Source organism: Heterodontus francisci, chromosome 34 (genome assembly GCF_036365525.1).
Source record: "Heterodontus francisci isolate sHetFra1 chromosome 34, sHetFra1.hap1, whole genome shotgun sequence".
Lineage (NCBI taxonomy): Eukaryota > Metazoa > Chordata > Chondrichthyes > Heterodontiformes > Heterodontidae > Heterodontus > Heterodontus francisci.
Window position 1 is genome coordinate 22,678,069 of NC_090404.1, and position 144,179 is coordinate 22,822,247.

A 144,179-nucleotide genomic window follows, 5' to 3' on the forward strand; every position below is an offset into this window, starting at 1 on the left:
TTCGCTGGATCCTGATCTAAATTCAGGTTCTTCCTGACCTGAATTTTCCCTGGATTCAAGACCACCCTTTTGTCTTAGTTCCAGCTCTTTTAACTTAAATTCCCTCTCTTTCTCCCTTTCTTCTTTCTGGAATTCAAGCTTAAGTCTTTCAAATGCTATTGCTGTTTCTTTCTCTTGTTTAGGTTTTCTTATTACTATTGCTTTTTCTTTTTCCCTTTCCTCTTTTTCCAATTCAAGTTTTTTTAATTCCCTTTCAACCTCAAGTTTCTTCGTTTCTAATTGAATCCTAGCCAATACCACTGCATCACTCTCGGATATGCTACCTTCTTGTTCCTCGTAGACCCCTTCATCATAATCATCATTTTCTTCAACTAATTACAGATGTTCGGCTATTATGTCAATTCTGCCTGCTTTTTTGGCACCTAATTTCAATTTCAACCCCAATTCCGCTGCCAATTCTTTTGATTTGTTCTTAGTTAAAGTTATCAAGTCACTCAGGGAAACATTCTCATTTCTCCAAAACTCTGCTGCAACCTCTAATGCCATTACAATGGTATAGACTGTACCTTATTGTACAAGAGACCTGGTTCTTTTAATTTCTTTATAATTGGATTTAGATCCCAACAAACCAAGAAGGTTTCAAAGTGAGCTTTTTTTTTGATCAACAATTGGACTGAAATGCATGCTATTCGCTAATATCTATCTTTGTGTGTGTGTGTGTATTTGTGTGTGCATGAGTGAGTGGGTCAGCTTGTGAATATTTGCCAGTACTGTTTAATAAATAGTTAATTTTAACCTACGAGAAAACCTGTCGTTTGAGTATTTTGGTGGTCAAATAAACAGACAGGGACTAAAACATGACGTACTACACACTGTCTGCAGTCAGTTGAGAGGTGAATAGTGGAAGTCACCTCCACCATCTCCCACTTGTCATTAACACTGACACTCTAGTGCAGTACTGAGGGTGTACTGCAAAGGCGTAGGTGCCATCTTTCAGATAAAAGATTAAACCGAGGCCCCCGTCTCCCCCCTCTAGTGGATGTAAAAGATTCTGTGGCACTATTTCAAAGAGGAGCCCGAGGAGTTATCCTCTGTGTTCTGGCCTATATTTATCCCCCCCTTCAACATCAGTAAAACAGGTGATCTGGTCATTATGACATTGCTGTTTGTGGGATCTTGCTGTGTGCAAATTGGCTGCTGTGTTTCCTACATTACAACAATGACAAGACTTCCAATGTACTTCATTGGCTGTAAAATGCTTTGGAACATGTTTTGTGTATCTGAACATCTTGTAGGTTTTGAGATATTAACATCGTGTGTTCAAAATATATTGACATCAAATGTCTGATATAATGTGTATTATGGGATGGAGTTGGAAATTCAAAGCGGTGCTTCACTGCAGACAGGTCGCCATGGCAACAGTGATATGACACTTCATCCCACAGAATCGGCTTATTGGAAAGTCTAATCAGATCAGGGGAAAGGACAGGGTTTGTCTGTTATTAACCACAATATAAACTGAAACCAAAGTGAGTAATAGAATATATTAGATTATTATGTGTGATGTTTATACCTATAATTGTGAAACTATAAGAAATAACAGCATTAACAGTAGGCAGGGTAGTCTAGGAATAATGAGAAAATGACTGAAGAAAAGTAATTGCTGGGACCAGTGATGGTGTCCTTGCAAATCACAGAATAGAGAAATTCCAGCTGTCTTTTCCTGCCAAAACCCAGCAAAGAAGACAAAGAGTCAGGTGCCAGAGCTGGATCACTACAGGATATAAAAGTGAGGGGATACTGATGTAAGGGGGCAGTCAGGACTGGAGACACTGGAGATCAAGCTCAGGGTGCCCGAGGTTCCATCCAGTGGACTGACCTCATGTAAGTGACTGTGGACACGTGGGAGTTGCATGTTAACTCTGATTGACGGATCAATATAAGATATGGTACAGGACAGGGAAACAGCTTAGCTTATATTTTCTAACGTGGAATTAAAGTTGCTGAAACTGTACTCTCAATCCTGCTAATTAATAAGACAAGGTACTCACTAGAACCTTACACCTCTTTACTGTTCTGCTTCTCGACTATATATGGAGTATTATTCTTGCATAATTTATAAAATGCTGAGCACCCACCCAATGGGCTGGATTTTACCTTAGGCAGACGGGAATTTGTCACCGACATAAAAGTCAGTGGCGAGCCTGCTTCTGCCTAGCTCAGGGATCTGTCCCGCGTTTTATGGTCCCTGGGCTTTAATTGTCCGAAGGCGGAACTTCCACCAGCTTGAGGGAGGAAATCCTGTCTCAGTGAGCTGCCAGCCAATCAGCGGAAAGGCAGCTCTTAGTCCCAGCAGCGCCACTGGGAGCGGTGGCCACTGCTGGGACTGCAGCCCAGCCAACAACATGGAGCCAGGAGGGAAGGTTAGTTGGGCATGCCTCACCAGGGAGATCAGTCGTGCCCTGGTGAGGCTAGGGTGGTCGTTTGGGGGGAGGGGGTGTCTTGGATCCCGGGGGTGGGTTGGGAGGCGGAAGCAACCCTCAATCAGGCACCCTTGCCCGACTGCCATGGCAACCCCCCTTGCGCGCGGAAAGGCCGGCAGCTATCGCTGGGCGGCCTTTCATGTCCCCAGTACACCTGCTTTCCATGGGTAAAACACCAGTGGAGGCGGGCGTGGGCCTTTAAGTGGCCACTTAAAGGCCTTGATTGGCCTCGGGTGGGCGGGTCATTTCCCCTCCCGCCCGACCATCATAAAGTTGACCAGATGTGAGAGCGGGGTGAGTAGGCCTCCAGAGTATCCTGCTCAATTTTACGCCGGCTCCACGCCACCATCCGACCCGCTGAGGCTGCGTAAAATGCAGCGTACTGTCTTATTTTTTTTAATGAATTAATACTCTCCTGAGGCCATTGTTTTGTGACAGAGCCCAGTCCCACAGATGCTGGAGCTTAAAGGGTTAAATTATGAGGCTAGATTGCATAAACATGGCTTGTTTTCCCCTGTCTGCAATAACTGTGCCATTGTTAGGACTGAACCATCTTCCATCTGACAGTTAGTGTATGTTTCTGCTGATGTTGTTAACCCCTGTAACTGGACTAGAATTTGATATTCTGGATATATGCCAAATAAATCAGCTTTGTTTCAAACACAGTAGCGAAATCACCAGGCCTGGATAAAATATGTCCCAACTGCTAAGAGAAGCAACAGAGGAAGTAGCAGAGGCTCTGACCATTATTTTCCATTCTTCTCTGGCTACAGGCATGTTGCTTGAGGTTGGAAGAACTGCTAAAGTTGTATCATGGGATGTGGGTGTGACTAGCAGGATAGCATTTGTTTCCCATCCCTAATTGTCCTTGCCCTGAGTGGCTTGCCTGGCCATTTCAAAGGGAAATTAAGAGTAAACCACATTTCTATGGGTCTGGCATTACATGTTGGCCAGACCAGGCAAGGACAGCAGATTTCCTTCTCCATAAAAGGACATTTGTGAACCAAATGGGTTTTCATGACAATTGATAGTTTCACAGCATCATTACTGAAATGTCAAACAAAATTACTGATGAGTAATCAGTAGTGATGAGACTAGCTTTCAATTCCAAATTCTTATTAATTTAATTGAACTTACTAATTCATTGTATTTAAATTCTACGTGGTGCTATGGTAGGACTTGAACATGTGTCCCTAGGACATTAGCCTGGACCTGTAGACAACTAATCAAGTCACATTACCATCACCACCATCTCCCCTGAGGTGGGAAAGACAAAAATCTACAAGGATGTGTTTACCACAAAACTGATTTATTTGACATTTACCAAAAATATTAAATGCCAGCCCAGTTTATAGGGATTATTCACATCAGCAGAAACAAACCATAACTATCATAATAGAAACATAGAAAAGTTATGGCACAGAAGAAGGCCATTCAGCAGCGCTGGGCGTTAACAGTTATCCAGCCCAATCCAACTTTCCAGCTCTTGGGCTGAAGCTTCGTAGATTACGGAACCTCAATTGAAAATCCAAGATGAGAGTTCCAGTTCGACCACCCTTTGAGGCAGTGACCAGTATCCATTTCTCCTCCATTTGAAGACGCTCCCTGACCAGTCTCCATTTCTCCTCCATTTGGAGACGCTGCCTCTCCTGGGTTTGTTGAGATTCGGGCCGGGTGGAAGCCGCGGCTGGTTGTTTGTTGTGATCTCGCTGTTTAGATTGTCTCCTGGCTCCGCACTCGGTGTGTCTGCAGCCTGCGAGCCCCGGGCTTTATTAACCCGCCCCCCTCACTTGATTGAACCGCGCTCTCTGCCTTAGACCTTGCCGGCCGCGCATGCTCAGATCACACTGCCTGTCCACCCAACGAATGGACGGCAAGTCCGAACCAAGAGGAGGCGGGGCTGGAGGACCGTGCGGGTGAGGGGACCTCCCAGTGACGAAACGAGTGAGGGGCGGGGCCCGCGGCATGTTGTGGGCGGGTGGCCCACGGACACACAGTTCCGCACCCTCTTGCTATTGGTCCGGAGCTGCCATCAATCAACCGTACATTGTGAGCTGTCAGGTCAGAGGTCGCTGGCGTGAGCGGTAAGGACCGTGCGCGCAGGCGGATTGTGGTGCAGAGTTTAGAGCATAGGCAGTGCGAATGGTGATGGTGAACGGACGCTTTTCAGTCGGTAAGCGGCTGAGGGAAGCGATGGAGCCGGCGGGTGGGCAGGGAGGCTTCAGAAGCACGCGGTGTCGGCCTCAACACCCCCAGTAAGAAGCTCCCGGTCCAGTGTTTGCACCGAGCGGGGCGGCAGCTGCGGGGCTTCTCCCGGTGACAGGCCCGGGGTTAACGGCCGCCAGATTTCCAGCTCTTTTGGAGGAATTAAAGATTAATAAAGTGTAACATCAAAGGACAAAACTTTAAAGGAAACTGAGCTCAGTTATAAAGGGGCCTGGGGGAGGGAGGGAGGAACCATTTGGGACACAGCACAGGGCAGGAGGTCCCCCCTCCCCCACTCCCTGGTTCCACAAAGACTCCCCTTGGACTGGGCCACACCTGGGCAGGGCTGGCTCAAGGTGCAGGAAGCTGATAGGCTGAGCTGTGGACTGGGAGGAGTGGGGAGGTTTGACTGACAGGCCCGGGGAGGGGGATATCAGGGCAGGTACACACACTGCTCCCCCTTTTCCTCTTGGGCTGTTTTACTGGAGTCGTGTTGCTGAGTGTTTCTAAACTCTGTCTCCCTAGCCCGGTAATGTCGGTGGATTGTAGGTTGCTGTGAGTGTTGGACTGTATTGCCTCTCCTCATTCTTCCTCCTACTCCCACTCCGTGTTACAAGCTGCAGGCTCTGGTGGCTTGATGCGTCTGAACCTTTAACTCTGATTCTCTCTCCGGAGATGCTGCCTGACCTGCTTGAGTATTTCCAGCATTTTCTCCTATTTCAGATTTGCAGCATCCACAGCATTTTATTTTAATACACGCGTTGCTCACAGAACTGATTCGAGGAATAGAGACTGGCCAATGAAGAATCAGTTTGGATTGGGGTACATGTTGGATGTGGCAGTCAGTCCCTGACCTGTGTAGGTCTTTTTGTTGCATCAGTTTGAGCTGGAGATGGAGGCACAGCGTCTGGGTTTAATCCTGAGTACTTTTTAGCCCAGTCGGGTCCAGCAATTTCCAATGTGAGATTGTCAAGGGAGATGGATTCCAGGGGAGATAAGGTTGCTAAACAGACACCCATCACTCAATGTAAGTGTATTGTTTTAGTAACAGTATTTTTGGATTTGCATTTAATCCATTTTACATAAACTGATTTTGTTTCTTCATTCTGGGGATATGGGTGTCACTAGCCAGACCAGCATATATTACCGATCCCCAGTTGCCCATTGAGAAGGTGATGCTGGGCCTTCTTCTTGAACCGCTGCAGTCCGTGTGGTGAAGGTGCTCCCACAATGGTGTTAGGGAAGGAGTTACAGGATTTTCACCCAGTGATGATGAAGCAACGGTGATATATGTCCAACTTAACAACAACTTGTATTTATGTAGCACCTTTAATGTTATGATATATTGCAAGGTGTTTCATAGGAATGGTACTGAGCCATATAAGGAAATTTTAGGGCAGGTGACCAAAAGCTTGATCGAAAAGGTGGGTTTTCAGAAGTGTCTGCAGCATGAAAGGTGAGGTCGAGGGGTGGAGAGGATTAGGGAGGGATTTCCAAAAATTATTGCCTTGACAGCTGAAGGCACGGCCACCGGTGGTGGAGCAATGAAAATCAGGGATACTCGAGATGCCAGATTAGATGATCCCTGATCTCTCGGAGGGTTGTAGGGCTGGAGGAGATTTTAGAGATAGTGAGGGGTGAGGGAATGGAGGGATATGAAAACAAGGATGAGGATTTTGAAATTGAGATGATGCTTAACTTGGGGCCTGTGTAGCCCAGCGAGCACAATGGTGATGGGTGAACAGGACTTGGTTCGAGTAAGGACACAGGCAGCAGAGTTTTGGATGATCTCAAGTTTACGGAGGGTAGAATGTGGGAGGCCGACCAGGAGTGTGTTAGAATAGTCAAGTTGAGAGGTAACAAATACATGGATGTAAGTTTCAGAGGCAGATGAGCTGAGGCAGTGGCAAAGTCGGGGGATGTTACTGAGGTGGAAATAGGCGGTCTGAGTGATGGTGCCGATATGCTGTCGGAAGCTCATCTCGGGGTCAAATATGACACCAAGGTTATGAACCGTCTGGTTTAGCTTCAGGCAGTTGTCAGGGAGAGGGATAGAGTTAGTGGCTAGGGAGAGGAGTTTGTAACAGGAACTGAAGACAATGGCTTCAGACTTCCCAATTTTTAATTGGAGGAAATTTCTGTTCATCCAGTACTGGATGTCAGACAACTCATGATGGTGTGTGACTTGGAGGGGAACTTGGAAATGATGGTGTTCACATACACCTGCTACACTGGTCCTTCTAGGTGATGGAAGTTGGAGGTTTAGGAGGTTCTGTCAACGTTCTGGTCAAGATGTAGATATGTAAAATACTTCTCCTCTCCCTGCCTCTAGCTCTTGCTCTCACTTGCGCTTGCTCTCTCTCTCTCTCCATCCTCGCATTGCAGTATTACCAGATTCCATTTCACAACCTTCCTTTGTGTTTTTGTGAGTTCTCTCACTTTTTTCTGTTTTCAATCAATTTCACAGGGTTTTAGCAGGGGAGGAATTGCAGCCAGTTGCAGCAAAGTAAACGTCAGGATCTGAAGGAGTCACCCAATGTATCGTAACCCGAATATCACTCAATTTTGAACGTGAAAGGAAAAATCTCAATCACAGTGCAGAAAAACTGTGCATGTGTTCTGTGTGTGAACGAGATTTCAGCTGATCATCTGGCCTGTCGAAACACAAGCGCAGTCACACAGAGTAGAATCACATGAAAATATGGGGACTGGAAACGGAATGAATTATCCAATTGAACTGCTCCTTATATGGGAAGGGATTCACTACTTCATCTGATCTGCTGAAACACCAACGAGTTCACACGGGGAGAGCCATTCCCCTGCTCAGATTGTGGAAAGGGATTCATTCAGTCATCCCACTTGCTGACACATCAGCGAGTTCACACTGGGGAGAGACCTTTTAAATGTCCATTCTGTGGGGATTGCTATAAAAGTTCTGCTGAACTGATGTCTCATCAACGTGTTCATGCTGTCAAGAGACTATTCAGATGCTCTCACTGTGGGACTGAGTTCAGGCGATCATCTGAACTCACTGTACACGAGCATGCACACACTGAGGAGAGGTCTTTCACCTGCTCAGAGTGTGGGAAGGGATTTACTACTTCATCCAACCTGCTGAAACACCAGCGAGTTCACACTGGGGAGAGGCCGTTTATCTGCTCAGAGTGTGGGAAGGGATTCACTCAATCATCCCACCTGCTGACACACCAACGAGTTCACACTGGGGAGAGGCCATTCACCTGCTTAGAGTGTGGTAAGGGATTCAGTACTTCAACCGACCTGCGAACACACCAGCACATTCACACTGGGGAGAGGCCATTCACCTGCTCAGAGTGTGGGAAGGGATTCACTCGGTCATTTCTCCTGCTGACACACCAGCGAGTTCACACGGGGGAGAGGCCGTTCACCTGCTCAGAGTGTGGGAAGGCATTCACTCAGTCATCCACCCTACTGAAACATCTGCGCATTCACACTGGGGAGAGGCCATTCACGTGCTCCGAGTGTGGAAAAGGATTCACTCGGTCATTCCTCTTGCTGTCACACCAGCGAGTTCACACTAGGGAGAGGCCGTTCACCTGCTCAGAGTGTGGGAAGGGATTCACTACTTCATCTGACCTGCTGAGACACCAGCGAGTTCACACCGGGGAGAGGCCATTCACCTTCTCAAAGTGAGGTTGGGTATTGAGTCAGTCATCCAACCTGCTGAAGCACCAGTGAGCTCACAAGTACTTCAGGGATGAGAAATTTCCACCAAATAACAGATTTCCAACATTGGGGTTTCGGAACTCCACCATTGGCTGCTCCATTTCCGATCTTAACCAAAAAGCCAGCTTTTAAAAAAAGGATTTGTACTGTTAGTTCCGATTTTTTTGTAGCCGGACAACCACAAAGCTGCACTGTGGTTTTTCTACTTGTTTATAAGTCGTCTTTATTTTTTATAGTCTTCCACCTCAGTGGAAATGAACTTCAACCAGGAAAGCAATTGGGTAAACCTGCATGCTCCTTCACAACTTCAGTGTATCAGTCTTCTGTAAATGGCCAAAAAGGTGTGTCTATACAGAGACCAATTCCCAACGTTTGGTCCTTGAGAGGATGAGAAGGGGAATTTAGTTATGGGATATGATGAAATGGCTGAGGCATTGAACAGGTATTTTGTATTGGTCTTCACAGTGGAGGGCATTAATAACATGCCAGTAATTGACAAAGAGACGAACGTAGGTGAGGACCTGGAAACAATCATTATTACGGAAGAGGTAGTGTTGGGCAAGCTAATGGAACTAAGGATTGATAAGTCTCCTGGCCCTGATGGAATGCATCCCAGGGTACTGAAAGAGATGGCGGGAGAAATAGCAGGTGCACTGACGGTAATTTTCCAAAATTCGCTGGACTCGGGTAGTCCCAGCTGATTGGAAAACAGCAGATGTGACGCCACTGTTTAAAAAGGGAGGTAGACAAAAGATGGGGAATTATAGACCGGTTAGCTTAACCTCTGTAGTGGGGAAGATGCTTGAGTCTATTATCAAGGAAGAAATGGCAGGGCACCTCGATAGAAATTGTCCCGTTGGGCAGACGCAGCATGGGTTCATGAAGGGCAGGTCATGCTTGACAAATCTTTTGGAATTCTATGATGACATTATGAGCAAGGTGGACAATGGGGACCCAGTGGATGTGGTGTACCTAGATTTCCAAAAGGCCTTTGACAAGGTGCTGCATAAGAGGCTGCTGCATAAGATAAGGATGCATGGCGTTAGGGGTAAAGTATTAGCATGGATAGAGGAATGGTTGACTAACAGGAAGCAGAGAGTGGGGATAAATGAGTGCTATTCTGGTTGGCAATCAGTCACTAGTGGTGTGCCTCAGGGATCGGTGTTGGGACCACAATTATTTACAATTTATATAGATGATTTGGAGTTGGGGACCACGTGTAGGGTGTCGAAGTTTGTAGATGACACTAAGATGAGTGGCAGAGCAAAGTGTGCTGATGACTGTGAAACTTTGCAGAGGAACAGAGATACATTGAGTGAGTGGGCAAAGGTCTGGCAGATGGAATACAATGTTAATAAATGTAGGTAGGAGTAACAGTAAAAAGGATTATTACTTGAATGGTAAAAAGTTGCAGCATGCTGCTATGCAGAGGGACCTAGGTGTCCTTGTGCATGAATTGCAGAAGGTTGGTCTGCAGGTACAGCAAGTAATTAGGAAGGCAAATGGAATTTTGTCCTTCATTGCTAAAGGGATTGAGTTTAAAAGCAGAGAGGTTATGTTGCAGCTGTATAAGGTACTGGTGAGGCCGCACCTGGAGTACTGTGTGCAGTTTTGGTCTCCTTACTTGAGAAAGGATATACTGGCACTGGAGAGGGTGCAGAGGAGGTTCACTAGGTTGATTCCGGAGTTGAGGGGGGTTAGCTTATGAGGAGAGACTGAGTAGATTGGGATTATATTCATTGGAGTTCAGAAGAATGAGGGGGGATCTTATAGAAACATATAAAATCATGAAGGGAATAGATAAGATACAAGTAGAGAGGATGTTTCCACTGGCAGGTGAAGCTAGGACAAGAGGGCATAGCCTCAAGATTAGAGGGAGCAGATTTAGGACTGAATTAAGAAGGAACTTCTTCACCCAGAGGGTTGTTAACTTATGGAATTCCTTGCCCAGTGAAGTAGTTGACGCTTCTTCAGTAAACGTCTTTAAAGCTAAGGTAGATATCTTTTTGAACAATAAAGGAATTAAGGGATACGGTGGGAGCGCGGGTAAGTGGATCTGAGTCCACGAAAAGATCAACCATGATCTTATTGAATGGCGGAGCAGGCTCGAGGGGCCGGACGGCCTACTCCTGCTGCTAGTTCTTATGATCTTAGCAGAGACCACCCGAGAACTGACACAGCTCATTTGACATGGTTTAAAATTAATGGTGCAGGATCAGTAGCCGGCAAGTCGCTGGTCTGCAGCAAAAACATTGGTCTGTCAATAGGAATTTGAAACTTGATTCCATTTACACAGCAGTGTGTGTCTGAAGTAATTTCTGAAAACGCTGCGCAAACTGGTTACTGCAGGTGAATATCCTGCAGTGAGCATGAACTGTATAAACGTAATATATCCTGTACTTTGCAGCAACTGAAATGATCTGGAATTTCCACTTATCGGTTTGTTCAGGTGTATGGCTGAATTCCATTCATTGTTCATCTCCACTTTCACTGTCTACTGCCCCAGTCACACTGTAAACCTTGAGTCAGTGCAAAGCCGTCTTTTGCAACATCGTGATGCAAGACAAGGAGTATAACTCTGGCCATCTTTCTTCAATGTGTGATAATAAAACCAAAAAGTGCTGGAAATACTCAGCAGGTCTGGCAGCATCTGTGGAGAGAGAAGCAAAGTTAGTGTTTCAGGTCAACATCTGCAGTATTTTGCTCTTATTTCTTCAATGTGTGGTTTGAAATTGCTTATGATTATCTGGAAAAGGCTGTCCTGGACCACAAGTGCTGTGCATTGGCTGCAGAGGAACTAGCATGTGAGCTCTCTGCAGTTACGCTGAATGGTCACTGGGCTTCTGAGGCTGATAGCACAATACTGTGTACATGTATGAATATGTAAATACAGAGTGCTGCCTTTCTCCAAGCCAACACAATAGTTCTGATTTTCAGCTCACCTTGCTGTTAAATGCAGCTGCCACTGCACCAATTGATGCAGTAGAACAGGAGCCAGAAGTGTTCATCACTGTTGGGATATACAGCTGTCCATTGGACCTGCTGCATTGTCACAGGGCCATTCCCAAACTTTTGAGCCTGATTTGGGGATGATGCAACAGAAGTTCAAACGTGTTACTGTAGAGGTCGTCATCGGCTGTCCCTCCTTTCGAAGATGACGTCTACTCAATGTCTCGAGTTTCTGCCATGGGCCGTCAGGTGACTGAACAGGCTGATTCTCAACCTACAGATCTTTGGGCACATGGGGCAGGATGTCCCACGAGGTAGTCGGACCCAGAGTGCAGGATTTTCTTCCTGGAGGTACAACACTAGTCCCATTACTTTTCTACTGTTGCTAGCAAGATCTGGAGCAATTTTTATGTGGCTTGATATTTGGACCCTTTGAAGAGGAAAACCACATTTTTATTTAGCTTTCATTTAAGATTATAATGAGGTTAATTTAGTTGAGAATTTTTATAACGTGGCTCATTATCTTAAATTATAACATCTACTGTGAGTCATGATATTTAAAAACAAACATTCTATCTGTAGAGGCATCACATTTGCTAAAGTTAAGGTTAGTTTCCTCTTTTTTCGCTTGGAGGTGAATAATTGTCTAAAAGAAAATTGGGTCGGGAGTATCACATTCTCCTAACAGAATGTATGTGATATTCCTGTCCATTTAAGTTAATGGACAGCAAATTGGACAGGCTGCATAACTGGTATACAATCCTCCCTACCTGGTTTTGCTTTCTGCTTTGTTCAGGTGATTATGTCACAGTATAAAATAAGAAAATGACTCCACTTATGTTAAAGTTTCTGCATTGTCAATGTCTCTTTAATATTTACTCTTTACAACTTGATATCACTATTGATTTTGTCACATTGCTTACTATCTGTGCCATCTGGTATGCTTATGTATATATTGCTTTCCATTGAAGTTGACACATCTTCGCAGAACATCTTTTACATGAGCAAGCTATAAATAGGCAGAAGCAGAGCATGTGAAATTCAGTAAAACCAATTATCAGCTGTCAGGTAAGTCTCATGAAATTGTATTGAGTATAGTGCAATTTTATTCATCAAATATGCAAAATTGTGTGAAATCGCTGTTACTCAATTAGTTTGCTTCAATAACAGTGCTATAAATACATGATTCCTTGTCCAAAAAAAATCAGACATTTTTGTCTTTGGCCACTAATTTTTAGACCTTTTGGTCTTTGGCCACTCTCACCCGTGCATTTGTTACTTGTTTTGTGAAATATTCTCCCTATTAGTGCTGAACTACTGGATAACTCCGATTACATTTCTATGTGTTTATACATGTCTATAAAGTGTCTGTGTGCCCAGATTTAACTAAGTTGTGATTTGTAACCAATAAAGGATGTTTCAGGCATGGCGTGTAGTCTGGTATCTTGGTGATTTGTCAAGAAAGATTTAATTCACTCACTCAGCAGCTTGAGAGGAACCAGACTGAGGTTTAATGAACATAAGAAACAGGAGCTAGGGGAGTCCATTTGGCCCTTCGAGCCTGTTCTACCATTCACCAAGATCATGGCTGATCTTCTCCCTCAACTCCACCTTCCCGCACTATCCCCATATCCCTTAATTCCCTCAGTACCCAAAAATCTATCAATCTCTGTCTTAAATACACTCAATGACTGAGCATCCACAGCTCCCTGGGGTAGACAATTCCAAAGATTCACAACCCTTTCAGTGACGAAATTTCTCCTCATTTCAGTCCTAAATGACCGACCCCTTATCCTGAGACTGTGACCCGGTGTTCTAGATTCCCCAGACAGGGGAAATATTTTCTCAGCATCTACCCTGCCAAGTCCCTTCAAAATTTATTATGTTTCAGTCAGATCACCTCTCATTCTTCTAAACTCCAGGGAATATGGGCCTAGTCTACTCAATCTCTCTTCATAGAAGATGGATCATAGTGGGGGTGCTGTAGCATAGTGGTTATGTTACTGAACTAGTAATCCAGAGGCCTGGACTAATGATGCAGTGACACAAATTCAAATCCCACCACGGCAGTTTAGGGATTTAAACTCAATTAATTAAATAAGTCTGGGATATAAAAAACATATCAGTGATGGTGACCATGAAACTACCGGATTTGCCGAAAAACTCACCTGGTTCACTAGTTTCCTTTAGGGAAGGAAATCTGTGGGTCTTACCCAATCTAGCCTACCTGTGATCCCAGACCCACAGAAATCCGGTTGACTTAACTGCCCTACGAAACGGCCTAGCAAGCCACACGGTTACAATCGAGGAGATGGGTTACCGCCACCTTCTCAAGGGTAATTAGGAATGGGCAAAAATGCTGACCTTTCCAGTCACGCCCACATTCTGTGAATAAATAGAGCAATCGCCTCATCCCAGGAACCAGACTAGTGAACATTTATTGCATTCCCTCAAGGGAAAGTTTGTCCCTCCTTAGGTAAGGAGACCAAAACTGCACACAGTACTCCAGGTGGGGGCCTCACTAATGTCCTGTATAATTGTTGTAAGACTTCTTTACTCTTATAGCCCAATCCCTTTGCCTTTCTAATTGCTTGCTGTACCTGCATGTTAATTTTCTGTGATTCATGTACAAAGACACCAGGTCTCTCTGAAAGCAAACATTTCATTAAAAACCTGATTTATTTTCTTTATTTTTCCTATCAAAATGGATGACTTCCTACTTGGCACATTGTATTCCATCTGCCAAGTTCTTTCCCACTCACACAACTTGTCTATTGTGTATGCAATAGAACCTCTGCAGTCTGTTGTGTCCTCACTGCTTACTTTCCCACCTAACTGTGTATCATCAACAAACCTGGATACATTATGCTCAGTCCCCTGAGCACAGGTAGGAAATGGGGAAGCTAACTTTCACTTCTCATCTCCCAACTGACTAACTAGTGTTTCAGCCCCTGAGTGTTTTAAGGGTCAAATGAACAGACCGACAACAGGTTTTCTCATAGGTTTAAAGAAAGATAATTATTTTTTCCATAATAACTGAATTGTTCGCCACCTTCATTCACACGCATAAACACACAAAGGTAGATAGATAGAAAGGAAAAGGTAAGATGCACTTAAATTCCTAAGTGATGTAAGAGTTTTGTCCTTTGCAAAAACCTGTTGAATCATCTCAGGAGGAAAGTCTTTTCAAAGGTGCAGGCCTGGATGTTAGTAGTCTTGAACTTACTGAAGTGTTGCAGACTAATGGTTTGCATCTGCTGGTGGGGAATTCAAAGTCATCTTGCAATTTATTTTTGCCTCAGTTGTGGAAAGATGGTTTGAAACTGTTTTTGCAGGTCGGGCACCTTTGCTTAGCTGGTCGGCCTCACAGCTTCTCTGACTGGTAGTATCAGTCTCTCTCTATCTTTGTCTCTTTAAGAAAAATGTCTTAGCTTGGTTTTGGTCATGTTACCAAAGAATACTCTCCCCTGCCGGGTTCATACAATGTCTTTGAATGTGCACCATTGTTAAAAATGGGGTTTGAAGGTGGCTCATCATGATCCCATGGTGTTAGGTCACACCTATTATTTTGGCTTTTGAATCCGCTGTCTCCCTCTCTGCCAGGGTCTTTGATAACTTAATTGTTGAAGATAGGAGCCGTTTTGCTTTGAATTGCCTGTTTCCCATTTTAATGTCTTCCCAGGGCTGGACCAGATGTGATGATGGGTTTTGGTCTCCAACAACCCGGATGCATTTTGTATTGCAGGAGGGGAGTCACCTGACCCCTTCCCAATCTTATCTGCAGCAATGTGTCCATGTTTTGGAGTTTAACTCACCAGTTCATTTTTTGTATAGTTCATAACTGCTCCAGTTCACTTCATTTTTCATCCATGCTCCTTCTGTGAGCATAACAGCTAAGTCTGGTTGGGTTCAGTTCTATACTTACTGGTCCCCCTCTCTTTCCTTCTCTGAAGGTGCTGACTCTGACTGGGTTCAGTTCTACACTCACTGGTTCCCATCTCTCTCCTCCCTTGAATGTGCTGACTCTGTCAGTGTGTCCGTGCTCTCTCTCCCCCTGGCCCTCCCTGTCCATTGTAACATCTCCCAGTTCTGGTGATGGGCTCTCACTGACTTCTCTCCATTTATCCTTCTTATGCAGATGCTCCCTGATCGTCACCATTTCATATAATCATACAGCAGAAAAGGAGGCCATTTGGTCCATCATGTCTGTGCTGGCTTTCTGAAAGTACTAACCAATTAGTTCTATTCCGCTACACTTTCCCAAGAGCCTTGGAAAATTTCCCCTCTGAAGTTTTTATCCCATTTCCTTTTGAAAGTTATTATTGAGTCTGCTTCCACCACCCTTTCAGGCAGTGCATTCCAGATCAGAACAACTCACTGCCTAAAAACATTTCTCCTCACCTCCTCCCACCTGCATTATTGGCCAATTATTTTAAATCTCTGTCCTCTGGTTACTGACCCTCCTGCCAGTGGAAACAGTGTCTCCCTCCCTGCTCAATGCAATTCCCTCATCATTTTGAACACATACATTAAATCTCCCCTTAACCTTCTCTGCTCTCAGGAGAACAATCCCAGATTCTCCAACCTCTCCAGGAAACTGAAACTCCTCATCCCTGGTATCATTCTAGCAAATCTCCTCTGCACCCTCTCCAAGGCCTTGATTCTTTTCCAAAGTCTGGTGCCCAGAACTGGATACAATACTCCAGCTGAGATCTAACTAGTGATTTATAAAGATTTCGCAGAATCTTCTTGCCTCTGTACTCTAGGCTTCTGTTAACAAGCTAAGGATCTGCTCTGCTTTTTAAGCAGCATTTTCAATTTCTCCTGCCACCTTCAAAGATTTGTGTGCAGGCACGCTTAGGTCTCTCTGATGCTTAAACTGTTTAAAATTATTCTATTTCATTTATATTGCCTCCCCTCATTCTTCATTCCAAAATGCATTACGTTACAGTATTCTGCATTAAATTTCATCTACCCACTGCTCTAGTCTGTCAATACTCTCCAGAGATCTGGTACCATCCTTCTCACTGTTTACTGCTCACCGGTCATTTGCAGACATTTCCTGACCAGTCCCCATTTGTTTTACATTTACACACAGTAACATCTTAACTCTTTTCTGCTGATCATATACAGCAGGGCTGGTGTGGATAGAAGGACTTGATCTGCAATGTACGGTCTGCCTGAGGGTGATGAAGAACATTCTTGTGTCATAGTTCAGTGAGATCTGATCATTTACTGAGTGAGTGAGTCTGTATAAATGTAACTCAGATAGACACAGCTTGTGTCATAGTTCAGTGAGATCTGATCATTTACTGAGTGAGTGAGTCTGTATAAATGTAACTCAGATAGACACAGCTTGTGTCATAGTTCAGTGAGATCTGATCATTTACCGAGTGAGTGAGTCTGTATCAATGTAACTCAGATAGACACAGCTTGTGTCATAGTTCAGTGAGATCGGATCACTTACTGAGTGAGTGAGTCTGTATCAATGTAACTCAGATGGACACAGCTTGTTGGGGAGAAGGAAACTCTGAACTAACCTCTGGACTTTCTCTTCTGCACAATTGGGAAAAGGTGACTCTTTCTGTACATTCAAAACCACTGATAAAGTCAGGAAAGATGATTGGTTGTTGTGAACCAAATTGTTTTGTAAAATTAACATCGAGTGGGATTGACCCACAGCCTGAGTCACCACTTTACGAACAGGAAGGGAGAGAATCTGGAGAGGAGAAAAGAATTAGTAGGAGCCTGGGTGCTGAATCTGGAACAATGAGCAGAGAGGGGGAAGAGTGTGTGGTACGGCGATTTATAGATTTAGGGGAATAAGAAAAGAAGAGATATTCCATAGAAACTATTATTGTCTGTACTAAATTTCTATCCTGTACTGACAGTAATGACTTTTGTAAACTCGTTTTACAGGATCTTCCAAGGAGAGGATTTGCAGACAGGAATCTCAAACCAAATTGCTCATCAAGATCTTACAGAATCACTTCATTCATGTATAATCGGCCTCTGATTATGGAAGGAGAAGCATTACATTATTTGGCCTGTGGGAAAAAGTTTAAATCATCACTGAGGCTGGAAAAGCACCGAGGCGCACACACTCAAGTGAATGTGTTCCAATGCATTGATTGTAAAAAGAGATTTAACTAGATACATAGCCTCAAAAAAAATTACACCATTCACAACGGTGAGAAACTACACTTTTCTGTGTGTGGATGAGACTTCAATCGATTGTCGAAGCTGAAAAGATTCAAGGACGCCTGCACCACAGAAAAAAAAAAACATGGAAATGTGGGGACTTTATCCATCAGAACTGGAATCTCATCTGCTCAGTCATACTTGGGGAGTGGCTGTTCATCTGCTCTGTGTGTAGGAAGGGATTCACTTAGTCATCCATCCTGTGTAAACACCTGCAAGCTCAAGTCAGTACAGGGTAAGATTCTGCTGTTGTTAATCACATTGAACAACTTGCCTTCGTATAGCGTTTTTAATGTAGTAAAACATCCCGAGGAGAGTTATCAAAGAAAATTGGATATGGAGTCACAGAAGGAGAAATTGGGGCAGATGACCAAAAGCTTGGTCAAAGAGGCAAATCTGAAGGAGCATTTGAAGGAGAAGAAGAGCAGCGTAGAGTTTTAGGGACGGAATTCCAGAACTTAGGAGCTAGGTAGCTGAAAGGACGACCATGAATAATGGAGCATCAAAATATGGGATGTGCAAGAAGCCAGAACTGGAAGAGGGTAAATATCTTGGAGGGTTGTATGGGTGGAGGAAATTACAGAGATAGGGAGGGGTGAGGCCATGCAGGGATTGAACAGTAAGCATTTTAAAATCGAGGAATTACTTGACCTGAAGCCAATTTTGTCCAGCGAGCACAAGGGTGATCGGTGGACAGGATTTGATGTGTGTTAGCACATGAGAAGCAGAGTTTTGGATGACCTCAAATTTACAGAGGGTAGAATGGGGGAGGCCGGCCAGGAGTACGTTGGAACAATCCAGTCTAGAGGTAACAAAGGCATGGATGAGGGTTTCAGCAGCAGATAAACAGGCAGGGGCAGAGTCGGGCAATTTACAGAGGTGGAAATAGGCAGAGATGATGTCAGAAGCTCATCCTGGGATCAAATAGGACACCAAGGTTGCAAAACCTCTGGTTGAGTGTCAGTTGCCAGGGAGAGGGATGGAGTCGGAGGCTAGGGAACGGATTGTGGTGTGGAGACTGAAGACAATGGCTTCAATCTTCCCAATATTTAATTGGAGGAACTTTCTGCTCATCCACCACTGGATATCAGAAGAGCAGTGTGATAATTTATTCAAAAGAGGTGGTGGTGAGGTAAAGCTGGGCACGATCAGCGTACATGTGAAAACCGATGCTGTATTGAGGGACAGCATGTAGATGAGGAGGTGCCAAGGATAGATCCTTGGAGGAGAACAGAGGGAACTGTGCAGGAGTGGAGGAGAAGCCATTGCAGGTGATATCCTGTCTACGATTAGATAGATAAGAATGGAACTAGGAGGGTGCAGTCCCACCCAGCTGGACAACAGGGGAGAGGTGTTGGAGGAGGATGATGTGGTCGACCACGTGAGAGACTGCAGACAGGTCAAGAAGGATGAGGAGGGATAGTTTACTTTTGTCATAGTTATACAGATGTCATTTGTGATTTTGATAAGAGCTGTCTCTATACTGTGGCAGGGATCGAAACCTGATTGGAGGGATTCAAGCATGGAGTTCCAGGAAACATTGTCATGGATTTGGGAGGCAACAAAACATTCAAGGATTTTGGAGAGAAAAGGGAGTTTGGAGATGGGACTTTAGTTTGCAAGGATGGGGAGATCAAGGGTTGTTTTTTCTTTAAGAGGGGACGATGATGGTGGATTTAAAGCAGCGCGCAACAGTACGTGAAGAGAGAGAACTGTTAACAGTATCAGCTAACATGGGGCCGTTGGTTGGTCAGCAGTTTAGAAGGAATAGGATAAAGGGAGCAGGAGGTGGGTCTCATGGACAAGATGAGCTCGGAGAGGGCATGAGGGGAGATAGGAGAGAAACTAGAAAATGATGTGGGTTCAGGTCTCGGACAGGGGTTTTTTTAGACGCCGTTTGGCCTGATGGGCTAGTGGAAGGAAGGGAAGCGGCAGAGGTAGTTGATCAGATGGTCTCAATGTTAGTGACAAAGAAGTCTATGAGCTCCTTGCACTTATTGGAGGTGAGGGTGGAGGTGACAGGGGATAGTGAGAGCACTTCAAAAGGAATGAACTTGTGTTAAAGATATTATAAAGACTCAACACACTGTTGGTTTAAAGCAAAAATTATTTATTTGACTCTTATGCAAAACATTCCACCCTATAACTATGCTACAGTTTATTAACATCAGCAGAAATAGACCCTAATGCACATAGTTCAGTCCTGGATGTGATTAACAGGAGCATCCAACCACTGCAGTTACTTGTGAACTCGCTTGTGTCTCAGTAGGTGGGATGACTGCGTAAATCCCTTCCCACAGATGATGAAGGCGAACGGCCGCTCCCCAGTGTGAATGCGCTGGCGTGCAGTGAGGTTGTCTTATCTTATCATCTGAACCCAGTCCCGCACTCAGAGCACCTGAATAGTCTCTCGTCAGTATTAACACATTGATGCATCACCATTTCAGTGTAACGTTTAGACCAACACCCACAGTCCAGACATTTAAAAGGTCTGTCCCCAGTGTGAACTCGCTGGTGTGTCAGCAGGTGGGCTGAAGTAGTGAATCACTTCCCACACTCTGAACAGCTGAACGGCCTCTCTCTGGTATGAGTGTGTATCGATAAGTTTTATGCTCAGACGGGTAATTGAATCCCTTTCTCACAGTTCCCACACTGCCACGGCTTCTTCCCAGCATGACTGCGCTTGTCTGTTGACAGGCCAGATAATTGGCTGAAACCTCGTCCACACACACAGCACGTGTACAGTTTCTCCCCACTGTGATCAGTGCTTTTTCCTTTCATGTTCAAAATTTGGTGATGTTCGGGTTACAATAGATTGTACACAATAGATCCCGATCTAATGTTTGCTTTGCATTTCAAGGTTGCAATTCCTTCCCTTCTAAAGGCCTGTGAAGTTAATTTAAAACAGAAAAAAGCAGAGTGTGAGAGAACCCACAAAAAACACAAAGGCAGGTTGAGAAATGGAGCTCAATGAGTCTGGTAATTTATGGGGCCGACACTAGGAAAATGTGACCATGAAAGCTGCTGGATTGACGTACAACCCCAACTGGTTCACTAATGTCCTTCAGGGAAGGGAACCTGCCACCCAGTCTGGACCTACACAAGACTCTGCCCTCTATGGGAAGAAAGAGAGAGAGGGAGAAGGAGGGGCAGGGAGAGGAGAGGGATTTTATATATGTACAACTTTATGTGTGACTGAGCAGTTTAAGGTGCTGGATTAAGGTTCCAGACTCTGTGGAGGTGTGGGTTTAAGTCCCACAGCTGCCAAAATTTGAATCCAGCATTGTTTTGGGCACCATGAGCCTGGTATGTCAGCTTCTTGTCAGATGAAGAAGTCAACCTCTTCCACACGGCGTGTTCAGTTTCACCATCTTGGCTACTGTGCTAATATATGAAGCCACACCTAGTATTCAGAAACTCTGTCAGCCTGCAAGGATAGTTTTCTACTGATGCTTGTCTTTTTATAAAGCTTCAATGTCAAGAGATAGGGCTTTTCTAGGAGAGCAGTTTGAAAAGCTTCAATGGGTGTCAGTGGTATAAGCAGCTCTGCAATTCTTTCAAATAACTCAACTTTAGAAAAGTCTCAGTCCCTGCCCATTGTGCCCACAGCGACTGGCAAATTGGTCAATTGTCTCTTTTCACTGCTGTCTATATGACATAAATTCCAACCGACATCTCCTGAAATTGAGTTTCACATGGATTTGTTCTTCTAGTGTGGTCTATAACTTCATAGGACTTGCTGATCATCTTCCAATAAGCTTGAGGTATTCAGCCTATGAAGACCTTCATTTCCGATAGCTATCTTAATTTTGACTGCTAGTTTATTTGGTTCTGATGCAGCCAAATCAAGGAACCATAGCTCTACACTTTGTTTGAAAACTTTGAATTCGGAAAGAGGATCCTTCCTCGAATTTAATCGAGATCTTGCTGACATTCCTGAGATTTTCCATGATTTCCTAGATAGGAAGAAGCTTTCCTGCTTTCCTCCACAGGATGGGTTCAATGTGCTGCAGATCTGGCTGCCTGCAGTATTTTTACCTGCCAGCACAGCACCTGTTTTTGAACTCTATGGCACTGCGGGTCTGTGGCCATGTTGTTCGTCTACGCCTGGTTTTTCAGGCACTGTCCACAAAGTGGTGTTTTGGTACAAATGGCACCATGACGCCTCAAATAGCTGCGATGGCTTTTTCAGCCTTTTATTTTAAGCCTGCCTTTGAATCGATCCCTTTTTAAAGCCTGCCTTTGAGCATTTTTAAAGCCTGCGTTTGAAGTAACTTGCACTGGCCCAATCCAAATCAACTCATAGCACCGCTTCGCTATTGAACCAGTGGCCCCTTAGTACAGTTACTCACGTTCCCAATGGAGTACTGTCTGCTGATAGTGCATCACCTCACGGAGCTCTGTTGACCGCTTCTGTGCTCCTCGCAGAATGTTGCTGTAGTCCCAAGCTGAATCTGATGCTCTCCTAATGTGCCTTAAAAACTCAAAATCTTAGACAAATCATTCACTGCGGCCATATTGTGTTTCCTCTATCCTTCGAACGCAAACTCACCAATCAGATAGGACTGGTAAACTATATTGTGAGCTATTTATTTGAAGATTACAGTAGTATATAAATATTGCTGGAGAGGTCTTACCAGTGCATCTTTCTTGGTCAGCTAACACATTCCAACGATTGTGACACATGACAGACGACATCTCCTCTCTGATGATGAGGTAATTAAGGACTTGTCAGCAGATCATGCTTAATTAATCCAATGGAATTTTTTGATGAACTAACAGAGAAGGTTGATGAAGGAATGTGTTGCATGGTGTTATATGGACGTTAAGAAAACATTTGATAAGGTACCACTGAAAAGGCTGGTTAGAAAAATTGAGGCTCATGGACTAGTGGTGGGGTGGGGGGGGGGGGGGGTGGTGGGTGGGTGGTGGTGCAGTGGTGGTGGAAGTCAGCGTACCATAGATAAAAAAGGCTTCAGGACAGAAAACCGCTGGTCATAGTAAATGGTTGTTTTTCAGACTGGAGTTTGGTAGACAGTGGTGTTCCCAAGAATCAGTACTGGGACCACTGCTTTTTTTTAATTTATGTGTATGACGTGGATCTTGGAATACAAAGGCGGAGTTCAAAATTTGCTGACAACACCAAACTTGAAGGTCCAGCAAACAGTGACGATGATATGAGCTGCCTGGAACAGGACATAGGTAGGCTAGCAGAATGGGCCAAAATGTCATAGATGGAATTTGATGCTGACAGTGTGAGGTGATGCATTCTGGCAAAAGGAATTGAGAGAGGCAATATAGCCTTAGTGGACCAGTTCTTTTTAGTTTAGAGATACAGCACTGAAACAGGCCCTTCGGCCCACCGAGTCTGTGCCGACCATCAACCACCCATTTATACTAATCCTACACTAATCCCATATTCCTATCACATCCCCACCTGTCCCTATATATTTCTTTACCACCTACCTATACTAGGGGCAATTTATAATGGCCAATTAACCTAAGAACCTGCAAGTCTTTGGCATGTGGGAGGAAACCGGAGCACCCGGAGGAAACCCACGCAGACACAGGGAGAACTTGCAAACTCCACACAGGCAGTACCCAGAATCGAACCCGGGTCCCTGGAGCTGTGAGGCTGCGGTGCTAACCACTGCGCCACTGTGCCGCCCTTTACAACTGGGTTCAGAGTCATTACAGCCTTGGCTCAAACATGGACAAAAGATCAGAACTCAAGAGGTGAGGTGAGAGTGATTGCCATTGACATCAAGGCAGCATTTGACCGAGTATGGCATCAAGGAGCCCTAGCAAAACTGAAGTCAATAGGAATCAGGAGAAAATTCTCTGCTGGTTGGAATCGTACCTTGCACAAAGGAAGATGGTTGTGGTTGATGAAGGTCAATCATCTCAGCTCCAGGACATCACTGCAGGAGTTCCTCAGGGCAGTGTGCTAGGCCCAACCATCTTCAGCTGCTTCATCAATGACCTTCCGTCAATCATTAGGTCAGAAGTGGTGATGATTGCACAATGTTCAGCACCATTCACGACTCCTCAGATACTGAAGCAGTCCTTGTAGAAATGCAGCAAGACCTGGACAATATCCAGGCTTGGGCTGATAAGTGGCAAGTAACATTCGTGCCACACAAGTGCCACACACCAGCTCCATCAAAAGAGAATCTAACCATCTCCTCTTGGCATTCAATGGCATTACCATCGCTGAATCCCTCACTATCAACATCCTCGGGGCTACCATTGACCAGAAACTGAACTGGAGTAGCCATATAAATACTGTGGCTGCAAGAGCAGGTCAGAGGCTAGGAATCCTGCAGTGAGTAACACATCTCGTGACACCTCAAAGCCTGTCCACCATCTACAAGGCACAATCAGGAGTGTGATGGAATACTCTCCACTTGCCTGGATGAGTGCAGCTCCAACAAAACTCCAGGACAAAGCAGCCCGCTTGATTGGCACCCCATCCGCAAACAGTCACGTGCTCCACCACCGACGCACAGTGGCAGCAGTGTGTACCATCTACAAGATTCACTGCAGCAATGCACCAAGGCTCCTTAGGCAGCACCTTCCAAACCCGAGACCTCTATGACATAGAAAGACAAGGGCAGAAAATGCATGGGAACATCACCACCTGCAAGTTCCCCTCCAAGTCACACAGCATGCTGACTTGGAACAATATCACCATTGCTTCACTGTCGCTGGGTCAAAATCCTGGAACACTCTTCCTAACAGCACTATGGGTGTACCTACCTCACATGGACTACAGCGGTTCAAGAAGGCAGCTCAGCACCACCTTCTCAAGGGCCATTACGGATGGGCAATAAATCCTGGCTTAGCCAGCGACGCCCACATCCCATGAATGAATAAAAAAAAAGAACAGCTGGGGCTTGAGTACTGATCCTTGTGGTACATCAGTCACAGCCTGCCAATGTGAGAATGACCCATGTAATCCTACTCTCTGTTTTCTGCTTGTTAACCAATCCTTAATCCATGCCTGTATATTACCTCCTATCCCATGTGCTTTAAATTTGCTAACCAACCTCCCACAGAAAGTGAGTCCGGAGAATTGATAATAGATAATAAGGAGATGCCAGATGAATTGAACAGATATTTTGCATTGGTCTTCATTATAGAGGATACAAGTAACATCCCAGTATTAGCTGTGTCAGGAAATGGAAGGAATGGAGGAACTCAAGAAAATTACAATCACAAGTGAAGTGGTACTGAACAAATTGTTGGAGTTGTGGGCTGACAATTATCCAGGTCCTGATGGGCTTCACCCAAGGGCCTTAAAAGAAGTGGCTAGTGAGATAGTTGATGCATTAGTTTTAATTTTCCAAAATTCCCTAGATTCAGGGAAGTTTCTGCTAGACTGGAACATAGCGAAAGGAACTATTTTATTCAAAAAGGGAGGGAGACAGAAAGCAGAAAAATGCAGACCAGTTAGCTTAACATCTGTCTTAGAGAGAATGTTAGAAGCTATTATTAAAGACGATATAGCAGGGCACTTAGAAAAAATCAAGGTAATCAGGCCGAGTCAACATGGTTTTGTGAAAGGGAAATCATTTCTAACCAATTTATTGGAGTTCTTTGAGGGAGTTGTATGTGCTGTGGATAAAGGAGAACCAGTGGATGTATTGTACTTAGATTTCCAGAAGACATTTGATAAGGTGCCACATCAAAGGTTATTGCAGAAAATAAAATCTCATGGTGTAGGGGGATAACATATTTGCATGGATAGAAGATTGGCTTCTTCTTCTTCTCCTTTGGTCTTCTTGTCTCAAGAGACAATGGATAAGTGCCTGGAGGTGGTCAGTGGTTCGTGCAGCAGCGCCTGGAGTGGCTATGAAGGCAAATTCTAGAGTGACAGACTCTTCCATAGGCACTGTAGATAAAATTGGTTGTCGGGGCTGTTACACAGTTGGCTCTCTCTTTGTACTTGTCTTTTTTCCTGCCAACTGCTAAGTCTCTACGACTTGCCACTCTTTAGCCCCGCCTTTATGGCTGTATGCAAGCTCTGGCGATCACTGGCAACTGACTCCTATGACTTGTGGTCACTGTCACAGGACTTCATGTTGCGTTTGCAAACGTCTTTAAAGCAGACATGGATGGCTGGTGGGTCTGATACCAGTGACGAGCTCACTGCACAATGCGTCCTTGGGGATCCTGCCATCTTCCATGCGGCTCACATGGCCAAGTCATCTCAAGCGCCGCTGGCTCAGTAGGGTGTATATCATGGGGATGTTGGCCACCTCGAGGACTTCTGCTTTGGAGATACGGTCCTGCCCCCTGATGCCAAGGATTCTTCGGAGGCAGCGAAGATGTAATGAATTGAGACATCGCTCTTGGCTGACATATGTTGTTCAGGTCTCGCTGCCATACAGCAAGGTACTGAGGACACAGGATTGAAACACTCGGACTTTTGTCTTCCATGTCAGTGTGCCATTCTCCCACACCCTCTTGGCCAGTCTGGACATTGCAGCAGACGCCTTTCCCATGTGCTTATTGATTTCTGCATCGAGAGACAGATTACTGGTGATAGTTGAGCCTAGGTAGGTGAATTCTTGAACCAGTTCCAGAGCGTCGTCGCCGATATTGATGGATGGAGCATTTCTGACGTTCTGTCCCATGATGTTCATTTTCTTGAGGCTGATGGTTAGGCCAAATTCATTGCAGGCAGCCGCAATCCTGTCAATGAGTCTCTGCAGACACTCTTCTGTGTGGGATGTTAAATCAGCATCGTCAGCAAAGAGGAGTTCCCTGATGAGGACTTTCCATACTTTGGTCTTCGCTCTAAGACAGACAAGGTTGAACAACCTGCCACCTGATGCTGTGTGGAGGAAAATTCCTTCTTCTGAAGCCTTGAACGCATGTGAGAGCAGCAGGGAAAAGAAGATCCTGAACAGTGTAGGTGCAAGAACACAGCCCCGTTTCACACCACTAAGGATAGGAAAGGGGTCTGATGAGGCTGAATTGTGCCTTTCATATTGTCATGGAATGAGCTGATGATACTCAGTAGCTTTGGTGGACATGCGATCTTTGCTAGTAGTCTGAAGAGACCACGTCTGCTGACGAGGTCAAAGGCTTTGGTGAGATCTATGAAAGCAATGTCGAGGGGCATCTATTGTTCACGGCATTTCTCCTGTAGCTGGCAAAGGGAGAACAGCATGCCAATGATGGATCTCTCTGCTCGAAAGCCATACTGTGCCTCAGGATAGACATGCTCAGCCAGATTCTGGAGTCTGTTTAAAACGACTCAAGCGAAGACTTTCCCCACTTTGTTGAGCAGGGAGATTCCACGGTAGTTGTTGCAGTCACCATGGCACCCTTGTTCTTATAGAAGGTCATGATATTGGCATCGCGCATGTCCTGTGGTACTGCTGCCTCATCCCAGCACAGGCAAAGCAGTTCATGGAGTGCTGAGAGTTGAGCAGGCTTGATACTCTTGATTATTGCCGGGGTAATGCCATCCTTTCCAGGGGCTTTCCCACTGGGTTGAGAATCAATGGCATCACTGATTTCCGATTTTGTTGGCTGTTCGTCCAGCTGATCCATGACTGGCAGAGACTGGACTGCATTGAGGGCGGTCTCAGTGACAAAATGTTTCCTGGAGTACAGTTCTAGGAAGTGCTGCACCCAGCGGTCCATTTGCTTGTGTTGGTCAGTGATTGTCTCCCCTGATTTAGACTTGCGGGGGGTGGCGGGGGGGTGGGGGGTGGGGGGGGTGCGATCTTCTTGATGGTTGGCCCAAATGCTCTCTTAATGCCTCTGAATGCATTCCTCTGATGTTTCCAGTGTCAGAGGCCAGCTGAACATGACTGCATAGGTGCTGCCAGTAGTCATTAGCACAATGCTTGGCTGTTCTTTGTGCAGCACTTCTGGCTACTTTAAGTGCTACGGATGTTAACTCGCTGGGGACTTTCTTGTAGTTCAACAGTGCAGTGCACTTAGCGGCTATGACAGGTTCCAGCTCTTCAAAGTGAGATTGAAACCAGTGTTCATTCTGCTTCTCACGTTTGCCAAAGGTGGTCATTGCTGAGTCATAGATGGCATCTCTGTTGTGGGCCCACATGGTCTCTGCATCTCCTGTAGGACTGTTTTGAAGGACTTTTTCTAGTGAATTTAGAAACTTATGTAACAGCTGTGGATAAGGAATTCTGATTGTGTTGATGCACGAGTGGCCCTTCTGCTTGGAGTGATGTAGTTCTTTGGTTTGAGTCTAACCTTGCTGCACACCAGGGAGTGGTCAGTGTCACAGTCTGCACTGTGAAGGCTGCATGCGATTTGGACATTATTTATAGAGGCTCACCTTGTAACGATGAGGTCCAACTGGTGTCAGCGGCGTGATCTTGGGTGCCTCCAAGAAACATGGTGACAGGGTTTAGTATGAAAGAATGAGTTGGTATTGCAGAGGTTGTGATAGGTACAGAACTCCAGCAGTCTCTGTCCATTCTCATTCATCCTTCCAATGCCATAGCGCCCAAGGCAGGAGGGCCATGAGTCATGGTCGGCCCCAACCCTGGAGTTAAAGACCCCAACAGGAACAAATGTTTGGTATTAGGAATGATACTAATGATATTATAGAGTTCCTCGTAGAACTGGTCTTTAACTTCAGGTGGGGAGGACAGTGTTGGAGCATAGATGCTGAGTAGGTGTACTGGGCCAAAGCCGATGAGCAGTCGGATGGACAATATGCGTGCTGAGCCATTTGAAGGTGGTTCTAACATGCTGAGCAAAGAGTTTCTGATGGCGAAGCCCACTCCATGCTGTCTTGGTTCTTCGGGATCCCTACCCTGCCAGTAGAAGGTGTAGCAGGATCCATTGTCGGAGGTAAAAGGGGCACCACAAATGGATAGTTAAGTATCTGAAACCATATTTGGGGACTTAGATAATCCAAATGAGATGTTTAACAGATCGTTTATCATTGCAGCATATCAATCTGATCAAGAGATATGCCAAACGGCATTGACGGCTCTGACAAAGCTGAGGTGAAAGAAGGCTATTATATGACAAACGGGGTTTTAAGGAGGAAATGGAGACCGCCTCATAGACCTGCAGGCGAAGAGTGGACAGTTGTTTAACAGATTGTGGCACCACCTAACCATCGCCAGGGATTGTTAAGGTTAGCACATGACATTCCTTTAGCAGAACATAGGGGAATTCGGAACACCAAATCACGCATAAGCCAACATTATTACTGGCCAGATCTTACAAAGGATATAAGACAATTTTGTGGAATATGCCATACATGTCAAATGATGGGAAAACCCATAACCTACCACAAAAGCGGCACCGCCAGTTCCCATATCAATGATTGAGGAACCGTTTAGCAGGGTATTGGTAGACCGTGTAAGACTCTTGCCAAAAACAAAAGCGGGACATCAATACATACTTACTGCCATGGATATGGCTACTTGATTTCCAAAGGCCATTCCTTTGAGGAAAATTACTGCTAGAACAGTAGTAGAAAAGTTAACCCAATTCTTTGAGATATGGGTTGCACTTGATGTTCAATCAGATCAAGATTCTAATTTCTTGTCTAAGATATTTCAAGAAGGCATGGGCGATTTGGTGATTAGACAGTTGCAATCTTCAGCATAACACCCACAGTAACAGAGAGCTTTAGAGAGATATCACCAAACTCTCAAAACGATGATTAGAACATACTGTCACAAATATACACATGACTGGGATAAAGGACTAGACTTTCTTTTATTTTCCACCAGAGACACATTGAATGAATCTACATGCTTTGGTCCTTTCGAATTGGTTTCCGGTCATGAAGTAAGAGGTCCTCTAAAACTTATAAAAGACAGATCCTTGGAACAAAAGAATTAATCTTCGATACTGAACTACGTATCTGTGTTCTGGGAAAGGCTCACAAAAGTTTGCAGTGTGGCTCAGAAAAATCTTGAAGCATCCCAAGCCAATATGAAAAAATGGGCAGACAAGAATGCAAAAGCCCTCGATTTTCAACCAGAGAATGAATATTAGTGTTGTTACCGTAACAGGGAGAACCATTAGAAGCATGCTTTAGTGGCCTAAGGAGAGTGATCAAAAGAGTGAGTAAGGTAGATTACCTGAGTGACACCCCTGATCACTGGAAGAAGAACCGTTGTGTCACATCAATATGCTAAAGTAATATTATCGTAGGGAAGAGGTTATGCCAGTACAGGTATGTCAGGTCATCGGGACTGTTCAGAAGGAAAAGGATACTGAGGACGAGGCAGAAGCAGGCCTCGACATTTCTCAGTTTGAAGCTCCAACTATAAGATTAGTGAATACAGAATGGCTAGGAAATTTGGACACCATGTTCTTGTACATAGAGGCAAAAGAACGTGGTGACATACCCAGGCTTTTCATAACAGTTAAAAGAGTTTGTAGGGATAAGCCGAGATGTACAACCTTAGCCACACAAGATCTGGATATAGGGGGAACCATTTCTTTAACACAACATCCTTGCTGATTAGGTCCAGCCAAACAGGTCCACATGGAAGCAGAGGTCCAATGCATGATGACGAGCAGCTTAGCTGAACCTTGTCAGGACAGCTGAAATTTGCAGGTGGTCTTGATGCCTAAACCTGGTGGGTCGGCTCAGATTTGTATGGAGTTCAGAAAGCGCACCACAGTAACGAAGGCAGACTCTGACCCAAATTCTCATTTAGTAGACTGTATGGACAGTGTGGGTAACATCAAGTGTCTTAAAGAGACAAATGTGTTGGAGGGATACTGTCAAATTCCTTTGACACCTCAACATAAGGTGAAATCAGCTTCTGTAACACTGGCCGGGGCTTTTCAGTATCAAGTGATGTTACACAGGTTAAGGGGTACTCGAGAAACTTCTCAGAGAATAATGAACCCAGTAGTGGCCAGTTTTCCTACCTGTGCATTTCACCTGGCTGAGGTGATGGCCTATCGGGACACTTGGAAGGAAAACATAAAACATGGGAGACTAGTTTGGAAGGTTGAATTGGGCAAATTGGGACAACCTTTGTAAAATTTAAAGCCTAAAAAGTTTTGATGGTATTTATTTCTGAAGTCTTATCATGATTGAGAATTGTATCTTTATTGGGGGAATTTTTTTTAAAGTATTTTTCCAATTTATATATTTTTTTGCATTGTAATGAACCGCATTTCGGGAATGGCATTTAATTTCGCCGGGGCGGAGGTGTCATGGTCTTGTTTATTTTTTCTCTTCTGAAATACTGTGTGTGCCTTTAAGACTGTAAATAGATCAGTGCACCTTTAAGACAGAAAGTTCCAGAGACTCAGTTTGCCAGTTACATTCTGGATGCCAAGCAACAGCAGGAGAAGAAAGAGGTCACGTTGCAGTTTTGACTTTTTGCACCAGCTGGCAGAGACTGATTTTAAGCAGAGAGAGAGAGAGTTGTGAGGCGATTTGAACTGAATAAGCTGTCTTATTCCTCTAACAAAATTCTGCAAAGCTTCAAGCCAAATTAATTCCCTAAGAAAAATAGGAAAATCTTTTCTTAACAAATTATTGGCATTTTGCTGTGTTCATCACTGAAGGGTCAGTTTAACGGTACAACAGCTGTACTGCTGAATTTCTATCTTTTAAGGACCTTTTCTTCCATCCGACCCCCATGAAGACTTAAAGTGACCTTTGACTGTTTCTACATTGGAAGACTCCATTTGTCAGGAAAGTAGCTTGCAAAGACTTTAATTTTATTTTATTCTCAACGGCCAGCTAATTTGAAATCAAACCACTGTTAATTTTGAGTATATGTATACGAATACAGCAGTTAGATTTTTAAATAAGAAGTTATAAGGTCTTCATACATAGGTTTATCTTAATAGGGTTTAAAATGTTAGTTTTCTTTTTAAATAAATGGTTAATTTGTTGTTGTCTAAAAATACCTGGTTTGGTCCACTTCATTCAGGGGATACAAGAGTGTCCAATTTGGCTGCTTTTCTGATTTGAAAAGCTTAAATAAATATGCTGAAACCTATGGGCAACATGACTGAATTAACAGTACGTTACCCCCACCGTGGTTGTAACAAGGTTTGCAGAAAAGCAGTGTCCTGATGGAGCAGGAAACCATATCAAGTATCTGGCCCTAGTTCCATTCCCAGGCTTCTATTTGATTGGCAGTTGGAAGCTGCATCTTCAATGGTCTTGGGTGATGCCACTGTACGCTTGCTTCCTACATGAGAAAACCTTACACCACCACTACCACATTCTTCATTATTTCATCGATGGACTTAATCAAGTTTGACTGACATAATTTCCCCTTTTCAAAACCTTGTTGGCTGTCACTTATTAATCTATATTCTGCCAAATTACAATTAATTGTGTTCCAGGTTTTGTTCACTAGAAATTTTCCTGACAATGATGTTTGGCTGACTGGCCTGTTTTACCGGGTTTATATCTCTCTCCATTTCTGAACAGCAGTAAACACTTGCAATCCTTCAGTCTTCTGGAACAATGGTGGGTAAGATTTTAGAAACAATAATCATGGGGAAAAAATCATCAGGGACTTGGAGAGTTTTGAGTTAAATTGAGGCAGATTATATTTGACTAAGCTAATTGAATTACTTGATGAAGTCACAGAGAAGGTTGATGAAGAGATTGTGGTGGATGTTAATTATATAGATTTTAAGAAAATGTTTGATAAAGTATCACATAAACGGCTGGTTCCCAAAATTAAGGCTAATGGAATTGGTGGGTCAGTGTCCAATTCGGTAAAAAAAAATGGCTTAAGGACAGAAAACAGCGACTCATAATACATGATTGCTTTTCGACTGGAGGATGGTAGTTCTCTAAGGCCGCTGCCTTTCTGATGTAAGCAAATAACTTAAATCTTGGACTGCAATGTAGAATCTCCAAATTTGCCAGAGATACCAAACTTGGACAAGTGGCCAACAGTGAGGATGATATGAAACGACTGTGACAGGACATGGATAGACCAACAGAATGGGCAGAAAGGTGACAAATGTAATTTAATACTGACAAGTGTGAGGTGATGCATTTGACAGAAGGAATGGAGAGAGGCAATATATGCTTAATGTCACAGTTCTAAAGAGTGTGCAGGAAGAGAGGGACTTGAGGGTGCATGTAGATCGATCTTTAATGGTGTGAGGACATATTGAGAGAGCACTTACAGAAGCATTTGGGATCGTGGGCTTCATAAATAGTGACATTGAGTGCAAAAGCAGCCAGGGTATACTGAACTTTTATAAAGCTCTGGTTAGGCCTCAACTGGATTATTGCATCCAGTTCTGATCACACATTTCAGGAAGAATGTGGGGGTCCTTGAGAGGGTGCAGAGTAGATTTATGAGAGTGTTTACAGTTATGGGGGATTTTAGTTACATGGTTAGGTTGTAAAAGCTAGTGGTGTTCGCCCTGCAGCAAAGGAGATTGAAGGGAGAGTTGATTGAGTAACAACTGATTATGATAGGCTTGGATAAGTTAGACAAGAAAAAAAAACCTATTCCCATTAACTGATGGTACAAGGACTAGGGGGCACAGATTACATACGAACATACAAACATACGAATTAGGAGCAGGCATAGACCTCTCAGACCCTCGAGCCTGCTCGGCCATTTAACAAGATCATGGCTGGTCTGATTCTAACAACAACTCCACATTCCCGCCCACCTCCAATAACCTTTCACCCCTTGCTTATCAAGAATTTTTCTACCTCTGCCTTAAAAAATATTCAAAGGCTCCGCCTCCACTGCCTTTTGAGAAAGAGTTTGAAAGACTCACGAGTCCCTGGAAGAAAAAAAATTCTCCTCATCTCTGTCTTAAATGGGCGACCCATTATTTTTAAACAGTGACTCCTAATTCTAGATTCTCCCACAAAAGGAAACATCCTTTTCACATCCACCTTGTCAAGATCCCTCAGAATCCTATATGTTCCAATCAAGTTGTCTCTTATGTTTCTAAGCTCCAGCACATACATGCCGAGCCACCCTTAAATAAAGAGACCAATACTGCACACAGTTTTTTTTTGCCAAAATGGACAATTTCACATTTTACTCACTCACTTTATCTATACCCCTTTGTCACCTCCTATATCCCATTCAAACTTACTTTCATAGAGTGATGCAGCACCAAAACAGGCCCTTCAGCCCAACGAGTCTGTGCCAACCATCAACCACCCATTTATACTAATACTACATTAATCCCATTTTCCCTCTCACATCCTCACCTTCCCTCAATTCTCCTACCACCTACCTACACTAGGGCAATTTTTTTACAATGGCCAATTTACCTATCAACCCACAAGTCTTTGAGAATGTGGGAGGAAACCGGAGCACCCAGAGGAAACCCACACAATCACAGGGAGAACTTGCAAACAGGCAGTACCCAGAACAGAATGCGGGTTGCTGGAACTGTGAGGCTGCGGTGTTAGCCACTGCATCACCAGATCTTTCTGCCACCAGCCAATTTAGCCACCATACCTTCGGTCCCTTCATCCAAGTCATTTATAAAAAATGTAAAACGTTGAGACCCCAGCACTGATCCCTGCAGCACACCACTCCTGACATTTTGCCAACCAGAAAATGACCCATTTATGACTACTCTGTGTTTCCTGTTAACTAGCCAATCTTCTATCCATGCCAAAATGTTATCCCCTACACCATGAGCTTCAATTTTCAGCAGCATTCTTTGATGTGGCATCTGATCAAATGCCTTCTGGAAATCTATGCACAGTACATCCATCAGTTCCCCTTTACCCACACCACATCTTACTTCTTCAATAAATTGGGTAAACACAGTTTCCCTTTCACAATACCATGTTGACTCTGCCTGATTACCTTGAATTTTTCTAAGTGCCCTGCTATAATGTCTTTAATAATAGCCTCTAACATTTCCCCGATGACCGATGTTAAGCTAACTGGCCTGTAGTTTCCTGCTTTCTGTCTATCTCCTTTTTTTGAATAAAGAAGTTACATTCGCTAATTTCCAATCGAACGGAATCTCGGGAATTTTGGGAAATTAAAACCAACACATCAACTATCTCACTAGCCACTTCATTTAAGACCCACGGATGAGGTTGATCAGGACCCTAGGACTTATCAGCCTGCAGCTCCAAACATTTGTTCAGTACCACTTTCTTGATGATTGTAATTTTCTTGAGTTCCTTTTTCCCTTCCATTTCCCGATTTTCAGCTATCTCTGGGATGTTACTTGTATCTTCTATGGTGAATCCAGATGCAAAATACTTGTTCAATTCATCTGCCATCTCCTTATTTTCTTTTATTAATTCTGCAGACTCACTTTCAATAGGATCAGCGCTCACTTTGTTGACTCTTTCCTTTTTTAAAGGACAATAGAAAATCTTAATATCTGTTTTTATATTTCTTGCCAGCATTCTCTCTTGCTCTAATGTTTCCCTCCTTATTAATTTTTAGTCGTTCTCGGCTGCTTTTTATATTCTATCCAATCTTCTGACCTGCCATCTCTGCGCAATGATATGCTTTTTTTCTCTAAGTTTGATATTATATTTATCTTTTTTAGTTAACCACGGATGGTGGGTCCTCCCCTTGGAATTTTTCTTTCTTGTTGGAATGTATCTATTTTGTCTATTCTGAAATATCCCCTTAAATGTCTGCCACTGCATCTCTATTGACCTATCCCTTAACCTATTGTTCCATTTCACTTTATCTAGCTCTGCTTTCATGCCCTCATAATTGCCCTTATTTAATTTTAAAATATTGGTCTTAGACCCACTCTGGACTCCCTCAAACTGAATGTAAAATTCAATCCTATTATGATCGCTGCTGCCTAGGGTCACCTTCAAAATAAAATCATTAATTAGTCCTATCTTGTTGCACAGTACCAGATCTAGTATAGCCTGCTGTCTTGTTGACTCCAGAACATACTGTTCTAAGAAACTATCCCAAAAATATACCTGATATAAACTACCTTTGCCCATCTGATTTTTCCAATCTTAATGTAGATTAAAATCCCTCATAATTATCGCCGTACTTTTCTGACAAGCACCCATTAGTTCTTCCTTTATACTCCGTCCTACTGTGTGGTTACTGTTAGGGGGCCTGCACACCACTCTCACAAGTGACTTCTTACCTTTATCATTTCTCGTTTTGACTCAAATCGATTCTACATCCTGGTTTCCTGAACTTAGGTCATCCCTCCCTTCCCTCTCTATTGTACTAGTACCATCATTAGTTAGCAGAGCCATCTCCCAACCCTTTCCTAGTTTCCTGTCCTTCCTAAATGTCATTTACTTTTCAATATTCAGGCCGCAATCTGTGTCATCCTGCAGCCATGTCTCTGTATTGGCTATCAGATCATAGTTATTTATTTCTATTGACGCTATCAGTTCATCTGTTTTGTTTTAAATGCTACATACATTCAGATACAGAGCCTTTAGTATTGTCCTTTTATTATTTTTGACACCTCTAGCCTTGTCTGCTGATTTACGCTAATATTTGTACTCACAGTCACTTCATGTCACGGTCTGTTTATCTTTTACCATAATAAGACCTTTCTCTCTTGCCTTGTCGCTATTCTATGATTGACCACTTCTTCCAAATTTCGATCCCTTGCCTCCACTATTTATTGTAAAATTCTCTCTACTTCCCTAGTTATGCAGCTTGCTAGAACATTGGTCCCAGCATGGTCCAGTGTAGACCGTCCCAAAGGTACAGTTCCCACTTTCCCTGGTACTGGTGCCAATTCCCCACGAATGGGAACCCAATTCTACCACACCAGTCTTTGAGCCATGCGTTAATTTCTCTAATCTTATTTACCCTACTCCAATTTGAACGTGGCTTAGGTAATAATCCAGCGATTATTACCTTTGAGGTTCTGCTTCTTAATTTGGTGCCAAGCTCCTCATACTGACTATGCAAAACCCCTTTCCTAGTCCTGCATATGTCGTTGGTACCTCTCCAGATGTCTCAAACTCTGGTACCGGACAAGCAACACTGCCTTCGGGACTCTTTCTCTTTGCTGCAGAGAACAGTGTGAATCCCCCTGACTATATTGTCCCCTACTACCACTACTTTCCTTTTTCCTCCCCCCGTTTGAATGGCCTCCTGTACCATGGTGCCATGGTCAGTCTGCTCATCCACCCGAAAGCCCTCACTGTTGTCTATACAAGCTGCCAGAACCTCAAACTTGTTGCTCAAATGCAAGGGCTGAGGCTCCTCCACCCCCATCTTATCCATCGACTTACCTGCCTCACTCACAGTCACACGCTCCTGTCCTGATCACTGACCAAAACAGAAGACCCTATCCAAAGGGATGTGACTGTCTTCTGGAACAAAGTCTCCAGGTAACTTATCCCCTACCTGCTGCAGCACAGTGTCTGCAGCTGAGCCTCTACTTCAATGATTCTGAGCTGAAGCTCCTCAAGTCACAGACACTTACTACAGACATGGTTGCTATGGTTTACCGTGGCATACAGGAGCTTTCACCTGCTGATGCCATGATACACCACCTGTCCATCCATCTTTATCCTGATTGAATATTTTGGATAAGGGATGGAGGCGGCATATGAGGAAGCATTATTTTGCATAGTGAGTGGTAATGAGCTGGAATTTGCTGCCCATGGGAGTGGTGGAAGCAGAAACAATCAATGATTTCAAAAGGAAATTGGATGGGCACAGAATCACAGAATCGTTACAGCACAGAAGGAGGCCATTCAGCGCATCGTGTCCACATCGGCTCTCTGAAAGAGTAACTACCTCAGTTCCATTCCCGTGCCTTGCCCCCATAACCCTGCACAGTAATCCTTTTCATATAACTGTCTCATTCCCTTTTGAAAGCTTCAGTTGAACCTGGATGCTGCCTGTTCCACTGAAGCATCACTGCCTCTTACAATAAATAAACATGCAGTGTTTTGGGGATCGAGCAAGCGAGTGGGGCCGACTGGATTGCTCCACGGAGAACCAGCATGATGTTGATGGACTGAATGGCCTCCTTATATGCCATAAATTACTTTATGACCGCTTGCTTATTCAAAGAAGATTGAAAAAATGTTGCCAGAGCCTTTGCTATTTCCAGCCTAACCCACCACCCTTACCACCCACCACCCTTACCACCCAAGAATTTAAGATACATCCCATTCAGACCTGACTTTTTTACTTAAAGCACTCTCAAACTATCTATGTATTTTTTATCCTTTCCAATTGCTCTACCCTCCTCAGTTACAATGGTTTTGGCAGGAATTCCCCGCTATTGTGGACACAAAATGTAATTTGTCACATAGTGTTTGAATTTCATGCAAGCATTTCATGAATGTATAACATAGGATTGACAATGGTTGACAATTTATGGTGAATTATATAATTATTCCCATTATTAATGAATTTGAGTTTCGAACAACACGTAGTTCCCTCCCTAGTGACGGCACTGAAATATACTGTGCAGGCTTGCGTCCTACAATGACGCTGAAAGCTGCACTGCCAGGAATTCACCAAGATCATTAAAGAGGGCAATTTTATGTGAGCGGTGGGGGTGGCGTCGTCGGGGGAAACCAACTCTCAGATCCCCATGTCCCCTCTACTACGAACGTCCCGCTGAATTTAGTGCCGATTAGGCACTTAACTGAACAGTGGTGGGTCTTCCATAGGAACCCGCCACAGGAAGTGCACCCCTTGGCCAATCAAAGGCCGACAACATGTCATGCCACGTCTGTACCTGCAGCGACCAGGCACTGAGGAGCGGTGCTGGAACCAGGCTCACGGTAGGTTAGGGCAGCAGGGGTGTGGGGGGGGGGAGGTTCATGTGATGTGGGGGTTGTGGGTGAGGGCGATAATCAGCAAAGGGGTGGCCAACAGTGGGCTACCCCCTTCCCAATACCGGGTCACTCATTTAGGCAGTAAGTGCCTTTGAACGCAGGGTTTCCCGCCACAGGGTAATTGCGGATGTGGTGAAGAGGCCTTTAATAGGGGGTTAATTACCTAGTTAAGGGCCTCAATTTGCGGTGGAGCATGAAGGCCATTCACAGGCCTTCTCACACCAGATTCAATTTTGGTGGATGTGGGATGGTGGCTGTTAAATGCTAAACGTTGGTATTGCAAATAAACCCTGCTACTGTCCCCGCCCCCTTCTTGCCACAATCCCACCCGACTTAATGCTCTCCCCACATCCAAACCTGCCAGAGCGTGGGAGGGGAGGGGGAGCATAAATTCCACCCAAAGTATTACACTCACGGAAAAAAATGACAAAAAATTAAGATGGATTCAGCTCTTGGTATTCATTAGTAGTAGCAGTGTTTATTACTCATAGTAGTATTTATTACTCATGGCAGGGTTTATTTTTAGTACAAAACGTTTATCATTTAATAGCTAGAGGCATAGCAGGGCTGTTCAACCTCTGAAGTGCACATCCTGTGGGATCTCCAGGATGCCTCTCGTGCCCTGGAAAGCTGTATGTGCAGGAAGTGTCGTCAGTTGCAGCAGCTCTGGGCTTCGGGACTTCGAGACTTGAGCAGCAGCTGATGTCACTGCGGAACATCCATGAGTTTGAGAGCTCCAGGTATAGCACATTTATAGATCTCGTCATCACACAGCTTAAGAGTATGCAGGGAGAGAGGGAATGGGTGACCACCAGACAGTCGAAGAAACAGGCAAGTAGTGCAGGAGACTGCCCCCTTCCCCCCCCCCCCACCCCCCCCCCCCCCACTACCCTCGAGTAAATTTCACTCTCCAAAAAGTATCCACTTCTGAATACTGTTGAAAGTGATGGTTCACCTGGGGAGTGCAGCCAGAGCCAAGGCCATGGCATCACGGGTGGCTTAGCTGTACAGGGTGGGGCGGGGGTGGGGGATGCAGTTGCACAAGGAAGACTGGAAGAGCAATGGTGATAGGAGGTTCAATAGTCAGTGGAACAGGCAGGTGTTTCTGTGGCCACAGACATGAATCCAGGATGGTGTGTTGCCTCCCTGATGCCAGAGTCAAGGATGTCACTGAACGGCTGCAGAGCACCCTTACTGAAGAAGGTGAACAATCAGCAGTCATGTTCCACATTGGTACCAACGACATAGGGAGCAAGAGGGATGTGGTCCTGCAGAAAAAGTTTAGTGAGCTAAGTAAGAAATTAGCAAGCAGGTCCTAAAAAGTAGTAATCTCCAAATTACTCCCAGTATGACACGCAAGTAAGTATAGAAATAGAAGGATAGTACAAAAGGACGTGTGGCTGGAAAGATGTTGCAGAAGGGAGGGTTTTAGATTCTTGGGACTTTGGGACAGGCTCTGGGGGAGATGGGACCTATACAGGCCAGACAGGTTGCACCAAAACAGAACCAGGACTGGTTTTCATGCAGGGAGATTTTCTAGTGCTTTTGGGGAGGGTTTAATCTAATTCAGCAGAAGTGCTGGAACCAGGAGGAAATAGGACAAAGGAATACCAAGGTGATGTATAGCACTGGAGTAGGGAATTGTTAGTCATTAGAAGATTTAATAAGTACGGTGAGAGTAAGGGAGAAGTAAATAAAGTCTAATTTAGGGATAATGTGCTTGAATGTGAATGCACGAAGTGTGGTTAATAGGATTAGTGAGTTACAAGTGCAGATTGCCATGTGGAAATATGATGTTGTGACTATAACAGAGACCTTGCTCAAAGAAGGGCAGGACTTGGTGTTAAATATTCCTGGATACAAGGTGTTCAGGAAAGATAGGACATGGAAAAAGGCAGAGGTGTGGCAGTCAACCATAGAATACCATTTTAGATCCCATATGTCATTAATCTCAGACATGCCATATTGTCAGTATAGGGAGGAACAGGTGACATTGGATCTATGGGGCTAGAAACACGTGTACTGGATTTGTGGGCATGGTGTCACAATTTACAGTCTGCCCATCCTGGTTTTTATAGAGGTGGGAAGCACGCAAATTTGAAGCACCTACATCATCTGCATTATTGCAGAGTGTGGGAAGTGGTTCCAGCACTGCTAAATTATTCTTGGCGCTGTCGGCTGCCTATGCACTCAGCAGCGGACTAGGTAGTATGGTGAAGATACCACGTGATGCAGCCAGCCTGATCTTCTTTAAGACCGGCTGTCCCTCCCAAAGGAATATTATCGGTGGATTTCAAATGATGGAAGAGACAGCACCAAGGCACAGAGAAGGTTGCAGGGTGACAGAAACGATGATGGAGGCATTAGTGGTGGGGCTGGGCAAGAGGAGGGTTGTCATGGTGCCAACTTGGGACAGTGGACCTCAAGGAACACCCTGAGAAAGTAGTGGGAGCAGGTGGCAGGGAGGTCATTGCCCAGTGCCTGGGTCCGAGGACCCTGACAGCAGTGCCACAAGATGTCCAATGATCTCACGTGGGTGGAGAAGGTCAGTGAAGGCGTCTTCACATGATAGCTCCTACTCATACACCACCGACCTCTGACAATGCTCAATGCACCATATGCAACAAACTGAGAACAGACTACGACACTGAATTGTGTGCTCCTTATACATTCTTAAATTCACACAGTGGGTAAGGATCCCATCACACTCACATGCCGTGCAGTGATGGAAATAGAAAAATCAATTGGAAAGTTATAGAAAAAAAAGAATAATTTAAAAAGCCTGGTACACTTGCCTTCAACAAAATGGAAGATATAGTTGCATGACATATACCTTCTTTTGCACAAAAATACACATTCATGTCTGCTAGAACTAAAACTCATTAATCCCATCTGCATCTTAATTAGACAACTCATCACATGTCGATGTGAGCTATCCTCAAAGACGAGCTAAAACAAAGACACTCACCAGCTACAATCACCAGAATAAAGTGTGAACATCCCTCAGCTGAACAAAAGGCGCTGAAATAAGAAGCTATTGTATAGCCCCTCTGGAACCGAAAGCTAAAGCCACATGGGCAAAACTAACTACCTTTACAGGTAAACCTTTTGGAGAACAAAGAAGTCATCAAGTCATCAAATCATCATCAGTCAGAGATCTCCAGCCACAGAAAGAACATCGAAAGCCATCTTCAATACCAGCATAAGGCTCAGTGAGAGCGGGAGAGAGATCAATTCCAGCTAAGACAGTTGAAACCCGCTGAGACGAGTGGACAATCAACCTCAGCAGATAAATAATACAGTACCTTTTAAACATCTCCTCCAGCTGTGAAAATTGAACTAAGAAATACCGTCAAACTGAAGTGTTGACTTCCAGAAGACTTCAGCAACCCAGCAAATGCAAGACAACCAGTAAAAAGACCTGCAACTTTACAAGTTAACTTCCAAGACTATTCTATATGTTTTTCCTGAAAACAGAAGAATTTTACACCTTCAACCCTTCCCTCTTACCCTTCACCTTCTATATGCATGTGAGAGTGAATGCATGCGTTGGTGGTGTTGTGATCATTTCGGGTGATTATTGTTCAATAACTATTTAATCTTCTGTTGCAAACCTGCTAGAAAACCTGTCACTGTCGGTTTTGATGGCAAACAAAGCACAGGGGCAGAAACACTATTTTAACGAAAACACTATCTATGGTCAGTTAGGAGGCGAAAAGTAGACATCAGCCATCATATTTCTCACCTGCCCATAAGAATCCCAAAGCAACTGACCATGTATTTGGGAGGGGAGGCCGTGTGCTAAATGGACAAGAAGAGAAAAGGATGGGATATAGTATACAATTCATGGTGTATTTTACTATTTTCATGATTTAACTAATTTAACAATTACACTCAGTGGATATTTCACTCCATACTTTAACTCCTCTCTGAATTTACTCTGGGTCCCTGCATAAATGAATGGGTTGATGCAAGAACTCAAAAACTGAAGCATATATCCAACTTCCTCCAGAATAAATGTTGATTCAGTTAAATTGGAACCTGAAAAATAAGTAACGTCCGCAATTCGGACATAGAGGATCGTTATAAAAAATAGCAAATATAACAGGATGAAACTGCCTGAAATGGCAAAGAGTAAAACAATGGACTTTTTCCGTTTCTCCATTTCTGGGTCACTCTGAATCTCTGAGCTGTGGCCACGGAGTCTTCTGCGGCCTCGACTGGCCACTAGAATGTGTCTGACGGTCAGAGCATTGAGCAGTAAAATGAGAATGAAAGGCAGACAAGGGGTTAAAATGCAATGAATCCAGTCAAATGCTGCCCAGACAAGTGACGTATAAAATGTCGATGTTATACCGCAGAAGAACGGCACGTTGTTAATTATGTACAAAGGTTCATATATAAAATACAAGAAGGAATTTTTTAAACAGCTCAGCATGGATACAGTTCCGATAACCCGCACTGCAGTTTCCTTGGTGCAATATTTTAGTTTCAGCTTCTGGCAACAAATGGCCACAAATCGATCAAAAGTGAAAGCGACTGTTAACCAGGCAGAACTATCTATGATCGCATAGATAAGGGAAACACAGAAACTACATACTGGTGTGAGGGACAGGAAACTGAATGGAAAATAAATACCAGCAATCCGGTTTAATATCACAGCAGTGATCATGAGCAGGAGATCTGTCACTGCCATAGACACCAGGTAGTAAGTGATACATCTGGAGAGACCACATCTTCCTCGGGACAGGATCACAATCACTGCCAAGTTAGCTGCAACAGAGACAGAGAGATTAAGAGAAAAAGGGAGGGTGCATACGTCCCCCAACAAAGTCATCCATTTTGCAGGATTCTGTGCGAAATTGCAACTTTGAGACATGATCCCGAGTTAAAAACTATTGCTTAAGCTACAGGCACTCGCTTCTGTGTTTAACGCAAACATTCGGGTTCAGAATACAACAGACTAATGACACTGCAAAGTAAAGCATTACAATGAAACCTAACAGAGAACAAGAATGCATCGAAAGCAGATTGAAAGCAAAACAGGAACAACAAATATACATGAAAAATAACACATCAGCAAATTACAGAAAATATTGAAGAGGTAAATGACAAAATAACCATCAATAAGTGTGAGGACGCAGTGATAACTCCGAATTATACTTTGGCAGCAATCTGGCATAATCGGTATCAATTTGAACCAGCAGAACTGACAGATAATAAGGTTTCATTCATAGAAAGGTACCTTCTACTATGTATCACTCCCTCAGTACTGTATTGTGCTATCGGGATAAGTGATCAGCTTAGTTCCATAGTGGACACTGAAATTAAAACTTTGCTCCTCAGATGCGAGAGATGTCATGAAATACGTGACCTCACGCAATATGGAGAAAATAGTAAAGCGATTTCGAGACATTACCAGGTGCAAAGAGCAGCGGTCACTGTGGAATTGTAAGAAGCAGCTATTGCAGAAAAGGAGACCTCGGCTGAACCAGTGAGTGTTAGAAGCTGAAAGAAGAAAGACTGCATTGTATGAATTTGGGGCAAATGCAGATCGATCATAAAATGGTCACTGATACATTGCTTGTATTTCTGTAAACAGTGCAATGCCGAATAATGTCCCTTCACCAAATTAAATCATGAAATTCAGTAGGGAATTATTCAATGGTGCATTTCTATCAATCAATCAATCACTCACTTGTGGGAATTACTCTGTCACGGTTAATGTGAATAGCACAATAGATCTACATGTTCACCATGATAACTATGTGATAATTCAACCAAAGTAACACTGTTAATAACACGATAGAACTACATTTACACCGTGATAACTTTGTGAAAGTCTACCCACAGTAGCATTGTCAATATCTCAATGGAACTACATTTAAATCGTGAGCTAGTGATGGTGATTGGAATAAATTATATAAAAAAAGGGATAAAATTGTACTTGTCAACAGAAGATAGTATTAAAGGGGAGAAATTATATCGTTAATGTGAAGTTAATATGCTGCTAAAAAGGGAGGAATAACATTGTTAAAGGAAAAAAAATACAGTATTAAAGATGAAAAATTATGTCAGTAAAGGGAAGAAATTATATCAGTAAAATTGAGAATTTAGTGGGAAAAAAGCACTGTAAAAGGAGAGAAATTATATCAGTTAAAAGAGGGAAATTGTCTCACTAATGGGAAGAAATGATCCTGTTAAATGGGAGAAATTAAACTGTTAGAGGGATTTAATTACCATATTAATTGGGAGAAATTAGCCCATTAAAGAGGAGAAGTTATGCCATTAAATGAGAGAAAGTAGATCAGCCACGATGAAGAAGCACTACTGGTAAATTTGAGCAGTGACACAGTAATTCTCGTAATTACTACCTAACTGCAATACTTTACCTGGAACCCCAATAGCTGCAAGGATGGGATAGTAAATGGCAAACACCAGACCTTTTGGTATTCCGTGCATTTCTATCAGAATCTTTGAACGTGTTCTGCACTACACTGAAAGATTGTCACATTTATACTCGATTGCAGGCGCCAGGGAGATAATTAGATGGTTTGTTCTTTTACATTAATTGCACTAATTGAAAGAAACACATTAGTGAAGCTGATGTCAAGTTCATGTTTTGATGGAATGGAACGTTTCTCGAGGCATCTGACATGACCTAAATGGTCGTGAGTCTTTGTAACTCTCTTCCTCAAAAGGCAGTGGAAGCAGAGTCTTTAAATATTGTTAAGGCAGCGGTAGATGGATTATTGATAAGCAAGGGGGTGGAAGGTTATCGGGGATAGCCAGGAATGTGGAGTCGAGGTTGCAATCAGATCAGCCATGATCTTATTGAATGGTGGAGCAGGCATGAGGGGCTGAGAGGCCTACTCCTGCTCTTAGTTCATATGTTTTAACAAAGTGAAATATCCAGAGAGTGAAGAATGATCCAAGTTACATTTATTCATAAAAGAAAATGAATAGCTAAATAGGCAGCTGAATGGTGAAAGGGAGTGTTATACACCAGGAATTATCAGGGTTAATCCCCTCAATTCTGAATTAAGTGGCCTCAGTGCAAGTTATAACTGAGCAAAGAGATTCTAGTCCTAAAGCATATCGCAGCCAAGTTTTCAGTTCAGATCATTGCTAAATCCATGTGATAATGGGTCACATGCAATGTGGTTCCAAATGTCTTTGACATTGCATACTCACTTTAACGTGACTGTCTGTGTATTCAGTGTGGACTGGCCTGGTTCTGTATGGTTACATCGGTGTGCATAGGTCCAGTTCTTCATGATTTCTTTCAATGCAGACTTGTACAGGTCAATGCCGTTATATTCAATGTGGGAAGGTTCAATTCCGCTTGCATAGGTCCAGTTTAGCACAGTTACGTTTAGTGTGAGCATTTCCAGCTCAGCACCATTGCATTATGTGGCCAGGTCCTGGTCAGCATGTTTAAATTCAGTTTAAACTGGTCCAGCTCATCTTAGTTACCTTCTGTGTGTACAGGTTCATTCTAGCAAGATTGCACGCAGTCAAAGACAGGTTCCCTTCAGCATGGTTAAATTCAGTATGAACAGGTCCAATTCAGCACTGTTATATTCAGCACAGACAGGTCCAGGTCCAGGTCAGAATGGTTATATTCAGTGCGTAAAGGTCCAGTTCAACACCGTTAATTTCACTGTGGTCTAATCTGATTCAGAAAACCTAAATTCAGTGTGAACATGTCCAGGTCAGCGTTGTTATAGTTCTGGTGGACCAGGGCAGGAAAAGTTCACTAAATTTACATTGAGTGTTGACAAATCTAATTCAGTTCAGCATGGCTCCATTCAGTGTAGACTGGTCTAGTTCAGCATGATTACATTCCAGTGTGACAAGTCCAACACAAAGCGAGCACCTTCAGCGTAAACAAGTTCAATTCAGCACAGTTACATTCATTCTGCACAGGCACAGTTCCACTGGCTTATATTCTGAGTTAACATGAGTTAATCTGCGTGGTTACTTTCAGTGTGCACAGTTCCAAGTCAACATGGTTAATGCCAGAATGGGCTGGTCTACGTTAGCGATATTATATTTAGTCTGACATAAAAATGTAAAATGCTATACATATTCAGCAGGTCTGGCAGCATCTGTTACCATACAGCCGAGCCACTGCAGAGAAATACTTAGCCTAAAAAGTGGGATTAATCTGCATGAACTGATTTTCACTTTGAACACACTTAGCACAGGAGTGAAGAAAAGTCTTACAGCAATGATAGAAAGGTGAAAACAATAGGTGCAAGATGGCACTAACAGCACACTTCCAATCCTGCATGTAATGTGACTTAGTCATATGGATTATTTGACACACACACAGACACACACATAGACAAGTTAACGGGAAAATAAAAAGGTTTTGTTTTGTTTAGAGCACTATTACAAAAAAAAAGACAGAAAACCACTTAGGCTGAATAAGTGCTGATTCTTGAAGAAAAAAAAAGTAAGATATTGAAAGATGTCCTTGTTTTGGTTTGGCATCCCAAATGCATATAGATGGCTGTAACTGGAATCTTCATATTACAGTTCTTTCCAGGCGATGTTGAAGATCAGTTTGGCTATGCTTTCCAAGAAATACAGTGACAGAGGCTTCAACTAGGCAGCAGGGGTTACAGTTCCCACACATTTGACACACTGGATATGCATGGTTTCTTTCCAAGGGAGAGAAAGAGATAAGCTGTGTTTTCTTGTCAGGCAAAAAACAACTTTCCTTTTAACAATTCAAAGTGAAACCAAAAAAGTTCCAGAAGTCAAGTTTCCTGACCTCTATAAATCTTGACCTGTCACTTCCCTGTAAACATTTTCTCTAGGTCAAATAAACAATCTCCCTGCTGGGTATTTTACCTGAAAACAGGTACCTCCCAGTAAGAGCTTGTTTACAAGCTAAGTCCAGGAAGCCTTCAGGTGACCTCTTAAAAAAAACACAAAGTTCAGCATCTGTTCAAGCTTCCAGGTGAATCAATGTCCATAATTCAAAAATAAGTCCTTAAAAACATATTTTACAAAAAATAGAAGCACTCTTGTAACAATTTAAAAAAAACGAAAACAGTGGTGGGAGTATTTTATAGGCACCCGAATAAGAATTGTAGTGTTGGGCTGAGGACAAATTCGGAAATTTTAGGCTTATGTAACAAGGATAATAAGGTACTTAAGGAAGACCTTTAATCTTCATCTAATCTGGGCAAACCAAATTTGAAATAATAATGTAAAGGATGAGTCCATGGAATGCATTCAGGATCGTTTTCTAGATCAGTATGTCAAGGAATCAACTAGGGAACAGTTTATTTTTGATTTAGTATTGTGCAGTGAGACAGGGCTAATTAATAAACTTGTAGTAAAGGGCCTCTAGGAAAGAATGACCATAATATAGTAGAATTTTGCATTGTGTTTGGGAGTAATTTAATTAAGTTCAAAACTAAATTGAAAAAACAAAAACAAACTACGTATGCCAGAGGGACGAATTGACTAAGGTAGATTTTGATATTAGATTAAAATATATGATGATAAATAAGCAATGACAAACATTTAAATAAATAAATTATATTCAAGAAAGGAATGGGACTCTATTCAACAAAGGAGGGAGACAGAAAGCAGGAAACTATAGGCCAGTTAGCCTGACATCTGTCATTGGGAAAATGGTCGATTCCATTATTAAAGAAGTAGGAGGAGAACATTTGGAAAAATCATAATGCAATCAGATATCGTCAATGTGATTTTATGGAAGGGAAATTGTGTTTGACAAATTCATTCTAGTTCTTTGTGGATGTAACAGATAGGGTGATAAAGTGAAACCAGTAGATGTAGTGTATTTGGATTTCCAAAAGGCATTTGATAAGTCCACAGAAGAGGTTACTCAACACGATAAGAACTCGTGGTGTCGGGAATAATATATTAACATGGGTAGAGGATTGGTTAAATAACAGGAAACAGAATTTTGGGATAAATGGGGCACTTGCAGGTTGACAAGCTATAACCAGTGGACTGCAACAGGGATCAGTGCTGGGGCCTCAACTATTTATGATCTATATCAATGACTTGGATGAAGGGACCAAATATAATGTAGCCAAATTTGCGGGTGATGCATAGATAGGTAAGAAAGCAGGCTGTGAGGAGGGCGTAAAGTGTCTCCAAAGAGATGCAGATAGGTTAATTGAGTGGGTAAACATTTGGAAGATGGAGTATAATGTGGGAAAATGTGAGTTTGTCTTCATTAGTGGGAAGAATAGAAAATTAGAATATTATTTGAATGGAGAGAGACTGGGATGTTGTGCTATAGAGGGATCTGGATGTCCTCGTATATAAATCACAAAACGTTAGCATGCAGGTACAGCAAATAATTAGGAAGGCAAATGGAATGTTGGCATTTATTGCAACGGTGATGGAGCATAAAAATAAAATTGTCGTGCTACAACTGTACAGGACATTGGTCACACCGCATCTAGAGTACAGTGTACATTTTTGGTCTCCTTATTTAAGGAAGGATATGCTTGCATTGAAAGAAGTGCCGATAAGTTTTGCTAGGCTGATTCCTTCAATGAAGATTTTGTCTTATTAGGAAAGGTTGAACAGGTTGAGCCTATACTCATTGAAATTTAGAAGAATGAGAGGTGATCTTATTGAAAAGTATAAGGTTCTGAAGGGGATTGACAGGGTAGATGCTGAGAAGATGTTTCCCCTCGTGGGGGAATCTAGAGCTAGGGGAAACCATTTAAAAATAAGGGGTCTCACATTTAAGATGGAGATGCGGAGGAATTTATTCTCTCAGAGGGCCATTAATTTTTTGGAATTCTCTTTCCCAGACAACAGTGGATGCTGGGTCATTGAATATATTCAAGGCTGAGTTTGACAGATTTTTGATCCACAAGGGAGTCAAGGTGATGGGGGCAGGCAGGAAAGTGGAGTTACGGCCATAATCAGATCATCCATGATCTCATTGAATGGTGGAACAGACTGGAGGGGCCGAATAGCCTACTCCTGCTCCGAATTCCTATGTCCTGATGTTGCTGCGGTATTTATTCTCCCAGTTTACGTTCCCTTTATATTTAGCATTAGAACAAACGTATCAGGCAGATTTTGGAAAACATTTAAAGATGTTGCAAGGATTTCACAGCAAGAGAACACTAGAGTTTGCAACACGCTTGGCTAAAAGTCAACCAACATATTGTGGAACATGAGCTCTTACACCTGCTTAATTTATGACATAAAATCTGAAATGTTAGCCATATAACCTGTGAGCATGAGGCATGCTGACTAAGTCTAGTAAATGTTATTCAATTGATGAATTTAAAATCGACTTCATTGAAATGAACACGATGCTCAAATTTATGGTTAGGCTCTTTTTAAACATTTGTCGGTGCTGGCGCTCAGTGCTGGAGTCATAGGGTCTATGGACGATAATACTGCAGAGTTACCAGAGCAATAGACCCTTTCATAACAGAAATGTGCACAGGAGTAAATCAGCAAGAGAACATTGTCAGCTTTATTCCAGATTCAATGAACAACTACCACTTCATAGAGAAAAGTAAAGTAACGATACTCTTCCCATTGTCACAGGGCGATATGTGGTACAGACATTGGGTTTGCCTCTCATGAAAATTCCCTTCTTTAGCAAAGAAATTGATCACCCACAAAACACTTGTCAAGTGGCCGAGAAATGAATTGACTGTAAATCATAAGGATTACGCAATTGGTACAGTAAAGACAACTTTCAGTAAAATTGGGATGTGTTTCTGGCACAGGAAGGTCACCTGTCAGTAAATTGGGCCGTTTGTGTCTTTAGTATGGGAAGATCACCTGTCAGTAAATTGGAATGTTTATCTCACTGGTACAGGAAGGTCACATTTCAGCAAACTGGGATGTTTGTGTCTCTGGTACTGGAAAGTCACCTGTCAGGAAAATGGGATATTGGGATGTTTGTGCGTTTAGTACAGGAAGGTCCCCTGGAGGTAAATTGGGATGTTTATGGCTCTGGTACAGTAAGGTCACCTGTCCGTAAATTGGGATGTTTGTGTCTCTAGTACAGTAAGGTCACCTGTCTGTAAATTGGGATGTTTGTGTCTCTGGTACAGTAAGGTCACCTGTCTGTAAATTGGGATGTTCGTGTTTTTGATACAGGAAACTCACCAGTCTGTAAATTAGGATGTTTGTGACTCTAGTACAGGAAGGTCACCTCTGAGTAAATTAAGATTTTGTGACTCTGCAACACAAAGATCACCAGTCAGTAAATTGAGAGGTTTGCGGTTTTCGTGCAGGAAAGTCACCGGTCAGTAAATTGAATGTTTGTGTTTTTAGTGCAGGAAGATCACCTGTCAGTAAATTGGGATGTTTGTGTCTCTGGTACAGGAATGTCACCTGTCAGTAAATTGGGATGTTTGTGTCTCTGGTACAGGAATGTCACCTGTTAGTAAATTGGAATGTTTGTGGCTCTGGTACAGGAATGTCACCTGTTAGTAAATTGGGATGTTTGTGTCTCTGGTACAGGAAGTTCACCTGTCAGTAAATTGGGATGTTTGTGTCTCTGGTACAGGAATGTCACCTGTCAGTAAATTGGAATGTTTGTGGCTCTGGTACAGGAATGTCACCTGTCAGTAAATTGGAATGTTTGTGGCTCTGGTACAGGAATGTCACCTGTCAGTAAATTGGGATGTTTGTGTCTCTGGTACAGGAATGTCACCTGTCAGTAAATTGGAATGTTTGTGGCTCTGGTACAGGAATGTCACCTGTCAGTAAATTGGAATGTTTGTGGCTCTGGTACAGGAATGTCACCTGTCAGTAAATTGGGATGTTTGTGTCTCTGGTACAGGAATGTCACCTGTCAGTAAATTGGAATGTTTGTGGCTCTGGTACAGGAATGTCACCTGTTAGTAAATTGGAATGTTTGTGGCTCTGGTACAGGAATGTCACCTGTCAGTAAATTGGAATGTTTGTGGCTCTGGTACAGGAAGGTCACCTGTCAGTAAATTGGGATGTTTGTGTCTCTGGTACAGGAATGTTACCTGTCAGTAAATTGGGATGTTTGTGTCTCTGGTACAGGAAGATCACCTGTCAGTAAATTGGGATGTTTGTGTCTCTGGTACAGGAAGGTCACCTGTCAGTAAATTGGGATGTTTGTGTCTCTGGTACAGGAAGGTCACCTGTCAGTAAATTGGGATGTTTGTGTCTCTGGTACAGGAAGGTCACCTGTCAGTAAATTGGGATGTTTGTGTCTCTGGTACAGGAAGTTCACCTGTCAGTAAATTGGGATGTTTATGTCTCTGGTACAGGAAGGTCACCTGTCAGTAAATTGGGATGTTTGTGTCTCTGGTACAGGAAGGTCACCTGTCTGTAAATTGGGATGTTCGTGTTTTTGATACAGGAAGGTCACCAGTCTGTAAATTAGGATGTTTGTGACTCTAGTACAGGAAGGTCACCTCTGAGTAAATTGGGATGTTTGTGTCTCTGGTACAGGAATGTTACCTGTCAGTAAATTGGGATGTTTGTGTTTCTGGTACAGGAAGGTCACCTGTCAGTAAATTGGGATGTTTGTGGCACTGGTACAGGAAGGTCACCAGTCAGTAAATTGGGATGTTTGTGTCTCTGGTACAGGAAGGTCACCTGTCAGTAAATTGGGATGTTTGTGTCTGTAGTACAGGAATGTCACCTGTCAGTAAATTGGGATGTTTCTGTATCTGGTACAGGAAGGTCACCTGTCAGTAAATTTGGATATTTGTGACTCTGGAACACGAAGATCAGCTGTAACTAAATTGGGTTGTCTGTGTTTTTAGTACAGGAAGGTCACCTTGTCAGTAAATTGGGATGTTTGTGACTCATTGGTACAGCAAGGTCATTTGCCGGTTAGTTGGGATATATATGCCTCTGGTACAGAATGGGCACTTGTCAGTAAAGTGGGATGTTTGTCTCACTAATGTAGAAAGTTCATGACCACCATGGCACATCACAACACCTCGGATACCACTGTATGATTCTTATCTTTACACTATTATAACCCATGATTGCCTTGGTGGCCATAAAAGATAGAAATGTTTCCCTTTGCTATTTATCACTGTTCTGACAACAGTATGTTTGTTTCCTGAAGTATTGACTGTTGGATCAATGATTATATTATAAGGAAGAATTATGATTGGAACTTATTCTTTTCTCTGTATAAGTAATTTTACAATTCGATTCAATACATATTTGCCCGCGCTCTTTAACTCCTCTCTGAATTTGCTCGGAATCGCTGCATAAATAAATGTGTTGGTGCAAGAGCTTAGAAGCTGCAGCATATTTCCCATTTCCCGGAGAATAAATTTGGGATCACGGAAGCTTTTGATGTTGTAATTGTTTGTGATGAGTACATGTAAGAACTGTACAACATGCGTCATCCACAGCAGGATGAAACTGCCCGAGATGGTGACGAGTCAAACAATGAACTTTCTCCGTTTCTCCATCTCTGGGTCACTCTGATTTGCTCCATTGCTATGGGTCTGGAGTCTCCTGTGTGCCGTACTGGCCGCTAGAATGTACCTGACAGTCAGTGAATTGAGCAAAATAATCTGAAAGAACGGGGCATCAGGGGTCAAAATACAGTCGAGCCAGTCATATGCTGTCCATACGGTGAAATATAATGGATATCCTTAAGTTTGCAATACCACGGGACATTGGCAATTATGGAGATGAACTCGTTTACAAAGTACCAAAGGATATTGATTAAACAGCCCAACATGCAGACCGTCCCTGTAACAAAAGCCACCGTTTTCTCAATGTAATATTTTATTTTCAGCTTCTGGCAGCAAATGGCCATAAATCGATCAAAGCTGAAGATCACCGTTAACCAGACAGAACTGACTCTAGCACAATACTGAGACTACACGCCGGGGATAGGACAGGAAAGCACCTGGAAAAAAAATTACCTGATGATCTGGTTTAATATCACAGCGGTGATAATGACTAATAGATATGACACCAGGTAGTAGTACATCCCAAGAGGCCGCATTTTCCTCGGGACAAGTTCACAATAGCCACTAAATTAGCTGTAAGGAAGACAGAGAGAGAGATAAGAATTTACAGACTGGAGCACAGGCAAAAGTATCACCTTAATAGGAATTATATTAAGTTTACAACCTTAATGCGAGAAAAGATGGGGACTGATATAATCATTGTAAGGTGGAGGTGAGAGTGCACAGAGGCTTCAGATGAATTAAACATATTTGAAATCATTGGAAAACAAAATCCATACAAAACTGTGAAATTTTCAAATAACAAAAATGTTCTGTTGCATAATGATGAATAAAATAAATCAGTATTCTGTGCATTGCATTTTAGAAATGATGTGAAGGCTTCACAAAGGGTGCAGTAGAAATTCACGAGAATAGTTCCAGGGATGGGGGACTTCAGTTACATGGATATATTGGAGAAGCTGGGGCTGTTCTCCCTAGAGAAGAATAGTTTAGGCAGAGCTTTGATAGAGGTTTGCAAAAGCAGTGCAGACAGAGTTGATGGAGAAAAAACTGTTCCCTTGGACGAAAGAGTCGAGAACCAAAGAACACCAATTTGAAGCGACAAAAGGATTAAAGAGGACCCAAAAAATAATCTTTTAAGGCAGCGACTGGTTAGGATCTGGAATTCACTGTCTGATGGGTTTTTGGAGGTAGATTCAAGCATGGCTTGCAGAAAGGAATTGAATAATTATCTCAACGGAAAATTTGGAGGTCTATGATGAAACGGCATGTGGACTGTGACGAGGTGAATTGCTCTTGTACACAGTTGGCAAGGCCGCAGTGGGCAGAATAGCCTCCTTCTGTGCTGTAACCATTCTATGATTCTAGTAACTAATATAAACAGATTTAAGATAATTAATTAGGAAACATGAAGAATGCTAACTAATGCAATAAAAGTCAAACCAGTTTAAAATGAATAGTACAACCAATGAAACAAAGATTCTGGAGCCTTGTGTTCGTGTGTCCCTCCCAGATGAGTATCTCACTATATTAGAACTGCTTCACATTGACAAATCCAGCAAACTGTCTATACGAATCAGCCCCCACAAATAACAGCGAGATCTTTAACCAGTGAGTCCAGGAATGGCCACATTGGTTGAAAATAGAATATTGTCCAGAGCACCAGGAGATCCGCTGTCTCTGTGTCCTTTCAGTGTCCCCGCGCATGTGCTGTAATGTTCAGTCTTTGGCATAAAGCACGGCCGGCAGTCTCCAGTCAATGACAAAGTCAATATTCCAACCGCACAAACCACAACCATTCAAAGGCCAAACAGGACAGCGACTTTATTTAGAAGGGAAAATATATTAATTTTATGACATCAATTTACAATATCGTGGTTGGCTGTAGGTGTAGGTGTGAACCTGCTGAAATTACTAGCATGGAAGAAAGAAACGATTGTTTTATTTCAAATGATATATTAAGATTCACTAATGTCTTCTGTATACAAAAGCACACTATTGAATGTAGCAGAAAGTGGTAACTTGGAGGAAATATTGTGTCAACATTGAACATTTTCTTCTCGGTGTTAGGTCCATGGGAGGCACCAGAATTTCTAGGGTCCTGGATGATCAGAAAATAAAAAAGGGACATCTCAATAATAGGAGTCCCCTGCAAATCCTGCTGTTATATTTTCAGTTGCCACCTGCTCGGCAGGAAGAATTTTTGTATGCCACCTCCTCTCTGTCCAATTTACCTGCTAAATAATTACCACAATAAATGAAATGCTCACTTTGCCACTTTTTACGTGATAATGTTTCTCTGAGAAAATACACACGGTTAACATTTTTTAGCCGTTAAGGTTATGTTGAAGCCATCTAGTGAGGTGGAGCTTCTTGCTGCTGCTGTAAACCGGGGCTGACAGCTGTGGTCCACGGTATGTCAGCACGATACGGGTGCACTTCCGGTTCCAACGGCAGTTTCCAATCTCCAACTGACTGGAGACAGAAATGGAATACAGAGCAATTCGAGAACGGAGTTGACAATGCCATGATGCATTGGAGATGATGCAAAATCTGCACAACACTGGTCTCAACACCTTTCAAGCGCTGAGTTCATTTTTTGTGACCTAATTATAAAAGCAATTTTAAATCAGAGAAAAAAATGTAGAGTAGATTATTTAAGATAGAAACAGACAAGCAGATATATTTTTGATGCGAAATATCAAACGTTAAGGTTTTTTTTACGAACACAGTTAAATAATTCTAGTGTTCGATATTAAAATAAACATTTAGAGGGTATGTAGTAAAAATTATCAGCAGAGTAAAATCTTGGTAGACAGCTTTAAAATCGGAGCTACTGTGAGAATTTAAACCCAGGAAACCATTTGTGTGTATTGCAGGGTTTGATGACGCGGGGACAAGGATGAATGTTAGGGGTGTTTAACGGAAGTGTGAATGTTCAGTAGCATTGTTTAATAAAATGAAGTTATCGTGGACATGTAGCCAACATTGAGCAGTAGGGATGAAAGAAGAAAAATGATAATGTTATAAAAAGGGGAATAATTTATATTGCTAAAGGAGATATGGACTATTTGATTGAGAATCACAATAAGAAAGCTCAGGAGACATTTGTGATGTATAAGTAAGTAGAGCATCGTTCTCTCTTAAACAAAATGTCACTGTCCATCACTGAACTTATTGCAGCTTCGGTAACGAGGGTGTATAGCATGAGACTTAGATTAGAGATACAGCACTGAAACAGGCCCTTCGGCCCACCGAGTCTGTGCCGAACATCAACCACCCATTTATACTAATCCTACACTAATCCCATATTCCTACCAAACATCCCCACCTGTCCCTATATTTCCCTACCACCTACCTATACTAGTGACAATTTATAATGGCCAATTTACCTATCAACCTGCAAGTCTTTTGGCTTGTGGGAGGAAACCGGAGCACCCGGAGAAAACCCACGCAGACACAGGGAGAACTTGCAAACTCCACACAGGCAGTACCCAGAATCGAACCCGGGTCCCTGGAGCTGTGAGGCTGCGGTGCTAACCACTGCGCCACTGTGCCGCCCTAATTAGTATCGGATGCATGAAGGTGTGGTACAATATTACATCAGATGATGTCTTCTAAGAATGTTGAATAAATTGTCACTTTGGACAACGTTAACGGTGATTTTTTAAAATTAAAGAACAGGATATATTGTAGGACAGAGGGAAGTAAGACTGGAGTAAATGCTTCCAGATTACAGTTTGCAGTGGCCCAGGTGGCATGGGTGAAAAGGAGCTCCTCTGTGGTTACCGTTCAGAGATTGTTTTTGATTCACTACAGAATAATGATCCGCTCACAAGTATCATGTTTTTCAACCAAAACGAAGGGAAGTAACCTGCTGCACACCATGCATAGAAACATAGAAAATAGGAGCAGGAGTACACCCTTTGGCTCTTCGAGTCCGCTCCACCATTCATTATGATCATGGCTGATCATCCAACTCAGTAACCTGTTCTCGCTTTCTCCCTATATCCTTTGATCCCTTTCGCCCCTAGAGCTATACCTAACTCCTTCTTGAAAACATGCAATGTTTTGGCCTCAGCTGCTTTCTGTGGTAGCAAATTCAACAGGATCACCACTCTCTGGGTGAAGTAATTTCTCCTCATCTCAGTCCTGAAAGGTTTACCCCGTATCCTTAGTCTATGACCCCTGGTTCTGGACTCCCCCACTATCGGGAACATGCTTCTAATGGGCCTTTCTAATCTCTGAAGGTTTTGGGTGACAATTACTCATACTTAGCAGTAGACTGCTCAAATACGACTGGGAGAAATGAACATCGGAACAGGAGGAGGTCATTCAGGTTCACAATCCTGTTCCGTCATTCAGTTAGATCATGGTTGACTTGTATCTTAACTTCATTTACCCATCTTAATTCCCTATCCATTATTACCAATGCCAGACATAAAACAACAACCTCGTTTGGAAATTTCAATTGGCCCACAGCCTAAGCAACATTTTGGGGGGGAGAGTTCAAGACTTAGAATCAAAAAATCATGCAGCACCGAAGGAGGCTGGTCAGCCCATCCTGCCTGTGTAGACTCTTATAAGAAGCTATCCAATTATTCATATCCCCGGTTTTCCCCATAGACGTGAGCATATTTCTGTTTAATGAATATATCCAACTTCGTCTTGAAAGTTACCATTAAATCTTCTTCCACCAGCATTTCGGGCAATGCGCCAACAACAACAACAATTTGTATTTATGTAGCACATTCAGCATAGTATAACCTCCCAAAGCAGTTCACAGGAATGTTAAAACGTGACACCAAGTCACATAAAGAAATATTAGTCTTTAAATAGCGCCTTTAATGACCACCAGACGTGTCAAAGTACTTTAGAGCCAATCAAGTGCTTCTGAAGTGTAGTCGCTGTTGGAATGTACGAAATGCTCCAGCCATATGTACACAAGCTCTACAAACAGGCATGTTATAATGACCAAATAAGCTCTTTTTGTTATGTTGGTTGAGGCATAAGCATTGACCAGGACACTGAGGACAACTTCTCTACTCTTATCCAAGATTATGTCATAAGATCTTTTACAGCCACCTGAGAAGTCAGATAGGGCCTCAGATTAACATCTCAACCACAAGACGGCACCTCCGGCGGTGCAGCGCTCCATCTGCAATGCATTGGAGTGTCAGCGTTGATTTTTCAACTTAAGTGCTGGAGTAGGAATTGAACTCAGAAATTGCTAACTCAGCGGCTAGAGTTCTACCAGCTAATACATGGCTGACACGTGAAGTGCTATGATGGTACGTGACCAAAAGCTTGATCAAAGCGGTAGGTTTTAAAATGGTCGAGAGGCAGTGAGGTTTAAGAGACAAGTTCCAGAGCTTCGGGCCTGAAGACAGGGCCAGAGATGGTGGAGAGATTGAAATTGGGGGCGCTTAAGAGGATAGAATTAGATGAGTGCTGATATCATGGAGGGTTGTGGGTTAATGTTACAGTTACACGAGCTAGGGAGCAGTGAGGCCATGGAGAGATGTGAAAAAACATTTTAAAAAAATCACAAATAGGAGCAGGAGTAGACCATGCAACCCTCGAGCAGGAATAGACCATACGCCCCTCGAGCAGGAGTAGACCATACGACCCCTCGAGCCAACTCCACCATGCAACACGATCATGCCTGACTATTTACCTCAACTCCACTTTCCTGCCCGTTCCCCATATCCACTGATTTCCTGAGAGATCAAAAATCCATTGATCTCAGTTTTGAATATGCTCAATGATGGAAGATTCACAACCCTCTCGGGTTGAAAATTCCAAAGATTCACAACGGTCAGAGTGAAGAAATTTCCCCTCATCTCAATCCTAAATCATCGGCCCATTATTGTGAATTGATGTCCCCGTTTTCTAGTTTTCCCAGCCAGGGGAAACAACCTCTCGGTATATACACTGCCAAGCCCTTTTAGAATGTTGTATATGTCTAAAGGTCACATTTCATTCTTCTGAACTCCGGAGAATGTAAGCCCAATTCACAGTCTGTCATCATAAGACGACTCTCTCATCCCAGGGACCAAATGACTGATTTTTTGCTGTACTGCATCTAAAGCAAATATATCCAGCCTTAGATATGGAGGCCAAAACTCCACAAAGTAATCCAGATGTGGGCTCACCAAAGATCTATGCAATTGTCGCAAACTTACGTTTTCCTGCACTCGTGTCCCCTGGCAATAAAGATCAACATGCCAGGTGCCTTCCTAATTACTTTATATACCTGCTTGCTAACTTTCTGTGTTCCTTATACCCAAGTTTCTCTGAACATCTACAGATAAAAGCCTCTCATCGCTGAAAAAAAACTGTTTTTATATTCTTACAAGCAAAGTGAAGGAACCTCGCACTTCCCCACCTTGTACTCCATCTGCCACCTTGCTGTTCATACACTTATTTGTCTATATCTATTTGGAGCCTCTTTGTGCCCTCCTCACATCTTATAGCTTTTTATCATCAGCAAATTTAGATGCATTACTCTAGGTGTCTTCATTTAAGCCATTAATATAGATTGTAAATATCTGAGGCCCGAGCACTGATCTTGGTGGCACTTTAATCTTACAGCCTGCCAACTTGAAGATGTCAACTTTATTCATACTCTCGGTTCCGTATTCGTTCACCAATCCTCCATCTATGCTAATATATTGCCCCCAACTCCATGAACCCTTATCATGCATATTAACCTTTTATGTGGAGCATTATCGAATGTATTTTAGAAATTCAAGTATGCTACATCTACTGGTTCCCCTATATCTGTCCTATTGGTTAAGTCCTCAAAAACTAAAATAAATTTCTAAAATACGATTTCTCTTTCATAAAACCATATCTATTCTGACTGATCCTACAATGATTCTCTAAGGGCATTGTTGAGTCTTCCTTAATAAATGATTCCAGCACTTTGTCGATGACTGAATTCTGGTTAGCTGGTCTGCATTCCCCTGTTTTCTCTAACTTTCATTTCTTGGAAGAACAGTTATTTTTTTTTTAACTTCCAGTCTGCTGGGACCATTCTGGAATCTAGGGAATTTTGGAAAATCGCAGCAAGTGCATGCACTATCTCTGCAGTTATCTCTTTTTGACCCTTGTATATAGGGCATCAGTTCCTAGCGATTTGTCAATGTGTAGTCCTTTAATCTTCTCCACTGCTCTTTCTTCGCTGATATTAATTACCTTAAGTTAATTACTCGTAATAGCCCTTTGGTTTCCCTCGATTTATGGCACATAATTTGTGTCTTCGACTGTGAAGACAGTGCACATTTTTTTTTTATCAACGTCTCTGCCATTCCTTATTCCCCATGATAATTTCTCGTGTCTCTGCCTCTGAGGGACGAAAGTTTAGTTTAGCTACTCTCCTTCATTTTAAGTAATTGTGAAGGCTCTTACAATCTGTTTTCTTATTCCTGGCTGGTTTACTCTCACTTTCTATGTTTTCCTTTATATCAACTTTTTGGCCGCCCTTTGCTGGTTTATGAAACACTTCCAGTCCCCAGACTTGTTACAATTTTCTGCAACATTATAATCCTCTTCTATGAATCTGATACTACTCTTAACATACATGGTAAGTCACAAATGGAGTTTTCCTGCTGAATTTTTGCCTGTTAATGGAATATATTTTTGGAGAACATTTTGAATTACTTCTTTTAAATACTTCCCACTGTTTATTTACAGCCATACCTTTTGGTCTATTTATCCAATCTGTCTTAGGCAGTTCTGCCCTCATATCTGTGCAATTGGCTTTGGCTAAGTTTAAGATACTTGTTGGGGACTGGAGTACGTTGATTTCAAAATTAATATGGAATTCGATTGTATTATGATCATGTTTTCCCAAAGGATCTTTTACAATGAGATTACTAATTAAACCTGTCCATGCACAATACTATATCTAAGATAGCTTTATACCCAGTTGGTTCCACCATAGAGTAGTCCAGGAAATTGCCCTGAAATCATTCTGAAAACTCATCTTCTAAGAATGAGAATTTTAAATCGAGGTGTTGCTTAACCGGGAGACAATGTAGGTTAATAAGCACAGGGGTGATTTGCGAATTGGCCTTGATGTGAATTAGGATACTGGCAGCAGAGTTTTGGATGACCTCAAATTTGCAGAAGCTAGAACATGGGAGACTGACCAGGAGTGTGTTGGAATAGTCAAGTCGAGAGATAATAAAGACACGGATGAGCGTTTCAACAGCAGACGAGCTGAGGTATGGGCTGAATCATGCGAGGGTACGGAGGGTAAAATATGCTTATACAACTGGAAATACATTCCAGATCGTAACGTTTTGCTAAGTAAAATAAAGTCTCCTCATCTCCCCTCTGGCTTATTTGCTAATTAACTTAATTTTTATTATTTGAGAAACTGTATTTTAATATGAAATCTGAGAGAATCAGAGAGACAAAGAGGAAGGTGTAATGTTGTGCTGCAGACAACTGAATTCAGTTTAGCATTAAGAAGCCGATGAGAAGGCCCAATCTTGTAGTGCAGGATACCCGAAATGTCGAAAAAAGTAAGGCGGGGAAGGAGCTCAATAAGGAAGTGGCATTAAGCGGAACACAGACTAGGTCTTTAATGTCCTGTAATTTGCATGCAGAAGGGAAGCTATGATGATCAGGAGTTCTGACGTATGTGGCTGTGGGAGGCAAGTTACTTCCAAAGTGAAAAAGAAATGGGAATCCATATGTGTCATTCAGACATCTAAATAAGAGAACGTCACACATAGATTATCATCAGTCAGAATAGTCAAGGGAAATAAGATAACAGGATAAGCAGAAACCAGATCTTTTTTTTTCCATCCCTCCTTCCTTCCTCTCCAATTATTTAATGCGAACTGTGAAGCAAATTATCACATCCGACTGTTGTGGCCTTACAGTATTTTGATACCTGCTGTGTTATTGTGCTGACAGTCCGTGTGACTATGACTCTGTGTATTCCTGCACACACAGGTAAGCCGCAGTATACCTGACTTGTGCACTTGTGATTACCAGCTGCATTTGCCTTTGGATTTTGGTGATGCATCTGCCTGCCCTCTATTCACTATCAGATACTAAGATGAGTCACACTGGCATTTGACCTGCTCGGTCTACGAACCAATACATGTAATTATTTGCTATTTCTTTTCATGGTTACACTCCATCGTTACATTTGTTTCTTAATTGCTGCTAACGACAGAATAGACGGTTTTATAGCAGCTTCACATGCCAGATCTGTGGGACAAATAAACAAAGTCAATGATATTCCAAATCTCGGATTGGAAATACCTTATGAAGTTGCAAAAAGCTGTCAGGAAAACCTATGCTATGTGAAACTGAAAAGCAGCCAAAGACTGTGCGATGTAAATTTTCTATTCATAACTCAGAATAAATTAACACAATAGTGAAATCAAATCTGTAACTATTAGTATTTCAGTACTTTGGGTATACCGTCAGCATATGGAAGGTATAATCTCAGTATTGTGATGATATGAGGTCAGTTTATGCACTGTCGAAAGGTCAAAGGACTGAAGCATTAACTCTCTTTTCTCTCCACAGATGCTGCCTGTCCTGCTGAGCATGTCCAACATTTTCTGTTTGTGTTGCAGTTTATGGGCTGCATAGGATCTGTGTTGTGATGATACCAGGTCATTGTATGGGTTGTATCAGATCAGTATAATTTTTGGATCCGAACAGTATTTGACTGCAATATCAGTAGAATTTTACTTGTCTAAGAACAGTTCATGCATGGTATTGGATCTGTATTGTGGATGTGACTTAGCTTATGAGTAGTAAACGATCAGTATTGTGGTTGCATACAATTAATGTACTGGTGGTATAGGATCAGCATTCTGATGTGATTATCAGTATTAGGTTTGATATTAGGGTAGTAATGTATTTTCATCCATTAGACCAATTTATTCTGGTATGGGATCACCCCTGCAGTGGGGGAAGAGGTGATGTAGTGGTGATATCACTAGACTAGCAATGCAGAGGCCCAGACTGTTGCTCTGCGGTCATAGGTTGAAATCCCACCACAGTAGGTGGTGAGATTTAAATTCAATTAACAAATCTAGAATTAAAACGCTAGTTTGATGATGAAACCATTGTCAATTGTTACATCCTGGTTCACTAATGCCCTTTCTTTTCCTTTCGTGATGGAAATCTGCTATCCATACCTGGTCTGCATACATGTGACTCCAGACCCACAGCAATGTGGTTGACTCTGAAATGGCTCAACCAGCAATTCAGTTCAAAGGCAATTAGGCAAAGACAATAAATGCTGGTCTAGCCAGCGACTCCCAGATCCCATGAAAGAATAAGAACAAAATGTTGCAAAAGGTGTTTTTTTTCTGAGTTGTTATACGATTTGGTATTGTGATGATTTAAGGTTAGTTTATGTGTGATAGTCGATGAATATTCTGATGGTAGGTCAGTTTATGGGTGACATGGGATCAGTATTTTGATTTACTAGGCCAGTTTCTGGTGATGTGTGGTTAGTTGTGATTGTATAAAATCAGTTTGTGGGTAAGATGGGATTATTATTTTGATTTATTAAGCTAGTTTCTGGTGGTATGTGGTCAATATTGCAATTGTATAAGATCTGTTTATGGGTCAGATAAGATCAGTATTGTTGTTGTTTACAACGAGTATTTGAGTGGTATCAGCTGGGAATTATGTTACTCTAACATCAGTCTATGAGTGGAAAGGATGTAAATTATGGCTACAAGGTCAAGTTAAAATAGGATATTTATTTAGAGATACAGCACTGTTTTGTGATGCAGCAGGCCCTTCGGCACAGGGGGAACTTGCAAACTCCACACAGGTAGCATCCAGAATCGAACCCAGGTACCTGGAGCTGTGAGGTTGCAGTGTTAACCACTGTGCCGCCCGTTTCATCCAGGCTGTGGAGGTCACGGGTTTGGAAGCGCTGTCAAAGTTGTTGCTGTGCATCTGTAGATCGTGAACTCTGCAGCCACATTGCACCATTGGTTGTTTAAGATGGGGGATGCTCAATCAATCTGGACGCTTTGTATTGGATGGTGTCAAGCTTCTTGATTGTGCTTGGAGGTGCACCCATCCAGACGAGTGGGAGCATTCAATCACCCTCCTGGTTCACGTCTTTGAGATGGCGGGCAGACTTGGGGGAGTCAGAATGTGAGTCAGAAAGTTAATAAATCAAAATCACTCATCGCGGAATTACCAGCAGCTGACCAGCTATTGTAACCACAGTATTTATGTGCCTGGTCCACTTATGATTCTGATCAATAGTGAGCTCCGGGATGTTGCTGATTTTTCTTTTTTATTCTTTCATGGGATGTGGGCGTCGCTGGCCAGGCCAGCATTTATTGCCCTTCCCTGATTGCCCTTGAGAAGGTGGTGTTGAGCTTCTTTCTTGAAGCGCTGCAGTCCATGTGGGGTAGGTACACCCACAGTGCTGTTAGGAAGGGAATTCCAGGATTTTGACCCAGTGACAGTGAAGGAACGCTAATATAGTTCCAAGTCAGGAAGGTGTGTGCCTTGGAGGGGAACTTGCAGTTGGTCGTGCTCCAATGCATCTGCTGCCCTTGACCTTCTACCTGGTAGAGGCCACGGGTTTGGAAGGTGCTGGCTAAGGCAGCTTGGTGAGTTGCTGCAGTGCATCTTGTAGATGGTACACACTGCTGCCACTGTGCGTTGGTAGTGGAGGGAGTGAATGTTTGTGAATAGGGTGACAATCAATCGGGCTGTTTGCCCTGGATGGTGTCGAGCTTCTTGAGTGTTGTTGGAGCTGCACCCATCCAGGAAAAAGGAGAATATTCCTTCACACGCCTGAATTGTGCCTTGTAGATGGTGGATAGGCTTTGTGGAGTCAGGAGGTGAGCAACTCGCTGCAGGATTCCTAGCTTCTGACCTGCTCTTGTAGACACGGTATTTATATGGCTACTCCAGTTCAGTTTCTGGTCAATGGTAGCACCCCAGTATGTTGATAGGGAGTGTGTGTGTGTGTGCGTGGGGTGGGGGGGGGGGGGGGGGGGGGGGTTCAGTGATTTCAACGCCATTGAATATCCTGAAGAACTCGTACAGTGTTTACTTGGAGCTGAGCTGATTGATCTCCAACGACCACAACCATCCTCCATTGCTAGGTACGGCTCCAACCAGCAGAGAGTTTTCTCTCTGTTTCCCAGTGACTCCAGAATTTCAAGGGGAGATAGTTAGATTCTGTCTTTTGGAGATGGTCATTGCTTGGCATGCGTGTGGCATAAATGTTACTTGCCACTTATCAGCCCAAGCCTGGATATTGTCCATGTCTTGCTGCATTTCTACACGGGCTGCTTCAGTATCTGAGGAGTCCTGAATGATGCTGAACATTGTACAATCATCAGCAAACATCTCCAGTTGGGACCTTATGATTGAAGGATGGTCATTGACCGAGCAGTTGAAGATGGTTGGGCCTAGGACACTACCCTCAGGAACTTGTACAGTGTTGTCCTGGAGCTAAGATGATTGTCCTCCAACGACCATAACCATCTTCCTTTGTGCTAGGTATGACTCCAACCAGCGAAGAGTTTCCCCCCGATTCCCATTGCCTTCAGTTTTGCTAGGGCACCTTGATGCCATACTTGGTCAAATACTGCCTTGATGCCAAGGACAGTCACTATCACCTCGCCTCTTTTCTCCATGTTTGAAGCAAGGCTGAAATGAGGTCTGGAGCTGAGTAGTCCTGGCGGAACCCAAACTGAGCTTAACTGAGGCAGGTTATTGCTTAGCAAATGCCACTTGTTAGCACTGTCGATGGCACCTTCCATCACTTTACTAATGATCGAGAGTAGACTGACGGGGAGGTAATTGACCGGGTTGGATTTGCCCTGCTTTTTATTTGTGTACAGGCATACCTGGGCAATCGTCCACATTGCCAGGAAGATGCCAGTGTTGTAGCGGTATTGGAACAGCTTGGCTAGGGTACGGTAAGTTCTAGAGCACAGGTCTTCAGTGTTATTGTTGGAATGCTGTCAGGGCCATAGCCTTTGCAGTATCCAGTGCTTTCAGTCATTTCTTGATATCACGTGGAGTGAATCGAATTGGCCGAAGATTAGCATCTGTGATGCTGGGAACTTCAGGACGATGCCAAGATGGATCATCCACTCGAACTTTTGGTTTAAGATTGTTGCAAATGCTTATGCCATGTCTTTTGCACTGATGTGCTGGGCTCCACCATCATTGAAGATGGGAATATTTGAGGAGCCATCTCCTGCATGCTTCATTGAAGCAGGGTTGGTCCCGCTGGCTTAATGGCAATGGTAGAGTGCGGGATATGCCAGGCCATGAGGTTACAGATTGTGTTTGAGTACAATTCTGCTGCTGATGACTCACAGCACCTCATAGATGCCCAGTTTTGCATTGTTCGATCTGTTCCAAATCCATCCAGGTTTGCACGGTGGTCGTGCCACACAGCACAATGGTGGTTATCCTCAATGTGAAGATCGGACTTCATCGCCACAAGGACTGTACGGTGGTCACTCTTACCAATGCTGTCATGGACAGATGCATCTGGCGCAGGCAGATTGGCGAAGATGAGATCAGGTATATTTTTCCCTCAACACCTGCCGCAGTCCTGGTCTAGCAGCTCTGTCTGTAGTGATGCTGCCGAATCACTCTTGGCCAGAACCCCGCCCCAGTGTACATTCTGTGCCACTGCCCCTGTCAGTGCTGTTCAACACGGAGGAGTACTGATTCATCAGCTGGGGGCGATATGCAGTAATCAACAGGATATTTCCTGGCCCATATTTGGCCTGATGCAATGAGACTTCATGGGGTCTGAAGTTGATATTGAGGAGACCCAACGCAATTCCCTACTACCTGTAAACACTGTATCACCACTTCTGGTGGGTTTAACCTGCCAGTGGGGACATATCCAGGGATGGTGATGACAGTGTTTGGGAAATTGTCTGTAAGATACGATTTAGTGTGTATGACTGCTGCTTGACTAGTCTGTCCCAACTTTGGTACAAGCCCCACGATGTTATTAAGGAGGAATTTGTCGGCTTGACAGGGCTGTTTTTGCCATTGTCATTTCTAGTGCCTCCATCCATTTTCATTCCTTATCGAATTTGTAGCCGTTATATATAACTTGCTAAACCATTTAAGACATCATTTAAGAGTCAATTGCATTGCTGTGGACCTGGAGTCAGATATGGGCCCATCAAGGTAAAGACAGCAGATTTTCTTCCCTGAAAGGCATTAGTGAACTAATTGGGTTCTAACAACAATTGACAGCGGTTTGATGGTCATCATTAGAGTAGCTTTGTAACTCCAAATTTATTATTTGAACTCAAATTCCATTTTCTGCCGCAATGGGATTCTAACCCATGTCCTCAGAGCAATATGCTGTTTTTTTGGGTAATGAGTGCACTGACAATACCAGAACGCCACCACCTTTTCTTGATATGGAGGAGCTAATCGATGATGATAATGTCATTAAATATCATGAGACGGTGGTAAAACTTTCTCTGTTGGAGACTGCCAATACCTGGCAAGCAGCACGAATGCTGCTTGACACTTATCAGCACAAATATAGATGCTATCCAGTTTGTTACAGACAGGTAGGGGATAATAGAGTTTTCTTTACCCTTTCCACCTCTCAACCTACAGAAGACAGTGTATGTTAAAAGTGTTTTTCAACCCCTGAACGTTTTCATAGTCAACAAATGAGAGGTTTTCTCATTTCTCTAAATTTAAAACAAAGATAAATGTTTATTGTACAACAGCCGAACCTTCACCCACACTCATACACACACACACGCTCACACACACGCTCACACACAAGAGAAGATAGTGATCGAAAAATAACGTGTTTCGGTCTGAGAGTTTTTTTTTAAGGTTTCACTGTCAAACTTGTTTTTCCCCAGGGTAAAGACTTGAAATTATGCAAGCCTGTTTTTCTTTCCTTTTTCTGGTTCACTGAAGGAAAAAAGGAACGCAGAAGGCTCGGGAGAGCAGATGTGTCACTGCAGATTTGTCTTGTTATATCTCAGTCACAATTCAATGGCGAAAGTTTTGTTCGATTTCTGAGGTAGGGGGTACAAGGCCAACACTAGTCTCTGCTTCCATGCAATTTGAAGATGGTGATCTTAGGCAGGGTCCTTCGTTTTTACTGGAATAGATGGGATTCTAACTTTTGAACTAATAACTGAATGAAAACCAACACTGATTCACTCCAATAATTCTGTAATGCGCTGCTATTCAGTCATGCACCGCCTGATTGGTCAGTTTGAATTCAGGCAGCTTTGGTGTTTGTATTTTTTTTTATCAGTTCCTTATATAGTTCATAATTTCTCCTTACATGAGCGTGACAAGGTCTTACTGTATGTGGACATGGAATCCTTCACCATCTGAGGAATTAGAACTTAACCAGAGTAACATAGATAATTTATGGCACAGGAGGAGGCCGTTCGACCCAACGTGTCTGTGCCAGCCGAAAAAGAGATATCCAGTCTCACCCCACATTCCAGCTTTTGGTCTGTAACCCTGTAGTTTCAGCATTTCGAGTGCATATCCAAATATTTTTTTAAAATGCAACAAGGGCTTCTGCCTCGATCAGTTTTTCAGGCACCGTGGAACTAAACACTGTGCAATCATTAGCAATATCTGTACTTTTAACCGAACGATGGAAGGAAGGTCAGTGATGAAGCAGCTGAAGACATTTGGGCCTTGGACATTGCCCTGAGGAACTCCTGTAGCGAAGTTCTGGGGCTGAAATGATTGACCGCCAACCATCAAAGCCATCTTCCTTTAAGCTAGATAGGATTTCAGCCATTGGAGAATTTCCCCCCAATTCCCATTAACTTCACTTTTACTGGGGCTCCTTGATGCCACACTCGGTCAAATGCTGCCTTGATGTCAAAGACATTTGCTCTCACCTCACGACTGGAATTCAGCTCCCTTTATCCATGTTGTACAGAGGCTGAAATGAGATCTTATCACTTCAAATAGATTGCACTATATCTTAAACTCTTGTCTTAACATTTCAATTGAACTGTATTTGATCTGAGAATCGTATATTAGCACTTGAATACATTTTAATGCTTGGATTTAAGTGATGATAGAATGTATTTGTAGTGATGTGATATGGGTTGATGATACCATAGAGCGCTTTTGAGTGTCATGATGCTGGTCTAAGATACAATGTGATGATTTTGACCTGATAAGGCACGGATGTAAGATACATGAGAATAAAGCCAAGGATGCTACGGTTTTTAAACAGCCTTCCCAACTTGTCCTGCCACCTTGAATGATTTGTGTAGATGAACTGCAGGTGTCTCAATTCCTGCACCGTTTTAAAATTGTGCAATTTAGTTTATATTGCCTCTCATTATTCCACCAACAAAATGTATCATTTCACATTTCTCTGTACTAAATTTAATCTGCCACGTGTCCGTCCATTTCACCAGTCTATGTTCACTTGAAATATATTACTATACTCCTCATTGGTGACTAACTTTCCAAGTTTCATATCAAAATTTCAAATTATGCCCTGTCCATGTCATTAGCATGCACCAAAGAGAGAAGTGGTCCGAATGCCAAACACAGAGAAGACCACTGTGAACTTTGTTCTCTTCTGAAAAAACAATCATTCACACCCACTTTATGCTATCTGTCCCTTGACCAATTTTATATCTATGCTTCTACTCTCCCTTTAATCCCAAGGGCATTAACTTTGCAGTAAGTCTACTTTATGATGCTTTATCAACGCCTTTTGAAAGTCAATATACACAACGTCAGGCACAACTCCCTCACCAAACCGCTCTACTTGTATCTTGAAACCATTTGTCATCACGTAAATACATACATTCTATTGTATCTTAAAACCGCGTTTTATCACTTCAGATAGATCGTATTGTATTCTATAGCGGTGAGTTTTCGGTTCAACTACGTTCTTTCACATTAACACAAGCGTGAAAAGGACTGCCTTAATTTGTTTGTTCAGCTGACTGTAACTAACACCTATGACGATCCAAACTAATTGCCTCTCCAGCAGTGAACATCAGATATAAATGGATGTGTTAGACTGCGTATTTCGGGGGGCAGAGTGTACCAGTGTATTATTCTCACAGAAATTGCATGCACCAGGGAATGGTGCATTTATTATTCTATTCTTGCAACATTTGGTGTTCCAAGTAAAGTTGTACAGTAAACGAATAATGGGATAAATCTATGTTTAACTGTGTCGTCGCTGAATCGCTGTTTATCCCATATTGGCCATGTTTCCCTCTTAGCCGCCTTCTGAGTTTTCAGTTCAATCAGAGCAGTAGCCCAACTCTCCATTGTGTGTTCACTATGATTTCTTATTGAAATACAAAATTCATTGAGTCTCCAACACAGAGAAGCCTTTTATAATATCATTATCTTCTGGATTATTGTAAGGAGAGATTGTTCCATAACATGCTCTTCAATTTTCAAATCACATTAAAATGTATCTATGTCTACTCACAGCTCTGGAATCAGTTTTCGTAACTCGTTCACTGCTTACAGTTCCATGGATCTCACACTTGCTTTGATGATTGGGTTGACTTTTTCCCAGTGCCCGCTGTCCAACAATGTAAAAGGTTGAGGTGGCTGTGGATGGCAGCATGGCAAAATAAAATGTTTAAAATTATATAATAATGCATTTTGGACACTATAATGAAAGCTGTGACTTGATGTTAAACTAGATTCCGAAGACTTGAATGCGCATACAAGTATTTTCTGTTTTGCTCCACAGATGCTGCCAGTGACGTGCTGAATATTTGCGGCATTTTCTGTTTACATTACATGTATTTGTTGTTGTTCGTTGTGCATTGAGTGATTTTGTCGAACCATTATCAGCTATGAACGGTTATGAAGTCTCTGCTGTCCCCCATTACCGTTAACTGGTGCAGTCAATTCTCCTAATAAATACATGTCATTGTCCAGGCCGTGTGAGATCCTCCAGAGTTTATTACATCCATATTCAGCCACTTTATCTGGTGAATTGTATTGTGAAATCAGAGTTTTCATTCAGAAGGTCGTGGATTCGAGCCACACTGCAGGCCCTGAGTCCATAACCTAGTTCCGTGCTCTCCCAGTGAATTACTAAGGGAGAGTAGCACTGTCTGATCTGCTGTCCCATCGATGACATGTCAACTTCTTCGTGTAAAGAATCCCGTGACACTATTGGAGGAAGTGTAGGGCTCACTCCCTGTGTGATAAACAGCATTTCCCCTCAAACAACGTCAGAAATACGAGCAGAGGAATCTGTCAAAGTTCTCACTGCTGTTTGGCTGGCTGCTACATCTCCCTCCATTACAGGAGTCACCAGTCTCCTGCCAAACTGATGCTGTAACTGTGTGGCTGATCACTAATTCCATCCTTCTCTTTCTCTTCACCCCACCTCCTACAGCTAACTTGGTGATGATTGTGATTCTGTTCCGCGGAAGGTGCGGTCTCTCAGGATGAATCACGCGGTACCTGGTGCCCATGGCAGTAACATATCTGCTGGTTATTATCACTGCTGTGATATTAAGTCGACTTCTTGCAATCTATTTCCCAGTTAGTTTCCTTTCCACCACTCCGGGCTGTAGTCTCGTTATTGTCCTAAGCTGCGCTTCCAGAGACAGTTCTGTTTGGCTAACAATCGCTTTCACCTTCGATCGCTTCATAGCCATTTGTTGCCAGGAGTTGAAATTGAGATACTGCATCGAGAAAACAGTGGCTGTTTTTAGCGGAATGAGCTGCGTGCTGTGCTGTTTAAAAAACATCCCTTTCTACTTCATATATGAGCCTATGGATATAATTAATAATGTACACTGGTACTGCAGCATAAAAGAAATTACGTATGTTTCAGTTCCATGGAGAATCTTTGACTGGTTGGACCTTATTCTAACTCCATGCCTCCCATTGATCCTGATTTTACTGCTCAGTGCTCTGACAGTCAGACACATCTGAACGGCCAGTACAGCTCGCAAGAGACTCTGAGCCCACAGCAATGGAAAGAAACAGAGCGACCCAGAGATGGAGAGCAGGAGAAAGTCCATTATTTTACTCTTCACCATCTCGGGTAGTTTCCTCCTGCTGTGGTTGACGTATGTTATAAATTTCCTATTTGTACAAATTACAGACAATAACTATTCTATAGGTTCCAATTCCAATGACCCAAAGTTTATTCTGCAGGAAAGCGGATACATGCTTCAACTCTTCAGTTCCTGCACCAACACATGTATTTATGCAGGGACCCAAACTAAATTCAGAGAGGAGCTGAAGAATGCAGTTAAATACTCCTTAAGTCTAATTATTAAATGGCATAAACAGTGAAAATTGCTGAATAATTTATTGCAGTAATCCTGGCTCAGTTTTCAATTGCAATAAAGAGGGACTGAAAGGTTACTCAGTATTGCAACGGTGTCTGAACTGGTCATTTACATTCTAGTCTCGGCTATAATATTCATAACGTGAAATGCAGCTGAAATATGGGTACAGTAGCCTATTGGATATGGCACTGATATGGCAACCAAAAGTTCCGATAACACGGTAAGGAGTTGTGATATTGAATTCAGTTAAATTCTGGTTATTTGTTAGTTGGCAGCAGAAGATGCTCTGAAGAGCCGTTGGAGTTTGATATAAAACAAACTCCTTCAGCAACGTCATTCAGGGAATGGAACTTTCCACCCTACCCGGCCTGGGTTCACATATGACTCCAGTCCCATGCGAAGAGGCCCCTCTAACACTCTACCTCTCTCTCTTATTCCCTCTTTATTCTTTCTCTACCTTTTCCTCCTCTGCTTATTTCTAGTCGACTGCAACTTTACAGAGAGTTCTCATCTTTATATGAATCACAGGCCGCCCATTCGCTGCAAATTGATTATATTTCCAGACCATCAATTACTGTCACAAGAGTCTGCGAGGCGAAGCAGTTCCACTCCCAGGTCAGCTGCTGGGTGGTAACAGGATCAGTTTAGGTATGGAATTAAGTCAGTTTATGGATATTAGGGTTCTGTAATGCTATAAACTCTGTCTATGGTTGCTGTAGGATCAGTATTGGGATACTGTAAGGTCAGTTTATGGGCTGTTGGGTCAATAATGTGGACATAAGTTCTGTATATGGGTTATAGGGTCGGTTTGTGAGTATAATGTCGGTATATGTGTCATAGGGCAAGTAATATGGATATCAGGGCATATATCTGTATCAGGTCAGTATTGTGGGTATAAGAACAATATCTGTGTTATAGGGCCAGTATTGCGGGAAAAGGTCAGTCTATGTGTTTTAAGGTCGACATTGCAGGTGCAAGGTCTGTTTATGTATTATAGGGTTAGTATTTTCTGTGTAAGGTCGCTGCATGGATTACAGGTTCAGTATTGTGGGTATAAGGCAGTATATCTGTTATAGGATAGGTATTGTGAGTATGGTCAGGATATGTGTTATGGGGTGAGGATTGTCTGGGCTGTATAAGGCCACTCCACGGATAAGAGGTTCAATATTGTGGGTGTAAGGTCAGGATAAAGGGGTGTAGAGTCGATGTTGTGGGTATAAGGTCAGGATTTGTGTTATAGGGCCAGTATTGCGAGAGAGAAAAAGGCCAGTATATGCCTTTTAGGGTTTGTACTGCGGGTGTAATGTCAGTTTATGTACTATAGCGTCATTATTGTAGGTATAAGATAAGTAAATGCGTTATAAGGTCAGTATAGCGGGTTTAAGGTCAGTTCATAGGTTAAAGGGTTGTGTGGGACTGCAGATTAATGAAAGACAGTGAAATAGATGGAATATAGGAATAGAGGAAAAATAAATAGACCATTCAGCTCATTGACTCTGTTCCTCTATTCAGCACGATCCTAGCTGATCTATATCCTAAATCTATGCAGCTGTCTTGACTCCATTTCCTTATGTACTTTTGTGTCGCAAAACTTTATGGATCTCAGATTAAAATTTATTCATCGAGCTAACATCTACTGATTTCTGTGGGTGACTGTTTCACACCTCTACCACCCTTTGTCCGAATGCTGTTTCCTACCTTCTCTTCTGTATGATCCGACACTAATTTTACAATAATGTCCTCTTATCCAAGACTCCTGCATCAACAGGAAACATTTCCACCATCTACCTGATCAATTCATTTTAAATTCCTCAGCACCTCAATCAAATCACCCTTTCAATGTTCATGGTCAGTCGATTAACAGCTATTAGATGTACTCTGTCCTCTTACTTTAACCCTTGGAACTCTGTGAAATCCCTCCAAACCAATGCATTCTTCCTAAGGTGTAGTGCCCAGCACTGTACACAGTACTCCAGATGTGGTCTAACAAGGGCTTTGTATGGCTGTAGCGATACGTCTTCCACTTTATATTCTAGCTGTCTGGTTATAAACTATTAACCTTGCTGAATATTTTGTACCTGACTGCTATATTTTAGTGATCAGTGTACACAGAACTCTAAATTTATTTGAACCTTCGCTGTTTTTAGCTTTTTACCATTTGAGTAATATTCAGTTCCACAACAGATGACCTCACACTTCACTGAGTTGTCTCAGTTTCACCCAATCACTTAATTTATCAACTTCTGTTTATAATTTTATGCTACTGTCTACGCTATTTACAATGCCACCAATCTTTGCACTATTAACATACATAGATAGATGTCTTCTACTGTGGTATCAAAGTTATTAGTACATATAGTGAAAAGTGAGGCCTCTGCATATATTCCTGTGGCCACCACTAGTCACTAACTTCCAATTTGAGTATATAATGGTACAATTACTGTCGGGACTGCAAACTTTGAAAGAAGAGCTAGGAACTTCCCAGACCAACTAAAGAATTACAGAAGATTTAACGTTTCATTACTTTTACTATAAGAGCTAAACACAAAAAATCAACATTAACTAAACTGTACTTAGTAGTTAGTTAATGCCTTAAATTACAGAGAAAGATAGTTCCCATTAACTTATTAACATACTCGAAAACCCCACACCACATTTATATGTTACACAGTGTTCTCAGCGGAAAGTTTCCTTCAAATTAAAAGTCCCAAACTCCTACCAGGTGCAATGGGTTGGATCTCCCAGCATCCTTGGCAAAGCCAACGCGCTCTTCGCTTACTTATTCTGAGCACATTAGACTGGACTTCCGTTAATAAGGCAATCTCTGGTGACCACATTGGTCTTTTCTCCGACACAAACCTCGAGCATTCGACATGAGTTCAAATCTTAGTATCCTTTTGCTGTATCGGTGATCTGAAGAGCAGTTGTTTTCCCAGAAAACGACCCACAGGTCTCTCTCTCTCTCATTCCTCACCAACCACCCCACCCTCACCCCTCTGTATTTAGACTGCGCAGCAGATTGCAGATCTTCTTTTTAGCTCCAGATCTATGAAAGTCTGTTGAATTTATCCATAGAGTTCTACTTTTTTTTTCTCTTGGCATTTCCTCACGGATGAAGATGTGGTAAGGTTGTACTCATCGATGCAGGCATGCTGGTGGCTAATCAGACCTATCCATGACTGGCGGGTGCAAGTGAAGGTGTAGTCGCTGTTGAGGGCAATTGGCTCTATCCTTCTCCTCCTTTTCTCTTTCATGCTCGTTCTTTGCTCAGTCTCAAAGGGTCTGTAGCCCTCCTGATGTAGCAACTTCAGGCATCACGATCTATAGCCTCTGCTTCCCACTGGCAATGGTCGATGTGGCTCACAGAGAGGGACGTCTTCAGGGAGTCTTTGAAACGTTTGCATGGAGCCACTGTGTTCTTTTTAACCGTGGTCAGCTCTCCATACAACAGGATCTTGAGAAGGCGACTGTCGTCCATCCGGGCAATGTGATCCATCCAATGCAGTTGGCTTTGCAGGAGGATGACCTCGATGCTGGTGATGTTGGCTGCTTCCAGGTCTTAAGTCTTTGTGATGCAGTCCTGCCAGCGGATCTTGAGGATGCTGTGGAGGCAGCGCTGATGGAAGAGCTCATGATAGGATCCGTGACTCGGCGTCATACAGAAGGGTGGTGAGGACTGTGCTTTGCACACTTCGAGTTTCGTCTGTGCTCTGAGGCTGTGTTTGCTCCACATTCGTTTGTAGAGTCTACCGAATGTACTGAGAGCCTATTGCCCACTTTCTTGTCCATGGCGGCATCAAACGAGAAGACTCTCCCCAAATTAGTACATTGTTTGACGGCATTCAGCTTGGTTCCCTCGATGACAGTGCTTGGTGGTCTATATTCTTCTTGGGGTGCAGGATGACGCAGGACTTCAGTTTTCTTTAAACTGAGTTTTAGTCCGAAGTTGTGCCACCTCGGAAAAATGTGTTGTTATACGAGAGAACAGTCATCAGTGAAAATAACTTCATGGATGAGTTTTTCTAGAGTCTTTATGTGAGCATGAAGATGCCGGAGGTTGAAAAGGCCTCCATCAGTCCGGAAGCATAGGTAAAGTCCCCCTATAGGGTCGTCCGTTGCCTGCTGCAGCATCATGTTGAAAAAGATGGTGAATAAGGTCGGGGCCAGCACACCTCCCTGCTTCACTCTATTCAAGATTTGGATGGGACTCGAGAGGTCGCTGTTTTGTTTTTCATATAACTGCTTCACGATTGCCAGGAACCTGGGTGGGCAGCCAAGTTTTTCAAGGATTTTCCGAAGTCCATCTCTGTTCACAGTGTCGAATGCCTTGGCGAGGTCTACAAAACTGATGCACAGGCCTTTGTTTTGCTCGCGACGCTTTTTTTTTGTAATTGAATGAAAATACCATGCCTGTGGTGCCTCTGTTTGCTCTCTAACCATACTGCCTCTCTGGGAAGCTTAGTTCTGAAATGGTAGGCACAAGCCTGTTCAGAAGTATTCCAGCCAGAATCGTCCCAGCAATAGAAAGGAGAGTGATCCCACAGTAGTTGGAGCAGTCTGAATTTTCTCCTTTGTTTTTGTACAAGATGATGATAAAGGCATCACGAAGATAATGTGGAACCCTGCCCTGCTCCCAGCAGACCGTGTAAAATTCATGGAGCTTTCTTACACCGTTACATCAAACACTCACAGGGCAGGTAAAGCACGGTTTAGCTAAGAGTCTATAGTCATTTGTCTTTGAGAATTCTCAGAGACCATAAGTTTGACCATGGCAAAACCACCAGCTCCTTCCTTTGTTCCCAGGTGTTAACAATTACAACTCAGATCTGCATTTTAGAGCCTCTGGGATCCCTGTTTACAATATGTGAATCTGAGAGAGCAAAACACACTCTCCTCTACGCGTTCCAACTTACATTCTGCTTTCAAAAGTGTCTTCGATCTTAGTTACTTGTTCTCATGGCAATCAAGACCTCCGGCTTGGCTCTGGGCAGCGTTTGCGTGAGGTCACATGTTTTTCCGAATGTCCATTTTACTCTGCATTAAAGATCATAGTTTTTAAAACATACTGGAAAGTCCAGCGCTTTTACTATTTATATACCTCAATGAAACTTTTAGAAATGCTTGTATATTAGTTTTCAGTCCCTTCTCATACTCGCTTTCCTTCTGTTTCTTCTTTTTTTCACTTATTCACTGAACTTTCCATAGTCAGCCTAGTTCTCACTTATTATAAACCTGATATTTTTCATGTGCATCTTTTGTTCTGCTTCACATGACTCTTTATTTCTATCATCATCCAACAAACTCTGGCTTTATTTGTGCTACTTTTGCACCTTCTGGAAGTGTAGATCTACTGAACCAAACTATCTCCTTGTTCAATTACAGATTTACCTGCCACTATTTGATTCTTATTTACCTCAGTCAGATCCATTCTCATCCCATTGAATTTGCAACAGTTTATAAGAATAAGAGATGGTCACATCAAACAGTCACTGGGCGAGCAAAGCAAGGGTAGATAAATAGTAAAGTTCTCTCTACAGTGTTCTATCAAACACTTCCAGCCTGCAATAAGCACAGGGAGGTTGGTACTAGGCACTGCAGTGATTTTATAAAGAATCGTCATTCAGCCCAGTTGGTCCACGCCTTGTTCCTTTAAACGTGATGAGCTGGGACATCCTGTCTCAAAACACATCCCACTCTGTTCACACTGAGAATCCCCTTGTGAATATCTGGGATATCCTGTCCCATAACACATCCCACCCTCTACATATGGAGAATCCCATGGTGGAGAACTGGGATATCCTGTCTCAAAATACATCCCACCCTCTACAGAATGAGAATCCCAGTGTGAAATGCTGGGAAATCCCATCTCAAAACACATTGCACTCTGTTCATACTAAGAATCCCAGGGTGGAGAGCTGGGACATCTTGTCTCAAAACACCACATTCTGTTTGTACTGAGAATCCCAGGGTGGAGAGCTGGGACATTTTGTCTCAAAACACATCTCACCTGTTCATACTGAGTATCTCAGTGTGGAGAGCTAGGACATCCTGTCTCAAAACACTTCACACTCTGTTCGTACTGAGAATCCCAGGGTGGAGAGCTGGGACATTTTGTCTCAAAACACTTCTCACCTGTTCATACTGAGTATCTCAGTGTGGAGAGCTAGGACATCCTGTCTCAAAACACTTCACACTCTGTTCGTACTGAGAATCCCAGGGTGGAGAGCTGGGAGATCCTGTGTCAAAACACATCCCACCCTGTTCATACTGAGGAACCCACTGTGGAGGGCTGAGAGATCCTGTCTCAAAACGCATCCCACCTGCTCATACTGAGAATCCCAGAGTGGAGGGCTGGGACATCCTGTCTCAAAACACCACGCATCTGTTCATAATGAGAATTCCAGGGTGGAGAGCTGGGACATTCTGTCTCAAAACACATCCCACCTGTTCATACTGAAAATCCCAGGATTGAGACAAGGATCAGCCTATCTCAATATGTGCTCCAGAGCTTTCCATACCCCTAGCAAAGCTGTTCCAGTACAGTTACAACACTGGCATCTACCCGGAAATGTGGAAAATTGCCCAGGTATTTCCTGCACACAAAAAGCAGGGCAAGTCCATCCCGGCCAATTACATCCCCACCAGTCTACTTTTAATCATCAGTAAAATGATCGAAGGTTTTGTCGACAGTGGCATAAAGTGGCACTTGCTCAGCAATAACCTGCTCAATGATGCTCAGTTTGGGTTCCGCCAGGGCCATTCAGCTCCTTACCTCTTTACAGCGATGGTCCAAACGTGGACAAAAGAGTTGAATTCAAGAGGTGATGTTCGAATGACTGCACTTGACATCAAGGCAGCATTTGACCGATTATGGAATCAAGGAGCCCGAGCAAAACTGGAGTCAACAGGGGAACTCTCCACTGTTTGGAGATGTACCTAGCGCAAAGGAAGATGTTTGTGGTTGTTGGAGGTCAATCATCTGAGCTCCAGGACATCACTGTACGAGTTCCTCAGGTTAGTGTCCTAGGCCAAACCATCATCAGCTGCTTCATCAATGACCTTCCTTCAATCATAAGGTCAGAAGTAGGGATGTTCGCTGATGATTGCACAATGCCCAGCACCATTCGTGACCCCTGAGGTACTGAAGCAGGCCGTGTAGAAATGTAGCAAGAACTGGACAATATCCAGGCTTGGACTGAAAAGTGGCAAGTAATATTTGCACCACACAAGTGCCAAGCAATGATCATCTCTGGCAAGAGAGAATGTAACCATCTCCCCTTGACATTCAATGGCTTTACGATCGCTGAATCCCCCACTATCAACATCCTAGGGGCTACCGTTGACCAGAAACTGAACTGGAGTAGCCATATAAATACCATGACTACAAGAGCAGGTCAGAGGCTCGGAAGCTTCCAGCGAGTAACAAACCTCCTGACTCCCCAGCGTCTGTCCACCATCTACAAGGCACAAGTCAGGAGTGTGATGGAATATTCTGCACTTGCCTGGATGGGTGCAGCTGCAACAACACTCAAGAAGCTCGACACCATCTAGGACAAAGAAGCCCACTTCATTGGCACTCCATCTACAAACATTCACTCCCTCCACCACCGACGCACAGTGGTGACAGTGTGTACCATCTACAAGATGCACAACAGCAACTCATCAAGACTCTTTCGACAGCACCTTTCAAACCCGCGACCTCTACTACCTGGAAGGACAATGGCAGTAGATGCATGGGAACACCACCGCCTGCAAGTTCCCCTCGAAGCCACACACCATCCTGATTTGACACTATATCACTGTTCCCTCACTGTCGCTGGTTCAAAATCCTGGAACTCCCTTCCTGACAGCACTGTGGGTGTACCTACCACATGGACTGCAGCGGTTCAAGAAGGCAGATCACTAACACTTTCTCAAGGGCAATTAGGGATGGGTAATAAATGCTGTCCGAACCAGGGACGCCCACATCACATGAACGAATAAAAAATGTATGTAAATGCACAGTGTGTCATGAGTAATGTTGGTGAGTGACAAGCAACAACAGTCATGTGGGAATATGATGCAATTGCAATGAAGAAAATGTGGCTTCAAATAAGGACTGGGAGCTTAATATTGAAGGATACAATGTGTTTGGAAAAGATAGGGAAGGGAAACAGGGAGGTGGGGTGGCAGTACTGACTAGACAACAGATTGTAGTGTTGGACAGGATGTTCCTGAAGTGGTCAGGACAGAATTCATTTGATTAGAGTCGATCACGCTAATGGGCTTATTTATAGGCCTCTAAATAGTGTGTGTGTGTGTGTCAGAGAGAGAGAGAGAGAAGCAAATCTGCAGGGAAGTTACTGAGATGTGCTGGAACTATAAAGTAGTGATATTGAGGAACTTTAGTTACCCAAACATTGATTGGGATAATGTTAGGACGGTGTTAGGGTAAGGATGGTGAGGAATTTCTGACATGTATTCAACAGAACTTCTTTGACCAGTATGTTCTCAGTTTAACTAGGAAGGAGACATTGATGGATTGGTTGCTGGGGAATTAGGTGGGCCAAGTGTCTGTGGGGAACACTTGGGTAACAGTGATCATTGTGTCATAAGGTTTAGAATAGTAATGGAGAAAAGCAAGGAACAATCTGAAGTAGAATTTCTAAATTGGAAGAGGGATAACTTCAATAAGATGAAAGGAGATCAAGCCAGGGCGAAATGTAACCAAAGACAGACAGGAAAAACTGTAATTGAACAATTTGTGATCTTTAAGGAGCAGATGCTTCAGGTACAGGCGAGGTGCATTCCAACAAGGGTAAAGGTAAAGGAAACTAAATCAGTTCTCCTTGGATGACGAGGGACACTACGATGAAACAAAAAAAAAGATGGTGTAAGATGCATGTCATGTGAATTCTTCAAGGGAGAACCAGGCCAAATGCAATAAGTTGAGAGGTGAAGTGAAGAAAAAAATAAAACTGACAGAGAAAAAATGAGGATAGGCAGTTCTCATAAAAGGCGACACTAAAGTCTTCTGCCGGCAAGTAATTAGCAAGTGTGTTGTTAGAGGCTGGGTGTGTCCTTTAGGGACAAAGCATATGATATATGCTTAGAATCACAGGGCAAGGCTAGATAGGCAGGAATTACTGGAAAGGATGATTATGTATGAAACTGACTGGCCTGTAGTTATTAGAAACAATAATCCTTTTGAATTCATTGATTGCCTTCGCTCCCACCCCCCCCCCCCCCTCGGGAGCAGCAAGTTCCAGGTCATTACCATTTGCTGTGTATTGAAGTTCTTCCTCATATTCCACTTGCATCTATTGCCGAAACGATGTCCCCTCGTTCGTGTATCATTTGTTTTTGGGAACAGTCTTTCCTTATCTAGCTTATCTAACCCTGTCATAACCTTGTACACCTCTATCAAATCTCCCCTCAATCTCTTTTGCTCCAGAGAGCACACTCCCAATTTTTCCAACCTAACCTTGTAACTAAAATCCCCCATCCCTGAAACCATTCTGGTAGATCTCCTCTGCACGCTCTCTTTATTCCTAAAGTGTGGTGACCAGAACTGGAGTCAATACTGTAGTTGAAGCCTAACCAGAACTTTATAAAGGTTCATCCTAACTTCCCTGCTTCTGTGCTCAATGCCTAGATCATGTTAATTTTAAATTTCATATTGTTGGATCTTTGTTCACGATATGTATTAAGGGATATGAGATATATAGAGTTCAGTCACAAAGAAACCACGCTCTCATTGCATGGTGGAACAGACACGAGAGGCAAACTGGCTAACTCTTATAATTATAGAAACTTACAGCACAGAAGGAGGCCACTCAACTCTTTGTGCTTGTGCTTAGTTGCGCACACCCATTTTTTCTTTGTACCCCTCATTTTGTTTATTTGTTCCTGGTATTTGGCCGTCGCTAGCAAGGTCAGCATTTTTTGCCCATCCCTATTTGGTCCTCGACAGCCGAGCGGCTTGCTCAGTCATTGCAGTGGGCAATTAAGAGTTAACCACATTGCTGTGGGTCTGAAGTATTATATAAGCCAGATCAGGTAAGGATGGTAGATTTCCTTTTCTAAAGGACATTATGGAAACAGGTGGACTTTTGCATCAATAAGTGACAGTTTCAAGCCACCATTGCTGAGACCAGCTTTCAATTCCAGATATTTTATTAAACAACTGTATTTATTATTTAATGGAGTTTAAGTTCTACCAGCTGCTGTGGTGTGATTTGAATCCATAGCCCTAGAACATTTTCTGAGCTGCTGGCTTACCACTTCAGTGATATAGCACTATGCAACCCTCTGAAAGACCTAGGAACTCACTTTTAAAATTACTGATAGTATCAGGTTCCACCAGCTTTTCAGGTAAAGCATTCCAGATCCTGACAGCTCTCTGATGGCACAGAAAATACTGAGCTTGATGTTAAGTTCAAGAGGTTGTGAAGTGCTGAATTGAAATGTGAGTTGTTCTTCCCCTAGCTCCCATTGAGCTTCATTGCAAAAGTGCAGGAGGCCGAGGACAGAGAGGTCAGAGTGGGAGTCGGACAGAGAATTAAAATAGAAAACGTCGAGAAAGTCAGGGCCAAGCTTGCAGACTGAGAAGAGGGGTTTCACAAAGAGACCACCCAATCCACGTTTAGTCTTCCCAATGTAGAGGAGACTGCATCATGAGTGGTTAATACTAAATTGCAAGAAGAACAAATAACAATTTATATTTATATAGTGTCTTTAAAGTAATTAACATCCCAAGGCGCTTTACAGGAGAATTCTATAACATAATATGACACTGAACCAAATAAGAAGCTATTAGGATAGATGACCAAAAGCATGGTCAAAGAGGTAGGTTTTAAGGAGTGTCTTGAAGGAAGGAAGCGAGACAGGGAGGTGGAGAGGTTTAGGGAGCGAATTCCAGAGCTTGAGGCCGAGGCAATGAAGCCAAGGTAACCAATGGTGGAGAAATTAAAATTGGGGATGCTTAAGGGGACAATATCATATGAGCCCAGCTATCTCTGAGGGTTGTGGAGCTGGAGGAAATTATAGATAACGAGGGGGAGACCACAGCCAGAGTGACATCCCGACCCCCCAAAATGATCCCCACACAGCCTGGACCTCCACATTGCCTTTATTAGCTGAGGCATAGAATAGAGAAAGGGGAGGATAGGCTGGAAGAGTATAAAATACTGGTTAGGCTGCTGCTGGAGTACTGCACATGTAGTTTTGTTCACTGCACTATCGCAAAGGTGTGATTGCACTAGAGAGGGTATGGAGGAGATTTGCCAGGATGTTGCCTGGCCTGGAGAATTTTAGTTATCAGGAAAGATTGGATAGATGAGGTTTGTTTTATTTGGAACAGAGGAGGCTGAGTGGAGGCCGAATTGAAGTCTATAAAATTATGAGCGGTCTAAAGAGAGTGAATAGGAAGGACCTATTTCCCTTGGTTGAGGGATCCATAAATGGGGGCATAAATTTAGGATAAGAGATAGGAGGCTTAAAGGGGATTCGAGGGGAAATGTTTTCACCTAGAAGGTGGTGGGGATCTGGAACTCGCTGCCTTAAAGGGTGGTAGAAGCAGAAACGCTCATAACATTTAAAAAAAAGTACTTGGGGATATGCACTTAATGTGCCCTAAACTACAAGGCTACGGACCAGGAGCTGGAAAGTGGTATTAGGCTGGATGGCTCCTTGTCGGCCGACACGGACACGATTGGTTCAATGCTTTCCTTCTGTGCTGTAAATTTCTGAGATTCTAAGTTGAGGAGCATCTGCTTCACATAACTATACTGTAACCTCTCACACTGAATATATACATGGCCCATAGACTCCTGTAGGTTGCAAACATCGCCTGTAGCCTTGGAGTGCGTGAATCTGCTTAAAACCCTGTTGTCCAGGATGCTGCATCTCCTGGGCACTCGGAACCAGTTGGGAACAGATACCCCCTGATGCCCTGCCCATTCCCTGTGCCCAAACCAAGATGGTCACGCAGGCGCCCTGACTCACCACCTCCCTCTCCAAGTGAGTTTAACGGTAATACTCTATTAGTAAATAAGGTAAAATCAGGGGAAAATGGCAGGACGTTAACATTAAAACCGTGCAATATGAATACCCAGTGGATCTGTAGATAGATCGGGTTAATGGCACAAATAGAAATGGTTTGATCTAATAGTATTATGGAGACGTGGTTGCATAGTGACCAAGATTGGGAACTAAATATTCCAGGGTACTTGACATTTTGCAAAGACAAACAAAATGAAAATCAAGTAGGGTAACCCTGATAATAAAGGTTAACATAAGGACAATAATAATGAAGGATTTTCGTTCGTAAGGGTCGGAAATAAAATCAGGCACAAAGGTTGATATTCAACGGCCAAGCCTGAACTGCACCAGCCATATAAACACGATGGCTACTAGAGCAGGTCAGAGGCTGGAATTTCTGTGGCAAGAAACTCACCTCCTGACTCCCCAAAGTCTGCACACACCAAATGCAACCTCACTTAACTGGGTCTGTGCACACTAAATGTAAGCATGCTGTCCACACTGAATGTAGCCGTATGAAACTCGCCGTTTCGACAATAAATGTAACCCTGATGAACTGGACCCCTCCACACTTAAAGTAACGTTGTAGTATTGGACCTGTACACACTGGCAGTAACCGTGCTCAACTATCCATCTGCGCACGAGATATTAACCACGCTGAGCTGGGCAAAATCACATTGGCAGTAACCCATGCTGAATTATATCAGCCCACATTTCAATGGAACTGGCTGAAACTAACCTGCCCTCACTGAAAGTAACAATGCAGAACTGGATCTGTCCATTCTGAATGTGAGTGTGCTGAACTGGAACTTGCAACACTGAATATTACCGTGCAGATCTGGACCAGCCTACACTAAGTATCACCGTGCTAATTGTACCTGTCTCTACCCAACATACTGTACTGAACTTGAGCAGGCAACGCTGATTGCAACGGTGCTGAATTGGACTTTTCAACAATGAGAATTAGCATGCACAACTGGAACTATGTACACGGAATTTAACAAGGCTGAACCTGTTACCACTGACAGTAACTGGTAAACTAAGCCCGTGCGCCCTGAACGCAACTTTCCTGAACTAAACCTGTGCATACAGATTGTGACCCTGCTGAACTTGGCCTGTTCAACTGCATATAACCGCGTCCAACTCGACCAGTCGCACTAAATGTAAATGTGCTCAACTGGACATGTCTCCACTGAATATAACCATACTGAATTTGACCATCAATACGGAAGACAACCGTGCTGAACTGGACGTTTTTACACCATTCATAAACGTGCACAACGCCACACTGATACTACCGTGCTGACCTAGACCTGTCCATACTGAATACAGTCAGCTGCCTTGATGTGGATGCACCATCTTAGAGAGATTTGGAGTCAGGTGCATATGCCCCGGGATTACACGGACTGGAGCTAAATAGTGATCAGGATGGAGCACTTGGCTGCATTTTCCTTCAGGACCAGAATATGTTCTTATTTGTAATGGGTTGAAGGATTGTGGCGAACGGGCAGGAAAGTGGAGTTGAGGCCGAGATAAGATCAGCCATGATTGTATTGAATGGTGGAGCAGGCTCGAGGGGCTGAATTGCCTACTCCTGCTCCTAGTTCTTCTGTTCTTATGTTTTAATATCTCTGGGGTCAGTTATACCTTGTGCTGTTTGCACTTAACTCAGAATTAAAGGGTGTAAGCCCTAGGATTGACTTTCACAATTGCAACCACGTATTAAACCTTTCATTATCGTATCTGTAACTAGGATCACATTGTAATCTCTGACATTTCACCCTAAAGCCGTGTCAGGTGCCTTGGAAAAACATTGCATTCCACCAAAACAAAAGCAGGAACCCGGCAGCAGATGCACTAATCTTTTTGTTTCAATGATTGTAATTAATGTAAAACATCAACCCCTCTAATTATCTCCCTAAAGATTGACATCAGGTATAAATATGACAATCTTTGAGTACAGTTCAGAACGTTTACAAAGCTGCTGATAGAAATGCATGCATCACTAAAAGGTCTATTGTTTGCCATTTACTATCCAGTCCTTGCAGCTATCGGGGTTCCAGGTAAAATATTGTACTTAGTTATTTGTTACGGGAATCATTGATTAGCTGTGTCACTGCTCTCATTTACCAGCATCACTTCTCCGCATTCTGGATATCCCTGCTTCCTTCTTACAAGTTGATTTCTCCACTTTAACAATAACATTTCTTCCTTGAAATTGGTATATTTTCTCCCCTTTTACAATATCATTTTTTTCCATTTTAACGGTATAAATTCTCCATTTTAACTTTTTTTTCCATTCAGTGATATAATTTCTCGACATGATTTCTCCCCTTTAGAAGTGTAATTTCTCCCCACGACTGATATAATTTCTTTACATTAACAGTGAAATTTCTCTTGCTTACCAGTATCACTTTCCACTTCCACAGCATAATTTCTCCTCTTTAACGCTCCTATTTCCTCATTAACCAGTGTAATTTGCCCTGCTTACCAATATAATTTACTGCAACTAATTGTGTATTTTCTTCGCTTTACTTGTGCCATTTCACGATGTAAATACAGTTTCATTGTGTCATTGATACTGTTACTGTGGGTGGATTTTGCACAGATACCACTAATGTTGGTGAATTATCACACTATTATCACGATGTAAATGTAGTTCTATTGTATTATTGACACTGTTACCGTGGGAGAATGATCACACTAGTATCACAGTGTAAATGTAGTTCTATTCTGTTTTGGCACTGTTACTTTGGGTGAATTATGACACTGTTATCATGTTGCAAATGTAGTTCTTGTGTTTTGGTGAAAACAGAGACATCTTGTCGAAGCTTTTCATCTTGTACTGATCAGGACAATACGCAAGAATAACTAATGGAGGGGAAAACAACAACTTATACTGCATGAGACGCGAGGGCTGATTGGTTGGCAAGTGAAATTTGATTGGTAGAGGCGTTGCCATGGAGAATGCACCAGTTTACGGTGACTGCCAAGCTATGCTTGAAATTTAAACCGAGCAGCTTGACTCTGATTGGTCAAGGCATTGCCCTAAGAATGAACCAGCGATGGCTGTCCTTTATTTTGTTTTGCTGAAAGAGGCACACTGTGTGTACATGCTCCTTCTGTCTGTAAAGAACAGGGCCCTGTGTATCAATGTATGTAGCTTCCAGTATGAACAAAAGTGCCACACTGAGAGCCCGACTGACAATCTTAAATTGGTTGTCAATGCAATTCTTAGCACTGAAGATTATTTAGCAAATGTTGTCCAATCACAGAATCACATCTAATGTTGGACACTGTGTTTTGAGTTTTGCAAGAATGGGCTGGTTGGGTACAGTCTGTTTCTTGCCCGTTGCAAACAGTGGAAGGAACATGATGTTTGATAGCCTGAAAACGTGGTAGAGGAAGAAAACCTCATCTTTTGCACATCTAGCCTTTATATCTAGCATCACACTGGCATTGAAATTCATACATCAGATTACTCATTTGTGTGATAGGCAGAACGGCTTTTTGGCTTGACGGCAGCATCCTGTTAGTGACGAACACCACACATGTTGCTACTGCATGGTAGCAGCGTGAAACAGCTAGCTTCACCAGTTCTGTTGAAGGGTCACTGACCCAAAACGTTAGCTCTGTCTCTCACTCCACAGATGCTGCCAGTTCTGTTGAGTATTTCCAGCATTTCTTGTTTTTATTATAGCTAGTTTCACCTGTTGCACAAATTTTCAAAAATTCAAATGTTGATATCCCGGTGTACGTGGAGTTATATTGTGTTAATAGTAGTGACAGTTGCTGTCTGATTTTCACAAATGATTCACTGATTAAAATTATTCAACAATTAAATAATTCTGACTGTTTTTTAATTAATTTGTTGAAAGGCATTATTAGGCACAGAGTTGTTAACAGGAATATAAGCAATGTAACAAGTGACCGTTTTTTCAATGAATCTGCACTTACCCTAAACTGACAGAGCGCTGATTCAGTCTACAATTCTCACTACTTGACCCCAGCCTCCTCTTCCACAGTGGCTACTGCTAACTGCTCTACAGTGACGACTATGGAGTGTGAATGTTCCTTCTGTTCTGAGACTCTGGAAATGTCCCGGACTGTTCCCGTCTTCAATCTTTTCTCCATATTTTGAATTGCTCGAGGCATCCCTCGCAGTTGAGTTTAAAAGGTTTAATTTCAATACCCACTATAGGACAAAGCTGATCGTGTATGTTGACAGCGCAATGCAGTACTAGTGAATTGCTGCATTGTTGGGGGGAGCTTTCCTCAATGAGGACTAACAGAGAAGCAGCCTGGGTTATCGTTGCACCTTCAACAACAATCCCTCGGGAAAGTCAGAAAACAATAATTGTCGATTGAAGTTTCAGTATAGCGTGTGAAAGCTGCGAATTTCACACACAATTCTGTAAAATGGATGATTTTGTTGGGAATCGGACCAGTAATTTTCCTGCTTTCGGTCGCTCACATGCATGCACTCTCCCTCTTTTTCTTAGTCTCTCTCTTTCTCTATTACAGCTAACTTGGCAGTGATTGTGATCCTGTCCCGAGGAAGATGCGGTCTCTCCAGATGTATCACTTACTACCTGGTGTCTATGGCAGTGTCGGATCTCCTGGTCATGATCACAGCTGTGATTTTAAACCGGATTGCTGGTATTTATTTCCCAGTCAGTTTCCTGTCCATTACACCGGTATGTAGTCTCCATTCTGCCCTAAACTATGCGATCATAGACTGTTCTGTCTGGCTAACGGTCGCTTTCACTTTTGATCGATTTATGGCCATTTGTTGCCAGAAGCTGAAAATAAAATATTGCACTGAGAGAACGGCGGCACGTCTCATCGGAATCGTATCTACAGTGAGCTGTTTAAAAAATATCTTCATGTATTTTTTATATGAACCTTTGTATATAATTAACAATATACCCTGGTTCTGCAGTGCAAAATTATTATTCTTTGCATCTCCTGCATGGGCTGTATATGATTGGATTCATCGCATTTCAACCCCTTGTCTCCCATTCATTCTGATTTTACTGCTGAATGCTCTGACCGTCAAACACATTCTAGCGGCTAGTAAAGTCCGCAGGAGACTCAGGGTCCACAGCAATGGAGAGAAACAGAGTGACCCAGAGATGGAGACGCGGAGAAAGTCCATTGTTTTACTCTTCGCCATCTCGGGCAGTTTCATCTTGTTATATTTACCACTTCTTATAAATTTCCTTTATATCCGAATTGCGAAGTTTAGTTATTTCTCCGGTTCCAATTTTAGCAAATCAAAGGTTATTCTGGAGGAAAGCGGATATATGCTTCAGTTTCTGAGTTCCTGCGTCAATCCCTTTATTTATGCAGGGACCCAGAGAAAATTCAGAGAGGAGTTCAAGAATGGAGTGAAATATCCATTGAATCGAATCATTAAATTGTTTAAATGATGACAATTGTACATGAATTGCATGTTATATTCCATCCATTGCTGTTTCTGTACATGTCACACAAAAGTTGTCACTGGGTTTGAGATCCTTATCCATTGTGTGAATTTAAGAATGTATTAGCAACGCCGCATCGCCACACAATTTTGTGCTGTAACATGTTCTCCTTTAGTTTCCTGTTCTCTTCCCTGTGCTGACTCAAGCTTAGTACATTCCCATCCGCCCCGAGGGCCCAGGGTTATCGTTACACTCATGTGGGATACAGAGAATCGGACCTCTGATCTGTTATTAGATATCAGATTTAATTATTCAATGAAGGGACATCAATATCACCGCTGGGAATGATTTGGGTCTTAAGGGTGGGATAGGCACTGAATTAGAAACGCGTAATGCCCTATGCATTGTTCTCCAATCCATAGGCACATCCTCACAGCCACACTCTTGTGCCCATAAACATAGGAACAGAGGAAATACTGGTGGAAAAAGGCAAATCGCCATCTAGTGAGCCTGCTAGGCTATTCATTGGTCAATTAGATCAACACCTCTGTTTTATCAAACAAAATAAAATTATTTTTAAAAAGTGCTCCTTTTTCAAAAGGGATGCAAACAATAAACATCCAAATCTTTAAAAAGCAAATTCAATAAACATATTACCTTCACTACAGACTATGCACTCCAGTCACTTTGCCTTCTACCATCCAGGTAGTCCCCTGATACAATGTTAATAGAGGTTTTGACTAATGACAGCAATCGCTATAAACTACAACAGAGTGAGACATAAGGCGAGGAAAACCCGAGTAGTGGAGACCTTTAGGTACCATATTTACAAAGTCACCTGCTCCTCTCAAACAATGCTACACTTGTCAATTACCATGTCTCAAATTTCTCACATACTGTATCCCAAAATGACACCCAATGAATGAAATCTGTCTAATTTGCAATGTAAGAACGAATAGTAACTGTAGGGAGTCTCTTCAAAGACCGTGCACTTAGTGAAATATTGTTTCAGCGGATTGGCTTTGAATTTTCCACCTTCAAGTGCAGGCTGTGACTTATGGTTCTACTACTCTGGAAAATGTGTTCAGCTCTACATTGTCTTGTCCCGTTTTATAATTACAGAACCATGAACTGTTTATGGCACCGAAAGAGGCCGCTTGTCCATTGTGTCTGCGCTGGGCAAAAAACAAAAACAAAAAAACAAGGATCCACCCAGCCGAATTCCACTTTCCAGAATTTGGTCCGTAGCCCTGCAGGTCGCTGCAAGTGCACATCCAGGCACCTTGTAAAGGAGATGAGGTTTTCTACATGTATCACACTTTCAGGCAGTGCGTTTCACACTTCTGGGTGATTTTTCCCCTCATCCCCTCTCTAATCCTTCCACCAATCACTTTAAATCAATACCCCCTTGTCATTAAACATTCTGCTATGGTCAATATGCCCTTTCCAACCACTCTATCCTGGTCCCTCACAATTGTGTATATCATAATCAGATCTCCCTTCAGCCTCCTCTGTTCCAAGGAATCTGGGAAACAGAAAGTATACCACCTTTCCTTTTCCAATATGAACGTGTTCAATATACATAATTGTTCCTCACAATCCAATCTAATCCATCCCCTTAATTATTCTGGTTACTCTCCTCAGTGTCTGTTCAATCCTCGCAGCATCCTGTGGTGTCCAGAACAGTACAGAGCAATCTAAGTGAGGTTGCACCGATGATTTATAAAATGGTAGGATTACCTCACTAACTCGGTTCCATATTGCCATTTTTAAACATCCCAACGTCTGATTCAGTTTGCTGATTGGTGTGATAACTTCCGTTTATTTTCGATCAAAAACAACAGATCTCTTTCATTTTCCATTCATATTAATTTATTTTCATTTAAGTATATACCTTTTTGACAGCTTCTCTCCATGTGATGTACTTAACATTTCTCTGCGTTGAATGTCATTTGTCGCCTGTCTGCCCAATTTCCAAATAGTTCAATCCTCACATAGATTATCCTCTTCAGCTTTGAAGTGCACCAACTGTATCAGTTTTGTTTCACCTGAAAGTGTATCCGTTGTCTTGTGACTCCTCATTCCTGATCATTTAAAAGCAATTAAATTAAAGCAGTGGAAAACAAATCTCTGAGGGAAAATCCCGATATTGGTCGCCTTTGGGTTGTACCGATTGAACAATTACAAAACTCTTTTAAAATATTTTGACTGATTCCTGTTCTTCTTTGAGTCCCATCATTTACACTGGAATGTTGATGAAGAAATACACAAATCCAACTGCACCACATCCACCGCCTTAACCCTATCAAACTCCTCTGTCACACGCTCAAGGAAAATAAGTGAACTATGTTGGCAATGGTCTCCCATTCATGAAAACACATTGATTATATTTTAAGATTATATTTCCATCCAGATGCTCCGTGATCTTATGTTTAATAGGGGTTTCCACAATTAATTGTTAATCACAATTAACATCTAACCAACTAGTCCACAGTTTCTAGAGTCACTTTTCGAAACTTTTAAGAAATTTAGAAGTAGCATCTTCTCTTCTCCATACCTCACCCCCCCCCCCCACCCACTACCCCCACACACACACCTCTCTAGTATTCAATCATTTCTTCTAGATTTATGCCCAATGTCCACTATTTATCCGTTATGTCTCTAAATATCAGGAATGCATCTCATCTGTCCTCTGAGATGAATTCATCTTCAGTTTGCTCAACTGATCGTCAGCCATGCTGATGGGAATATGATTAGTGTCACAGCTAATCCCTGAAAGACCCTATAGTTACCTGGTCCCTTCTGCATAACAATTTTTCATTGCTCTTTCCTTACCTTTTTACCCTCCAGACTTTCCTTTTTGTATTATACACTATTTTGTATCAACATTATTTTTGTGCTACTTAGTAATGTCATCAGCAAACTTGGATATACGGCTTCCTATTCCATCATCTCTTGGAGTACCTTTTGATATTGCATCCATCTTAATTCTGTGAAATTTTCCGCAATGAAATTTAATGATTTATCTATTTCTTTGTACTTCTGGGAGCATAGCTTTCAGGGTCACGGTAGAACAGAAGGTTCCCCAGCATATCAAGGTGCAGTCAATGTGAAGCGGTATATCTGTTGGTAGAAACACAAAGTCTTTAATAATATCAGGCAATTATATAATTGATGGTAAATTGTTCTCAACTTCACATTGATTTGGATGTAAATTCATTATATGCTTCCATTAAATTTAAACAATACATGATTAAATTGAATTTGTCTTCACAAAAGAGGAGAAACCTGCCAGTGGTACGGTGAAGAAAGATGGGCAGCACAATTGGACAAGATAAAAGTAGACAAATGGCTTGGCCGTGCTCGGCGTAGAAAGGTCACAGGGTCTTGATGGAATGGATTCTTGGCTGCTGAAGGAATTTGCGGAAACTCTGGTCACAATTTGTCAACTTTCCATGGATACAACAGATGTGCTAGAACACTCGAAGGCTGAAAATGTTTCTGTGCTGTTCAAAAAGCGGAGAGGCATACACCTGTAATACAGGATAGTCAACCTAACATCAGTGGAAGACAATGTTCTAGTAAATAATATCCGGGATAAAGTTCACTACCCTTACAAGAACATAGGATAATAAATGACAGCATCTCTGTGTGTGATCATGCCCCCTACATTTACGTCCAAATCGTTAATGTATACCACAAAGACCAGGGGCCCAGTACTGAGCCCTATGGAACACCACTGGAAACAGCCCGCCAGTCGTAAAAACACCTGTCAACAGTTACCCTTTGTTTCCTGCCACTGAGCCAATTTTGTATCCACCTTGCTACATTTCTCTGGATCCCATGGGGTTTTATTTTTTTAACCAGTCTGCCATGTGAGACCTTGTGAAAAGCCTTGCTAAAATCCATGTAGACCACATCAACGGCACTACCCTCATCTTTCTTCCTTGTCACTTCTTCAAAAAATTCGATTAAGTTGGTCAAACATGATTTCCCCTTAACAAATCCAAGCTGTCCATCCTTGATTAACCTAAACCTTTCTAAGTGACAGTTTATCCATCTCTCAGAATAGGTTCCAATAATTTGCCCACTACTGAGGTTACACTGACTGGCCTGTAAGTATTCGGTCTAACCTTTGCTCCCTTTTTAAACAGGGGTACAACGTTAGCAGTTCTCCAATTCTCCAGCACCACACTTGCATCCAGTGAGGACTTGAAAATGATGTTCAAAGTATTCATGAAGAACCATACCAACATCTTATGCCCCTACATACAGGTTACCTTTTTGGTCTTTCATTGGCCCTAATCTCTCCTTAGTTATCCTATTACTCTTAATGTATTGATAAAACATCTTTCGGTTCACCTTAATTTTGCTTGCCAATATTTTTTCATGCCATCTCTTTGCTTTCCTAATTTCCTTTTTGATTTCACCTCTCCCCTTTCTATATTCCTCTCAGTTTTCTGTAGTATTGAGTTCTCTGTGTTGGGCATACGCTTTCCTTTTCTGCCTTATCTGACCCTGTAAGCTCCTTGACATCCATGGGGCTGTAGATTTGGCCGTCCCACCCTTTTTCTTTGTGGGATTATGTTTACTCTGAACCGCTGGAATCTCACTTTTGAATGCATCCCTCAGCTCTGACACTGATTTACCTTGAAGTAGCTGTTTCCAGTCCACTTTCGCTAAATCACTCCTCAGTTTAGTAAAATTGGTCTTTCCCCAGTTGAGAACTCTAACCATAAAATAAAAACAAGAAATGCTGGAATCACTCAGCAGCTCTGGCAGCATCTGTGGAAAGAGAAGCAGAGTTAACGTTTCGGGTCAGTGACCCTTCATCGGAACTCAGATTTCATTTTATTTCAGATTTCCAGCATCCACAGTATTTTGCTTTTATTTGAGAACTCTAACCCCTGTTCTATCTCTGTCCTTTTCCATAATTATGTAAAAACTGACTGAATTATGATCGCTACAACCAAACTGCTCTCCCACTGCCACTCTTTCCACCTGCCCAGCTTCATTTCCGAAAACTAAGTCTAAAATTGCACCCATTCTTGTTGGACTTGCTACATACTGGGCAAAAAGGTCTCCTGAGTGCACCTGAAGAACTGTGCTCGCTCAATTCCTTTCAAACTAAAACTATCCCAGTTAATATTGGAGTAATTAAAATCGCCTACTATTACTGCCCTATTGTTCTTGCACTTCTCAGAGATTTGCCTACATATCTGCTCTTCTATCTCCCTCTGACTGTTTTGCGGTCTATAGTATACTCTCAGCAGTGTGATTGCGCCTTTTTTGCTCCTTAGCTCAATCCATATGGCCTTATTTGATGAGCATTCCATAATATAATTCCTCCTCATAGCTGTAATAGTTTCTGTGACTAATATTGCCGCTCCACCTCCATTCTTATCCCACTCCCTATCACGTCTGGAAACCCTGTAACCAGTTGAGCTGGCATTCGTGCCCCTCCTTAAGCCATGTTTCTGTAATAGCTATGATATCACACAGTCACGTGTCTACATTTGCCCTCAGCTCATCTCCTTTGTTTGCTATACTTATTGCATTGAAGTAAATACCCTTGAGCACTGCCTAACTCTTTTTATTTAACTTTCTAACCTTTGTCTCTTCTATCTTCCAGGTTCATCCATTAATTTTCTGCGTTCCATTTTCATTTCTGATGGTCTACATCCCCCTGCCAAACTAGTTTAAACCCTCCCCAACAGCACTAGCAAAACATCCTGCAAGGAACTCAGTCCCGGCTCTGTTCAGTTGCATCCCATCCTGCCTCTATAGGTTCCATATCTCTTAGAGTTAGTCCCAAAGTCGCCAGAATCTAAAGACCTCCCTGCTGCTCCATCTTTTCAGCCACGCATTCATTTGTCTTATTCTTCTTTTCCTATACTCACTTGCACGTGGCACTGCCAGCAATCCAGAGGTCGCTACTTTTGAAGTCCTGCTTTTTGTTTTTTTACATAGTTCCCTAAATTCTGACTGCAGGGCCACATCCCTAGTTCTACCTATTTCGTTGGTTCCGATGTGGACCACGACTACTGGCTGTTCACCTTCTCACTTCGGGATGCTCTGCAGCCGCTCAGTGACATCCTTGACCCTGGCACAAGGGAGGGAACACACCATCCTGGATTCACGTCTGCAGCCACAGAAACACCTGTCCATTCCCCTTACTATTGAATCACCTATCACTATGGCTCTTCCAGTCTTCCCTGTACCCCACTGTACAGACGAGTTCCTGGCTGCACTCCCCATGTGTACCATCACTTTCCTCAGAACTGAATACCTATTGGAAAGTGAGATGCATTCAAAAATCTCCTGCACTACCTGCCTGATTCTTTTTGACTGCCTGACGGTCACTCATTCCCTCTCCACCTGCGTACTTTTAAGTTGTGGGGTGACCACATCTATAAACGTCCACGAGTCCAGAACATGTTGTTCAGTGAGATATCCCACATGATAACTTGGCCAAAGTCATGTGGTTGCAGGCTATAATCTCAATCAACTTTGACCTACCAAAGGGCAACCACAGGGTGAGCCCAGCACGCGCTAAAGTGAAAGAGCTATTTATGGCCCAGAGAATGAAATGGCTCATTATCATTTTTTTTTTTGCTGTGATATAGTTGAATATTGCAATGGATTGAAAATAGTAGCAACTTGATCATTAGCCTGAATACATAAAGATATAAACTCGTCTTTCAGGAGGTCGTGCATGAAGAATGATTGAGGCACTCAGCTTCCATATGAAACTTTTTATTTGCTGCTCACACTATATTCGCTAATATATTCGGTAGGCAGACTGCGATGCAACAAATATCCACAGACGCCAGTATACAGATTAGCAGGTACAGGCACCATTGCCAACCATCACAGTGGGATAAGCTGATAAAAACAGAGCGAACAACAGATGTATGTGTTGACCTGAACCTGTGAAATCAGACAGAACAATCTCAGCAGAGCGAGAGTCTGTGAAATTGTTGACACTCATACTGTGGGGAGGAAACCCTCGAGTTCATCGCTGAGAGAAGAGAATCGAGAAAGGTGAAGCAGGACCAGGAATTGTGCAAAGACTCATTCCATCCTCAGCACACTCCCCTTCACAACAGTGAACTTGTTTGGGCAGCTGGTGGAGGTAATATTATGTCAGTTTGCTTCAATGGTAACAGTCCAGCCTTGGAATTGGACAGGTGTAACTTCAAATCCCACTACAGGACAAAATGCATCAAATATCGGCTGATAGTTAATTGAAGCGGTATGGGAGATGGTTCCTTTCAGGGCAGTGGGTAAACTGTCTGTTCAGATCGGTAAAATGGGCTCTGTAGCGCTATTTGAAGAATAATTCTCTGAGTGTCATGGTCAATATTCCTTCCTCAAAGCATATATACTTCTCTCATTGAGGGAAGCTGTTGTGCACACTTCTGCTGCCATGATTACCCATTAAAACAACAATGACTGCAAATCAGACTGTTAGCTTTTTATTTGGAATGGCCTGAGGATGTATCAGACGCTATATAAATGCGTGTGTTTTTCTTCTTAAACTGAAATATGGAGGTGGGATCAGTGATTCCATTCTGTATCCCTCCAGCAGTGCTCTTTTCTCAAAGAACATCTCAGTTTGGCTAAGGAGTCCCAACCACAGGCTGCAAGTGTTCGCTTCTGGTGGTGGAATGAACAATTTCACAACTGCTTAAAATAGCATTATTTACAGTGCAATTCCAAGCAGCAGTAAACTGAATGCAGTTTTCAATCCTGACAATCTCGTTGCAGAATATTCCAGGGAACGCACTGACACGGGATGGCTCTTCAAGTTGGACAAATTCATGCACCATATATCGTATTAATATTTAATGACAAATGAGAATTATTTAACATTTCCTAATATTAATTTGAACATATTTTGAAAATGTTTCCATCTGTTTTGACGTGTGAGGCGAACAGGATGACCACTGCAGCATGATGGAAACACTGTGACTGAGTGGAGAATGCCGGTGCTATAAATACAATTCTTGTCCAAAATGGCAGACATAGATCTACTAATAGAATCATAGAATGACACAGCGCATAAGGAAGCTATTCGGCCCATCATGTCTATAGCGCTCTTTGAAAGAGCTGCTGAATTAGTCCCACTTCCCTGCTCTCTCCACATAACACTGATTTTTTTCCCTTTGGAGCAACTATCCAATTTGCTTTTGAGAATTGTGATTTAAGAAAAAAACAACATTGAAGGAGGTGGAGGATATTCTGCAGTGTCAATACAGCGTGTGCAAAAATTGACAAAGTTTCCCTCACCCAATGGCACCAAAGGTTGAACTCAGGATCCTCATATACTTAGAATTTGTTTTCAACAAAAGTATTTATTTCTGGAATTGATTTCAAAGCAACATTTTTGAGAAGTTTATTCTGATCAAACAAGTCCTTATTTTGCTGAGTCCATATATGGAATCTAATTAACCTCGCTAATAAATCTGTTACAGAGGCAGGAAATAAATTATTTAAGGAAATAAATTTGCAGGGGTAGAGCACGGGAATAGGACAGATTTGATTGCTTTACGAAGAGCAGGCATAGAATTGATGGGCCTAATGTCCTCCATCTGTGCTGTAAATGACACCAAGGTGTTAAAACAATAAGACAAGGCAATAAAGTTTATTTCCCTGTAAGACCGTTGTATAGATGTGAAAGCAACAGCAGTGGTACTGAGAAACATACAAGACAGAAGGAGGCCATTCGGCCCAGCATGCTTCTTTCAAACAGCAATTGCGCTTCATTGATCAGAAGTGGCATTTATGCCAGTTTGAATGGCAGGCAGAATAATGTTTTATTTATTTTATTTTATTTATTAAGAGATATAGCACTGAAACAGGCCCTTCAGCTCACCGAGTCTGTGCCGCACATCAACCACCCATTTATACTAATCCTACATTAATCCCATTTCCCCTACTACAACCCCACAATTCTCCAACCGCCTACCTTACACTAGGGGCAATTTACAGTGGCCAATTTACCTATCAACCTGCAAGTTTTTGGCTGTGGGAGGAAACGGGAGCACCCGGTGGAAACGCACGTGGTCACAGGGAGAACTGGCAAACTCCACACATCCAGTACCCAGAATCAAACCCGGGTTGCTGGAGTTGTGAGGCTGCGGTGCTAGCCACTGCGCCACTGTGTTCCATTGACACCCCCATTTTGCCTTGCACCGTCATTTCTTTTCTCAGTTTGTCCCTCATTCATTGCAACCTATCATATCCCTTCACTTCTGTTCTTTCAGTTCCGTAACTGCGACTCTGTACTTGTTTTCAACCTGTTACATGTCTGCCTTTTCCAGTTATGATGAACTATCATTGAACTGGAAGTTTAATCCTGCTTCTCATTCCACGGATGCTTTCATACATCTGAGCATTTTTTTGTTCTAATTCAGCAAGGATTTCATGTTAGATGTAACAGGTGTGCAGCAACAAGACATTTTTGCTCCCTCACCAGGATTCTATCCCAGGCCACAGCAATGAATATGCCAACTCCTAACTACTAGAGCACCAGGGAAGATGCCGCACAACATTACAAGTTAGCTGACCCATGCTGATATAACCATTTCTTCACTTCAGGTCACCTTCGCCATAAATACATTTCTTGTCCAAAATGGCATGTTTATTGATAATCCAAAGGATTCATTCAGCCAGTAACAGCACCGAGTTCCATAGGGATGCACATGATTGAACAGTGAGGTGAAATACTACTACAAACTCAGGAATACAAGTTTCAATTTCAATTTGTTAGAGGCTATTAATAAAGACGTTATAGCAGGGCATTTAGAAAAATTCAAGGTAATCAGGCAGAGTCATCATAGTTTTGTGAAAGGGAAATCATGTTTAACCAATTTATTGGAGTTCTTTGAGGGAGTTATATGTGCTGTGGATAAAGGGGAACCGGTGCATATATTGTACTTAGATTTCCAGAAGGCATTTGATAAGGTGCCACAGCAAAGGTTATTGCAGAAAATAAAAGCTTATGGTGTAGAGGGTAACATATTGGCATGGATAGAAGATGGCTAGCTAACAGGAAACAGAGAGTAGGCATAAATTGATCATTTTCTGGTTGGCAAGATGTGACGAGTGGTGTGCCACAGGGATCAGTGCTGTGGCCTCAACTTTTTACAATTTATATAAATGACTTAGATGAAGGGACCAAAGGTATGGTTGCTAAATTTGCCGATGAAACAAAGATAAGTAGGAAAGTAACTTGTGAAGAGGACATAAGGGGGCTACAAAGGGATATAGATAGGTTAAGTGAGTGGCAAAGACCTGGAAAATTGAGGATAATGTGGGAAAGTGGGAAATTTTCCACTTTGGCAGGAAGAATGAAAAAGAAGCATATTATCTAACTGGTGAGAGATTGCAGAGCTCTGAGATGCAAAGGGATCTGGGTGGCCTAATACATGAATCGCCAAAGGTTAGTATGCAGGTACGGCAAGTATTTAGGAAAGCCAATCGAATGTTATCATTTATTGCGAGGGGAATTGAATACAGAAGTAGGATGGTTATGCTTCAGCTTTACATGGCATTGGTGAGATCACATCTGGAGTACTGTGCACAGTACTGGTCTCCTTATTTAAGAAAGGATGTAAATGCTTTGGCGGCAGTCCAGAGAAGGTTTACTGGACTAATATCTGGAATTGGCAGGTTGTCTGACGAGGAAAGATTGGGCATGCTAGGCTTGTATCCGCTGGAATTTATAAGAGTAAGGGGGACTTGATTGAACCATATAAGTTCCTGAGGGGTCTTGACAGGGTGGATGTGGAAAGGATGTTTCCCCTTGTGGGAGAATCTCGAACTAGGGGTCGCTGCTTAACAATAAGGCGTCGCCTATTTAAGACAGAGGTGATGAGATTTTTTTTCTCTCAGAGGGTCGTGAGTCTTCGGAATTCTCTTCCTCAAAAGGCAGTGGAAGCAGAGTCTTTGAATATTTTTAAGGCAGCAGTAGATAGATTTTTGATAAGCAAGGGGATGGAAGGTTATCGGGATTAAGTGGAAATGTGGAGTAATCAGTTCAGCCATGAATTTATTGAATGACGGAGCAGGCTCCAAAGGCCGGGTGGCCTACTCCTGCTCCTAATTCGTATGTTAGCATGTTTGCATGTTCGTAAAAATGCACAATCTTAATCATGTGGCTCCTGTGAAATGTGCAAGGCAACCCATGGTAGTCACACACCAATCGAAACAGCTGGCACACATCAAATTCTGTCAGTTTCTTGTGACATTTCATTCTGCTTCTGTCTCTGCTTTTCCTGCAGCTCCCTCTGCTCCTCCAGCTCCCAGGCAAATTAGATGCTTGATGCAAACACTGTGTATTGTTGAAGTGCAGCTTTCCTTGGAAAGCAGGGCGTGGGAGTGAAAGACGAAGGAGATTGAGAAGTGATTCATTTTGCAGGTAACAGGATAAATAGGCTCGAACATCTCATCTTCCATCCTTCTTCCAGCCACTGAATACAGGAATGCACAAGAGTTGTTCCCACTTCCCCGTTATGTACTATCACACTCTCTTTCCAATCTTGCACATATTGCTCAGCTTTGAAATTGTGTATATTTTGACACCAGCTTTCAATGTGACAAAAGAAGAGCTAAGATACACAAACGTTGTGAAGCTTGTTGGTGTCATACCTAACAGAAAGGAAGATGGTTGTGGTTCTTGGAGGTCAATCATCTCTGTCCCAGAACATCATTGCAGACTTCCTCAGGATCGTGTCCTAGGCCCAAACATATTCAGATGCTTCATCAATGACATTCCGTCCATCATAAGGTCAGAAATTGTGATGTTTGATGATGTTTGCACAGGGTTCAGTACCATTCATAACTCCCTAGATACTAAAGCAGTTCATGTCCATATGCAACAAGACCTGACAACATTTAGACTCGGACTGATAAGTGGCAAGTTACATTCTCGCCACACAAGTGCCAGGCAATAACCATCTCAAACAAAAGAGACTCCAACCATCTCCTCTTGGTGTTCAATCCCGGTACCATCTGTGACTCCCCGACTATCAACCTCATGGGGGTATTCATTAATCAGAACCTGAACTGGACCAGCCATATAAATACTGTGGCTTCAACAGGAGGTCAGAGGCTGGGAATTCTGCAGCGTGTAGCTGACCTCCTGACTCCCCGCTGCCTGTCCACGATCTACAAGGCACAAGTCAGGAGTGTGATGGAATACTCTCCACTGCCTGGATCAGTGCAGCTCCAAAAGGACCTTCAACACCAACCAGAACAAAGCAGCCCGCGTGATCAGCATCTGATCCACCACCTTAAACACTCAATGCCTCCACCAATGGCACATAGTTGCAGCAGCGTGTATGATCCGCAAGATGCTCTGCAGCAACTTGACACGGCTCCTTTAACAGCACCTTCTAAACCCATGACCTCTACCTAAATTCCCAAGGGCAGTAGACGCATGGGAACACCACCACCTACAAGTTCTCTATAAAACCACTCACCATTTTGACTGGAATTATATTGCCATTTCTTTACTGTCGCTGCAACTGTCCACCTAACAGCAGTGTGGATGTACCCGCACCACATAGACTGCAGTGGTTGGAAAAGGCGGCTCACCAACACGCTCTGAAGGGACAATTAGGGATGGGTACCGAATGCTGGTCTTGTCAGTGACTCTCACATCCCACGAATGATGGAAACAAGGAATACTGTTTGACTCTTCTCATTTGCTGCTGAAGCCCTGATCCGTGCTTTTGTTCGTTCTAGACTTGTCTATTCTAATGCTCTCCTGGCCGGCCTCTCATCTTCTACCCTGCTCATCCAAATATCTTTGCTTGCTTCTAATCTCACACCAATGCATTTCACCCATTAGCAATATGCTCACCACCCTACATTGTCTCCCGGTCCAGCATTACCTCCATTTTAAAATTCTTATCCTTGTTTTCAAATCGCTCCATGGCCTCACCCTGCCCAATCTCTGTAGCTTTTTCACAGATATACAAACCGTTGCAATATCTGCACTCTTCCAATCTTGGGGCTTCTGTGTGTCCTTGATTTTAATCATTCCTCTCCTGGTGGCCGTGACATCAGCCTTAGCCCTAAATTCTGGAATTCACTTCCTGAACTTCTCTGGTCCTAGATTTGGAAAAAAAAACTCCAAGTTAACAAAAAAGTACGCCATGAGTTTTAAATTGTGATTCTACATAAAGAATAGAGCAATGAAGTGATAAAAAGAGAAATTGTGCAAAAATTGAGAGCCACGTGTGGATCGCTGCCTGTCAGATTATCTTCTCATCTGACTACCATTCTCTCTATCTATCTATCTTGCTACAACTGTGCAGGGCATTGATGAGACCACACCTAGAGTACTGTGTACAGTTCTGTGCTCCTTATTTAAGGAGGGATATAGTTACATTAGAGGAACTTCATAGAAGATACACGAGGCTGATTCCTGGGATTAAGGGGTTGTCTTATGAGGAGAGGTTGAACAGATTGGGCCTATAGTTATTGGAGTTTATAAGAATGAGAGGCGATATTATTGAAACAAATAAGATTCTGAGGGGACGTAACAGGGTAAATGCTGAGAGGATGTTTCCCCTCTTGGGAATCTAGAACTAGGCAGCACAATTTCTAAATAAGGGGTCTCCCCATTTAAGATGAAAATAAGGAGGATTTTTTTCTCTCTCCGATGGTCGTTAATCTTTGGAATTTTCTACCCAGAGAGTATTAGAGGCTGAGTCATTGAATATATTCAAGGCTCAGTTCGACAGATTTTTGATCTACAGGGCAATCAATGCATGCAAGAAAGTGGAGTTGAGGCCACAATCAGATCAGTCATGATCTATTGAATGGCGGAGCAGGCTCGAAGGGCTGAATGGCCTACACCTGTTACTATTTCTTATGTTCTTATGTCCAGATGTGTGCAGTTTGCTGCCGGGTCACAGGATATTGATCAAGACTCGAAACACTGAGTTATTTCCCTTCTATGCCAAGATCATTAAGGACATTGTAGATTCCAACTGCCAACAAGTAGAGGCCAGGAAATGGTGATGAGACCTGCTGGTGGTTTTGGTTTGCTGCTACACCATGGTGGTGCTTTACGATAAACCCTCTCTTCTGCTAAAAGATCAGTCACAGGTAAAGTAATTAGGTTCTGGCCCTGGATTCAGTTATAATGCTTCACGTTTAACACAGAATTCCATCAGACAGCTTCTGTTGCTCTCAGTCTGAAATATAAGCTTCTTTTTTTCTTCCTTGCAGTGAATTTAGTGATGATTGTGATCCTGTCTCGAGGAAGGTGCGGTCTCTCCAAATGTGTCACCCACTACCTGGTGACCATGGCAGTAACGGATTTACTGGTCATTATCACTGATCCGATATTCAGACAGATCCGTATTCACGATCAAGCCCAGTTGCAATTCATGTAGAAGATTAAAATGTGTAATATTCGCGCCATCCTGCTTTATGCAGCCACAGACTGCTCTGTCTGGTTCACAGTCTTTTTCACCTTTGATCGATTTGCATCCATTTGTGGCCGGAAGCTGGAAGTAAAATATTGCATTAAGAGAACTGCAGCGGTGGTTCTAGGAACAGTGAGTGTGCTGTCCTGTGTAAAGAACACTTTCTGGTACTTTATGTATGGAAGTCAATATATATTTTCCAATAATCTCTGGTTTAGTTCAGTAACATTGGATGTCACTTATTCACCAGTATGGACAATAATTGAATAGTTTCATTGCATTTTGACTCCATTTGTCCCATTCGTTATAATTCTGCTGCTCAATGCTTTAACTATCAGACACATTTTAGTGTCGAGCAGAGCTCGCAGGAGACTCTGTGCCCACAGCAGTGGGGGAGAATCCCAGTGACCCAGAGATGGAGAAGAGAAGGAAATCCATCATTTTACTGTTTGTTATATCAGGGAATTTTATCCTGTTATGGGCTGTGTTTCTGTTAGATTCTGTGTGTAAACGATTGTATTTGTTAGATGTTATTCCTGTTTCTCTACCTGAATTTGTACAGGAACTGGGATTCATGCTTCAGCTTCTGAGTTGCTGCACCAACACGTGTATTTATACAGTGACCCAGGCTAAATTCAGAGAGGGGTTGAAGAATGTGATAAAATATCCCTTTACTGTAATGGTTAAATTCATTAAATAATGGTTAGACTTTCTACCATCACAACGTGTGGATTTGCTGTCCCAACCAATCCCTCATCTCTATGATACACACACCATGAGGTTGGTTTTCATCTTTCACCACCCGAATTTAGTGACTAGCAGAAACAGTTGATGTGGGAAGTCTGGAGAAACCAGTCTTGCTAGATTCCTGCTGGCGTTCAAATCTTTAAATATATTCAAGAAGGAGATAGATATATTTCTTAATGCCAAGGGGATCAAGGGATATGGGGAAAAAGCAGGAACAGGGTACTGAATTAGACGATCAGCCATGATCTTTTTTGAATGGCGGAGCAGGCCCGAGGGGCCGAATGGCCTACTGCTGCTCCTATTTTCTGTGTTTCGCTGTTCAGCTCCGTGTAGACCTCCGGTGTGGCCTATCCCAGTTGCTAATCTCCAGTCTGCCAGGCTCAGTTTCATGTGTTTAACCAAAGAGGGCGAGGTGGGGAAGGTCGCTGTGTCCCCAGTACATCCAGGGAAAGATCGCGGAAAAAGCTCAATACAACATTCAGACTGGGAGGAAGGCTTTGAAAGTCTCCACAGTCATTGGCTTCAGCCTTTAAAAGGTTCCATGCATTTAACCAAGCGGATATAAAGCAGTTTTTGGACCCGGTGAGGGGGAACTGGCTTGCATCCATTTAAAGTTCTCCATATGCAGGTTATGTTGCAGTGAAATGTAACAAACCAAGTGCCCTTTGAACCCAGCCAGAGTTAGCACCTTCAGTGGAGGGACAGGGAACCAGGGAGTGTCGAACTAAATCCAACCAGAAGCAGCACCTTCAAGGGACAGAGAGGGGAACCAGTGAGTTTAGATCTGAACCCAGTCAGAGATAACACCTTCAGGTGAAGAGAGAGAGAGGGGAACCAATGAGTGCAGATCGGAACCCAGTCAGAGATAACACCTTCAGGTGAAGAGATAGATGGGAACCAATGAATATAGATATGAGTCCAGTCAGCGACAACACCTTCAGGTAAAGAGAGAGAGAGGGGAACCAATGAGTGTAAATCTGAGCCCAGTCAGAGCCAACACCTTCAGGTGAAGCAAGAGAGGGGAACCAAAGAGTGTCGAACTGAGCGGAGCCAGAGGCAGCAACATCACTGGAGGAGCGACAGGGTAACTACTGTGTGTAGAATTGAATGCAGCCAGAGACAGCAGCTTCCGGGGACAGAGAGGCGAACCAGTGAGAGTCAGCACCTTCTGGTGAGGAGAGAGGGGAATCAGTGAGAGTAGAACTGAACCCAGTCAGAGACAACACCTTTCAGAGCGGAGAGAGAGGGGAACCAGTAAGTGTAGAACAGAAACCAGCCAGAGTCAGTACCTTCAAGGAAGGAGAGAGAGGGGAATCAGTGAGTATAAAAAGGAATGAAAGTAAAATACTGCAGATGCTGGAAATCTGAAATAAAATGAAAAAGTGCTGGTGATACTCAGCAGGTCCGGCAGCATCTGTGGGGAGAGAAGAAAAGTTAAATGGTGCAGATGGTTCCTTGCGTTTGGTTTTCAGTACAGGGAGGAGGAAGAGTGTGTGGGACAGGGATTTACAGCTTTGGGGAACAAGAAAGGAAAAACGATTCCACAGAAACTGGAATTATCTGTTCTGAATTTCTATCCTGCACTGACAGTGATGCATGTTGTAAACTCCTTTTGCGGGATATTAGAAGGGGAGAATTTACAGACATTGATTTTATTCTTACTCTGCAGACATGGGGTTTCTCACAATCTTTCCTGAAGGTGTTGGTAAGTTCAAGGGTTACTGTTCACCTCCAATTGAATAGTAACCATTAAAAAATCAAACCAAACATCACATCAAGGTCTGACAGTCACTCGATTCATCAGGATATGAACATTATTGACCTTTGATCATTGAGACAAAAAAGCCTCACTCAGAGCCAGAAGAAACTGTACCCATGTTCCGTGTATGGACGAGGCTTCAGCCGATCATCTGGCCTGTCGAAGCACAAGCGCAATCACACTGGAGAGAAGCCATGGAAATGTGGGAACTACGAGAAGGAATTCAATTACTTGCCTGAGCTGGGAACTCATCTGTGGCCGGGGACAGGCCGTTTACCTGCTGCATGTATGGCAAGGGATTCACTCAGTCTTCCAACCTGCTGACACACTAGTGCGTTCACACCAGGGAGAGGTCGTTCACCTTCTCCATGTATGCGAAGGGATTCACTGTCATCCAGCCTCTTTACACACCAGCAAGTTCACACCGGGGATAGACTATTCACCTGCGTCATATGTGAGAAACGATTTAATCTATCACCCAAACTGCTAACAGACCAGCGAATTCACAAGTGACTGTAGATGTTGGATTCTGCTGTTGTTAATAACATCCAGAACGGAACCGTATTCAATCTTCCATTTAAGGTTTGTTTCTGCTAATTTTAATAATGCCTGCAACTAATGATCTCTGTAAATTTTCTTCGTTTTGTGAGGCCTGTTTATTTCAATATGCGCTATGTTTAAATCAATGACCGCACACACACTGTATCTTAAAGGGACCAATTTTCACCTTACAGAGCATCTCTGCTAGCCTGTTATCCAGAGAAGGTATCAGTAACACACCCGGGATCACTGAACAGAAAACGAAGTCTGTAAGTCATTTTCAGCAACTGGACTAAGTGTGTATCCCACCGCATCTCTCTCACCTTCGATGTGCGAATAGAGCATCACGTCTGCCAATCTGGTTTACATTTAAATTGAAATCCACTCAGCAAATGTATTTAACAAAAGACGAACAATTAAACACATTAAATAATTTCCAAAATACTCAGTGATTTGCTGTGATTTGGAATGCTCTGCCTGAAAGGTGGAAGCAGATTCAATAATAACTTTGCAAAGGGAATAGGATAAATATTTAAAAGGAAGAGTTTGCTGGGCTGTGGGAAAAGGCCAGGGGAGAGGGACTAATTGCCAGCTCTTTCTAAACTGCTCCCTTCCCTACAACGAAAGCATTGTATAGAGTTCAGAAAAGATTCATGAGAATGGTTCCAGGGATAAGGAACTTCAGATAGATTGGTGAAGTTAAGACTGTTTTCCTTGGAGAACAGAAGACTGAGAGGTGATTTGATAGAGGTATTCAAAATCATGAGGGGTCTGAACAAAATAGATAGGGGGAAATTGTCCCCACTCATGAAAGGATTGAGAATAAGAGAGCACAGATTTAAAGTAATTGGCAAAAGACGCAAAAGTGACATGAGGAAAACATTTTCATGCAGTGAGTGGTTATGATCTGAAAAGTACGACCTGAGAGTGTGGTGGAGGTAGGTTCAATTGAAGTATTCAAAAGGGAGTTCGACTGTAACCTGAAAAAAGGAAGAATGTGCAGGGCAAGGGGGAGAAGGCAGGGAATGGTACGAGGTGAATTGCACATTCAGAGAGCCGGTGCAGACACGTTTGGCCGAATGGCTACCTTCTGTGCTCTAACAATTCTGTGATTCAATGCAGCTCCACATTGACAGGATACAATCTGATGTCTACCACACACCGCCCCCACCCCGAGAATAAAGAAAGATCTAAACTCTGTAATAAATCAGCTTGATTTCAAACGATTTGCAACAAGTTGGGGTGCCGTTGCCTCGTCCCCCCGTCCCTAGGGTACAAACATTTGAGCTGCTGTGCCCTCTAATTGTGGCCCTGAGGCTGTGCTCCCTGCTTAAGACGCGGGCTCCACGCAGTTAAATCCTCTGCCGACCCTGCACTCGCTTCCCTGCCCTGGTTGCTGTGCGCAGCCCATCCCCCTCCCCTCCCTGCTCCTGCGCACCGGGCTCCTGCAACAAGAATGCGGCAAAAACACCGCAAGTCGCATTCTGGGCACTTTGCAGAACACCTTCGTTCAGTCTGCGAGCATCACTCCGAGTTTCTGGTCACTTGCCATTTTAATTCTCCGCCCACTCCCACTCAGACCTCTCTGACCTCGGCCTCCTGCACTGTTCCAGTGAAGCTCAATGTTAGCTCGAGGAACAGCAGCTCATCTTTCAATTAAGCACCTTCCGGACTCAACATTGAGTTCAGCAGTTTCTGCACCAACAGAGAGAGTCAGGATCTGGAATGCCTACCGGAAAAGATGGTGGAAGCTGATTCGATCAGTCATTTTAAAAGAGAGTTGACAGGTATTTGAGAATGAAGAACTTACAGGCTTACAAACAACAAGTGGGTGTGTGGAACTAAGCACAACTGCTCTTTCAAAGAGCCAGCACAAGCACAAGCACAAAGAGTTGAATGGCCACCTTCTGTGCTGTAAGTTTCTAGGATTCTAGGAGCTGGCCATTTAACCCCTCGAGTCTGGTCCACCATGCAATGAGATCACGGCTGATCTGTGACCTAACTCTACATACCCGCCTTCGTTCCATATCCCTGCATACTTTATGTTAACAAAGATCTATCAATATCAGGTTTAGAATTAACATTGATCTCGCATCAACTGCTGTTTGGGAAAGTAAGTTCCAAACTACTACCACCCCAGTGAGGCTAGAAATAGGATGATAGTGCAGCTAAACACGTGGCTGAACAGCTGGTGTAGAAGGGAGGGTTTCAGATATCTGGGCCATTGGGATCTCTTCAGGGACAGATGGGACCTGTACAAGAAGGACGGGTTGCATCTAAACTGGAGGGGCACAAATATCCTGGCTGCGAGGTTTGCTACCATCACTCGGGAGGGTTTAAACTAGTGTTGCAGGGGGGTGGGAACCAGAGCAGTAGGACAGCAAGTGAAATAAATGAGGGGGAACTAGTAAATAAGGCCAGTAAGACTAAGATGAAGAGCAGGCAGGGAGATGTTGCAGAGCACAGCAGGACTGGTGGTCTGAAGTGCATTTGTTTCAATGCAAGGCGTATAACAGGTGAGGCAGATGAACTTAGAACTTGAATTAGTACTTGGAACTATGATGTTGTTGCTATTACAGAGAGGGTTGAGGGGAGGACAGGATTGGCAGCTAAATGTTCCTGGATTTAGAAGCTTCAGGCGGGATAGAGGGGTTGTAAAAGGGGTGGGGCAGTTGCATTACTTGTTAAGGAGAATATCACAGCTGTACTGCGGGAGGACACCTCGGAGGGGTAGTGCAGCGAGGCAATATGGGTGGCGCTCAGGAATAGGAAGGGTGCAGTCACGATGTCGGGGGTTTTCTACAGGCCTCCCAACAGCCAGCGGGAGGTAAAGGAGCAGATATGTAGACAGAGTTTGGAAAGATGTAAAGGTAACAGGGTTGTAGTGGTGGGTGATTTTAACTTCCCCTATATTGACGTGGACTCACTTAGTGCTAGGGGCTTAGATGGGGCAGAATTTGTAAGGAGCATCCAGGAGGGCTTCTTGAAACAATATGTAGATAGTCCAACTAGGGATGGGGCCGTACTGGACCTGGTTTTGGGGAATGAGCCCAGCCAGGTGGTCGAAGTTTCAGTAGGGGAGGAATTCGGTAACAGTGACCATAACTCCTTAAGAATTAAGGTACTTGTGGATAAGGATAAGAGTAGTCCTCGGGTGAAGGTGCTAAATTGGGGGAAGGCTAATTATAACAATATTATGCAGGAACTGAAGAAATTAGATTAGGGGCGGCTGTTTGAGGGTAAACCAACATCTGACATGTGGGAGTTTTTCAAACGTCAGTTGATTAGAATCCAGGACCAGCATGTTCCTGTGAGGAAGAAGGATAAGTTTGGCAAGTTTCGGGAACCTTGGATAACGCGGGATATCGTGAGCCTCGTCAAAAAAAAGGAAGCATTCGTAAGGGCTGGAAGGCTAGGAACAGATGAATCCCTTGAGGAATATAAAGACAGTAGGAAGGAACTTAAGCAAGGAGTCAGGAGGGCTAAAAGGGGTTATGAGAAGTCATTGGCAAACAGGATTAAGGAAAATCCCAAGACTTTTTATACGTATATAAAGAGCAAGAGGGTAACCAGGGAAAGTGTTGCCCCACTCAAGGACAGAGAAGGGAATCTATGTGTGGAGCCAGAGGAAATGGGCGAGGTACTAAATGAGTACTTTGCATCAGTATTCACCAAAGAGAGAGACGTGGTGGATGATGAGCCTAGGGATAGTCTCAGTCATCTCATTATCAAAAAGGAGGAAGTGTTGGGTGTCCTGCAAAGCATTAAGGTAGATAAGTCCCCAGTGCCTGATGGGATCTATCCCAGAATACTGAGGGAGGCAAGGGAAGAAATTGCTGGGGCCTTGACAGAAATCTTTGCATCCTCATCGGCTACAGGTGAGGTCTCAGAGGACTGGAGAATAGCCAATGTTGTTCCTTTGTTTAAGAAGGGTAGCAAGGATAATCCAGGAAATTATAGGCCGGTGAGCCATATGCCAGTGGTAGGCAAATTAGTAGACAGGATTCTTCGGGACAGGATTTACTCCCATTTGGAAACAAATGGACTTATTAGCAAGACGCAGTATGGTTTTGTGAAGCGGAGGTCGTGTCTCACTAATTTGATTGAGTTTTGTGAGGAAGTGACGAAGATGATTGATGAAGGAAGGGCAGTGGATGTTAACTATATGGACTTCAGTAAAGCCTTTGACAAGGTCCCTCATGGAAGACTGGTACAAAAGGTGAAGTCACACGGGATCAGAAGGGAGCTGGCAAGATGGATACAGAACTGGCTCGGTCATAGAAGACAGAGTGTAGCAGTGGAAGGGTGCTTTTCTGAATCGAGGGATGTGACTAGTGGTGTTTCACAGGGATCAGTGCTGGGACCTTTGCTGTTTGTCGTATATATAAATGATTTGGAGGAAAATGTAGCAGGTCTGATTAGTAAGTTTGTGGACGACACAAAGATTGGTGGAGTTGCGGACAGTGATGAGGATTGTCAGAGGATCCAGCAGGATATAGATCGGTTGGAGACTTGGGCAGAGAAATGGCAGATGGAATTTAATCCAGATAAATGTGATGTAATGCATTTTGGAAGGTCTAATGCAGGTGGGAAGTATACAGTAAATGGCAGAACCCTTAGGAGTATTGACAGGCAGGGAGATCTGGGCGTACAGGTCCACAGGTCACTGAAAGTGGCAACGCAGGTGGATAAGGTAGTCGAGAAGGCATACGGCATGCTTGCCTTCATCGGTCGGGGCACAGATATAAAAATTGGCAAGTCATGCTGCAGCTGCACAGAACTTTAGTTAGGCCACACTTAGAATATTGCGTGCAATTCTGGTCGCCACACTACCAGAAGGACGTGGAGGCTTTGGTACAGAAGAGTTTTACCAGGATGTTGCCTGGTCTGGAGGACATTAGCTATGAGGAGAGGTTGGATAAATTCGGATTGTTTTCACTGGAACGACGGAGGTGGAGGGGTGACATGATAGAGGTTTACAAAGTTATGAGCGGCATTGACAGAGTGGATAGTCAGAAGCTTTTTCCCAGGGTGGAAGAGTCATTTACTAGGGGACATAGGTTTAAGGTGCGAGGGGCAAAGTTCAGAGGGGATGTGCGAGTCAGGTTCTTTATACAGAGGGTGACGAGTGCCTGCAACTTGCTGCCAGGAGAGGTGGTGGAAGCAGGTACGATAATGACGTTTAAGAGGCATCTTGACAGATACATGAATAGGATGGGAATAGAGGGATATGGTCCCCGGAAGTGCAGAAGGTTTTAGTTTAGGCAGGCATCAAGATCGGCGCAGGCTTGCAGGGCCGAATGGCCTGTTCCTGTGCTGTACGGTTCTTTGCTCTTTGTTTTTTGTTCTTTTCGTGTCTAAGTGTTTGCTAACTTCACTCCTGAACTGTCTAGTTCTATGTTTTGCACTACATCCCCACTCCTACATTCCCCAAAGAGTGGAAAGAGTTTCCCTTTATCTAGTCTATCAGTTCCAATTAATATCTTGAAAATTTTGATCAAAGTATCGCTGAATCTTTTAATTTTCAGGGAATACAACCCACATAATAAGGTAATGCATCTGGCAAAAGGGATAGAGGGAAGCAATATATTCTTAATGGCAAGTTCTAAACAACGTGCAGGGGCACAGGGACCTGGGTGTTCATGTGCACAGATCTTTGAAGCTAGCAGGACATATTGCGAGAGCAGTAAGCAAAGCATATGGGATCTTGGGCTTCATAAATAGAGGTACTGAGAAAAAAGCACGGAACTTATGGTGATTTTTATTTCAGCCATAATTAGAGGCTTTGTGTATCTCGGTGCTTTTCCAGTCACACAATTGGAGTACTTCATCCAGTTCTGGTCATCATACTTTAGGAAGGATGTGATGGTTCTTGAGAGGGTGCAGAGGCGATTTACCAGAATGGTATCTAGTATGGGTATTTAGCTACAAGGTTAAGTTGGAGAAGCTGGGTTTATTCTCCTTGGAGGAAAGGAGGCTGTGGGGAGATCTGATAGAAGGGTACAAGATTATGACAGGTTTAGATATTGTAGACAAAGAAAAGCTGTTCCCAGTAGCTGATGGTACAAGGACTAGGGGCACAGGTTTAAGGCTTTGGATAAGAGATACAGTGGGGATGTGAGCAAGATCATTTTTTATACAACGACTGGTAAAGACCTAAAACTCGCTGCCTATGAGGGTGGTGGAAGTGAAAACAATGAATGGCGTCAAAAGGAAATTGGATAGACATTTGATGGAAATAAACTTGCAGGGCCATGGGACCAGAGCGGGGGAATGGGACTGACTGGATTGTTCTACAGAGCTGGCATGGACCCCAGGGACCAAACGGCCTCCTTCTGTGTCATTATGACTAAGACTCATTTGTGTAATCTCTCAATGTAATTTTTAACCCTTGGAATCCAGGTATCATTCAGGTGAATCAACACGGCACTCTCTCCAAGGTCAACATATCTTTGCTACGGTGTGGTGCCCAGAACTGAACACAATACTCCAGGTGTGGTCCAACCAGAGCTTTGTGAATCTCAATGATTTTCTGGTCACAATGTCACTTCAAATCTTTTCCCACAGACAGAACTGATAAACCTTTTCCTGACCACATTAAAAGTTCGATGATATTCAGGACCTGTTAAATTGAGCGACTGTCAAATCTTGTTGTGATGCTTGGTTTGAGCTTTCTTTCTGCAAATCCTCTCCTTCTAATACCCTGTAAAAAGAGTTTTTAAAAACCCATTAGTATCAGTCCAGGATAGAAAGTCAGAAGAGACAAACATTTCTCTTGGTTTGAGTTTGTCGTGTGTAAATCTTCCCCTTCTATGCCCTGTAAAAGGTGTGAACAAAAGCCATCACTGTCCGTCCAGGATAGACATTCACAACATCCACTCCGCCTGCTTCCTGGACCAGGATGGCTGCGCAAGCGCCCTGCTGCATATTGCTTCTTAGAAAGATGGTGGCAAGTCGAGGGACCTCCTCGTGGGACTGCTCCTGGTCCTGGTCAAAGTGGCCATCAACAGGTCCAGACAGCGGGCATTCGAGGGGGTCGTCCAGACAGGCTGCCTGTCTCTCTTCTGTGGTTACATCTGTGCTTGGGTGTCCCTGAAACAATATCGTTGGTAAGCTTGGGGCCTTCGCAACTGGTGGGCACTGGCGGGACTGGAATGTATCATCACCACTAGGAATTACATTTTATTTTGATTTAGTTATGTTTTCTTTGTAGTTTTTGTTGCCGTATGTTACTGGTGCACCTCCTTTTAAGTTCCAAATGCAACAAAAAGGAGCTACACAGGTCAGGGACCGACTTCCACATCCAATATCCATCCCAATACAACTGGCTCTTAATAGTTCCGTCTGTATTTCCTGACACAATTCTGTGAGCAACATCTGCAATAAAACAAAAGGAAAATACTGCAGATGGTGGAAATCTGACATAAAAGGCGAAAATACTGGAAATATTCAGCTGGAGATAGAAACAGAGTTAACATCTCAGGCGCATCGAGGTGCTGAAACCTGCAGCCTGGACCTCGGACTGGGAGAAAGAGGCAATATCGTCCAACACTCACAGGAACCTACAATCCACCTCCATTACCGGGATAGGGAGACAGAGTTTAGAAACACTCAGCAACACGACTCCAGTAAAACATCCGAGGAGGAAAAGGGGGAATCCACTGCCCTATGCTGTGCCCCAAATGGTTTCTCCCTCCCTCCACGCCCCCAGACCCCTTTAAAACTGATGTTATAGGTTTTAATCCTTAGTTCCTCTAAAAGAGTTGGAAAGTTGGCGGCCGTTAACCTGGGCCTGTTACCCGGAGAACCCCAGCAGCTGCTGTCCCACTCGGTGCAAACGCGCGACTGAGAGCTTCTTATTGGGGGTGTTGAGGGCTGCGCCGGGTGTTTCTGAAGCCTCCCCGCCCGTCTGCCGGCTCCAACGCTCCCTCCGCCCCGTTGCCGCTTGCCACCTGCAGATGCAGATGCGAGCGGACTGCACATTCTCCGGATACTGTTCGGAATTGTGCATGCTACAAACTCCATTCAGGCTGAGTCTGTGCAGTGCTTTCTTATGGTGTGAATAGGGAACATTTTCCACTGCGGAGAATATCGCTAAAACCTCTGCCATTGTCCATTAGAATACGAGTGGCGGAGCGCAGCGAGGCAGGTGGAGCGGCAAACAGTCGGGAGCGCCGAGCAGACGGGCGCGGGAGGGAGCACGGAAGAGAAACCGCAATTAAGAGGGGAACTAAATTCACTGATTGAGGCGGAGGTGGCGGCCCTTGAGAATTTTGGGTTTACTTTTCAATTTTATTTTAAATTAGGCATCGCCATCTTTATTACTGGCAGCTGCCAAAGACATTGACGTTTCAGTCGATGAGGCTGCATGTGCGCAGGTGTCAGTGGTGTGCCAAATAGCGCTTGTGTTCTCAACAAATTCGACTCCATTGAATTTTTCTTCGCATGTAACATGAACTCTCTCTCCATTCTCATAGAATTGTTACCGTGCCGAAAGAGGCCATTCGGCCCATTGTGTCTGCGCTGGCTCTCCCAATGAGCATTTCATCTCGTGCCACTCCCCCACCTTCTCCCCTTAACCCTGCATATTCTTCTATTTCATATAACAGTCTAATTCCTCAAATCGCTTTTGCTTCTTTTACCAGTTACTTTAAATCTGTGCCCTGTCATTATTGATTGGTTCAGAATTGGACTGGTTTCTCCCTATCTACTCTGTCCAGACCCCTCATGTTTATAAATTCCTCTATCAAATTAACTCTCAGCTTTCTCCTCACCAAGGAAAACAGTTCTAACTTCTCTAATCTATCTTCAAAACTGAAGTTTTTCGTCCTTGGAATAATTTTGGAGAAACTTTCCTTCATCCTCTCTAATGCCTTCACATCCTTCCTAAAATGTGGCGCCCAAAACTGCACGCAATACTCCAGCTAAGGCCAAACTAGAGTCGTATACATGTTCAACATAACGTCCTTGCTCTTGTACGCTATGCCATTATGAATATAGCCCAAGATACTGTATGTTTTATTAACCACTCTCTCAACTTGTTCTGCCACCTTCAATGTCTTATGCACATAAACACCCAGGTCCCTCTGCTCCTGCGCTCCCTTTAGAATTGCATCCTTTATTTTATATTATCTCTCCATGTTCCTCTTACCAAAATGAATCACTTCACATTTCTCCACATTAAATTTCATCTGCCACCTGTCTACTTTTCCACCAACCTGGCTATGTCCTTTTGGAAGTTCTTTACTATCCTGCTCACGGTTCACAATGCTTCCAAGTTTTGTATCATCCACATATTTTGAAATTGTGCCCTGTACACCAAGGCATAGGTCATTAATATATATCAGGAAAAGCAAAGGTCCCAACACTGATCCCTGGGGAACTCTTCTACAAGCTTTCCTCCAGCCCGAAAAACATTGATTAACCACTACTCTTTGTTTCCTTCATGCAGCCAATTTCGTATCCTTGTTGCTACTGTCCCTTTTATTCCATGAGCTACAGGTTTTATGTTGTGTGGCACTGTCTCAAACGCCTTTTGAAAGTCCATGTACACCACATCAACAGCATTGCCCTCATCAACCCTCTCTGTTACCTCCTTAAAAACTCCAGCAAGGTAGTTAAACATGATATTCCCTTGTGAATTCCATGCTGGCTTTATTAAATTAACCCACATTTGTCCATCTGACAATTAATTTTGTCCCAGATAAATCTTTACAGTTTCCACACCACCAAAGTTAAACTGACTGGCCTGATCTTTACACCCTTTTTTGAACAAGGGTGTAACGCCTGCAATTCTCCAGTCCTCTGGAACCACCCCCGAGTCTAAGGAAGACTGAAAAATTATAAGCAGTGCCTCTGCGATTTGAACCCTCACTTTTTTCAGTATCCTTGGATGCATTTTATCTGGTCTTGGTGCCTTATTCACTTTAACTACAGATAGCCGATCCAACACCTCCTTCCTCCTTATCAATTTTAAACGCTTCTTCTGTCTGAATTACCTCCTCTTTCACCATTGTTTGGGTTGCATCTTCTTCCTTGGTAAAGACAGATGCAAAGTGTTCATTTAATCCCTCAGTTTGCCCTCTGCCTCCGTGCACAAATCCCCTTGTTAGTCTCTAATCAGCCCCACTCCTCCTTTTACAACCCTTTTACTATCATCTACAGAAAACTTTGGGATTCCCTTTTATGTGAGCCTTTCATAATCTTTTTCTATTCTCTCTGCTTCTCTAATTTGCTTTTTGACTTCCCCTCTGAACCTTCTATACTCAACCAGGTTCACAATAGTATTCATTACCTGGCATCTGTCATAAGCACACTTTTTCTTCTATATTTTAATCACTATCTCTTTTGTCGTGCAGGGACCTCTGGATTTGCTTGTCCTACCTTTCTGCTTTGACGGAACATACATTGACTGTGCCTGAACTATCTCTTCTTTTAAGGTGCTCAGCTACCGTTTTTCCTGAGGACCTTTCATTCAATTTATTCATTGCAGATCCGGTTTTAGTCGATTGAAGTTGGCTTTCTCCCAATTAATTATTCTTACTCTGGATTGATCTTTGCCTTTTTTCCATAGTCAGTCCAAAACTTATGATACAATGATCACTTTCCCCGAGATGATCTACTGATACTTGATCCACTTGGCCCACCTCATTCACGATAACCTAGTCTCGCAGTACCTCCTTTCCCATCGGATTAGAAACAGACTGCTCTCGAAAATTTTTCTGAACACTCTTTGGGAACTCTTGCCCCTCACTGCCCTCGACACTACTACTAACCCAGTTTATGTTTAGATAACTAAAGTCCCCATTATAATTGCCTTATAATTTTGGCACATCTCTGTAATTTCCTTGCAAATTTGCTGTTCCACGTCCTTCACACTAATTGGTGAACTATAGACATCACCGAGCAATGGTAACTGCACCTGTTTTATTCCCTAGCTCTAGCCAAATTGATTCTGTCTTCGACCTCTCTGAGACATCCTTTTTCTCCAGCCCTAATCAATAACGCCACCCCTTCCCATTTTTTCCATTTCCTATCTTTCTTGAACACGTGGTATCCAAAGATATTCAATACCCAGCCTTGCCCTTCTTTGAGCCGGATCTCTGTTATAGTCACAACATCATATTTCCACATGTCAATCTGTGCCTGTAACTCACCAATCTTATTAACAACACTCCCTGCATTCACATACACATTCACATTAACCATGATTTAGACTTTATTACTTTGTCTTACTTTTACCCCACCCAATAACTTACTATTCTCTACTCTAGTGCTATCTATCTCTTGCAGTATTATGTGCGCCTTGGTATTCCTCTCTGATATTGCCTCCTGTTTCCCACACCCCTGCCAAGTTAGTTTAAACCCGCCCCCAACGGGCTCGCAAATCTCCCACAAGGTAATTTGTCCCAGCTCTGTTCACGTGTAACCCATTGGGCTTGTGCAGGTCTAACCTTCTCCAGCACTGGTCCCAGTGTCCCAGGAATCTAAACCACTCCCTCCTGCACTATGTTTCCAGTCACGCTTTCATCTGTATTATCCGCCTATTTCTATACTCACTTGTGCATGGTACTGGGAGTAATCCAGAGATTACTACTTTTGAGTTGTTGCTCGCTAATTTCTCACCAAGCTCCCTAAGCTCTTGCTGCAGGACCACATCGCTCTTCCTACCTATTTCATTGGTACCAATGTGACCACGACTGCTGGCTGTTCACCCTCCCCCCTAGAGTGCTCTGCAGCTGTTCAGTGACATCCTCGATCTTGGCAGCAGGGAGGCAACATAGCATCCTGGATTCCCGTCAGTAGCCACAGAAACGCCTGTCTGCTCCCATGACTATCGAATCTCCTATCATTATCACTCTTCCAGTCTTCCTTGTGCCCCCTGTGCAGTTGATCCACCGTGGTGCCAGGCCTTGGCTGTGGCTGCAGTCCCGAGATGAACAATCACTTTCCTCGATATTCAAAACTGAATGCTAGAGAGCGAAATGCACTCAGGGGTTTCCTCCAATACTTGCCTGTTTCCTCTTGACTGTCTGCTGGCCACACTCTTAGCTTTGGGTGACCACATCTATAAACGTGCTATCCACGAATACCTCAAACTAATGGATGCACCACAGTGACGCCAGCTGCTGCTCAAGTTCTGCAACCCGGAGCTCAAGCTGCTGCAGCTGATGGCATTTCCTGCACATATGGTTATCCACGACTCGAGAAGTGTGCTGGAGTTCCTACATATCACAGGACGTGCACTGCAGAGGTTGGAACAGTCCTGTCATTTCACTATCTTCGATAATAAACTTTGTTACTAAAAATAAACCCTGCTACTAATAAACCCTGCTACCGCTAATACTAGTAACTCTACCACTTGTAATACTAAACTTTCTCAACACTCATCTACCTTACTACCATAAATAGGCCCTACCAATACTAAAACGCTAATAATAGTGGGAATATCCTCACCAATCGCAACAAACCTTATTTAAAATATAAGACAAGACTCACCAGTTACTTGTGACATATACTTAATATTTTTAACGCTTTTAAACTCCCAGTTGTTTATAAGCAACAAATACTCACCAGACAATCAACGCACCTCTTTCCTGTGATGTCATGATCTGATTTTTTTCCCCCCCCCTTTTTTTTGAAACTCCAGCGCATCGAGTTGCTCGCAGGTTTGCCCGCTGCTCCCAACTCTCTCCAGGTACAAGGAAAGCCCCGAGTCTGGGTCTCTCTTTATTCTCTCCCATAAGGTTCCTCGGAGGTCCACTGCCGCCCTTGACTCTCTCCAGATACGTGGAAGGCCCGGGCCTGGGTCTCAATTTATTCTCTGTCTGGTAGGTTCCTCGCAGGTCCGCCATCGCTCCTGACTGAGAGGAAAAAGAGCAGGGGGGAGGGGGGTGCTCTGAGTAAGACTAGAACAACGAATGTTCCACATATCCTACAAAAAAAAACAGACATAGCTAGGACCCATACGAGTTCCAATAGCAAAAGATTTTATTTAAGGTAAGTGAGTGGAATTAAAAGAGCATTTTGTTTAACGTGAGAACAAGCTCAGTCAGCAGGAGGAGGGTGATGGTGGATGGGGACTGGTTGGGTCTTCGGTCAAGAAAGAAAGAGCAAGTTCTCAGATCATCCTGGTGGGGAGATGAAGGGATGGAGAGATCGGATATCCATGAAGAAAAGGAGAGGGTTTGGGCCAGGACAGCGAAAACTTCCAGCCTTACAGAGGGCATCAGATGACTCACGGATGGAAGTGTGAAGAGAATGAATGGGACGTTTTCACAATGCATGCAATCATGCTGAACAGGATCAGCCCATACAGAAATTAACAGTATGGAACTGGCCCTGTGCAAACTGATTGTAACTGTGCTGATCTAGCCATGTTTACAATGAATGAAAACGTGCTGAAATGTTGCTGTACACACTAAATATAAATCTGAATACCGATGCTGCCAGACCTGCTGAATATTTCCAGAATTTAATGTTTTGCTTTTTGTGACCTGGACCAGCCCACTTTGGCAGTAATCATGTTGAACTGAACCTGCATACACTGAATGTAACCGTGCTGAATTGGGCCATCTTAACTCAGAATGTGGCACGTGGAACGGGACCTGTGCAGACTGAATATAACCGGATTCAATTGAATCTGGTACGGTGAAAGTAATCACTTTATGCCAGACGTGTCAACACTGAATGCAATCTTGTTGAGCAGCATGTTACCGTGCTGAACTAAACTGGACTTGCCAACACTGAATGAAAATTTCTGATGAATTCTGATGAGAGGTTACAGACCTGAAACGTTAACTCTGTTTCTATGTCCATAGATGCTGCCAGACCTGCTGTGTATTTCCAGAACTTTCTGTTTTTATGGTAAATTTACTGAACTGGTCCTGTACACCAGAACTAAAATAACACTGACTTAGACATGTCCAGACTGACTTTAATCTGCTGAACCACATCTGTACACACTGAACTTAATGGTGCTGAACTTGACATTTCCGAGCTGAATATAACCACCCTGACCCAGACCTGCATCTATCCATACTGAATTGACAGTACTGAATTGTACCTGTCCATATTGAATTTTTTAGCCATGCTGAAGTGAACCTGTCCCAGACTGTACACAACCTTTCTGGAATGAGCCTGTAACTGCGCTGATGTGAACAGAAAACACACAGAATTTAACAACAAAAGCAAATTGCTGAAGATGTTGGAAATCTGAAATAAATACAGAAATTGCTGGAAATACTCAGCAAGTCTGGCTGCATCTGTGGAGAGAGAAGCAGAGTTAACGTTTCAGATCTGTGACCTTTCATTAAAACTGGCAAAGGTTAGAAAAGAATTAGATTTTACGCAAGAGAAGTGGGTGGGGGTGGGGTGTAGTGGTGCGGCAGAAGAGAACAATAGTAAAGGTATAGGGCAGAGAGCAGGAGAGATTAAATTTGTTTTAAAAACTGTCCTGGGACAAAGGCAAAGACTGTGTTAACACTTGTGGTGAATGACAAAACATTAGTCCAGAGAGAGTGTTAATAATGGAATAATGAGCAGCTCTGTCCACATGAAAAACCGTCACATGGTTAAAAAATAACTTCAGTTCGAGTCTTACTCAGAGCCCCTCCCGCTTTCTTGTTCTTTTCAGTCGGGAGCAGTGGCGGATCTGCGACAAACCTACCAGAGAGAGAGTAAAGAGAAACCTAGGCTCGGGCCTTCCACTTATCTGGAGAGAATCATGAGCAGCGGTGGACTTGTGAGGAATGTACCGGGGAGAGAATAAAGACAGACCCAGGCTCAGTGCCTTCCTTTTACCTGGAGAAAGTCGGGAACAGTGGCGGATCTGCAAGGAACTTACCTCGATGCGCTGGAGGTTGTAAAAAGGGAAAATAAAATAACATCTTGACCACACTTCTTCACACCCTTTTTCCTGTAAGGACTCCATCCCACTCTTCCAGTTTCTCCATCTCTGGTGCATCTGTTATGAAGATGCAACCTTACACAGCAGTGCTTCTGGTGTTTCTTCCTTTTTCTTCAGCTGAGAACTCCTCCCCAGTCTGGTTGACAGGGCCTTCAACCGTGTCCACCCCATTTCGCGCACTTCTGCCCTAACACTTTCCCCTCCCTCCCAGACCAACGACAGGGTTCCCCTTGTCCACACTTTCCACCCCACCATCCTCCACATCCAAAGGATCATCCTCTGCCATTTCTGCCACCTCCAGTGCGATGCCACTGCAAAAAACATTTTCCCTTCCCCTCCTCTGTCTGCATTCTGAGGGGATCGTTTCCTCCATGACACCCTCGTCCACTGCTCCATCACTCCTGACACCTCGTTCCCTTCTCACAGTGCCTTCTCATACAATTGCATGAGGTGTAATACCTGTCCTTTTACCTCCTCTCTCCTCACCATCCAAGGTCCCAAATACTCCTTCCAGGTGAAGCAGCGATTTCGTTGTACTTCCTTCAATTTAGTATACTGTATTCGCTGCTCATAATGCAGTCTCCTCTATATTGGGGAGACCAAATTCAAATTGATGGATCGCTTTGTGGAACACCTCCTCTCAGTCCAAAAGCGTGACCCCCAGCTTCTGATTGCTTGCCAATTCAACAACCACCCCCCTCCCCACACCCTGCTCTCACGCCAACGTTTCTGTCTTTGGCCTACTCCTGTGTTCCAGTGAACATCAATGCAAGCTCGAGGTGCAGCGCCTGACCTTTAGATTAGGCACTCTACAGCCTGTGGACTGAACATTGAGTTGAATAACTTCAGAGCATGACTGGCCATTTCTAATATTTTTTTTACCATGTGCCTGTTTTTCATGTAGACAGAGCTGCTCATTATTCTGCTATTAATATTGTCTCTGGATTAATGCTTTGCTTTTCACCATAAGCATGAACACCTTCTTTCCCTTTGTCCCAGGACAGCTGTGTTATTGAATCTCTCCTTCCATCTGCCTATCACACACCTTCCCTTTTGTTATTTTTCCCACCACCTTCACTTGCTTAAAACCTACTTCTTGTCAGGATTTAACAATGTTGAACAGGACCAGTTTGCACTGACGTTTATCACGCTGAATAGGACCTGTCTACATTGAATGCAACTGCGTAGCACTGGACATGTTCATCCCGAATGTAACTGTTGAACTGGACCTATGTAAGGTGAACTGGACCTGGACACATTGAATATAATGGCACTGGCCTGAAAAAGTCTGCAATGAAAACAATTGTGAACAATTAGGCCTGTGCACAATGAATGTAACCGGACTTGACTGGACCTGTCTACACTGAATACACAGGCAGTTGTGTTAACGTGAATACACAGTCTCAGAGAGATTTGCAATCGCGTTGTATGTGACCCGTGATCACATCGACTGAATTATGATCAGAGATGAGAACTTGTCTGCATTTTCATTTAGGACCAGAATATCTCTGGTCAGTTATACGTTGTGCTGCGACCACTAAACTCACAGTTGTGAGGTTTAAACCTAATAATTCCTTATGTGCAACGTTCACTTTTACCATTTCAACCACTTATTTAGTTTTTTTTTATTATCGTTTATGGAAAAATGTAATTGGGAACATTCTGCATTGTCTCGGTATTTCACTTTAGAGCCGTATCAGGTCCCTTCAAAACATTCCATTTCATCAAAACATAAACAGGAGCCTGACATCAGCTTCACTAATACGTTTGTTTCAATTAGTGCAATTGATGTTCAAGAGCAAACCATCTAATTATCTCCCTGGAGCCTGATATCAGGTATAAATATGGTCATTTTTCGATGTAGAATTTTAGAGTTTCTGATAGAAATGCACGGATCACCGAAAGGTCTGGTGTTTGCCATTTACTATCCCATCCTTGCAATTATCGGGGTTCCAGGTAAAGTACTGTTGTTAGTTATTAATTACGGGAATTATTGCTTAGCTCAATGGTGGATTTCGAGCAGAGAGATCCACCATTGACATGCTGTTCTCCCTTCGCCAGCTACAGGAGAAATGCCACGAACAAAGATGCCCCTCTACGTTGCTTTCATTGATCTCACCAAAGCGTTTGACCTCGTCACCAGAGGTGGTCTCTTCAGACTACTGGAAACGATCGGATGTCCACCAAAGCTACTAAGTATCATCACCTCATTCCATGACAATATGAAAGGCACAATTCAGCATAGCGGTGCCTCATCAGACCCCTTTCCTATCTGGAGTGGTGTGAAATAGGGCTGTGTTCTCACACCTACACTGTTTGAGATCTTCTTCTCCCTGCTGCTCTCACATGCGTTCAAAGCTTCAGAAGAAGGAATTTTCCTCCACACAAGATCAGATGGCAGGTTGTTCAACCTTGCTCATCTAAGAGCGAAGACCAAAGTACGAAAAGTCCTCGTCAGGGAACTCCTCTTTGCTGACGATGCTGCATTAACATCTCACACTTAAGAGTGTCTGCAGAGACTCATCGACAGGATTGGGGCTGCCTGCAATGAATTTGGCCTAACCATCAGCCTCACGAAAATGAACATCATGGGACAGGACGTCAGAAATGCTCCATTCATCAATATCGGTGACCACACTCTGGAAGTGGTTCAAGAGTTCACCTACCTAGGCTCATCTATCACCAGTAACTTGTCTCTCGATGCAAAAATCAATAAGTGCATGGGAAAGGCTTCCACTGCTATGTCCATACTGATTAAGAGAGTGTGGGAAAATGGCGCACTGACACGGAACACAAAAGTCCAAGTGTATCAAGCCTGTGTACTCAGTACCTTGCTCTATGGCAGCGAGGCATGGACAACGTATGTCAGCCAAGAGCGATGTCTCAGTTCATTCCATCTTTGCTGCCTCTGGCGAATCCTTGGCATCAGGTGGCAGGACCGTATCTCCAAATCAGAAGTCCTCGAGGTCGCCAACATCCTCAGCATATACACCCGACTGAGCCAGTGGCACTTGAGATGGCTTGGCCATGTGAGCCGCATGGAATATGACAGGATCCCCAAGGACACATTGTACAGCGAGCTCGTCAATGGTATCAGACCCACCGGCAGTCCATGTCTCCGTTTTAAAGACATCATCAAACGCGACATGAAGTCCTGTGACATTGATCACAAGTCATGGGAGTCAGTTGGCAGTGATCGCCAGAGCTGGCGAGCCGCCATAAAGGCGGAGCTAAAGTGTGGTGAGTCGAAGAGACTAAGCAGTTGGCAGGAAAAAAGACAGAAGTGCAAGGGGAGAGCCAACTGTGTTACAGCCCCGAGAACTAATTTTATCTGTAGCACCTGTGGAAGAGTCTGTCACTCTAGAATTGGCCTTTATAGCCACTCCAGGCGCTGGTTCACAAACCACTGACCACCTCCAGGCGCTTACCCATTTTCTCTCGGGACAAGGAGGCCAAAGAAGATGAAGAATTGCTTCGCTGTGTCACTGCTCAGATTTACCCATTGTACTTCTCCACCATGCTGATATCCTTTCTGTCATTTAGTGCCATAATTTCTCCACATTAACGCGATAGTTTCTACCATTTAATGTGATAATTTGTATCCTTTAACAGTATAATTACTCTTGTTCAATGGGATAATTTTTCCCCATTAGTGGGACATTTTTCCTTTTTAACTGGTATAATTTCTTGCACTGTTACAGTATTTTTTCACTTTAACGGTACGAATTCTCTATTTTAGCGATATAATTTCTTCCCTTTACTGACATAATTTCTCATCGATGATTTTGTATTTTCTCCCCTTTCTCAGTGTCATTTTTCCCCTTAATCTACACACAATTCCTTTGCATGACAGGTATAACTCGCCTATGGTATACTATCTTATCTTGGTCGGTACCATTTCATCCCTTTAATTATTTAATTTCTGCCATTTACCACTACCATCTCACGATTTAAATGCAATTCCAATGTGTTATTGACAATGTTACAATGGGCGAATTATCATGCTGTTATCACGGTGTGCATGTATTTTGATTGTGGTATTGAAACTGAGTGAATTAGCACACTTATCAAGGGTGTAAAGTATTTCCATTGTGTGATTGACACTTACTATGGATGAGTTATCACACTTATCAAGGGTGTAAATGTAGTTCTATTGTGTTATTGACAGTGGTGATATGAGTGAATGATCGCAAAGTTATCACAATGTAAATGTAGTTCTATTGTGCTGCTGAGACTATTACTGTGGACGAATTATCATTCTGTTAACTCGGTGTAAATGTAGCTCTATTGTGTTATTGACACTGATACTGTGAATGAATTATCACTCTGTTGTCACGTGTAACTGTAGTTTTATTGAGTTATTGATACTATTACTGTGGGCGAATTATCATATGGTTAACTCGGTGTAAATATAGTTCTATTGTGCTATTAACACTGTTACTGTGAGTGAATTATCACACTGTTATCATGTATAAATGCACTTTTATATTTCTACTGATGCTGTTACTGTGGGTGAATTACCAAGCTGTTATCATAGTGTAATGCAAATGAATTTTGTTATTGGTATTTACAGTGACAGAGTAATTCCAACAAATGATTCATTTATTGAGAGTATTGAAACATTGAATAATTCCCCACTTAATTTAATGAAGGAATTCACTGAACGACATTATTAATGGGGGGGGGGGGGGGCGGTAGTGTAGTGGTAATGTCATTGGACTAGTAATCCAGTGGCCCTCTTAAATCTGCTGTGTAATAGGTTACTGTTATGTACTTTTCTTCTGTATTTGTTATTCCCACATTAATTTTAATGGGCTTCTGATGCCTTGTTGATCATTGTTATGTTTCTTTATTTTATATTTTGATGTCACCGGCCTGACTTATTTTGCATCCAGATGATTACTTTAAAAACAGAAATGAGAAGAAGGGATCGTTTCCAACTCAGGATTACGTGTCAAAGCTGTACATTTCGCCCAGAGTCCTGTAAAGCGGGTGATTTTTTTGGAAGGTGGACCATTAACTGTCCTGTTCTCTGTCTGTCACACATGCACTCTCGCTCGTTTTCTTTTCTCTCTCACTCTCTTCTATTTCTCTCTTGTACAGCTAACCTGGCAGTGATTGTGATCCTGTCCCGAGGAAGATGCGGCCTCTCCAGATGTATCACTTACTACCTGATGTCCATGTCAGTGACAGATATCCTGGTCATTATCGCTGGTGTAATATTAAACCGGATTGCTACTAATTATCTCCCGTTCAGCTTCCTGAATATCACACCGGTATGCGGCCTCCGTCTTGCCCTGAACTTTGCAGTCATAGATAGTTCTGTCTGGTTAACGGTCGTTTTCACATTTGATCGATTTGTGGCCATTTGTTGCAAGAATATGAAAATAAAATATTGCTCCAAGAAAACAGCGGCTCGTGTTATAGGAACAGTCTGTACACTGAGCTGTTTAAATAATATCTTCGTGTACTTTACATGTGAACCTATCTATATAATCAACAATATACCCTGGCTGTGCCGCATACCATTAGTATACTATACATCACCTGCATGGGCTGCATATGACTGGATTCGTCGGGTTTTAACCCCTTGCCTCCCATTCGTTCTGATTTTACTGCTGAATGCACTGACAATCAGGCACATTCTAGTGGCCAATAAAGCCCGCAGGAGACTCATGGCCAACAGCAATGGAGAGTTTCGGAGTGATTCAGAGATGGAGAGCCGGAGAAAGTCCATCGTTTTATTGTTGTCCATGTCAGGCTCTTTCATCCTGTTATGGATGATGTATGTTATAAATTTATTGTATGTGCGAATTACAAATAGTAAATATTTCGCAGGTTCCAATTTAACTGACCCCAGATACATTCTGCAGGAAAGCGGATATATGCTTCAGTTTTTGAGTTCTTGCATTAACCCCTTCATTTATGCAGGGACCGAAAGTAAATTCAGAGACGAGTTAAAGAAAGGGGTGCAATTTCCAATGAGTCTAATTGTTAAATTATTTAAACGATGAAAATAATAAAACCCAGCATGAATTGCACATTATATTCGACCCACTGCTCTTTTTGTCTACGTCATAAATGGTTTCCACTTCTGCTGCACTTACCCACTGTGTGATTTAAAAAAAAATGTATAAGGTATTCTGCATCAGCAAACAGTTCAGTGTTATGACATATTCTCAGTTAGTTTCCAGTTTTCTTCCTCGTGCTGGCTTAGGCCTGGTGCTGAGGATGCAAAGATAGTTAGAAATGTATGCTCCAGCTCCGAGGGCCCCTGAGTGTTTCTACATTCATGTGGAATACAGCAATTCCGACCCCTGATCTGTTATAGGACGCTCGGTTTAACTGTTTGCTAAATGGAACACAGCATGCCTCCTGGGAATGGTTGGATCTTTAGGGTAGGATACGGTCTGAAATAAGAATACTGTCCCCACGCATTGTTCGCCCCTCTCTAGACACTACCTCCCCATACTCCCGCCTCCCCCCACCCCTTACCCCACCCCCGATTCACATTTCTGTTCCCATGAACATAGGAACAGAGGAATTGCTGGATGAAAAAGACCATCACCATCCAGTTCACCTTCTACTCCTCTAATTGGTCAATTTGGGGCTTTTCTATTATTACTAACAAAGTGAATAACCTTACATTTCCCCACATACTCCATCTACCATCTTGTGTCCACTCAACTAACTTGTCTATAGCTCTTTTCAGCCTCTTTGTGCCCTCCTCCCAGCATACATTTCTAACTATCTTTGCATCCTCAGCAAGCGTAGATGGAGTCATAGAGTCATTTGAGGCATTGAAGGAGACCATATGGCCCCTTGAATCCTTGCTGGCTCTCCCAGCAATCCAGTCTTACTCCCCCATTCGATCCCCATTGTTCTGAAAGTTTATTTTCTTCAAGTGCTCATCTAATTTCCTTTTGAAATCATTGATTGTCTCTGTTTCCACCACCCTCGTGGGCAGCGAGTTCCAGGTCATTGTCACTCGCTGTGTAAAAGTTCTTCCTCACATTCCCCCTGCATCTCTTGCCCAAATCCTTCGATATGTGCCCCCTAGTCCTTGTAAGCTCAGTTAATGGGAACAGTTTTTCCTTGCCTAACTTATGTAAGCTTATCATAATCTGCTACCTCTATCAAAACTCCCCTCAATCTCCTTTGATCCAAGGAAAACAACCTGAGCTTTTCCAACTGAACTGGCAAATTTTGAAATTCGGTTTTATTTCAAGATCCAAGTCATTGATATATAGCAAAAAAAACAGTAGTCTTATTACTGACCCTTGGAGAACATCATTATCTACCATTCTCCAGTCTGAAAAAACTACCATTTACCACGACTCACTGTTTTTTGTCCTTAAGCCACTTTTTCTTATCTAATTGGACACTGACCCTCCTGTTCCAAGAGCCTCAATTTTGATAACCAGACTTTTATCTGGCACTCATAAAACACTTTCTTTAAATTCATATAAGCAACAAGCACCGCATTCCGTTCATCAATATTTTCTGTTACTTCATCAAAAATTGAATTAGATTTTTCAAGCATGATCTGTCTTATGCAAATGACTGCTGGGCATCCTTAATTAACTCAAACATCTCCAAGTGCTGGTTGATTTTTCCCTTTATTTTTGTTTCCAAAACATTACCCAACATTGATGTCTAATTAACTGGCATATAGTTGTCCTTCCACACTTTCTTGAATAAAGTTGTCACATTTGCCACTTTCTAATTCTCTGGCACCTCCCCCATATCTAGGTAAAATTGGAAGATTATTGTAAGCCCTTCCACTATCTCCACCTCTAGTTCCTTAAGCAATCAGGTTGCAAGCCACCCCGTTTCTCAATTTTACCCTATCCATTGTCTCTACTCTCTCCACTTCTACCAATATTTTTTTCAGATTTTCCTTCCTTAATAAACACCAATAGAAAGTACTCATTAAGTATTTTAGCCTTGACATATGCCTCTAAGCATACATTACCCTCTTTGCCCTTAATAGGCCCCATTCCACCTCTCACAACCCATTTGCTATTTATAGGCAGGAGAAGATCGTTTTGGGTTCCCTTTTATGTTGATTGCCATTCTATCCTCATATTTTGTCTTTGTCAGTCTTAGTTTCCTCTTCACCTATCTTAACTTATTGTGTTTGCTTTGGTTATCACTTGAAGAATTCACCTGAAATGCACCATGCACCCTCTTTTGTGTTTCATCATAATCGCTAGCTTTCTCGTCATACGAGGAACCCTATTTTTGTTTACCCTACCTTTCGCCCTTGTTGGAAAGTATCTAGCATGTACCTGAAGATAACCTATTGTTCAGTCACAGTTTCCACATACATTACTCTTGGTCTCTTCGTCTAAGTCATTGATATAGATTCTGAATAGCTGAGGCCCCAGCACTGATCTTTGCAGCACTCCACTAGATACAGCCTGCCACGTTGAAAACGCCCACTTTATCCCTACTCTCTGCTCCTTATCCGTTAATCAATCCTCCATCCATGTTAATATATCACCCCAATCTCCATGAGCCCTTCCCTTGCGTATTGACCTTTTGTGTGGAAAAGTATCGAATGCCTTTTGGAAAAACAAACAAACATAATACATCTGATGAAGGGTCACTGACCTGAAACGTTAACTCTGCTTCTCTCTTCACAGATGCTGCCAGACCTGCTGAGAATTTCCAGCATTTCTTGTCCTTATTTCAGATTTCCAGCATCTGCAGTATTTTGCTTCTATATTATTATATAAATATACTATATCTACTGCCTCCCTTTTACCTACCCGACGAGTTAAATCTTCAAAAAACTAAAATAAAAATTTTAAACACGATTTCCCTTTCGTAAACTCATGTTCACTTTGTCTGATCATGCTATGATTTTCTGAGTGCATTGTTAATTCTTCCTTAAGAATAGATTCCAGCACTTTGCTGACGACTGATATCAAGCTAACTGGTCTGTAGTTCCTTGTTTTATCTGTCCCTCCTTTCTTGAATAACAGAGTTATATTTGGTCATTTCCAATCTGCTGGGACCGTTCTAGAATCCAGTGAATTTTGAAAAATCGTAGCAAGTGCAAATATCTCTGCAGCATCCTCTTGTATATGAATTAGGAGAAGGAGTAGGCCATTCTTTCATAATGCTTGGATGTAGGCCATCAGGTCTTTGTGATTTGTTAACTTTTAGTCCCTTAAGCTTCTCCAAATATTTTTTTCTCTGTTGGTATTAATTATATTAAGCTTTTCCATTTTTTCCACTGGTATAAATTACCTTAAGTTCACTCTGAGTCTCCCTTTGATTTTGCTATTTTTTTAGTATGTAATTTGTGTGTTCAATGGTGAAGACAGGCACAAAATATTCGCTCAACGTCCCTGCTATTTTCTCATTCCCCATGATAATTTCTCCTGCCTCTGCCTTGAAGTGACGAATATTTACTTTAGCTGCTCTTCTCTATTTTATATACTTGTAAAAGCTCTTACAGCATGTTTTCATATTCCTGGCTAGATTACTGTCATATTCTATTGTCCTCCTTTTTATCAAGTGTTTGGCCGCCCTTTGCTGGTTTCTAAAACACTTCCAGTCCTAGGCTTACTATAAATATTTGCAACATTATTAACTTTTTCTTTTAATCGTGTCTGACTAACTTGATTGAATCTTTTGAAGCGGTGATGAAATGTGTAGATGCGGGTAAAGAAGTTGATGTAGTCTATATGGACTTCAGTAAGGCTTTTGATAAGGTCCCACATGGGAGATTGGTTAAGAAGGTAAGAGCCCATGGGATCCAGGGTAATTTGGCAATTTGGATCCAAAATTGGCTTAGTTGCAGGAGGCAGAGGGTAAAGGTCGAGGGTTGTTTTTGCGACTGGAAGACTGTGACCAATGGTGTACCACAGGGATCGGTGCTGTGACCTTGCTGTTTGTAGTGTACATTAATGATTTATACGTGAATATAGGAGGTATGATCAGTAAGCTCGCAGATGACACGAAAATTGGTGGTTTCGTAAATAGTGAGGAGGAAAGCCTTAGATTACAGGACGATATAAATGGGCTGATAAGATGGGCGGAGCTGTGGCAAATGGAATTTAATCTTGAGAAGTGTGAGGTGATGCATTTCGGGAGGACTAACAAGAGAAGGGAATATACAATGGATGATAAGACCCTCGGAAGTACAGAGGGTCAGAGGTACCTTGGTGTACTTGTCCATAGATCACTGAAGGCAGGATCATAGGTACATAAGGTGGTTAGGAAAGCATATGGAAAACTTGCCTTTATTAGCCGAGGCATAGAATATAAGAGCAGGGCGGTTATGATGGAGCTGTATACAATGCTAGTTAGGCCACAGCTGGAGTACTGTGTACAGTTCTGGGCACCACACTATAGGAAGGATGTGATTGCACTGGAGAGGGTGCAGAGGAGATTCACCAGGATGTTGCCTTGGCTGGAGAATTTCAGCTATGAAGAGAGACTGAAAAGGCTAAGGTTGTTTTCCTTGGAGCAGAGAAGGCTGAGGGGAAATATGATTGAGGTATACAAAGTTGTGAGGGACATTGATAGGTTAGATAGGAAGAAAGTTTTTCCCTTAGCGGAGGGGTCAATAACCAGGGGGCATAGATTTAGGGTAAGGTGCAGGAGGTTTAGAGGGGATTTGAGGAAAAGAAATTTCACCCAGAGGGTGGTTGGAATCTGGAACGCACTGCCTGAAGAGGTGGCAGAGGCAGGAACCCTCACAACCTTTAAGAAGTATTTAGATGAGCACTTGAAACGCCAGAGCATACAAGACTACGGGTCAAGTGATGGAAAATGGGATTAGAATAGATAGGTGCTTGATGGCTCTATGACTCTATGACTCTAATACTATTCCTACTATTTATTCATAAAGCACAGATGGATCTTTCTTGCTGAGTTTTTGCTTGTTACTGAAATGCATTTTTGTTGAACATTTCGAATTGTTTCCTTTAAATAGTTTCAATTGTTTCTTTACCACCATACCTTTAGTCTATTTGCACAATCATCCTTTGCTAGTTCTCCACTAATACCTATATAATTAGCTTTGTTTAAGTTTAAGAAATTTGTTTGGGATTGGAATATGTCGCTTTCAAATTTAATATGGAGCTCAATTGCATTATGATCACTATTACTGCAACAAAGGCTTGGAACAAACACAGTGGGTCGAATGTCCTCTTCCAGTTCTGAGGGCGAAATGGCCAACTTCAATGCTGTGAAACATAATGGTTCTAATATGTTAAGCAGATGCTGTGTCAATGAAGTTACAAGTGTAGGTGTCTCACTTATTTGCTTTAGTTCCCTGGATTCTCAAATTACGAAATTACCCTCGATTAGCCTTTTTGAATACAGATGCTATTAAAACATAAGCAAGAGAGCATATAGGTGAAGCAAAGCAATCAGAAGAGACTCTGTGGTTAGAATTTAGGAGTAATCGCGGACTAAACATATTATGGGAGTTGACTCTAGACCTGACAGCAGTAATTCAGTGGCATAATGTATAAATTCAGAGATTAGGTTTGCAGAAAAAAAAAGACTTTTTCTTACAGGTATGACATCAATATTCATATAATATTGGAAATAACACAGTAGCGTAAGTCAGAAAGGTAGCGGATTTCTTAAGTGCTTTTTGGAGTAATGCATTCTACAACCAACCAGAGAGCAGGCTATGCCAAATTTTGTGAGGGGGAATGAACCAGACTTACTAATCTAACACGAAGGGAACATTAATCTAACTCTGCTCATAATTTGAAGAATTCAATGTCGGGTTTGAAAAGGAGAAACTTAACACTGTTGCTAAGAGTCTAGATTTTGCTTAAGCTAAATTAACGGGATGAAACAGAGACTGAAGGCAGCAAACTGGTCAAACCTATTATCGGGTAAAACTACACATGAACTGCGAGAGGTTTTCAAAATTCAACTTAATACAGGGCCAGTGTGTAACCCAAAGGGACAAGAGCTCCACGTACCAAATAAAACAGCAATGGTCGGCAACAAGAGATGACGGATAACATAAAACGAAAGGAAAGAGTAATCAAAAGTGTGAAGAATAATGTAGATCCAGCGGACTGTGAGAGATAAAGAATAGCAATAGTAAAGTACAAAAGGCAGTAAGAACTGCAAAAAAGGAATTTTAAAGAAGCTTTCAAAGGATATCAAGATTAACGCAAAAGATTTCACAATTACAGTAGAAGATAAAGTACTGTAAAAGTTAATGTGGGACCTTTAATAGCAGATACTGGTAAATGAGGCAATGGCAAACCTGTTATCTTTTTTATTAGATTGCCAAGCTAATTTCATACACTCCATAGGCCCCACTCCACAACATTACTGAAATTCCCTCAGGTTTTCTTTGCCAGTATCCCTCTTTCACGCCCAAACATTACTCATTGCAAGGATTTTGAAGGATTAAAAAAAAATCTTGCATTTACGATTTACGAAGTGGCACTTATTATTGGAGGAGTTAAAATTCTCTCCTTTGGACAGCAGAATAAAGTGAAGGCTCCAAGTAAATGTTAAACAGAAAAGATATATTTCTTGCACATAATTTAATGGTGATTAGTGATGTGGATGCGATTCAGCTCTAAATAAATGAACGCAAATCCAGGACTACTTATGGGCAATCAGCCCAAATTGATGAAATGCATGTCCCTGCCGTTTGACAAATGCAGATTTGTGCTTCTGTTCTGACTTTCAATAGTGGTGAATGTCTCAGCATTCACGACTATTGGGACTGCAAAATGCGGGTCAGTGAGTATAGAATGGAACCGAGCAGCGGAGAAAATCTTTGTCATTTCAGTCAGCGAGAAAGATTTCAAACGCCAGTGTGACAGGGAAAGCATCTCAGTGACAGTGTGCTAATGTTTGACTGTGGAAAGAGTTTCAACCAGTTACTCAGCCTGAAAAAGTCACGCCATTCACATGCTCCATGTGTGGGAAAGGATAAAACCAGCCCTCCCAGCTGCTCACACACCAGTATCTTCACAAGGGAGTGAAGCCACTTAAAGAACAATGGGTGGGAATGGATTCAATAGTGCATAACAATTGCTGACACGTCAGAGAGTTTATATGTGACTATGCGGTTTGGATTCTGTTGTTATTAAAAGTGTTAATCATATTCAGGATGGTTTCATATTCTGGATAAAGGTCAAATAAAGCAAATGTCAATGCATCAGGTTTAACCCTGGCATTGAAAGGTCCAACCATTGTGTTATAAATGATTATCAAAGTTTCCTTGTTCATCTATTCCATGCCACTATCTATAATGCACAGGTTTCCACATAAAGTTTTCACCAACCTTACGAACTTGTCCAACTCCTTCAATGATTTGTATAAGTGCACTTCCTGGTTTATCTGTTTCTGCATCCGCTTTAAAATTGTACCATTTTGGGTAATATTGTCCCAACCAGCTTTATCCATTCAAAGTGCGCCACTTCACGTTTCTTTGCATTAAATTACATCTGCCATGCGTCGGTCATGTCACCAACCGGCCAATGCCCCCCTGAAGTCCGTTCCTGTCCTCTTCACTGTTTACAACATTCCCAAGTTTTGTGTCATCTGTATACTTTGAAATCATGCCAGTTGGACCCGAGCCCAGGTAATTAACATATTTCGAAAAGAGCAATTGTCTTAATACCGACCGCTGGAAGGCACCACTATACATTTTCTTTCCGTATGTAAAACTACCATAACAAAACTATTACCACCCTCGCCATTATTTCATCAAAGTACTCAACCAAACTTGTCTGACACAATTTGTCTGTTGCAAATCCATGTTGGCTGTCATTTCGGAACCGTTGCTCTTTCAAATTGCAATTAATTTGTCCCGGATTTTGTTCACTGGATCTTTTCCTGCCATTAATTTTAGGCTGACTGACCTGTATTACTGGCTTTAACGTCTCACGTTTTTTAACAACCGTACACATATACGAACATACGAATTAGGAGCAGGAGTAGGCCACCTGGCCTTTGGAGCCTGCTCCGTCATTCAGTAAGTTCATGGCTGAACTGATCGCAAATGCTACATTTCTGCCTACTCCGATAATCTTCCACCACCTTGCTTATCAAGAATCTATCTACCTCTGTCTTAAAGACTCTGCTTCCACTGCCTTTTGAGGAAGAGAAATCCAAACACTCACGACCCTCTGAGAGAGAGAAAAAAATCTCCCCATCTCTGTCTTAAATGCGTGACCCCTCATTTTTAAATAGTGATCCATAGTTCTAGATTCTCCCACAAGGGGAAACATCCTTTCCACATCCACCCTGTCAAGACCCCTCAGGATCTTAGATGCTTCAGTCAAGTCTCCTCTTACTCTTCCAAATTCCAGCTGATACAAGCCTAGCCTATCCATTCTTTCCTCATAAGACAGCCCGCTCATTCCAGGCATTAGTCTTGTGAACATTCTCTGTACTGCCTCCAACGCATTCACATCCTTCCTTAAACAAGCAGACCAGTACTGTACACAGTACTCCAGATGTGGTATCACCAATGCCCTGTATAGCTGCAGCATAACCTCCCTATTTTTGCATTAAATTCCCCTCACGATAAATAATAACATTCTACAAGAAATGCTGAAACTACTCAGCAGGTCTGGCAGCTTCTGTGGAAAGAGAAGCAGAGTTAACGTTTCGGGTCAGTGACCCTTCACTGACCCGAAACGTTAACTCTGCTTCTCTTTCCACAGATGCTGCCAGACCTGCTGAGTGGTTCCAGACTTTCTTGTTTTTATTTCAGATTTCCAGCATCCGCAGTATTTTGCTTTTACAATAACATTCTATTGGCTTTCCTAATTACCTGCTGTACCTGCATACTAACCTTTTGTGATTTGTGGACTAGGGCACCCAGATCCCTCTGCATCTCAGAGCTCTGCAATCACTCGCAATTTAGGTAATACGCTTCTTTTTTTTAATTCTTCCTGGCAAAGTGGACAATTTCACACTTTCCCCATACTCCATTTGTCAGGTCTTTGCCCACTCACTTAACATATCTATATCCTTTTGTAGCCCCTTTATGTCCTCTTCACAACTTACTTTCCTATCTAAATTTGTGTCATCAGCAAATTTAGCAACCATACCTTCAGTCCCTTCATCTATGTAATTTATATAAATTATATAAAGTTGAGGCCCCAGCACAGATCCCTGTGGCACACCACTCGTTAATTCTTGCCAATCATAAATGACCCATTTATGCCTACTCTCTGTTTCCTGTTAGCTAGCCAATCTTCGATCCATGCCAATATGTTACCCCCTACACCATGAGCTTCTATTGTCTGCAATAACCTTTGATGTGGCACCTTATCAAATGCCTTCTGGAAATCTAGGTGCAATACATCCACTGGTTCCCCTTTATCCGCAGCACACGGAACTCCCTCAAAGAACTCCAATAAATTGGTTAAACATGATTTCCCTTTCACAAAATCATGTTGACTCTGCCTGATTACCTTCATTTTTTTCTAAATTCCCTGTATAACGTCATTTAATAATACCTTCTAATATTTTCCCTAAGACAGATATTAAGCTAACTGGCCTGGAGTTTCCTGCTTTCTGCCTCCCTCCCTTTTTAAATAAAGCAGTTACATTCGCTATTTTTTAATCCAATGGAACCTTCCCCGAATCTGGGGAGTTGTGTAAAATTAAAAATAATGCATCAACTATCTCACTTCTTTTAACACCCTAGGATGAAATCCATGAGGACTCAAGGACTTCTCCGCCCACAGCTGCAACAATGTGTTCAGTTCCACTTCCCTGGTGATTGTAATTTTGTTGAGTTCCTCCCTCCCTTCCATTTCCTGACTTACAGCTAATACTGGGATGCTACTTCAATCCTCAATAGTGAAGACCAATGCAAAATATCTGTTCAATTCAGCTGCCATCTCCTTACTATCCATTATTAATTCCCCAGGCTCACTTTCTATCGGACCAATGCTTGCTTTGTTAAGTCTTTTCTTTAAAAAAATATAGAAACGCTTACTATTTGTCTTTATATTTCTAGTTAGCTTCCTCTCGTACTCTAACTTTACCTTCCTTATCAATATTTCAGTCATTATTTGCTGTTTCCTTATAGTCTGTCTAATCATCTGACCTGCCTCCCATATTTGCGCAAATATAGCCTTTTTCTTTAAGTTTGATACTATCTTTAACTGTTTTCGTTAATCACAGATGGCGGGTCCCACCCTTGGAATTTTTCTTTCTTGTTGAAATCTATCTATTCTGTGCGTTCTGAAATACCCCGTTAAAGATCTGCCACTGCATCCCTTAACCTGATGTGCTAGTTCACTTTAGCTAGGTCTGCTTTCATGCCCTCATAATTTCCCTTATTTAAGTTTAAAATATTAATTTTGGACTCACTCTTCTTTCCCTAAAACTGAATGTAAAACTCAATCATATTGTGATCGCTGCTACCTAGGGGGGCCTTAATATGAGGTCATTAATTAGTCCTATCTCGTTGGACAACACGAGGTCTTGTATGACCTGCTCTCTGGTTGGCTCCAGAACGTATTGCTCCAAGTATTATCACAAAAACATTCTATGTATTCCTCATCTAGGCTACCTCTGCCCATCTGATTTTTTTCCAAGTCTATATGTAGGTTAAAATCCCGCATAATTATTGCTGTACCTTTCTGGCAACCATGTAATATTTGGAACCCTCCATCTCAGGCACCTGTCGTGCATTCAAAGCAGGTTGAAAAATTGTTGCCAGAGCCTTCGCTATTTCTAGCCTTACTCCTCTCAACAATTTAGTATCCATTCCATTAGGCCAGTTGAATTATCTACTTTGAGCACTCCCATCATATATCCCTATGTTTATCCTTTCCAATTACTCTACCCCTCCTCCTTTACAGTGCCATTGATAGGTTTCTCCGCTGTTCTGAACACAAAGTGAAATAAATCTCATTATGTCTGAATTTAATGTAAGCATTTAATGAATTTACATTATAACTCAAAGTGTGGTTGACAATTTGCAGTCAGTAATGTTACTACCATTATTAATGAATTTCCACCAACAAATATATTGCTCCCGAGTGACTGTACCTTGATGTACTGGTAAAAATCCTAGACTGCCATGACCGTGAAAGCCAGGAGTTCATCGAAAGAAATAAAGCATTTGCGATCTGAAAGAAAAATGTCAGAGAATAGAGATGCAGTCAACACCATGTCTAGAGATGAAAGAATATGGAGCCATGCATAGGTTTCTGACGTCACTGTTAGGCGACACAGTGAGCAAGGCATGTGGTTTCAATACCAAAAATCATGCCTGGTGTGTAAAAAGGGCATAACGGTAGCAATGAAAATTTTTGCATTGCATATGGTAAGAGAATAGAACGTTATTTTGTCTTTAGTTACATTAGAGAGAGAAGTAAAACTATGGATGGAGGATGGCAACTGAAAATGTAATCGACTGCGGGAATGACAACTGATGCTTCACCGTCTACAATAGCGCTAAATGAGGATTTATTTTTGCCTCAGTTTGTACCAAACAGGGAACAGGTAATAGATACATTTAACCTGGAATTGGGAACTCGGGGATGTTTCAGAGGTAAGTTGTGACATTGCTCACATTACTACCAGCATGGTTCAAGGACAGCTGTGCAAACTTTAGACGAATCAATCTTGGGACCTAATAAGATGAGGGAGAAAATAGCCGGGCTTCAGTCATAAATCAATGAGAAATTATTAAATACTGGAAAGGTGTCTGGGGACCAGAAAAAGGCAGAGTCTGGGCCACTTTGTTTAATATAGCGATAGTGACAAAGGAGAATATGTTCCAGTGAATAAAACACCCAGTGTGGGTAATGTTGTAGAAACCCTTATTAAAGGCAATATTGTCGAGCATCTGGTTGGAAGTATAACGTTAAATTATAGCTAATATGTGGTCCGGAAGGGAAGGTATTGCTTATCTAGTTCACTAATTTATTCGAGTGTATGACAAAGGAGCTTGATAGAGACAAAGCAGTGGATTAGATGCACGTGCATTTCTTCCTCCTTTTATAGAATTCCCTGGAAAGGGTAAGACTGGAAAGAAACATAGCAGGAATCAGTGGAAATATTTTACAAAGATTTCGTGATTGGGTGATCAATAGAGCCCAGGGGTGGTGATACAGAGTTTGTCATAGGACTGCGCAAAGGTTATCAATGGGCTCTCATCGAAATCTGTTTTGGTCCGCTTTTGCTGGAGACCTTCATAAATGATTTGAAACCACGAGTCACAAGTACAAAGGTTATATTTGCAGAGGCAACAAGGCTGATGAGGATGCTGGACTGCAAACGTGAACAAGATAAGATACTGGAGGATTTAGCCCTTTGGAATTGGGCAGACTGGTGACAGATGACATTCAATATAGAGAAAAGCAAAGAGCATCAAACTGAGACAAGAGATCCTGGAAGAGACCATCACTTAAATGAAAGGAAATTAGTTTGTATGGGTTTCTGTTTGACAATAAATTGAAGCTATCACAGTAATAACCAAAGCAAAGGAGATGTTGCATTGTATTAAAGGGTCAATATTGATCTGAGAGAATGAGGTAATCCAACCTCTTTAGAAATCATTGGTGCAACCTCACTTAAATTACTGTGAACAGTTCTGGACACCGTAGGATACTGCAGCTATTCAATGAACACAAAAAATAATAACCCGGATGATTAAATGGATGGATGGATGGATTTTTGGTTGGATGGATCGCATTGTGAAGAGATATTATGTAAATTGAGCATGTTGTCACTGGAAAAGAAATAAAAATGAGAGGTGATCTTTTTCTTGTTTTTAGTACTCTAAAGAGATTGGATGATATCAAGCTCTGTAAGTTAGTGCAATTTGTCCAGAACAGTAGAACCAAAGGAGATGGCAGCGCTTGAAGGGAGTACATTTAAAAGGATTCTGATGAAGCAAAGCTTCACTGAGTGGTCGATCTAAGGGACAAACCCCGAGGGATAAAGTAAAGCAATTAAGATTGATTCTTACAATGCGAATTGAACGCATGCCAATTCATAGAGCAACATATTTGAATACAAGATGTGATTAATATGAGACATGAAATGAGGTAAGTGTAGAGTTCATGGACGGAAGAGGTGATCTTAGAACTATGGCCAAAATTTGTGTGCCCCTTATTTTGCATGTGGGAGTCACATTACGTGACCTGCAGACACTGTTTCTGATCACGTTGGATAGCACGCAACTATCTATTGGAATAAAGTTAGAGTAAACAATTAGATGGAGAAAGAACTTCCATAAAATGGTCAGGAGAGCTTCCTTGACCAGTATGTTCTCAATCGAACTGGCAAGAAGGAATTGTTGGGTCTGATGCTGGGCAAAGAGGTGGGCCAAGTGGGCTAAGTGTCTTTGGATAAGAGTGATCATCATATCATAATGTTTATAATAGTAATGGAGAACCTCAAGGAATAATCTAAAGTAAAACTTCGAAACTGGAAGAAGACCAACTCGATGGGATGAAAAGTGATCTAGCCAGGGTAAAATGGAAACAAAGACTGACAGTAAAGATGGCAACAGAACAACAGGTGATACATAAGGAGGAGATATTTGAGGTACAGGCTAGGCACATTAAACCAACATTGAAGGTTAGGGAAACCACAGCTCCTTGGATGATGAGGGATATAGACAAAATGATGAAAACAAAAAGCTGGTGGATAATGCATGTCGGTGAATTCATTTAGTGAGAATCAGGCCAAATACAATAAGTTGAGAGGAGAAGTGAAGAGGAAAATAAGACTATCAAAGAGAGAATATGAGAATAAATGTCAGTTAGCATAAAAGCAAACCCCCAAATCATCAATCGGCATGTAAATAGTAAGCAGGTACTAAGAAGGGTGGGTCCTATTAGAGAAAAAGAGGATGATATATGCTTAGAGAAGTTGTTAAGGATACTGAGGAAGTGGATGCTAACAATATATGGGCATTGGTGGAGATAGTAGAGGAAATGCATGGTACAAAAATTGAAAGGCAGGATGAACTGGAAAGATTAGCTATGCTTACAGTGGGTAAGTCACCAGATCCGGATAGCTTCCATCCCAGAATGCAAGTTGCTAAACGAAGTAGAGATGGAGATAGCTAAAGAGCTTGCTATAATCGTCCAATCTTCTCGAGATATGGGGAGGTGACAAAGAATTGGAGAGTGACAAATGTCATACCCGTGTTCAAGAAAGGGTGTAAGCACATTCCTAGTAACTACAGGCCAGTTAGGTTGAGGCAGGCCTTGCATATTGGTATGCAAACTTGGAAGTCTGACAATCAGTGGGTATGATAACAATCGACTGCAACAGGACATAGATAGGCTAGCAGAATGGCCAGACATGGGGCAGATGGAATTTAATACAGAGAGGTTTGAGGTCATGCATTTTGGCAGGGGACAGGAGAAGGCCATATATACTGAAGGCACAATTCCAAAGAATGTGCAGGGACAGAGGGACCCGTGGGTTCATGTGTATAGATCTTTGAACTTGGCAGTGCATACTGAGAGAGAACTTAGCAAAGCATACGGGACCTTGGTCTTCCTAAATAGTTATTGAGTAGAAAAACAATGAAATTATGCTGAACCTTTATAAAGCTCTGGAGTATTGTGTATAGTTCTGGTCATCACACTTTAAGAAGAATGCGAGGGTCCTTAAAAGCGTGCAGAGCAGATTTACCATAATTCTTCCAGGGATGAGGGAATTTAGCTGCAACGTTAGTTTGGAGAAGCTGGGGTTCATTCTCCTTGGAGCATAGGAAATTGAAGGGTGATTTTATAGAGATGGAGAGCATTATGATTGATTTCGATAAGGTAGACAAAGAAAAACTGTTCCAATTGACTGACGCTGAAAGGCGAGTGGATACAGATTTCAGGTTTTGAGCAAGAGCTACGGGGCTGGAGGATGGGGAGCAGTTGTAAGGAAGAACGTTTTTACACAGCGAGTGGTAATGACATGAAACTCCCTGCCCACGAAGATGGTAGAAGCAGAGACAGTCATTGATTTCAAAAGAAGCTTGGATGGGAACTTGAGGGAAATAAACTTGCAGGGCTACGCAGGTATAGCAGGAGAATGGGACTGACGGCATTGATTTAGAGATACAGCACTGAAACAGGCCCTTCGGCCCTCCGAGTCTGTGCCAACCATCAACCACCCATTTATACTAATCCTATATTCCTACCACATCCTCACCTGTCCCTACATTCCCCTACCACCTATCAAAACTAGTGACAATTTATAATGGCCAATTCACCTATCAACCTGCAAGTCTTTTGGCTGTGGGAGGAAACCCACGCAGACACAGGGAGAACTTGCAAACTCCACACAGGCAGTACCCGGAATTGAACCCAGGTCGCTGGAGCTGTGAGGCTGCGCCGCTAACCACTGCGCCACTGTGCCACCCTGTACAAAGAACAGGCATTTACTCAATTGTCTGAACTGTGGCTTTCTATGCTGTAATGACTCTATGACCTGATCTTCAGGATTGCAGCATGTGGTCAAGAGAGTCACACGCTGCTAAAAAAAGCAGCAAATACAGTAAATGCTCAGCAGGTCTGGCAGCATCTGTGGAGAGAGAAGCAGAGTTAACGTTTCAGATCAGTGACCCTTCATCAGAACGAGCAAAGGTTAGAAATGCATTAGGTTTTATTAAGCGAAGGGAGGGGTGGGAAGTGCGCTGAAGTTGGGAAGAGAACAAAAGGGAGGGTGTGTGATAAGGCAGAGGGCAGGAGAGATGTCAAGTGACAAAGGGAATGAGAGTGTTAATGGTTGTGGTGAAAGACAAAGCATTAGTACAGAGAGAGTTTGAATGGCAGATAGCAGCTATGTCCAAAAGCACAACATGAAAAAACAAGTTCAAGGCAGGCACATAGTCAAAAATAAAATAATAAAAACAGTTCAGGAATTGTTGAGCTCAATTTTAATTTTGCAAGGTTGCAGGGTGCCTAATCGAAACATGAGGTGCTGCTCCTCAAGCCTTTGGCTGTGGGAGGAAACCGGAGCATCCGGTGGAAACCCACATGGTCACAGGGAGTACTTGTAAACCCCACACAGGCAGTACGCAGAATCGAAACAAAAACAAGGAATGCTGGAATCACTCAGCAGGTCTGGCAGCATCTGTGGAAAGAGAAACAGAGTTAACATTTCGGGTCAGTGACCCTTCTTCGGAACACAGAATCGAAGCTGCGTCGTTGAGCTGTGAGGCTGCGGTGCTAACCACTGCACCACTCAACCAGCTACTGATTTTTGGTAACTAGCACTTCAGATATTTTCCCGTCTTGGCTGCCCATAAAATATGTGCTCCAGGTGAGGCTCGAACTCACAACCTCGG

General features: G+C 42.8%; 2 protein-coding genes, 1 non-coding gene and 1 pseudogene across 6 annotated transcripts in view; 2 read left to right on the forward strand and 2 right to left on the reverse strand.

Moving 5' to 3' along the window:
• Positions 1–4,486: 4,486 nt before the first annotated feature.
• LOC137349204 (zinc finger protein 214-like) lies at positions 4,487–106,406 on the forward strand. Of its 4 annotated transcripts, XR_010969286.1 has the most exons (4): positions 4,570–4,656; positions 7,156–12,410; positions 103,744–104,075; positions 106,360–106,406. XR_010969286.1 is itself a non-coding variant. In XM_068014640.1 (2 exons), exon 2 carries the CDS (start codon positions 7,635–7,637, stop codon positions 8,358–8,360), a length of 726 nt encoding a protein of 241 aa, XP_067870741.1. In that variant the 5' UTR covers positions 4,487–4,567; positions 7,156–7,634; the 3' UTR covers positions 8,361–12,768. The 4 variants fall into 4 exon arrangements, 3 of the variants coding, with proteins under 3 accessions (XP_067870741.1, XP_067870740.1, XP_067870742.1); XM_068014640.1 differs by lacking the exons at positions 4,570–4,656; positions 103,744–104,075; positions 106,360–106,406 and adding an exon at positions 4,487–4,567 and having other exon boundaries at positions 7,156–12,768; XM_068014639.1 differs by lacking the exons at positions 103,744–104,075; positions 106,360–106,406 and having other exon boundaries at positions 7,156–12,768.
• LOC137348519 (probable G-protein coupled receptor 139) lies at positions 42,158–44,754 on the reverse strand. Its single transcript, XM_068013828.1, has 2 exons — positions 44,685–44,754; positions 42,158–43,065 (listed from the first exon to the last, which is right to left on the reverse strand). The coding sequence occupies exons 1-2, from the start codon at positions 44,752–44,754 to the stop codon at positions 42,158–42,160; spliced, it is 978 nt and encodes a 325-aa protein (XP_067869929.1).
• Positions 69,779–72,053, forward strand: LOC137348429 (probable G-protein coupled receptor 139; annotated as a pseudogene).
• Positions 106,407–144,146: 37,740 nt separating the features above from the next.
• The window catches only part of trnai-uau (transfer RNA isoleucine (anticodon UAU)), a 93-nt gene continuing 60 nt past the window's right edge, over positions 144,147–144,179 (reverse strand). Inside the window, exon 2 of the tRNA in view lies at positions 144,147–144,179. This exon is cut by the window's right edge and continues 3 nt beyond it. This is a non-coding gene — a tRNA (tRNA-Ile).

Bases quoted from the DNA above. Each gene is read 5' to 3' on its own strand.
- LOC137348519 (XM_068013828.1), bottom strand. From the start codon at position 44,754: ATGCACGGAATACCAAAAGGTCTGGTGTTTGCCATTTACTATCCCATC. The intron at 43,066-44,684 runs GTAAAGTATTGC...TCTCTGTTGCAG, and splicing joins TGCAGCTATTGGGGTTCCAG to CTAACTTGGCAGTGATTGTG.
- LOC137349204 (XM_068014640.1), top strand. From the start codon at position 7,635: ATGTCTCATCAACGTGTTCATGCTGTCAAGAGACTATTCAGATGCTCT.